The sequence below is a fragment of the Macaca thibetana genome, chromosome 12 (assembly GCF_024542745.1).
Source record: "Macaca thibetana thibetana isolate TM-01 chromosome 12, ASM2454274v1, whole genome shotgun sequence".
NCBI classification, from domain to species: domain Eukaryota; kingdom Metazoa; phylum Chordata; class Mammalia; order Primates; family Cercopithecidae; genus Macaca; species Macaca thibetana.
In genome coordinates, this window is record NC_065589.1 from 124,611,896 (window position 1) to 124,754,820 (window position 142,925).

Consider the following 142,925-nt stretch of genomic DNA (forward strand, 5'->3'; position numbering starts at 1 on the left):
AAATTCCATCTCTACTAAAAATACAAAAATTAGCCAGGTGTAGTGGAGCACGCCTGCAGTCCCAGCTACTCTGGAAGCTGAGGCAGGAGAATCGCTTGAACCTGGGAGGCAGAAGTTGCAGTGAGCCGAGATTGCGCCACTGTACTCTAGCCTGGGCAACAAGAGCAAAACTCTGTCCAAAAAAAAACAAAAACAAAGTGATACCAGGACTGCCGTAATGAAATAACAGGGAAAGTTCTTTTTCTTACTGTTTTCTTTAGTCCCATTATCTATAGGCACAGCTACTTAAAGAAACCAAACGGCCAGGATGGTGCCAGAGCTTCTTCATCCCGGGCCAGATATTAAAGGAAGATAAGAACTCCTGAAAATCACACAAACAGGAACAGGTGACCCCTAGTTGCCTTCACATCATTGCCATATCATTATGGTAAAGTTTTACGATAAAGTTTTCTTCTCTAAAACAATATCTCCACCATTGTGTGTACATGAGTTGTATGAAGATGCACATTTGAGAATTGCACCTGCGTGTCTGGAGTCCCACCGTGCACATGCCATTCCTCTGCACGTGCCATTCCTCTGCCACCTCACACCCAGTCCTTAAAAACCCCACACCTTCTAGAAGGTGCACTGAGCACAAGTGCACACCTTCTCCATGCCCTGGCCAGAGAATAAAGCCTGATTGCCTTTTCTGATTGGAAGGTCTTTCTGTGTGATGGACACAAAGTAGGGAAAGAACTCAGTTTACCGGTGCCAATGACACTTGAAAAACAGCAGACGCAAGAACATCACTCTGGCCTTCCTTCTGTTTCTTAAAAGCTTAAAATTCCTGTGTGAAAATGTCACAACATCATTCTTTTTTTTTTTTTTTTTTTTTTTTTTTTTGAGACAGAGTTTCACTCTGTCGCCCAGGCTGGGATGCAGTGGCCGTATCTCAGCTCACTGCAAGCTCTGCCTCCCGGGTTCACGCCATTCTCCTGCCTCAGCCTCCCGAGTAGCTGGGACTACAGGTGCCCACTACCTCGCCCGGCTAGTTTTTTGTATTTTTCAGTAGAGACGGGGTTTCCGATCTCCTGACCTCGTGATCCACCCGTCTCGGCCTCCCAAAGTGCTGGGATTACAGGCTTGAGCCACCGCTCCCGGCCCACAATATCATTCTTATCTTCAGGGATAGGAAATTGATGCTGAGGGAAATCTGCAGGAACAAATCTTGCTAGACTAACCCTCATCCTCCCAGCCAGTTCTCCACCAATGATCTCCCCGTCCCCCAAGCCTTTGCCTGGTCACATTTTCATAACTTACCACTCTCTGTCTAATTCCAACATAAGCGCTCACCTCTAACTGCATCTTTGCATCCTCATTTTCTTATGAGAGCTTCTACACCACATAAAATTCATATTGAATAAATTTGTATGTCTTTCTCCTGTGGATCTGTCTTACACCAATTTAATTCTCAGGCCCAGCTGAAAAACCCTAAAAGGGTAGAGGTTAAAGTTTGCCTACCCTACAAGAAAGATAGAGACAGAGAGAGAAACAGAGAGATGCGGACAGAGACAAAGAAAGAGACAGAGACAGAGAAAAAAACAGAGAGGCAGAGGAAGGAGGAGTAACAGGGCCCCACAGCTGGGAGGACCTCTTGTCACCTGACCATGTCCAGCCTTTGTTCCAGGCAGGCTGAGGCTTGACCACACCTCTTGGTCATCACCTCTCCCAGCATCTCCTGCCAACAACACACACACACACACACACACACACACACACAGAGATCCATGGCCCCCTTGCTGTTCCCTCTGGGTCTCTGCCCTGCTGCTTTCTCTGTCTGGGAGCTCCTCCTCCAGATAACTTTCCAACCAGGCCCACCCTGCTTACCGCATTGGATCTTGCACCCTCTTTTTCTTGGCAGTACTTAATCACTTTCTAGCATTTCATAATAGACGGACTCATTATGGTTACCACTGACTGTCTACCTCCCCTGCTAGAATTCAGGCTTCATGGGGAAGGCATCTGAACTTACTTTGCTCACAGACTTAACCCTGACACCTAGAACAGTTTCAGATGCACGATAGGCACACAGTAAATATTGGATGGATAGATGGATGGGTGGGTGAATGGACGGATGAATGAATGGATGGATGGATGGATGGATAGATGGGTGGGTGAATGGATGGATGAATGGATGGATGGATGGATGGATGGATGGATGGATGGATGGATGAATGGGTAGATGGATGACTTGAGTGGATGGATGGGTGGATGGATGGATGGATGAGTAAGTGAGTGGACAGATGGATAAGTGAGTGGATGGATGGATGGATGGATGGATGGATGGATGGATGGATGGACAGATGAATGGATGGATAGGTGAGTAGATGGATGTATAGGAGAGTAGATGGATGAAAAAGTGAGTAGATGGATGGATGGATTGATGGTTAGATAAGTGAGTGGATGGATAGATGAGTGGATGGATGAATAGGTGAGTGGATGGATGGATAGGAGAGAGGATGGATGGATAGGTGAGTATATGGATGGATGGATGGATGGATGGATGGATGGATGGATGGATGGAATGGATGGAGTGGCTTCTCTTCTTCTGGACATGGCAAGGCATAGACACCAATATTGACACATGCTTCCAGCCTGAGGGTGGCTCCCAGCATGGATAGAAGAAAACAGAGCCAAGAGGCTCACACAGAATGGACATGGGAACGAGGAAACTGAGCATAACACCCAGGCAAATCAATTCCCTGCTCCGGAAAAGCTGCTCAAGTTGGGATTTTGGCCACTGGCAGCTGAAACACCTTCTGTGACTAGGGGCTTAGGCAGTCACTTAAGAAGGCTTCAAGAAATCACTCTACAGAAGTACGAAATTAAAGTGGTAGGTTGGGCTCACCGTGGAGCCCCCACAGGCTGGTGACTTCCCCTGCTGGCCACAGTTCAGGCTCCCTCATGGGATTTATTGACTATCATCTGATGTCAATAGCAGCCCTGGTTAGCATCCTTCTCAGTTAACAATGAATGCAGGGAGCTAAAAGTAACTTCCACCCTTGCAGTTCAGGAAGCATCAGCCTTTAGAGGAGTTCACCTGGCCTGTGCAAGGTCACAGCTCCCTTACGTAGGAGGGCTCAGGAAGGTAGGCAGGTATGTGAGGGTGAAAACACATCCCAGCCCACCACACCCTTCACAAGAGCCCTTGCTGAGGTTCCTGTCCTTTCATCCCATATCTGCAGGTGGTACTCCCTGATGGATGCCTCTAAACCCTGCAGCCGCCACACTGCCTCCATGCCTGCTCCAGCTCTGTCTTGCTACCAAATCCAGTTCCGCAGGTCCCCAACCATCTGTGCTTTGAGGCTCAGCTACTCCACCAACCTGCAGGCCATCCACACTGGTCAGCTACATGCCAGTCTGATTCCCAGGTCTATCACCCTCTGACCAGGGCTGTGCCCCTCCCAATATGTCCATCCCCTACTTTCTTGCTACCCAAATGCCAACCATTCTTCTCCTTTCTAGGCTCTCCTCATGCTCTGCTTCCTCCAGGAAGCCTTCTCTGATCACCAGCTCAGCCTGAATTACCTTTTCTCTGAGCACTTGCAGTGTTTGGGTCTCTCTGCCCATGTTACGTCATTGGGTGCGATAGAGTAAACCCTCCACGTACGCTCCCCAGACTGCTGACTGGTCTCATGCTTGTGCTTGCAGAGGTTTGCCTACAAGGAGTAGTGCTGTGATCGGCTTCATAACTATGTGATCTTGGGTAACATCTTAACTCAACATCTCTGAGTCTCAACTTAGTCATCAAGAAAAACGGAAATAACATGAACTTCTGGGGATGCTATGGAGATTAAATGAGAAAACATGTCAAATACCCAGCAGGGTTTCTAGAATCTCATAGGCAATCACCATGGTAAGGGGCTTCTTCCCTTTGTCACAAAAACCTACCATGTCCGAACATGTCCAAGCATGTTCACTAGACTGCACTGATTCCTTAGACAAATCCTAAGATATTCTAGTGTCCACAAAACTGCCTCCTTTTACAGAAAGTCTAACTTTCAGAAATGTCAGTGGGGACATGAGTTCTGCCACCACCACAGCCCTCCATAAGAGACACTCTTCTCTGCCGAGGCTGAATCCGGCCTCAGAATCTCACCTAACACATTCCTCAAAGTAGCCACTACTGACTAATAAGAGTTGGCAAAAGAGAACAGAAGTGTTTGTCCTCTGTGAGTTAACACTTTCATCTGAAAAGCAGTTACTGCAGGCCTGGTGTGGGCCAGTCTGTGTGCCAGACCATGAACTATGGTGGAGACAAGAGGAAGGAGAGGGAAGACCTGTGATCCTGTCCACAGGTGCTCAGGTGTGGTAACAACCCAGGATGAGGAAGCTCCAAGTGCTGAGCGGGCACTCCAGGTCTCCGCCAGGTGGAGGAGGCTCTGAGACCTAAGGAATGAGCAGGAGCAGCTGTGAGTCTGTGCACCTTCCCCAAGTCCTTGATGCCTCCTGGGGCCCACCCCAAACAGTGGTGGATGCGACCTGGTAGAAGGCACCTTGCCTTTCAGGGAACAATCCTTGGAAGTGTCCCCATTGCCCACAGTGGTGACCTCGAAGTCCTACCTTATATTGTTCTTGCCTCCTTTCCTGTTGCCTACTGCCCCGTTTCCTCTCTCCCACTTCCTTTGGGATCACCTCCCAAGTAAAACCCCTCCACCCAAGTGGGCACAGCAGCACTGTGCTCCATGGCATGGCCGGAATGGTCTGGGACTCTCCTGGGCCTCCATGTGTGGGCATCTGGGGGGAGGAATAAGAGTGAGTGGTCTGTGGGGTGGCCCTCCCGGGACAAGGGGATCCTGGGTGAGGGGAGGTAAGCATGGGCTCCTCTGCGCCAACAAAGGGGTTCTGAAGACCCTCCAGGGCAGAGTGTTGGGTAGGGCCACAAACATGACAGGGGCTGCCTGAGCCCCCTTCAGCACAGAGCGGGGCTGGACAACAGGGCCCCGCAGGGGCAGCCTTAGGGAACAGGCTTAGGTGGGAGGCAGAGGGAGGGGTACAAGGAGAGCAGGCCCCAGTGGAAACCACAGCAGCTGCTTGGTCCTGAGAACTCTGATCCCCCTACCCCAGAGGGCTCCAGAGGGAAAGGCCTGGGAGAAGAGACCCTAGTCTCAGCCCTGCGGACGTGCCCGCGCAGGGTGTAGTTGCTGAGGGCGCGGGTGCGGGTGCTAGAGGATAGCTCTGGTCTCTACCCCCAGAGGGGGCTACGGTTGTGTCTCCCCAGGCCCACGCTCCCCAACGGTAGGCTCCTTCTGGGCCGTGGCTCTCTAGATGCCCGGAGCCACAGGGGGCTTGGCAGGTACTTCGGAAGGGGCCACGACCGGAGCGCCTGGAGACCACCACTGTCCACGTGCGCAAAGGGACGCCCCAGTATCTTCACGCGTGGGCTGCAGCCTTTCGTCCCACGCGGCCCTGAACGAGTCCCGGGGACCCCACACGGGCGTCCAGCAGCGCTCCTGCCTGGAAGAGGGGCCGTGCCCACCCTCCTGTCTGGCCCTCATCCTCAGGGTCAGCCTTCTCCCCTCCGCGGCCCCATGGGAATTCCATCTGGGCCGCCTCTACCCCTGCACCTTGTAGCTTGCAATGGATGGGTCTTTCTTGGGCCCAGCCCTTTTGTGGAAGCACATCGTACCCTTGTGGGATGGCAGTTCCCACGGAGGCTCAGCTCTACAGCGCCCTTGTGGCGGATTTAATTCCCCCAAAATGCCATGATAAACAAAATATCAAAATCCTAAGTGAAAACAGAATTGATATTACAGATTTTTCCTTTTCCCTCAGGTTGCAATATCACTGGCACTGATCCTGTCCTTATTTACATTTTTGATATTTTGCTCACCATGGAAATTTCTCATTAACTATTTTTTTCATGTCGCGTTAAAATATTGACCACTGACTATTTTTGGTGCCTTTAAAATGTTTGTCCCCGGGAGAGTGCCTCACTCAACTCACTCTATGCAGCCTGGTCACAGAGCCACGGTGGTGAATGGTTCACCCTCAGATGGAGGGGGGGGTCCCACCAAGTCGTTTCCTGCTGTCCCACTGCAGGAGGCATGACAAACCGCCCTGCACCTGAAGTTATTACGACAGAAGATGAGACCAGGGAGAGAGACAAAGACAAGAAAAGAAACCGAGGAAAACTGAAGGACAAAGGCAGAAAGAAGTGGAGAGCAAACACCGCATGTTCTCACTCATAGGTGGGAACTGAACAATGAGATCACTTGGACTCGGGAAGGGGAACATCACACACCGGGGCCTATCATGGGGAGGGGGGAGGGGGGAGGGATGGCATTGGGAGTTATACCTGATGTAAATGACCAGTTGATGGGTGCTGACGAGTTGATGGGTACAGCACACCAACATGGCACAAGTATACATATGTAACAAACCTGCATGTTATGCACATGTACCCTACAACTTAAAGTCTAATAATAATAATAAATAAAAATTAAAAAATTAAAAAATTTTAAAAAAGAACTCTTTTAGAACTTGTGTAGCAGGTTTTCTGGTTTCTACTGGAAGTTTCTTACCCCATCTCGCCCCCTTTCAAGGCTTCCCTTCAAAGAACTAATATTTCTAATCTGCCAGACACAGTGGCAGTGTTATAGAACCAAACTGGGGGTCACTCTCTCTGCACAATAAAACCAGATACCCACCCCAAGCTTTCTGCCGTGGTAGCAAGGAGGGTGCTTACCGCGAAGAGATACCAGGCAGCTAACTGCTCAAGATCGGCCTCCCGGATGGCTCGCAGGCCAGGGTTTTTAAAGGCAGGGGTAAGTTTCAGGAAAACAGAAGCTACAGGCAAGATCCTAAACGAATACACAGAGGTTACACATTGGTGCCAGCTTAAAAGGATGGGACATCTTGAATGGGGGCTCACAGGTCATGGGTGGATTCAAAGATCTGATTTGCAATTAGTTAAGTAAGAGAAGCTTTGTTTACAAATTAGCGGATCAGCAGCAATACCCAAAGGATTATAAATCATTCTACTATAAAGACACGTGCTACTATAAAAACAAGGGGAACATCACACACACCGGGGCCTGTTGGGGGGCAAGTGGAGGGAGAGCATTAGGACAAATACCTAATGCATGTGGGGCTTAAAACCTAGATGATGGGTTGATGGGTGCAGCAAACCACCATGGCACATGTATACCTGTGTAACAAACCTGCACACTCTGCACATGTATCCCAGAACTTAAAGTAAATTAAAAAAAAAAAAAAAAAAAAAAAAAAACTAGGGAGTCAGTAGAAAAATGTTAACTTGCTAGGGAGAGTGACTTTCTCGAAGACCCTCACGAAGAAACTTAGAACAAAGGACAATAGTTGAACCATAGTTTATTTCTCCCTCATCTGCAGTCTCTATGCCAGCTGGTCCATTCAGTGGGAGTCCTCAGGGGGGTCCAAGGTTCTGAAAGGCAACTCTGGGACATATGTTAAGACATTATCTTTAGTTTCTATGGGGAAAACAAATATCTCTGGAGCTTTAAGTCCCTTGGCTATTATTCTGAAGCTGCTATTGTTGTTTAACAAGTTACTCAGTTACCTCTGGGTCTACCTAGATGCCTGTAATTTCTCTTAAAGGAACTTTAGGATTTTCCTTATTTCCATGCCTGCGGGTTGGTAGGCCCCTAAAAGGGAGGGGGGGGACTGTTCCATCTCAGCAGTACTAAAGTGTGTAATTCAGTAGCTTCTAAAAACCAATTCACTGTTCATCTTGGATTATCTGAGGAGTTGAAATAATCTCCGTGAGGACCAAAAGCACGTATTCCTTTACAAGCACATTTGACATCATCTTCGGGATGCATGGCAACCCTGCTCACCTCCACCCAGGTGATGACCTATAAGCAAAGGCCAAGGTGTAGAGGAAGATGGTGCTCCCTACAGAGGAGGACTCTCCCTACAGAGGGTGACTTTCTGTGTGATTATGAAGTGCATACCCTGGCAGTCTCAAAACTGGCCCAGTTTGAACAGTAACCTGTGTGATCACCACACATGATGGCTGAATGAGTTATTTGAGCCCCAGAGAAATCCGTTGGGGGCAGGCAGAACACGTAAGATTGTGTCTCTTTTATAGATGAAGAAACTGAGAGTCAGAGAGGTTCCAATCCTGCCCAAGGTTGTAGAACTACTAAATGGAAGAGCCAGGGTTTAAAGATTGATCTACCATGCCATGCAACTGCTATCCAGGTTCAAGGAACCATGGAAAGCCAGTAGGCTTCAAACCAGGTCACACTCTCGCCTGGGTCAACCCACACATCCACCCTAAGGCACCAACCGCACATACAGGCAGGAGCTTTGCAAACCAGAAAAGGGAGGTAACTGGCAGCTAAAGGAGCCAGCTCAGGTTGTCAAAACCCAGTGATATTAGTGGGGTCCCTCTGCTTTTCAGGTGGTAGATTTGTGATAAGAAACCAGAACAAACTTTCTCTTCTACTGAAGTCTGTGTCCCACAGGCTGGTGCTAAATAATCCCCTTTCTGGCCAAGTCCATTTTCCACTATTGAACTAGAGTCAGAGCAGAGAATGAGACAAGATAAGGCAGGAGAGGTGGGCAAGGATCAGATCACATAAGGTTTTGGCCCTGTTAAATATCCCAACAGCAATGGACAGCTGTTGAAGAAATGTTAAGTAGAGGGGTGATATATGAAGAGCCAAGTGTTTGGAAGATGGCGAGGGTGAAAATGGAACAAGAGTGTATGCATTCTGGCAGTAGAGGAGAAACTGACCAGATTTAGTTAAGATTGGCTCTGGGAGGGAAGAGAAGGAAGAAGGGGATCAGAATGCCTTAGGCAGCCAGATCCGGTGGCTCACACCTGTAATCCCAGCACTTTGGGAGGCCGAGGCGAGCGGATCACCTGAGATCAGGAGTTCAAGACCAGCTTGACCAACATGGAGCAACCCCGTCTCTACTAAAAATACAAACATTAGCCAGGCGTGGTGGTGCATGCCTGTAATCCCAGCTGCTTAGGAGGCTGAGGCAGGAGAATCGCTTGAACCCGGGAGGAGGTGGCAGTGAGCCGAGATTGCGCCATTGCACTCCAGCCTGGGTAACAAGAGGGGAACTCAATTTCAAATAAAAAAGAATGCCTTAGGCTTCTGCATGGAAAATGATACCTTTCATTTAAGGAGGCCTCAAGCCTTGCATTTTGTGTTGGATAGTGGGCCAGACTGGAGGCGCCTTTGCGAAATTCATGTTAGTTCCTGTGTAAGCAGCTGTACACTGAGGTTTAAAGCTCAGAGGAGGAGTCTGGGCTGGAGATGAAAAGAAATGGTGAGTCATCTGAATAAACATGGTCACTGCGTTTTAAAACAGCTTCTAGGTGTAGGTTCTTTCAAGGCTATGGCCTTCAGCAGAGGTTGGGAGCATTGAGGAGGATAAAGCTTGGCTCATTTCTTTGCACAAAATACAGCCGACCCAGGGAACTGCAATATCGCTTGGAAGTTAAAGGATTTACCCAACAAAATAATGTCTTCGCATACTCTATTCCCTTCTCCGTGCTCAGACCAAGTGGGTTCTTACAGTTGTACTGCCCACCACCTTACCCACCAACCCGGCTGTCCAGACCTGTTCACCCCAGTTAATCTCCTCTTGGAAATTCCTCCGGTGGCTTTTGTTTTCAAAGGGCCTGCACAGTGAACCTGAGAGCCAAAGGAAGCTCTGGAGGTGTGATACACCCAGCATCTCTCTGCAATGGACACACCTCCATCAGTGGCTACTCAGGACCCAGCCTGAGGCTGCTGTGGGGTTGACAACACCAGTTCATTTAATCCTTACTGTCTCCTGGGAGACCAGGGTTATCGCCATCTGAGAGACAGGAAGTCCAGGAGCCCTTGTTTGTGACACAGTAGAATCCGGCATCTATGAAGGGAGATGGCACGAGTGAGTCACCGGGGAAATGGGCCAGCACGGCCCGTCTGCAGTGAAATATGAAACGCTCAAATTTACATCTTCGGCCTTGGCTCTGCTTTCAAAAGGAATGTTTTTGCTCTCATTTTCAAAGGGAATTGTTTTAGAATTCTTTGCTGCAAAGCTTGTAAGCACTTTACCCAGGAATACAGGGCCCTTGTTACCCAAAGATGCTGGCACCAAAAAAATAGTCCACTAAAGGTAAATCTGTTTAAAGCAGGAACTGTAATCCATAGGCAACAGTGGGGAGAAAAGCTTATATTTAGACTTTATTTTGAAAAATAAAATAAAAAATTATGAATGCATTTCATCTTATGTTCAATAAAACCTGGTTTATAATTATAATGATCCTTTACTTCTGTTTGGGGATCTCTTCCTTTTTACTATGAAAAACTTCAAGCAGAACAGAAAAGAGAATGAACCTAGATTTCATAGTTGCTAACATTTTTCTCCATTTACTTCTTTTGGCTAAAGTATTTTAAGGTAAATTACAGGTTACTATGACTTTTCAATATGAATCATTTCAAAAAAATGACATTTACCTACATAAACACAGAGCCATTATCATACATAAGAGAATCAACAAAAAAAAATCCCTAATATCATCTAATACTCAAATCGCATTTACATTTCCCCCAGTTAGTCCCCAAAATGTCATATAGTTGGTTTGTTCAAACATAGAACCAATCAAGAACCACTCATTGCATGGAGTTGCTATGACTTCCAGGCAATTTTTTTTTTTTTAGATGGAGAGTCACGCTCTTGTTGCCCAGGCTGGAGTGCAGTGGCATGATCTCGGCTTACTGCAACCTCCACCTCCCGGGTTCAAATTATTCTCCTGCCTCAGCCTTCCTAGTAGCTGGGATTACAGGCGTCCGCCACCATGCCCAGCTAATTTTTGTATTTTAGTAGAGATGGGATTTCGCCATATTGGCCGGGCTGGTCTTGAACTCCTGACCTCAGGTAATCCACCCGCCTTGGCCTCTCAAGGTGCTGAAATTACAGGCTTGAGCCACCACGCCCAGCCTAGGCCTTTTTAATATACATAATCAACTTCCCAACATGGTAGACGCTTCCCACATGCCACCGTCTAAAGTCATTGATAATCAATAAATAATAAATAAATAGCATTTAAAATGCAGCTCCTCAGACTCATAGCCACACTTCCAGTGCTTACTGGCAGCACTTATATGATAGAGTATTTCTGTAGCCACAGAAAATTTTACTGGACTGTGCTGATCTGGAACATTCCCCTGGCCCTAGGGGCTACTACGTAGGGTTCTACATAACATTGACCTGGTGAAGACATCAGGCCAGTTGTTATGTAGAATGCCCCACCTTCTGGATTTTGTCCGATTCTTTCTTCACGATGTCATTTAATTTGTTCCTCTACTCTGTATTTCCTTTCAACTCCAAGTTAGAGCTCATGAGTTGATTAACTTTAACTCTTAGAATGAACAGGGAGTCAAGATACGATTTTTTCTACAAAGTATGTGCAGACAGTATTGAGTGTGACCAAGTGTTCCTGGCTTCATGTTCAATTTGTCCAGTGCACTCATACCCTATCCCAGGTCTCATGGTTTTGATATTCAAATTGTTCTTTTTTTTTTTTTTTAGTTGAGATAGAGTCTCACTCTGTCACCCAGGCTGCAGTGCAGTGGCGTAATCTCGGCTCACTGCAACCTCCATCTCCCGGGTTCAAGCAATTCTCCTGCCTCACCCTCCTGAATAGCTGAGACAACAGGCACACACCACCATACCAGGCTAATTTTTGTAATTTTAGTAGAGATAGGGTTTTGCCATGTTGGCCAGGCTGGTCTCAAACTCCTGACCTCAAGTGATCCTCCCATCCCGGCCTCCCAAAGTGCTGGGATTACAGGCATAAGCCACAGTACCTGGCCCAAATTGTTCCGTTCTGATGTGCCTATTGCACAGAGAATTTCACCAAAGTCACATCTAACTGCTTCAGAAAACTGCGCCTTCTACAAAACCCTAATTTGGGCCGGGCGCAGTGGCTCACACCTGTAATCCCAGCACTTTGGGAGGCTGAGGCAGGTGGATCACTAGGTCGGGAGATCGAGACCATCCTGGCTAACATGGTAAAACTCCGTCTCTACTAAAAATAATTGTGGGAGAATGGCATGAATCCGGGAGGCAGAGCTGGCAGTGAGCCAAGATGGCGCCACTGCACTCCAGCTGGGGAGACAGAGTGAGACTCAAAAAAAAAAAAAAAAAAAGACCCTAATTTGGCTCGGCAGTATATTTGCACCATGTGAGATTATCAGCGCACTGCGGGGCATGTAACTGGTGGCCAGGGAACACTCCACACAGCAGGGAGGGGCTTGAGAGGGCCTGGGGTCATACATGAAGAGCCCGCAGGGGGCATTCTCATCTGATGGCAACTGCAGTTGCCTCCTGCACGCTCGTAACTGTGGGCTCTCAGAATTTTTTAAAATGCCTCATTTAAGGACTTCTGATAAAAAAAAAAAAAAGTTAAATTAAAAAAATAAACTGTGGGAGGAATTTTTATTATTTACTTGAGTTCTTCATTTTAAAAATTATTTAAATGACTCAAATGGTAAGAAAAATAGTCTCGATAAAGGTTTAAAACAGTACACAGGACTGACTGATGAAATAAACTATCCTTCAGCCACACAATGGAATATGGAGCAGCTGTAATTAGGAATGAGAAGTGTCTCTGTATACTGATACGGGGAAAAATAAATAAAGGAAAGAAGCAAACAGAGTAATATAATATGGTAATTTTTAGGCAAGTGATGGGGAAGTAGATGACAGAGAGGTAGCTAGATGGTAGAGCATTAGTCAGCTGGGACTACCACAACAAAACACCATACACTGGGTGACTTAAACAATAGGAATTTATTTCTCACAGTCCAGGAAGCTGAAAGTCCAAGATCAAGCTGCCGGTGGATTCTCTCCCTGGCTTGCAGACAGCTGCCTTCTCACTGTGCTGTGGCAGGTGAAGAGAGAGAGTAAGCAGGCTCTCTGGTTTCTCTTCTTATAAGGACACTAATCCCAACATGAGGGGCCCACCCTCATGACCTCATCTAACCCCAATTACCTCCTGAAGGCCCCACCTCCTAATACCATCACACTGGGGCTTAGCACTCCAACATATGAATTTTGGGGAAATACAGTTTTTGGGGAAATTCAGTTCACAGTGGATAGATAGATACTAATTGATATTATCAAAAGGAACCATGGGCAGATAAACCCCAAACCAAAATGTTTTAATGGTTATCTATTGGGAGGAAAAAGAAACAGGGTGAACGGGAAGTTATAGAAGCAAGATTTCTGTGACTGTAACTGGATAAATAGAGAGTTTGGGAGGACTATAAATGTTTTATGTGATTTTTAAAAATTAAAGTAAACAAATGAATGAGCCTTCCTGCATATAAAGTGACTGGCGTAACCACATAAAGGAAACAATTACTTAAAGTGGCTTTAAAACACAGCGTTTTGACTATACATTCCAAGTGAGAGATATGCTACGGACAATAAAAAAAAGAAAAGAAAAGAGGAAAGAAATCATAAACAGCATTCAGTAGCCATATATTAGTATTGACATTTTTATTAAATTACTATGTTTCCATCATTAGGAACCATAATTTTCAGCATAAAAATGACATAGTATAAAATCGAGGAAGTTTAAGTAAAAATCTTGTAATCTTAAAAGTGAATTGGAAATTGCAGTGTGAACTCACATTGTGTTTTACTCTTTAAAAAATACGTGTTTTCTAGTTCCGTCCACTGAAAAGACCCAGAAGCAATGAAAACCCGTAACAACGAGCGCACTTACACGGCTGAACTCTCTAGATAACACTTAACAATGAAATTGGCTGATTCTAAATCTAGGGCCAAAAATGTACAAAATGAGACTGGATACAAGTCTCTTATTGTACCAGAAAGTGACAGAGAAATCAAAGACTAATGAGGTCACGTTAAAGTGATACAGGACGGCACGGGGCCCGCCTGCAGCAGCTGGTCAGTAATGAAGGGATTAATCGATGACGGCAAGACTCGTGGGGAGGAGGGAGTGGGGACTGCAGGGAGAGTCCCAATAAAAGCAGGGTGGGCCTCAATAAGCACAACATGGAGGGTGCGATTTAAATCCCAGAGCTTGTGGGCAGAGCCCTGTGTGCAGAGACAGGAGTGAGGATGCCAGTACCTAGTTATCCCCCAACGTCCCACGCTCTCCCAGGAGGCGGCGGCAGGAAGCGCAGTCTACAGCAAGGGACAGCAGCCGGAGCTGGAGACAGGCTCTGAGAAGAGCAGGTAAAAGCCCACGAGGAGCGGGGACCCTGACTAGCAGACTCAACTTGCAGGAGCATCAAGTGTAGGTGTGGTTCAAGAACCGGGGCCTCTTGCTCTGCGGTAGCAACGTCAAATAACCGCAGCGACGACCAGGGCAGCCAAGCCAGCAGCCGGGACCCCGGGATGCTCGTGGCCCATGAGCCGACGCCCTGCCTTTGCGGGTCCTGTACTTCCGCGGGGTCCGGGGTTGTGCAGCCCCTCCCCAACCAGCCCTTGGGAATCTTCGCAGCAGCAGAACCCGCTGCTTCCAGCTCCGACCAGACCTGCAGAGGGAGAGAGTCCCTGCACACGGCGGCCAGCAGGGCTACCCAGCTGCCCCAGGGCCTCGGGACCCCTGGGCCTGGGACCCACGCCAGACCCTGCCTTATTCGGTGACCTCCCACCCCAAGACCCTTTCAGGGACCCTTTCTCTAATCCACGACACGGGAGACAGGGGCGGGCCTTTTGCATAGGAAGAGCTCCCCCAGCAGGACGTTTGTTGAATCTGGAGGGAGTCGCCCTGCAGATACCCTGCGGAAGCCGGAGGGGACCCAGGTGCATCCCACTGGCGAGCTGCGCCCGCGGGTGCCGGAAGCGGTGTCCGGGCCATCCTCACGGCAGTGACTCCTCCGCAGCGCCAACGCACCCCATTTTTCGGCCACCCTGCCGGTGGCGGGCGTTTGCATGTTCTCACTGTGCAGCCACTGCCAGTGGCGCCGCTGCGAAGGTCCCCGCCTCGCCATCCGGGTCCTGCGTGAGCATCCTTATTGGTGCTCAGGACTGGGCGTGCATTGCTGCTAGAGGCGCGCGAAGGTTTAGCGTGGGTGGACGCTGCCCGGGGCTTGAGTGGATTTTAGAGGTCTTGAGTGGCTCACTCTCCAATCCGCGCGTTCTTGAGAGAGCGTGGTCAGCGTACTCGCTTACTTTCAGGATTGCGAGATGTCTTTAACCCTTGCTGATCGGCTAACGCTGCAGCTTCCTGTGGCTTCATGCTCATTTCCCGGAAGATAGCACTGATAGGGTATTGGAAATCCTTATGTAAAGTATCTGTGCACTGTTTTTGCCCCTTTTCTTGATTTGTTTGAACTGATTCTTCTATTCTCTTGACAATCTGTTGCAATTTTCACATCTATGTTGCTTTTTCATTAGTAGCGTTTCTCAGTTCTTTGATTTCTTGAACTTCATGTTGTCCATTTCAGTGTGTCTTAAATTATCTGTGACGGTGGACCAGTTTTGGTTTGTCTGTTTGTTTTATTTCGATCAATGGCACACTGAAATGCTCAAACATTAAATTGTTGAAAAAAATTAATGGCATTCGCAATCTAAGCCCACCCTCTCCCGCTTTTTTTTTTTTTTTTTTTAACGGAGTCACTCTGTCGTCCAGACTGGAGAGCAGTGGCACAATCTCAGCTCACTGCAACCTCTGCCTCCCGGGTTCAAGTGATTCACCTGCCTCGGCCTCCCGAGTAGCTGGGACTACAGGCGCGGCACCCCATGCCCAGTTAACTTTTGTATTTTTAGTAGAGACGGGGTTTCACCATGTTGGCCAGGTTGGTCTCGAACTCCTGGCCTCAAGTGATCTGCCTGCCTCAGTCTCCCAAAGTGCTGGGATTACAGCCATGAGCCACTGCCCCCAGGCTAAGCCTCATTTTTTTAATCAGTAGATTAAGCAGACATAAAATATATTGAGGCAGGCAGGCAGGCAAGTAGGAAGGGAAGGAAAATACACTGTCAAATTGACATAAAAGTTTCTAAAAGTTGAGTTTTCGATGCATTTACTTGCCCAGTCATGAACTGAAAACAGAGTGTGCAGATGGCACTGGTCTCAGGTCTCTCAATACTACTTTTAAAATACCTCAATTTATCTTATTTTCCCCCTCTAGAGTTAATGCTAGTTTTTATCTTTCTTGTTTAAGAAATATTTCACTATTAAAAGATAGCAAAAACACAGAATATCAAAGATATTAAAAGATACCAAAGCTATTCTGCTTTTTCTCTAAAATCTTTAGCTTTACCTTCCATATTAAAGCCTTTAATACATCTAGAAGAGATTATGACATGAGTTGGGATTCCAGTTTTTTCCCATGGGTTTCTAATTGTCAATTTATTGAGAAGCTTCTAATTTACAAGATCATAAACCAGAGGTCTCTTAATGTGCGGGTCTGTATCAAAAGCCCATATTTTGAGTCAATCATCTATATTTCTATGCTCAAAAACATGCTGCTTAATTACTATAGCTTTAAAATAGATCTTGATGTGTCGTGATTCAATTCTCCCACCTTATTCTTTTAAAATGTGGCTCAGCTTGGCCCTTTGCATTTCCATATACATTTTTGAATGCATATATGTAAACACACACACAGACATACACATACTACACACAGACACACACACACACAAGTCAATGTGAAAGGGCTCCCACTGCCCTAAGATGGGATCATTTGAGCACCAAAAAGTCAAGTGATTGAAATGGAATGAAGCATAACAAATATATAAAACTCCCTGAGTTATAATAGCATTTCTAAAACTCTTTGGTCATCCCTGGAATTTGTTAGGACATTAACACATTATTCTGAAAATTGGTGAAGTGACAAAAATCAAGCATTCATTCTGTCCTCCTCTTCAAAATTATATTTTAGAGAGGCCAGAGTTGATAAGGTAAAACTTTTTTTAAGAGACAGAGTCCCACTATGTTGCCCAGGCTGCCCCAGGACTCCTGGGCTCAAGGGATCCTCCCATCTCAACCTCCCAAGTAGCTGGGACTACAGGCACACACCACCACACACAATCAATTAGGTAAATTTGATGAAGAAGTTTGCAATGGGGGGACAGGTGGACCCACACTTGAACCTACTGATCAATCTTATCATCACTAAAAGTAGAACAAATATGATGAGTCTCACTGATGGGACCCACCAGAAAGTGGCAGCGCCACCTATGAAGGGTTCTTGCCTTAAAAAGTGAACCTAAATCTAATCAAGTCTCTGGATCTAATCACCAATTTATAGGAAATATGAGGGACAGCAGAATAAGTATTAAAGGCCCTCTAGGCTGCAATCAGCAAAATCCAGGATAAGGGCCATTCTACAGATCCAGTGAACCAGTTTCTCCAGTGAACCAGTGGCATCTGCAAATAATAAACAATAAAGCAAAAAGAACAAAGGATATTTAAGATATACCAAACAATGTATGGGTCTTGTTTGTATCTTGATTGAGACAAAATAACTCTGAAAGATCTTTTTGAGAATTTGAACATTAATTGTGTTCTAGATGATATTAAGAAACTAATTTAATGTTGATAGCTGTGATAACGTGTGGTGGTCTTGTTTTTAAAATGCTCTAGTTAATTAAAGATACATACTGTGGTATTTACAAGCAAAATGGCATACTGTCTGGGATTTACTTGAAAAGATTCCAGTTTAAAAAAAAAATAATGTGAGCGAAGAGGTAGCTCAAGTAAAGATGACAGAATGTTTATAATTATTGAAATTGGGAAATATGTACATGAGGTTCTTCATTACATTATCCTCTTTTGTGCATGTTTTAAATGTCCCATATTAAAAGTCTTTTTTTTTTTAATTTTAAAAATCTGTAATTTCTTTTTTTTTTTATTTTACTTTAAGTTCTGGGAAACATGTGCAGAACATGCAGGTTTGTTACATAGGTATACGTGTGCCATAGTGGTTTGCTGCACCCATCAACCCGTCATCTAGGTTTTAAGTCCCACATGCATTAGGTATTTGTCCAAATGCTATCCCTCCCCTTGCCTCCCACCCCCTGACAGGCCCCAGTGTGTGATGTTCCTCTCCCTGTGTCCGTGTGTTCTCATTGTTCAAATCCCATTTATGAGTGAGAACATGCAGTGTTTGGTTTTCTGCTCCTGTGTTAGTTTCCTGAGAATGATGTCTTCCAGCTTCATCCATGTCCCGGCAAAGGACATGAACTCATCCTTTTTTATGGCTGCATAGTATTTCATGGTATATATATGCCATATTTTCTTCCTCTAGTCTATCATTGATGGGCATTCGGGTTGGTTCCAAGGCTTTGCTATTGTGAATAGTTGTGCAATAAACATACGTGTGCATGTGTCTTTATAGTAGAATGAAAATCTATCATTTCAAAAGGCAAATAAGATACTAGGACAAATATTTGTATTTTATGTGATAATCACAGGTTAATATACATTCTAGATATGGAGTTCTTATGAAAATATTAAGATACAAGTGAACACTGTAAGAGAAAGATGGGTTAAGAACCTGAAAAAACAATTTATCAAATTACAAATCAGTAATAAACTTAAAAAAATTAAAGAGAGTCACTAATTGTTAAAGGAATCAAATTAAAGAAGTGACAAAATACTATTTTTAGATCATTGCAGTGTAATGAGAAATAAGCACTCACACATTGCTGGCTGGCTTCTTCACTTTCTGTAAGCTTTTTGATGGATAATTTGGCAGCGTGTATCAAAAACCTTTAAAAAGATGTACTCTGGGCTCCTTGGAGAGATGGCTAGATCTAGAACTGAGGCAAGAAATATGTTTCCTGGAGCATCTTCTAGTGCCAGAAAGTAAAAAAGTACAAATATGATATATATATGATATTGATATATAATATGTGTGTATATGTGTATATACCTCCCACAATATCCCACAATGATGGGGCCCTGGCACAGGACAAAAGAGCCAATTGAAAGAGTTCATTGTGAAAACTGGAACAATTTAAGCAACAAAATAGCACAGATTTATAACTAAGAGTATAAGATCAATAACCCTGGGTCCATTCTGATATAAATGAACAATTGAATACATAAATAAATGAGAGATAACAGAGAAACATCACACAGACACATTCCAAAACATTTGCGTGATACCTCTCCCTCAAGAAGACAGGACGTAAGTTCCCACCCCATAAGCGTGGGTGTGCGTAGTGACTTCCTTCCAGAGAGCACAGGGTGGAAAGGGCTAGAGAGGGAAAAACTGAACACTATCTCAACCAGGTGACCAAGGTCAACACCAACAGTAAAAAGCCATGTTGACACTATGCACCCTTGATAGGAGGGAAGAAGATGTCACTTTGCCTCAGTGGTCTTCAATCCCAGAACATAAAACCCCAATCTAACCGTGAGAAAAAACACCAAACAAATCCCACTTGAGGAACATTCTATAAAATGACCTGACCCTTCAACACTGTCAAGGTCATGAAAAGCAAGGACTGTCTGAGAATCTGTCACGGCCCAGAGAAGCTAAGGAAAAGTGATGACTAAGCGTAGTGTGGGATCCTGGATGGGGTCCTGGGACAGAAAAAGGGCATTAGGGAAAAACTAAGGAAATCTGAATAAAGTATGGATTTCAGTTAATGATAATGTATCAAAGCCCAGCGCAGTGGCTCACGCCTGTAATTCCAGCACTTTGGGAGGCCAAGGCGGGCGAATTGCTTGGGCCCAGGAGTTCAAGACTGGCTTGGACAATATGGTGAAACCCCATGTCTATAAAAAATATAAAAATTAGCCAGACATGGTGACACAGGCCTGTAGTCCCAGCTACTCAGGAGGCTGAGGTGGGAGAACCACTTGAGCCAAGGAGGCAGAGATTGCAGTGAACCAAGATCACACCACTGCCTTCCAGCCTGGGCAACAGAGCGAGACCTGGTGTCAAATAAATAAACAAATAACATATCCATACAGGCTCATTAATTGTAACAAATGAATCCTACTAATATAAGATGTAAATAAGAAAGAAACTGGATGCAGGTTATATGGGACTGCTCCCATACCATCTTCATAATTTTCCTACAGATCTAAAAGTGTTCTAAAATAAAATGGTTACATTTTTTAAATGCATGCCCTTTGTTCCAGCAATTCCATTTTGGAAAATTTGTCCTGAGGAAATAAGTAAAGACGTAAACAGAGAATAAGTTACAGATGTGACGTTTGTAATAGTTAAAACTGGAAACAGCACAAGAGTGGACAACAGGAGAGGTGAGATCCACACAGCGCATAGGAGATGATCAGTCTGAAGAGAAGGGTTTCAGACGTGCAATTAAATGATATTCACCACGCTTAATTTTAACTGCAAACTAGCAGGTAAGTATTAATCCATATTTTAAAATATATAGTAAAATATAGATAAATAGACCACAAAGAACGCAGAGGACGTATTAACCAAGGCTGTCTTCACTTGGGGCATTTTCTGGTTTTCCTGGAAGAAGCAAGCTGAAATTTACAGGAAGGAAATAGACGAGCCGACTTGAGTGAGTGGGGTCACAGCTCACATTGCTTCTCACTGGTCAGCGGTGGAGCTTGATGGTCACTGCCTGTGCTGTTTTGGTTGTTGAGAACTTTTTAAATCACTTCTACAGGAAGAAAAAAAGCATATTCATTTTTAAAAAATCATTATAGTATTTAATTCTGTGCCAACTCCCCCGACACGTTCAAGATTACATTTTATTTGTGAACATTCCAGGCAACCTCACAGAAAAACTGGGGAAATAGAAAAACCAAGTGTACATTCCCACAGGAAGCCGCAAGCCTGCGTCCTCAGGCGATGTCCCCCTCCACTATCACCCCTCTCTGCCGCCACTCTCACCAACACTTTTAGTCTCTTTCTCCAGGAAGAAAGAGGTCAACTCAGAGGAGCCAGGGATTCGGGCCACTCTGGACAACACACCAGAGCCATGGCACCTGCCTGTCTGAAAAAACTTGTTAAGCAGCTTCCACTGCTTCCTAGTTACTGGCCTCTGCTCGGTGACCAATGCACTTCTAACATCCTTGTCCCAGGAAAAAGACTTTGTAATGGAGAAGAAAGATGGCAGGGATCCTTTCCACGGAATTTCGGCTGTTGTCTAGTGGACCTTCCAGGAATTGTCTGATTCTATGTGGCTGCACAACTGTGACTGTTTAGTTGGGCCAATTGGCGACACTGTAGGGACAGAAACTAACTTGTGGAGGGCTGAGGGTGGCAACAGATGTTTTCTGTCTATGGTAACGCAAAAGGTGTTCACAGCAATGCAAATGGGTTGTATCCAATGGAGAAGATAAATATTTGAACGGGCTCTCTTGTTAATTACTAGTTAAACAAAATATTTGACATGTATTCATTCTGTATTTATAGCGGAGTCATGATTCTACCTTTTCGGAAATGACCCTCTAGCAGTTTTACTGGTCCTGTGAGAAACACAGTGGATTCACCAGCCAGAGCCGGATGAGCTGCACAGCTGCCAAAGGGCACTTCCGATGCCACCAGAGCCTCAGCTTTGTCCTCCCTCACTTCCCAGGGTGACTTCCAAGCAGCCACAGAACTTCTATTTTACTCACTCTCTGTTTCTTTAGTTTTATTTTTCTAATCTTTACTGAATGTGTGTTTGTGGTTTTATTTCTGGTTTATTCCTGACTGTAAGTTATCCCCTATTCCTGACAACAGTGATTGAGAATTTGGTTTTGGGTCTGACCCTTTAGTCATCTCTGTAGATGGATGACATAGATCTAGTTCCTTTCTAGTGAGAGACAACAGGAAATCCAGTTTGTTGGTCCTTTCTTGTTTGTTTGTTTTGAGCTCCAGTCAATTAGAAATTTAGTGCCCGCTGCAAAGCGCAGCTCTTTGAGAATTGGGATTGGTAAGAAGGTGTGTTGCTTACTTCTGGCCTTTGGCTGAAGTTGCAGGGCCAAAGCCAAAATCTCTCCGTGTGCCTGTGATCTGGGATCTATGTGTCTGCAAGTCTGCAACTGAGAAAAGCCTTGATCCCTCGATATGTGAGTGTGAAATAAATTAATGAATTCATTATGTCTCTTAAATCAGAGGAGCTCTGTTCTTATTAGTTTATAGGAAAAGAGGTATTTATATATCATATACATCTCATATTTCTAGCTTCTAGTGCTTTCAACATGTTAGGCTTTTTAAAATATCCTTCATACAGAAACTGCTACCTTATATACATTTTATAAATCCACGTTCCTGTAACTAAGGTAAATCTGTGGCAAGTCAAACTAGCTTAATAATTTTGGTTTTTAAAATACAGATAGGTCTTGTCTTTGATTTACGTGTTAAGTGTAATTCAATTGTGTATTTGGTCAAATCTCTCATGAAGAGAATAATCTGGTCTTCTTAAATAGTTTATCAAAAAGATAACATTAGTCTAATACAATGTCACTATTATGAAAACTGAATATTGGTATTACTCTAAATTGAATCACTATTTAGACACACCTGTTACCTCAACCTATGTTTTGTAGTATAATTTCTCCAATTAAATAAATTTCCAAGATCTTCAGATAACTTAGAACCTGGAATCTTTAGATAACTCAAAACCTGACACTGAATAGAGTTAATAGATAATCATCAGATACCTAGGTAAACTAAGTAAGATGTAACACTAAAGCATGGATTGCTAAGCATAGTTTTAGGCTTATCCACTTTGGCTTCTTATTTGTATATTCTACAGAAAGGCTGGATCTTTTGAGTTGTGTTGACAGACGTATTCATGTTTGCCACTTGAAGGAGTAACCGTGTGGATGTGGAAGCACGTGGCTGTGTGCTCCTGCGCTCTGCTCACCTGCAGAAATGCTCGCGTAGGGCAGCTCTCAATTTTCTGCCACCTCCTCAGCTTTTCCTGTGAAATACAAGTTGGTTACTTTGGATGAAAATTATCTTTCATGTAGGTGGTTGATACACGAAGCAATAGTGACAAAGAAATAAAGCTCTCTGTGTGTGCTTTTGTTTTGTCATGCAGTAAAATGTAGTTTTGTTCCGGAATATGAATGAACACAGTGAATGAAGGTCTAAAGAAGTGAATTTTATTTGCCTTGGTTTCTCATACCTGAGTCTGAAAAGAGACATGAAGTATCTTAGATCTTAGCAAAGGTTCCTCACTTTTGATGGGCTTGCCGCCTTAGCTTACTGGTCACTGCTTTCATCTACAGCAAGGGTCCCCGATCCCCAGGCTATGGTCCGGCAACAGTCCATGGTCTGTTAGGAACCGGGCCACATAGCAGGAGGTAAGCGGTGGTTACAGCCCTTCCCTGTCACTCACAGTACTGCCTGAGCTCTGCCTTCTGTCACGGTGGCATTAAATTCTCTTAGGAGCATGAACTTTATTGTGAACTCACAAGCGAGGGATCTAGGTCACATGCTCCTTATGAGCATCTAATGCCTGATGACCTGTCACTGTCTCCCGTCACCCCTAGATGGGACCATCTAGTGGCAGGAAAACAAGCTCAGGCCTCCACTGATTCTATATTACGGTGAGTTGTATAATTATTTCATTATATGTTACAATGTAATAATAATAGAAATAAAGTGTACAATAAATGTAATGTGCCTGAATCATCCAGTAACCATCCCCCCACACTGGTCCGTGGAAAAATTGTCTTCCATGAAACCAGTTCCTGGTGCCAAAAAGGCTGGGGACCGCTGACCTGCAGCACGAAGGCTATTCTTCACCTTCCTTGTGGTCTGCCTGACAGCAATAGTGTGTGTCTTGCCAGAAAAATTTATGTGCTTTACGCTGATTTTATTCAGTCCTTGAGTATTTAAAAACAAAACAAATACAAAAACTCACTTGTGAAAGAGATGATTCTTTAAACCCATGTCACCTTCTGTTTACTTTTACATTTGTTTGCATTACTAAAAGAGTAAGCAAGAATTAATTCTTGAGCACCCGTGATACGCTCTGAGTCAAGTGCCTACATCTTCTCTGACAACTCTTTTGATTTTTCCTCCCAGAGATCAGATCCTAAAGATAGAAAGAGTAAAAGAAAACTTTTTATCTTGAACTAAAATATTCTTCAAAACTTCTCAGAGGGCCCCTGGAAATTCACAGAGGTTTGTACTTTCACCTTATGAAGCAAGAGCCAGAGAAGCCAGAAGTAATTATCTTCGTTATTCTTTCATCAGCATCCGAAGAGATGCTCAGCCTCCCTAGGTTAAGTTTGTATCAGTAAACTGTCATTAGTATAAATATTTCAGACACTGCACACTTTGTAGGAAGGCCCGGAAGGTGTGCCAGTGCCCTCGTCACCATCCATTGTATGCTTTACCTTTAGTGAGACACTGATCAAAACGCTCATGAAATACTTATTTCCCAATAGAGAATCTTACTTTCCTGCGGTTTTGTTGTATTGGTTGCTGTGATAAATTAACCAACAGTCGACTACCAGTAGTTTTGTATTTACTCTGATGTGCACCTGGGACTCTGCTGTAAGCCACTGGCAAGTGGCTGCATCTTCCACGAGGGGCAGCCTTGGAGGCTCAAAAGGACAGGTGGGGGCTCTGAGTTGAGAACGCTACAGTGAATCGCCTCGCGGGGACAGGCTCCCGAGTGCACCTCACTTACGCCACCTTCAGATCATCCATCAGATGGAGTCATGACTTCTAGGCCTCTAGGCTCAGAGGAGGGGCTCCCTAAAAGTTCTCTCTTGACTGGGATCCAGAGAACAGGAATTATTACTTAGGATTGAATGAGGCAATTTTGTTGTGGTTATTTTTTGGAATATTGCTGATGTTGCTTTGGTGTTCTTTCATTTCTAGATCTGTGAGGAAGCTCCTTCTCTTCCTTCTTAACCTACAATTTAATAGACTTTGCTTTTGTCAATTGAAAAGAATCATTTTTTAAATAATTTCTTATTTTCACTAGCCCTCCAGAATTCAAAAAATGACTTAGTCTTAACTTTTCATGGAAATATAGTTATTTTCATAAATTCAATGGAGAACTTTTATTCTTTTGCTGGGATAAAATAGCATTACGCACTAAGGGTTATTTTGGGGTTGTCATACTTGGAAGCGATTCTCATTTAATCAGGTGGGATAAGCCACTTTATATGCCACAAAGCTATTGCAGGAGAACATGCCAGGCCCTTGAGTCCCAGCCTCACAGGTGGTAGGGAAGGTGGTTTCCTGCACTCCAGGAGCATCAACCACTGTAGGGAACTTTGAGAAGACAGGAAGTCATCCAAAGTTACAGGTACATAGGTGAGATCTGGTGAAGACAGTTCCTGGAACTCGGTTTCCTAGCAGAAAAAAGAGGCTTTTATAAATCCCAGCTAAGATATTCTATGCAGACAGACAGAAGTGAATTCTAGGGCCATGGCAGTTTCTCAATGCTGCACAACACTCTAGATTTGAAAGCTATGGGCCAGGTGCAGTGGCTCATGCCTATAATCCCAACATTTTGGGAGGCCGAGGCGGGTAGATCACTTGAAGTCAGGAGTTCAAGACCAGCCTGGCCAACATGGTGAAACCCCATCTCTACTAAAAGTACAAAAATTGGCTGGGCATGGTGGTACACACCTGTAATCCCAGCTACTCGGGTGGCTGAGGCAGGAGAATCATGTGAACCCGGGAGGCAGAGGTTGCAGTGAGCCGAGATCACACCATTGCACTCCAGCCTGGGTGACAGAGCGAGACTATATCTAAAAACATAAGAAAGCCAACCCAAGGAGTTCTGGAAAGTCTAGAACATTCTCACCGCACCTATGTAAATAGGCCAAACTGAGACCCACTGTCTTGTGATCGAGAATCATTTTTGGAGACTGCTGTGATCCTGGGGCAGGGAGACGAAGATTGTTCAGTTGTGATAGGCTTTAAATGAGCAAAAAACTCAGTGTCCCTTTGATGGATTCTGGGCACCGGCTAGGGACCCTCAGAGCTTGTCTGATTCCGTGGGGACACATGCCTTCAATTGTCTGGGCAGGGCTGTTCTGCAGAACAGCATCAGCTTGTGCGGGGCTGCTGAAGACGCTGAAGTTTCCTGTTCCTAGCTTCCTAGCTATGCACATAATTCTGGGCCAAAGCAACACACATGCATCTTGTCCAGTAGAGAATATAAAACTCTGTGAATCCAGTTCTGATTTAAACTGCCTGTAACATCTTACTGCTTCCTCGTTAATTAGTTAAATAAAATGTGTAGCTTTTCTCTTTGTATGAGATGTGTGCGTCTATATAAGGATATGTATATGTACAATTTTTTTTTAAGACACAATCTCACTCTGTCAGCCAGGCTGGAGTATAGTGGCACAATCTCGGCTCACTCCAACCTCCGCCTCCCGGGTTCCAGTGATTCTTGTGCCTCAGTCTCCCGAGTAGCTGGGACTACAGATGCACACCACCGCGCCCAGCTAATTTTTGTATTTTTAGTAAAGATGGGGTTTTGCCATGTAGGCCAGGCTGGTCTCAAACTCCTGGCCTCCAGTGATCCAACCACCTCAGCCTCCCAGAGTGCTGGGATGACAGGTGTGAGCCACTGTGCCCTGCTGAATGAATTTACCTTTTATGAAAATTGTCCTGTAATACTTCTTTTTTTTTTTTTTTTTTTTTTTTTTTTTTTTGAGACGGAGTCTCTCTCTGTCACCCAGGCTGGAGTGCAGTGGCCGGATCTCAGCTCACTGCAAGCTCTGCCTCCCGGGTTCACACCATTCTCCTGCCTCAGCCTCCCAAGTAGCGGGGACTACAGGCGCCCGCCACCACGCCTAGCTAATTTTTTTGTTGTTTTTTGTATTTTAGTAGAGACAGGGTTTCACCGTGTTTGCCAGGATGGTCTCGATCTCCTGACCTTGTGATCCACCCGTCTCGGCCTCCCAAAGTGCTTCTTACTTCACACAACAACCCTGTGAGTTAAGTATTATGGCCACCATCTTATAGGAAGAAAAACTGCAGTCCAAAGCAATGTCTCACCGTAAAGGCAAGATGCTTCCAGCTGGAGAGCCCAGCTCTCGACAACTCAACATCTGCCTCCAAGCTCCTGGACGCAACCCAAATATCTGCCTTTCCATCAGCTCTGTGCCCTTGTATCTTCTGGGATCATCCTCTTCTTTGCTCCCAAATAAAACCGCTCAAGGTACCTTCCTATATATTGTGAGGACTTCAAATCCTGCCCCTCTCCCTCCTAGGACCTTTTCCAGGCAGGGCTGGGGAAGGTGGCATTTCTCCCTTTGCTGGGTCAAACCTTCTCCTCTCCTGTAGCAATTCTCCTCTTGGCTCTGGGTCAGACCTAGCACGGAACTCAGCCAGCTCCTGGAGCCCTTCGAAGGAACACAGACACACTCAGGGGATAGGTTTAAAGGTGGGATGTTCAGCCTAGCACAGAACTAGAAGTAACTTACAACTGAGTAGGAGCTGTGGCTGTCCTACAGACTCACCCGCTGTTTGCTGCCTGAGAGATTTCTCAAAGCTTGGCCCATCTTCAGCCCTGGCGAAAGGCCATCTCCTTGGGCCCCTCTCTCCCTCCACTCTACCCCTCTTGCTCTTCCTACCCCACCCCTTTTTGGAAGTCCTCCACCCACCTCCCTCATCTGTCCCCGACAGGCGGGGCAAAATTGTCATTCCTTTTTCAGACAGAACAAGTCACCTCTTTGGTTTCTTCCACCCAGCCCATGGGGAGGGTGGATTCACTTTCAGAACTGATCATGCTCTCTAAGGTCATTTTTTTCCAACCAATGACCTTGTGACTCCATCAGAGGAATGTTTTGCTTCTTTCCACTCCAATCCATTCCAACTTCAACCTGTAGGCAACTTTTCGAACAGAAATTTTCTTATTATTACACAAACATCAAATTCCTTGACAGAAGACCTTACCCCATCAGCATGGAATGTGTCTGAACAACACTGCCGCTCGCCTGAAGATGTATCCTGGCGAGGAAATTCTGGAATTCGCTGCACAGCCACAGCCTTTGTTAGAATAAGGACGCACACACGGCACACTGCCTAGATGCTTGTGCATTTGTGTGGGTGCTTTCTGTTGGCTCAAAAAACTATGGACACACATCTTAAAATGTGAGATCCCTGCTGTGGGACCTCATGGTCTCTCATAAAATGCTTGTGAACAAAACGGAGAAAGATTAGCAGATTGCAGGACATCAAGAAGACATTAGATTAGCTGGGTGTGGTGGTGTGCACCTGTAGTCCCAGCCACTTAGAAGGCTGAGTAGGGAAGATCACATGAGCCCTGGAGGTTGAAGCTGTAGTGAGTTATGATCACACCACTGCACTCCAACCCAAGTAACAGAGCAAGACCCTATCTGAAATTTAAAAAAAAAAAAAAAAAAAAAGGATAAAAGTTGAAAAAATCAACATTCTGAAAGAGAATATCTAAGATCGTGAAGGGCAAGAGTCCATGGTGGTGTGCCCCAGGGCTCTGCTGGTAGAGTTTAATGATTTTATTACAGTGCATCATGTTCATCCAAACTCCTCACTTAAAGATGGGGAAGCTGGGCTGAGTGCGGTGGCTCATGCCTATAATCCCAGAGCTTTGGGAGGCCGAGGCAGGCAGATTACTTGAGGTCAGGAGTTCTAGACCAGCGTGGCCAACATGGTGAGACCTCATCTCTACTAAAAATACAAAAATTAGCCGGGCATAGTGGCATGTGCCTGTGATCCTAGCTACTCGGAAGGCTGAGGCAAGAGAATCGCTTGAACCCAGGAGGCAGAGGTTGCAGGGAGCTTGGATCGCACCACTGCACTCCAGCCTGGGCAACAGAGTGAGACTCCCTCTCAAAAAAAAAAGAGGCCAGGCACAGTGGCTCACGCCTATAATCCCAGCACTCTGGGAGGCCAAGGTGGGCAGATCACAAGGTTAGGAGTTCAAGACCAGTCTGGCCAATATGGTGAAACCCCATCTATACTAAAAATACAAAAATTAGCCAGGCGTGGTTGTGGGCACCTATAGTCCCACCTACGCGGGAGGCTGAGACAGGAGAATTGCATGAACCAAGGAGGCAGAGCTTGCAGTGAGCCGAGATTGTGCCACTGCACTCCAGCCTGGGAGACAGAGCAAGGCTCCATCTCAAAAAAAAAAAAAAAAAAAAAAAAAGGATGGAGAAGCTGGGTTTGTGGTCTGCAAGTAGGCTCCTGGAGGTTACATAGTGGGTTTGCCTGTCCCTCCATCTGTCCACCCACCTGGGCTCAGTCTGGATGACAGGCTTGGACCACATTAGGATGCAGGCTGCCATGGCCGACTCAGAGCGTGCAGAGAGCCAACAACACCCAACTGCTGGGTGAACTCTAACCAGGTGAAATGTGACCAAGAGAAACACCAGAGCCTGCTCCTGAGATTTTAAAAGCTTCAATCCACACAGGCAAAAATGAAAAAGATTGCTGGGTTGGGGCGAGGGGATTATGACTCATTTTCTCTGGTTATTAGTGAACAGTGCCCTGTGGCTTCTGCAGTGAGCAGCAGGTGGCCACGTGGCTGGGATCTGAGCAGAGCAAGGCTGAGCATGTCATCCACACGCTGAGCCTGGACCCTGGCCTGGGCCACAGAGCTGCACAGGAGGCAGTGTCCAGGCGGGGTCAGAGAAGTGGGCAGCTCAACTGCAGGTACACGCAGTGTGACCAGTGCCGCGACTGACAGGCGGGCAAACCGGTGCACCTGGAGGAGGCAGGCCCCTCTTGGGCTGGGCCCGTGCACCCTGGAAGGGAGGGGGATTCAGCTGGGAGGGGGAGGGCACCTCCAAGATGCAGGACCACCATGGCGGAGGAAAGGCAGACACTGGGAAGCAGACCTGCAGCTCATCCGGGTCACCAGGACAGGCCATTCAGATGGGGGGTGGTGGAAGATAGGGCTGGAGAGCTGGTCAGGGGCCAGAGCTGGTTATGGGATCTGGGCTTGCATGAGCAATGGAGACTATTGGAGGGTTGAAACACAGGGCGATGAGGCCAGAAAGGAGGTTCAGAAAAACCACCCCAACAGCCACGGTGCCCTCCAGAGACTGGCCTAGAGGAAGACACCGCAGAGGCTGCAGGCCTGACCAGGCCTGAACTAAGAGAGGCCAGTGCGGAGGGAGAAACCAACGCAGAACTCTCTGAGAGACCAAATCTGAGGACTTTGGCAGGACACAGCAGCAATCAGGGAGGCTTCGAGCCACAAAACCCCCACAGATGTGATGCCTTTATTTGTTTCACACAGAAACAAGCCAGACGGAGAGCAATGGGGTTGGACTGCACACTCTCTGCAAAGCCATCCCCCACCTTCTCGCTCTGCCATCCTCAGTGAGTGGCTCTTCATCCTCCTGCGTGTGGCCTCAGGGTGCTACGATGGCTGCTGCACCTCCGGCTCTCATTCCAGGCAGAAGGAAGCAAAGGCCTTTTTCTTTTATTTTTTTTCCTTTTATTTTTGGCAGGGGGGCAGTGGGGCAGGACAGAGTCTCACTCTGTCTCCCAGGCTGGAGTGCGGTGGTGCGATCTCGGCTCACTGCAACCTCCACCTCCCAGGTTCAAGTGATTCTCCTGCCTCAGCCTCCCAAGTAGCTGAGATTACAGGTATGCACCACCATGCCCAGCTAATTTTTGTATTTTTAGTGGAGATGGGGTTTCGCCATGTTGGCCAAGCTGGTTTTGAACTCCTGGCCTCAAGTGCTGTGCCTGCCTCGGCCTCCCAAAGTGCTGGGATTACAGGCATGAGCCACTGCACCTGGCCCAAAGGCCTTTTTCTTAGCAAGGCTTTGATGTTTTCTTTGCAAAGGGATGCCCTCTCCCATCTTGTTGGCCAGGACTATGTCATAAGGCCACCCACAGCTGCGAGGAAGGCTGGGAAAAGGACTGACTTTAGTGGACTGCATTGGTACCCTGAACAAAAGCAGAATTCAGCTGGGCAGGCAGAGGGGATGAGTATTGGATGTGCAGCTAGCAGCATCTGCTCCAGGAGGAGGGTGTGGAATGAGTCCAAGGATGGCCCACACTTGACACGTCAGTTTAGGGGCACTTCAAGTTCCAGGTGTCCACGGGCATGAGGGAAGATGGACAGTTGGATACCAGGAGGTGAGAACACTGCCCTGAGCCACAGATTCGGGTCCTCAGTTCCTAATGAAGAATGGCCCCAGGAGCTTCCAAGCCATCAGTGACTCTGCTCCATGGAAAGCGCATGTCCTCTAGACCTGGCAACTTGCAAGTAGGTGGAGACGCACCAGCTTTTGGGAGACAAAAGCCTGCCGCCTTAGCTCTGAATGGCATCTGTGTACCAACCTTGGCCCACCGCCAGCCTATCCTTTCCTTCAGGGAAGAGTGGTGCCCCCTCTCCGGCCACCCCCTGCAGGTCACACAGGGCAGGGACCTGAGATAAACACCCCGGGCTGATTGACAGGGGCCTTTAAGTCTCTACCCAGCCTGGGATTCAAAGCCTCTCTGTGACAAGCCTGGAGGGCCCTCTGCCCCTGTGGACTGGCCCTGGCTGTCTAGGAAAAGAGGAGCATGCCTTTGCCCTTCTCCCTCCAGCGGGTGGCCGATCCTCGGTGTCATCGGGGGCTGTCAGGAAGACAGCTTCCTCACCCGTTGTTAATTATCCTTTTTAATTGCGTTAAGAAGGGCCTCTCCTCAGTGATTTGCTCTTCTGCATAATCAGGGTGAGGAGTACCGGTGGCAGCAGTCCGCCTGTGTTCCCTGGCTCCCTGTTCAAGAGACTCTCGACTCCTGAGTAGCTGGGATTACAGGAGCCTGCCACCATGCCCAGCTAATTTTTGTATTTTTAGTAGAGACAGGATTTCAGCATGTTGGTGAGGCTGGTCCAAATGCCTGACCTCACGTGATCCACCACCTCGGCCTCCCGAAGCCAAAGTGCTAGGATTACAGCTTTCCCTCCTCCTTTTTTTTTTTTTTTTTTTTTTTTTGAGATGGTGTCTCGTTCTGTTACCCAGGCTGGAGTGCAGTGGCTTGATCTCGTCTCATTGCAACCTCTGCCTCCCAGGTTCAAGCAATACTCCTGCTTCAGCCTCCCGAGTAGCTGGGATAACAGGCGTGCACCACCACACCCTGCTAATTTTTGAGGATTTTTTGGTTGGTTTTTTTTTTTTTAAGTAGAGACAGGAATTTCACCATGTTAGCCAGGCTGGTCTGGAACTCCTGACCTCAGGTGATCCGCCCACCTCAGCCTCAGAAAGTGCTGAGATTACAGGGATGAGCCACTGCCCCGGCCGGCTTCCTGGCTTCCTTCCTTTTAACTGTGGTGGTCACCAGCCGCCCCGGCCCTCCTTCCGCCTCCTCTACACGCTCTCCCAGTACCTTCGCCTCTTCCCAGCCCATCTCTCTCCTGAGCTCCAGGCCTCCCCAGCTCAACCAACCTGGTGTCCACTTGCCTGTTCAACTGGCTGCCCCTGCCCAAGGCGGCCTCCCAGGTGCCAGCCCCTCAACTGGGGCACCTACCCTGTGCGAAGACAGGTGGCGGCTCCACTTCTGTCCCGGGAACCTCAGATGCACCACCCAAAGGCACCGCTGTGGCCACTGCTGCTCTGCCTCCCCCAGGCTGTGCGCATCTCAGGGGTAGGAACCACATTTTATTATTTTATTTTCTCTTTTTCAACTTTTCTTTTAGAATCGGGGGCACGTGCAGGTTTGTTACCCAGGTGTATTGCATGATGCTGAGGTTTGGGGTATGGTTGATCCCATCGCCCAAGTCGTGAGCGTTGAACCCAACGGGGAGCTTTTCAGCCCCGCTGCCTCCCTCTCTCTCGTCTAGCAGTCCCGAGTCCACTGAGCAATGCATTTTAATCTTCTCTGTAACTCAGTGCCTGCCTGGGAAACGGCCAGTGAATGGATACCGGAGTGACTGAATGACCATTCAGGACACTGAAGCTGCAGATGCAGCACATCCCCAGCGCACAAGCCTCCGAACAGCCCAGCCCAGGAGGGGCTCATCCGTCTACGCTGTCTCCAGCGGAGGAGCTTCTGAGACCAGGAGCAGGGGGCCGTCGGGTGAGCATTCCCCTGGCACACGAAGGAGCAAAGCTGCCCAGCTGCACTCCGCCCTCACACTGCCCCAGGCCAGCCATAGCCTGGATAAAGCAAGGGTCTCAGAAAAGTCCCACATGCACTCGCCCATTCACACTCACCCATTCCCATGCACACTCGCCATTCACTCAGCCATTCACACGTGCACACATTCGCACATACATCTGTGCACACATTCACACACAGCCATTCAAATACGTTTACACACAGACGCACACTCGCACTCACTGACCCGTTCACACTCACATTTACACTCACCATTTCACACGTATTCACACTCACACATTCACACCTATTCACACGCACACACACTCGCACACACATTCACCTCACCATTCACACACATTCACACTCACATTCTCTGACCCATTCACACATTCACACCCACACCTTCACACTCACACATCCACACACATTCACTCACACATTCACATGCACATTCACACCTATTCTCATGCACACACACTCATTCACCTCACTATTCACAGTTCACACTCACACCCACACCTTCACACTCACACATTCACACACATTCACACTCATTCATACACATTCACATTCACACCCACACCTTCACACTCACACATCCACACACATTCACACTTGCACATTCACATGCACACTCACACCTATTCACATGCATGCACACTCACACACACATTCACCTCACCATTCACACACATTCACACTCACATTCTCTGACCCAGTCACACATTCACACCCACACCTTCACACACACATTCATACACCCACACCTTCACACACATTCACACACATTCACATTCATTCACACATTCACACACCCACACCTTCACACTCACACATCCACACACATTCACACTCACACATCCACACACATTCACACACATTCACACACACATTCACACCTGTTCTCACACGCACATTCACACCTGTTCTCATGCACACACACTAACACACACATTCACACTGTTCACACGAACATTCAGTCTCTGACCCATTCACACATTCACACCCACTCTCATGCACACACACTTGTACACACATTCACGCAATTCACATGCCCATTCACACTCACATTCCTCTGACCCATTCACACATTCACACCCACACTTTCATACTCACACCTTCACACTAACACATTCACACACATTCACATTCATTCACACATTCACTCACACCCACACCTTCACCCACATCCACACACATTCACACTCATTCACACACATTCACAATCACACCCACACCTTCACACTCACACATTCATACACCCACACCACCCACATCCACACACATTCACACTCATTCACACACATTCACAATCACACCCACACCTTCACATTCACACATTCACACACATTCACACTCACGTTCTCTGACCCATTCACACATTCACACCCAAACCTTCACACACATTCACACACGTTCACTCACACATTCACACACATTCACACTCACACCCACACCTTCACACACATTCCCACACATTCACACTCACACATCCACATACTTTCACACTCACACATTCACACGCACATTTACACCTACTTTCATGCGCACACACATTCACACCATTCACATGCATATTCACACTCACATTCTCTGACCCATTCACACATTCACACCCACACCTTCACACTCACACATTCACACACATTCACACTCACACATCCACACACATTCACACACATTCACATGCACATTCACACCTGTTCTCACACGCACATTCACACCTGTTCTCATGCACACACACTAACACACACATTCACACCATTCACATGAACATTCACACTCAGTCTCTGACCCATTCACACATTCACACCCACACTTTCACACTCACATTCACACTCACACCTTCACACTTATTCACACACTTCACACTCACACCTTCACACGCATTCACACACCTTCACACTCACACATCCACACACATTCACATTCACACATTCACATGTGCATTCACACCTACTCTCATGCACACACACACATTCACACCATTCACATGTACATTCACACATTCTGACCCATTCACGCATTCACACCCACACCTTCACACTCACACATTCACACACATTCACACACCCACACCTTCACATTCACATTCACACTCACACCCACACCTTCACACTCACACATTCACACACATTCACACTCATTCACATTCACAGTCACACCCACACCTTCACACTCACATTCACACACATTCACACTCATATTTCTCTGACTCATTCACACATTCACATCCATACCTTCACACTCACACATTCACACACCCACGCCTTCACACACATTCACACACATTCACACTCATTCACACACATTCACACTCACACCCACACTTTCAGATTCACACATTCACACACATTCACACTCACACCCACAACTTCACATTCACACTTTCACACGCATTCACACACATTCACACTCACTCACACCTTTACACTCACACATTCACACATATTCACATTCACACCCACACCTTCACACACACATTCACACTCACATTCACACACATTAACACTCACACCCACACTTTCACACTCACATTCACACACATTCACACTCACATTCACACACATTCACACTCACATCCACACTTTCACACTCACATTCACACTAATTCACACACATTCACTCACATCCCCACCTTCACTCACACATGCACACATTCACACTCACACATTCACACACATTCACACTCACACCCATACCTTCACACTCACACAGTCATACACATTCACATGCACATTCACACCTATTCTCATGCACACTCACATACACATTCACACTCACCATTCATGCACATTCACTCTCACATTATCTGGCCCATTCACACACTTTCACACTCACACATTCACACATTTACTCACATACACACATTCACACACACATTCACATTTGCCCATTCACACACACATTCACACTCCCACATTTACACACATATATTCACACATTTATACTCATATACACTCATACATTCACATTCACCCATTCACTCACACATTTACACTAACACATTCACACATTCACACTCACAGTTACACATTTACATTTTTAGTCATGAACACATTCACACATTCACACTTATCCACATTTACATTCACATTCACACACACACACACATACACGTTCACACATCTCCTCTCAGTTCCCATACAGGCAAGCTCCCTAGTCTCCGGGCCCTTTCTGGAAGCCACCATGGAGTGCACATTCCCAGATCTGAGCTCCTAGAATCTGTCTTCTCTTCTCCTCAGAAGCCTCACCCCGATTTTCATTCAGGCGTTCACCCCTCCCTCACCCAGTTCAGCCCACCTCCAGCTCCAGACCCTATTTGTCTTGAGCCAATCTACAAGTGCCATCCCAGGCCACAGCAACTGGTTCAGGATTCAATGATGAAAAAAAAAAATAGTTTCCGGGGTGCTTCTCAGAAGGAAGGATGCAGGCATCAAACTCGGAACTACTCAGCCCCAAGATGAAGCTGCTGCCCAGAGGCCAAGGGGGCCAAGAGCATCTCAGAGGGCCTGAGCTACAGCCACCCAGCACCCAGTGCACCAGGCACAGCAGCTGAGCAGAGGGACCCGGTGTTTGGCCACCCCTCATGACATGCCTGTATGCAGCCTGGTGTTGGGGTGACTGAGGCCAGGGGTATGGGTACTTAAATTCCCAGAGGCAGGGCCAAGGATCTTCAGGCCCCCAAAACTGAGAGAAACACCAACACGATTACCATATCCAATCAAGGACAAGGGCCGAGAGGCCGGGCCAGCAGCAAGGCCAGTGTTGGGGCCGCGGTGGAAGACCGGAGAACTGGCAGGAGAGTGGGGAGCAGGGTCGCTGCCTGCGCCAGTACGGATGCTTCTGAGAGACTCTGACAGCGGAGCTGGTGCGGGGCCTGAGGCCTCGGGGCCATTTGCACTGATAAGGTGTGTGTGGGATCATTTTAGCTTCCAAGTTCCATGACTCAAAATCCTGCTCCTGCCAGCAAACGAGTTTGTAACATAGAGTAATAAATAAGTAAATTGATTTTCTGAAGATTTCCATGGGGTTTCAAAAGTGGCCACACCTTCCAGGAAGCCTCCATGCAGGGCCCGGCCCTCCCTCAGGCACCTGGGGTGCTGCAGCCCACCCCACAGCCCCCACACGAGGGGCGGCCTTCCTAGACCTCACTCTCCAGTCCTGGCTCCAAACCCCCACTGTTGCGCCCGCCACGCGCTGGCTCCGGGAGGCTGGTGGGGAGCCACACAGAGGGCTGCCCGCGGTGGAACTCTTCCCAGGCTCACACTCGGCCCTCCCAGGGTGTGGGGTCTGCAAGGCCTCAGATGAGTCCCAGAAGCCACAGCCCTGGCCTGCCTGCTCTGAGAGTCAGGAGCCCTGCCCAGGGTCTGGGCCTCCGTGGCCACCTGTCAGCCCAAATCAAGCCAGAATGCCAAGCCCTCCGGGACATTACATGTCCAGCTGCCAGGCACGGAGAGCAGCCTGCACCTCTCCCGGCCTCCACCATGGCTCACCTTCACTCCACCTGTTGCTATTTCCTCCATCCCATCCTGGCCTGGGCCTTCTGCTCTGCCCAGCCCTTCAGCTCACTGGCCTGTTCGTTCATGCTGCCTGGCTCTGAATGTCCCTTGCACTGCCATGAACCTAGTGACACCCCGGCTCCCAGACACACATCTCAGTTCAGACTTTGGGCCGCTGCCCCTCCCCAGCAGCGTGGGAACCTCACACCTGGCCTCCCTCCCTCTGGAGCCACAGGCTCCCCATCCCCGATCCTGGCCCTGCTCCCTCTGGCAAGAAGCCCCCTGCAGGCACTGACCATGTGGTACAGAGCAGGGCTGCTCCTTACCCCAGTGGCGAGGGCTGGGGGTAAAGCCGAAAGCTGCCATGGGACACTTCTTGGAATCTTATATTGTCATAAAACCTGATCTAAATGCTTTCTCCCGGAGAATGTGTTTTAGATGAAGTTTGTTTTTATTTTGTTTTGTTTTTTAATTTTCAGGTTGAAATAAAAGCAACGACTCCCCGTGATGGCACTGTGGCTGCACACCTCACAAAGCCCAGGGCATGTGCACCCAAGCTCAGAAGTGGGCTGGGCTCCAAGCTGGCTCCACCCACAATGAGCCGTGGACCTTGGGCAGGGAAATGAGGCTCCACCCACAATGAGCCATGGACCTTGGGCAGGGAAATGAGGCTCCACCCACAATGAGCCGTGGACCTTGGGCAGGGAAATGAGGCTCCACCCACAATGAGCCGTGGACCTTGGGCAGGGAAATGAGGCTCCACCCACAATGAGCCGTGGACCTTGGGCAGGGAAATGAGGCTGCCAGGGAAGAAGCGACGAAGGAGGGAGTGAAGGCAGGCAGGAAAGGTGGGAGCTCACCAAGCAGGGGCAACCAGAAAGGGACTCTGTCCCAGCTGCTGCGACTTCCACTGCTCCTGGAAGCCATGGATGGCAAAGCCAACACTATCTGCCCCCCACAGGACCAGGCAGGGCCACAGCAATGACAATCCTGCCACCTAAAGCAAAGCCCAGGGGCTTTACCCTGGAATAAAGCTCCTACTGTGACAGTTACCTCACTTACTGGCTGTAACTAGTACTAAAGGGAGCCATGAGCTCCTTCTACCTGGGAGTGCAGGCTGCTCCCTGGGCCCATGAGCACAGCCCCCGCAGCTCCTGGGAAGCTGGTGCTCCACTGCTGTTTGTCGCGGCTGCTCAGACCTGTCGGAGTCTGCCGATGGAACTGAAGCGCCCAGGGCGGGGTCGGCAGGGGTCATGAGATGAGGCACAAGCCAGGCCAGCATGCCTGCCCCCGACCCAGGCCCTTCAGGTCCCACCAGACACAAGCATTGCCCTTGGTCTGGGGTCAAGTGCTCAGACCCACAGCCCCGTGCCACCACTCACCTGCCGGTAACTGGACCTCCGTGGGCCTCGGCTTCCTCATCTGTGAAAGGGAGTCCTGGTATCTGACCCACAGGTTCTCACGCGTTTATTAGAAATAAGGTCACCGGCATGGTGGCTCACACTTGTAATCCCAGCACTTTGGGAGTCCGAGGCAGGTGGATCACCTGAGATCAGGAGTTCGAGACCAGCCTGGCCAACATGGTGAAACCCCATCTCTACTAAAAATACAAAATTAGCCCAGTGTGGTGGCTCACACCTATAATCCCAGCTACTCAGGAGGCTGAGGCAGGAGAATTGCTTGAACCCAAGAGCGAAAGGTTGCAGTGAGCCGAGGTCTCACCATTGCACTCCAGCCTGGGTGACAAGAGCAAAACTCTGTCCCAAAACAATAAAATAAAAAAGGTCACTTAGGACAGCATTCAACGGACTTCTCGGGCACAGATGGCTCACCAAAGCCCCTCACCCAAGCCCGCAGTCCCTGACCTCCAGCTGACCACTCCTAAAAATCCCAGGGGCCAGGGGCTGAAGCCCTGGGGTGCACCAGCCCAGAGCAGCGGGCCTTGGGGAGCAGACCATCTTGGTAAGAAAGCCACAGATAATATGGCTCCATCCACACTCACGGACAAGAAGAGGGAGAACAAATACAGAAGCGTTTTCTGAGTGTTTTTATCGGGTTTTTTTGGTTTCATTTTGTTTTGAACACTAAGATTTATTTTCAAACAGCACACAGACCATCTGCGGGGCAGGGCCAGGCTACGCTGGTGTCTGGGCCCCACCCACAGCAGCTGCCAGGAAAAGAGGACCCTTGCCCGGGTGGCACGGCCAAAGCTTCAGGCAAGCATGGTGGCTCGGCAGCCCCCAGCCCCGCCCTGCGGCCAGGCACACATGCGGGCACGGGCAGGGGCGCCAGGAACTGAACTAGGGGACACAGCAGCTTCAGGAACACTGGTGAATTCCGCCGGACTTGCCGGGACGCGGCTCTTTGGAAAACGACCTAATCTTTGGGAGAACACCCCTCTGCCTGGGGGTCTCCTCTTGACTTCCCTTTGCTCTTCAAAAGATTAAAAACAAAAACAAAACAGAAAAAAAGAACCACACATTTTTCGGGAGGAGGTGTTCTTCACACGCCCAGAGGCTGCCTGGGCCCCGCCGTCACGGGACCCTCTCGGTGAAGTTCTCGGGGAAGACCCCGCGGCACTTCTCCAGCTCCTTGTGCTGGTTCCAGTCGCTCTCCTTCACGCCCATGAGCCAGCCTTCATCCTGAGGGGCAGAGCACCGGGTCACACAGGCATGAGCAAGGGGCTCCAACCCACAGGGCACGCATCCCACTCCAACCTACTGGGAAGACGGCCCCTCCTCCTGCTGTTCTTGGCCCCTTAGCCTGCCAAGCCCACCTTGAGAACACCTCCCCCAGGCAGCCCTCCCCGATGCTGCTGGCTGAGGCTCCTGCCCACAGGCACCACAGGAGCTGGCCTGTCGTCTGCCGGTGGCTGGTTTTGGTGAGTCCCACTGCTCTCTGGTCTGACTGTCTAAACAACTCCTTCAATACCGGTCAAGAGGCTCCCCACCCCTGGGTGCACGCAGAGCACATCAGCCCTTCCAAGCTTCCAGGCTTCTCAAACCACCCCAGAGTGTTTTGGGAGTGACAAGTTACAAGTTCTAGAGGGACTCAGGGCCACCCCACCAGTCCCTCCAATTTCGACTTGCCCTTTGCTTCAATCCTGACCCCCGCAGGGCTTCTCCAGGCCCCAGGCGGGTGACGGGGAGCTGCGTGGCCATCCACACCTGACAGTGGCTGGTCCGAGGCTGTCCCTGCAGCTGGGCTGTGCCTGGGGCCTACCTGGGTCTTTGTTATTTCCCTCTGCCATTGTCAACCTCGTCACAGACCTTACTCAAGCCCTATCTGAGCCCCTTCCAGCACCCCAGGGCAACTCCCACTGTGGGCTCTGGGTAGGAGTTGGCTTGAAATCCTACCCAGCCAGGGCTGGCCCACTGGGAGGTCCGTGAAGATCTGGGGGCGTAGGAGAAAGAGCCGAATCAGTGCCAGGCCCAGGAGGTACTCAGCCCTCGGGCCTCCTGCCCCAGACCTTAGTAAGTACCCGGTACCCCTGCATCCCAGCCCAGGACTCCCCGTAGGGTTGGCCTCATCCAAGACCCAGCCAGACCCACTGTCACCCTCAGCCGCTCTGATAACCCATTCCTACAGATGCACTGACGGCTAAACATGTTCTCTGGAAGCAGGAAGAGGCCGGCCAGACCCTCTGTGCACAGCCCGAGGTGCTCAGGGGCTGAGCCATGGAGGGAGCCGGATGCCCACCTGCACCACCAACCCCCCCCCCGCCATAAGCAAAGCTGGCGCTACACAGCAGGGAGGCTCCTGCCAAGAGTCCACGGCCCCCTGGGTGGGGCAACTGACCCAGATCCAGGAGGGTTCCAGACCCAGAAGGGACACACTTAGCACCCGCCCAGGCTCAGCAGGAGCCCTCACTTCCAGGAGATTAACACGAAGCCACGGCAGGAGGAGAAGGGTCTGGAAGGCATCTCGGGTGAGCCTCAGCTGGGGACACAGCTGGGAGACCCATGGCCCTGCGTGGACAGGGCAGGCCCGCCTCGAGGGGCGGCATACGGGGCTTCATGAGCCCAACCAGTGCTCCAGCCACCGCGGGGTGGGCACCTTGTGGGCGGGGCAGGAGGAGTCAAGCATCCTGCCTCTGGAGGAAGGCAGGCCTCAGGCACGCCGCCAGGAGAGAAGGCGAGAGACAGAGGCAGAGCTGAGAGCGCCAGAGCAAAGCGGGACGTGGGGAGAAGAAAGCAGAGGCTACAGGAAGAAGGGGGTATGGTGACAGGGAGAGAGAGAGGCCTAACAGGAGAGGGGCGGAGGAAAGGGAGAGGAGAGGAAAAGGCCAGACGTGGAGGGCGGGGAGGAGCAGTCGGCGCAGGAGGCCTGGTGCTCGCGAGCCTCTGCTGCCCCCTGCTGGCCTGTCCCTGCCGCGGCGGTGCCAGCCGAAGCCAGGTTGCCTGTGGTGCCCCTGAGCTCTGGCGGCCCCGCCCAGCCCTCACCTGCTCCTCAGGGTTTTGGAAGGGGATCACCAGCACCACGTCGCCAGCCTTGAGCTGCAGCTCGTCTGTGTCGGTGGCCGTGTAGTCGTGCTGGGCCTGTACCTGCAGAGGATGCGGACGTCGAGTCAGACCTTCCGTCCCACCTCCAGCCCTGCACAGAGTAAGGGCCTCGCGTATGGGAGGTGCGGGTGGCGATCTAGAGACCAGGAGCGCTCAAAAGCAGCAGGCCGGGATGGGGCTCAGATGCCACCTCGCCAGCTGGGAGTGACCTAGTAGCGCCCGCACGACTTTGGGCAAACCACAGAGCCTCCTGAGGCTCAGGGTCTTCATCTGCCCACCAGGGCACTGAGAGACTGCAGTAGTCGGAGGCTCTGGGCTCACCTTGAACATGAAACCCGGGGGCAGGTCCAGGCGCCCGGCCCCACTGCCGCCCTCCACGGTGCCATTCACAGTTGCTGGGAAGGTCTCCACCACGACAGCAGGAAGAGAGCTCTGGTGGCAGAGGTTCGGGTCAGCTGGGCAGGGAGGTGGTCCAGGGACAGCCAGGGCCACCGAGAAGAGGGGCGGGGAGGGGAGAAAGGTGTCTGTGCCTGGTGCCAGACCAGCCCGCCTCCAGCTTCCTCAACAGGAGCCAGGCCTGGACCAGCACCAGCAGGGGCCACAGGGGAGCCCCGGGCAGGCAGGCGGGCGGCAGGGAGGAAAAGGCAGGGATTCGTCCCTGCTGTCTTACGGAGGCTGCTTCACTTGCCGCCGTCTCCCCTGGCTCCTGGGCTCCAGCCGCAGGTTGGGTCCCACCCGCCACCTCCGAGGCCTCTGCTGGCTGCAACATAAATGCCGGCTTGGGGTCAGACACACGACAGGACACAATCAGGACACAGGAAACAGGCCACAGGAGGGCAGCACCCAAGTGAGAGGGCTGGGGGCATCGCCGGGCTGGCAGCAGGGTCTAGAGCCGCCCAGTGTCTCGAAGAATCCAGGGAGCCCCTGCTGGACAGGTCAGGCCCTGGGCCCGGGAAGCAGCTGAAGAGTAGGTGCTGGCAGGCCCAGGGATGTGAGTGGCATGCTGTGAAGAAGCCCAGTGCAAGCCCCGGAGTGCCACCCCCAACCCCGCCTCACAGGCCCTTCCCTCTCGGCACCAAGACCTCACCCAACCACAGCCACCGCCCGCCCACCCTGCTTGGCCTGGCAGGTGGCAGGAGCTTTCTGAACCTATAGATGGTCCATGGCAGGGGACAGCAGCACACATCTGTCCCAGCCTGAGCACAACCAAGCACTGCCTGTGCGGTACAGCCTGTGTGCAGCCCAAACCCAAGAAGGGTGTGGCACAGCACGGGCACCATGGCAGGCCCTGCAGGGGCCCCAGAGCTGGGCTGACCTGGGCCAACACTCAGACTTGGCCACTTCTGAGTGCTGGAACCAAGTGACTCAACCCTTCTAGTCCCCCATCTCCTCATCTGTCAAAGGAGGAAGTGTCTGGCTGGCAAGGTGACGATGGAGATTAAACGAGAAGATTCTGGAAAGTGCCTGGCATAAACCAGTAGGTGCTCTAAACGCTCCTCCTCCTACTCTGGGAGGCCTGAGCTGGGAGGCTGTGCTGGGAGGCTGGTCTGGGAGGCCTGAGCTGGGAGGCCGCACTGGGAGGCTGTGCTGGGAGGCTGGGCTGGGGTGGGCGAGCAGGAGGGGCTGATGTGCCCAGCCGTGCTCACTCACCCCTGGCAGCCTTGGTGACAAGCCCATGCTGGGGCAGCCTAGCTCAGGACACTGTCCTCACACTCACATCCATGGTGGCCTGGTCCCTCCTGCAACCCTTCCTCGGGGCTCTCCTTCCATGCTGCAGCCCCAGAGACTGGGGACAAGCCAGACAGGGGCTGGAGGTGGGCACTTACTTGGGCAGGCCCCGGCTCGGCCGTCTGGCTGGGCCAGGACACAGCAAAGGTGCCCTCGGCAGCGCTGGGCTCCCCGGAAGGCAGGCTGCCGGCTGGACTCTCTGTGGGCTGGTAACAGGCCACGAGGAGAGAACAGGGAGGGGGTGGGGAGGCCGGGATGGAAGGACAATGGGCAGGATCACAAGACAAGAGAAGATGTCACCAGCGGCTGGGGTTGGTGGGGCAGGGTGGGTACCAGCAGAGCCCGGCCGGCCACCCGCCTCCCACGTCCTCTCTCCTGTCACTGCCAAAGGGACAGGCAGTGTGTCTGCTGCCCAAGCTCAGCACCTACCAAAACCCACTTGTCAAAATGGTCCTACAGCCCACACCAGGCCGGCTTTTTCTGGCTTCCTCCACAGGGAGATCCTACCGTGGAGCTTCCAGAGCTCCCAGGAGCCTGGGCTGCCAGCGGGTGCCCCAAGAGCACCTGCACACCCACCTGCCCCTCCCAGCATCTCTGCCTTTATCAGGGAGTCTCAGGGACACAGCCCAGGAGACCCTGTTGGAATTCTGGCTCTACCATGACCAGTTCTTGGGCAAGTACCGAGCCCTCCCTGAGCCTCTGTGTCCTGAGCTATCAGGTGACAGCGACACGGGTCCTGTGTGAGCTGGCCTTGCACCTGCCCGCAGGCCCTGCTCTCAGAAGGCACCCAGCCATACCCTGTCTTCCCTGACGCTCTCAAACCATCCATTCCTCCCCTCTCCCCCTCCTCCCAAATAGCTCCCCACTGCCAAACAGCTCAGAGGGCAAGACTCTTCCACCCGAGGCCCTCCTGCCCCACACCCTGAGGACGCTCGTCCATCCTGGGTCACCGGCCCGCTTCTGTCCGGAGGCAGACACTCACAGGCTATGAAAACGACACCAGATTTCAGGGGACCCCTGTCTCAAACTAAACTGAGGATCCCCTTTTCCAAGGGCCTGCCAGAGGGAGCAGCAGCAGAATGGCTGGAGATGGACGGCCTCACCAGCTACCTGTGCTTGAGCACATGCCTGTGTGTGCTGCGTGTGGGGTGTGTGTGGGGTGCGTGCACCTGTGAACAGGCTAGGAGGAGGCCAAGGCATGTGGGCCCGGACGCATACGAAGAGTGGCTCCCACAGGGGCTGGACACAGAGCAGATACACAGCTTACCTCCCAGAGATCCCACGGAATTGACTGAGCGCAGCAGTGAGGGCGAGAAGGACAGTTAGCACAGAGGTTAGAGACAGGGTGGTAAGCAGTCCCCAGGGACCCTACCCCCGCTCGCCCCAGGCCCTCCAGCCTAGCAGGCGCAGGAGTGGCTCGGAGTCAGCTAGACTCCAAGGTTTGCAGGTGACTGAGCTCCTGACACCTCCCAGGGAGCTTCAAGACCCCAGGCCAGGATGCAAGATGAGCACAGAGATGCCGGGTGGTGCTCAGTGACCTCCTACTGAGAGTTCTCCCAGCTGATAAGGGGCTGCTCCCCACCCTACGACCAGCAGGTGATGAGGGCCGAAGTCTGGGGTGCCAGGGGAAGGGCAGTGACCCAGGCCTAGATGGGGTCACATGGCCAATGGGCAACATGAGCCCAGGGTTGGGCACCTGGAGGCTGGTGGGCCCTTGGGCAATGGTGGGCACAACCAACCTGACCAGAGGGCGTGGGTGCCTTCACGGGGCTCGTCACGGGCGGGAGGGGGTCAAAGTCCAGGTCCAGCAGACTGGCCTGCTCCGAGAAAGGCCCCGGGGCCTCAAACTTGGCAGCAGCAACAGAGGAGGAAGCAGTTAGTGTTAAGCTGGGAGCCCTCATCCCAGGCAGACACTGCAGGCGCAGGCACACGCATAGACACAGACACACACACACACACACGCGACACACATGCACAGAACAAGCGCACATACATGCACACACGCTGGCACACAGCCCAGGCACCAGCCCATCCACCTCACACCCAGGAACACTGCCCAAAGCCACGCGCCCCTGCACAGGCTCCCGCCCATACCAGGAGGACCCCAATGCCTGCCTCAAACTCCCAGTCATAGGCCTACCCGTGGCCACCACCCCACAGGGCCAGTGCCAGGCCCCAGCTCTCTCCCGCCTCCATCCACAGGCTGGTGCCCCCCACCCCCCGCCCGCCCCGTGCCTGCACCTCCGCTCCACTCCCCGCCCAAGAGTAGCTGATTCTGCTACTCCCCAGTGGCAAGAGCGGCACCAGGCCACAGCCACCCTCAGTGCTCCCGACTGGGAAAGTTCCAAAGGCAGAGACTTCCCACTGGCTTTTCCTCAGCCCCAGACAGGCCGGTCACTCTCTGGCAACACCACCACCGGCCAGCTCCAGGGACGGAGGAAAGGGTGGACCCAGCCCACAAAGCCCAAGAGGCCAAGCTTCAAAGTGGGGGTCTTCAACATGCAGGGGCTTCACAACCACCTGGGGCACCTGGGTTAAAACTGCAGGCCCTTGACCCCTCCCCAGCAGCCACCCCCCAAGATCCCCTTCCAGTGAGCCCAGGAATAGGCATGTGACAGGCATGGCCCCAGGGATGGGACACGGTGGCCCTGGCCACACTGTGACAAGCCTTCCCATAAGCTGGGCCAGACTAGCATGGGAGGAAGGGGCTTCCTTAGAGCCCCCGGCACGGGCAGGAGCAATGACTCCAGTGAGCCCTGGGCAGCGCCCACGCCCACGCCCATGCCCAGGGCACAAGCTGCCTTCTGAGGAGCGGGGAGTGGCTCGGCTCCGGCCTCCATCTTGTACCTGGGGCTTCCCTTTGGGGGCCAGGGATAACTTTGCCCAGGTTTAAAAGGAGAGGGATGTGACTGGGGTGCTCCCCTCCCGGGCCCTCAGGCAGTGCTGGAAAAGCCCCAGCCCCACAGCTCAGGCCAGCAGCTTCCCGGCTCCACACACTCTTCACAGGCACTGGGCACGGACGGGGCGCCCTTCCACGCAGCCTCCACCATGAAGGACGTGAGACCTGGGGCTGTGGGTCGGGCTCCGCAGAGGCACCTCCACAGCTGAGCTGAGGGCTCGTTGGGAGAGACCCGAGGCCCTCAGTCCTAAGAACACCCAGCTGTCCCGCAGCTCAGGGGACAAGGCGTGGAGCAGTCCACATGGCCAACGAGGTGTCAGAGAGCCCAGGCCAAATGGACTCACTTCCTAGAACCAGGGGCCCCAGGCCCCAAGCCCTGCCCTGGGCCCATCCCATCAGCTGACTGCCCTTTAGGTCCAGCCCTGTCTGGGGAAGCCAGGGTGGGGAGGTCGCTGCTCCGCCCCATAACCGGCCGTCTCTGAAGAAAGAGCCGTGAGGACGCCTGTGCACAGCTCCTAGGTGCCTCCAACCAGTGGGCAGCCAGCGTCTCTCCCCAGTGGCCCCCACCCTGCCCCAGCAACACCCTTCCCTCCTATCTCAGAGAAGTCAGCCAACCCAGGCAGCCATACCCGTCGTGTGCCGAGGGGAGGGTCACCCGCCAGAGAGCTCACCATCCCTTCGCTGTCCTGCCCTGGCAGGTGGCACCTCGCCATGCAGGCCCGGGACTGTCCCTCCATGCAAGGACACAGGCTATTCACCACCCCACAGCTGGGAAGCCCGTGGGCACCAGCGTCATGGACAAGGGCACGCCCACCCCTGCCCCATGCCCCACCCAAAGGTCATGGCTCCCCCACCCCAGACCAGGAAAACCAGTTGCCCGGAGATGGCACACACGGTGGCGAGGGAGGCAGGTATGGTAGAGAGGGACAGGCGCACTCAGAACCTGGGTACGGGTGGTCTCTGGGCCACCTCCTGGCCTGGCACACCTTGTTCTGGCGTGGGCCTGCGGCACAGGCCCTAGGTTCCTTGCCTCACCTGTTAAATGGGGGCATGATGCATAATGGGGGCATAATGGGATATAGGAAGTGGCTGGCACCATTCCCCGCTCAGTATTTGCCAGTGTCCATGCCATCCCATCTCCCTCACCTGCACACACACTGGGCATCCCCAGGGCGGAGGCACGCTCGAGCCAGGGAGGTCCTCAGCCCTGACCCCACACTGCTCTTCCTACATCGCCCTCTGCCACCATCCCACAGAGAGGGGCTCCCAAGCCTGCCAGGTCCCTGACACCTGCGTCACTCACCCAGACACCTGCAGCCTTGGATCTAAAGCTCCTTAGTTCTAGCCCTAGTCTTTGCATAGGGGCTTGAGGCCCACCATCCCCAACCCTTCCTAGCAGCGACCACTGTTCGCAGTTCCCAGCAGCCACTCCCCACACTCACACCCTCCAACCTATCCCCACTAGGCATCTGAGCTGTGTGAAGGGGTTTGCTGGAGGCCACCACAGCCTGGACTGGACAGTCTCCCCTACAGGCGAGGCTCCCCATGTGGGAAGGGCCCTGGCTCACCCACAGGAGGGAGGCCGAGGCCTGGATGGCTGGCCTTGAGGAGGCAGTCAGCTCTGGGGGAGTGCAGGGAAGGCCGGCCACCCCTGGGCAAATCTGACAACACATCAGCCCACTCCAGCACTGGCGAGTGGCGCTTCCAGCAAGACACTCCCGCCAGGCCCCCACCAGGAAGGACGTGAGACCTGGGGCAGTGGGCCGGGCTCCCCAGAGGCACCTCCACAGCTGAGCCGAGGGTCCATTGGGAGAGACCCAAGTCACCCTGGGTGGCTCCCTGCTGCATCTGGGCATTCCACACCTCTCAGGGAGTGTGCACGCAGCAGCTGTGCTCTGAAGCCTGGCCGCTGCCCCCGCCCTCAAGTGACTGACAGCAGCTGTGGGAGCTGAAGTCCAGGTGCTTCAGCCATTCCAGGGCCTTCCAACTCTCCCTGCCCCTGGAAGCCTTCCCTGACACCACAGGTCCTCCACACTCCCCAATCCCCTCTGCCAAGTACCCACTGCACCGCAAGGGCACTGCTGACGTGACTGCTGTGCCGGGAGGGATGGGCACCTTTCCCCGCTGGGGCCCTGCATCCAGCCTTAGTACATGCTCAGAGATGGGTGATGATGATGGAGGATGATGGACAGAGGGAAGGAAGGGTGAGAGAGGGAAACTGACAGTCTCTCTGGCCAGATTCTTGGCTCTTGAGACAGAAGCATAGAGGATGAAGGCCATGCACGCCCTGAGAGGGCAGGAAGAGAGGAGAGCTGGGCCGCGGCGGCCGCGGCTGACCTGGGAGGGGGTGGTCACGCTGATCTCAGGGACAAACGTGTCCTCAAACAGGCTGAGGATCTGCTCCTGCTTGACCTCCTTGGACGGGGTGTGTTTGGGAGGCGGAGGGACTGGTGGGCCTTTCCGGAGCTGTGGGTCGGCGGCGGGTGAGGGGCCGCGCGGGAAGGCACAGCAGAGCACGGGGTTTGGGGGAGACAGACAGAGACGAAGACACGGTTAGTCACACCCCAGGCCACAGCCCCACCCAGGCCACTGAGCAGGGCGCAGCAAATGAAGATTCGCTGCCCTCCCAGCCCCAGGACACAGACATCAAGACCGCAGGCCACCCCCGAGAGGGACACAGAGGCAGGAGGTCCAGAAACGCTGTGTGGAGAGATGAGAGAGGTGAGGGGAGAGGAGAGAGGGAGAGCGAAGAAGAGGGAGAGAGGCCCCGGGCTGCCCGCTGGCCAACTGTGGGAGGGTCTGGCTTCCACCCGCCTGGCGAGAAGACTGGAGAAGGAAACAATCGCTGAGAGACAGCCAGGCCCCAGGCTCGCTCTGCCCACCTTGCCCTTCCCGCAGGCACCTCTCTCCACCTCCCCCCACCTCCCAGGGCATAGGGCTGCCCACAGGGAGCCCAGCTCAGACGAGTGTGTCCCAGAGGAAGCCAGCATGGCACCAGGATGGGGCAGAGGCCACACCCCTGCCCGCCAGGTGGGGGACCTCAGGCAGGTCACGCACCCACGAGGCTGGGCTTCCTCATGTCTTGGGTGATGACAGCGTCTGCTTCACAGGGGGTTTGTGGGGACCCAGTGAATGAAAACCCAGAAGGCACTGGCACCATGTCCAGGTCAGGGGAAGTGCTGTTCGGCGCAGGCTCCCACCACGTCCTTAGCCCTGCTATCCTAGTCAGCAGCAGGGCAGGGTGGCGGCAGAAAACTGGGAGCTGCAGGAGGCCCGGCTATGAGAACACCGCCACCTGGTCAGCCAGCGCCTAGGGCCCTGCAGACACCTGGAGAGCCCGCTGGGGACAGGTGGGGTGGAGACGGGGACAGTCCAGAAGCCCAGGACCTGCCCCCTTAGCCACCCCACACTCTCCACTGAGCCCTTCCTCTCTCTGTCCCTTTAAAGGCCCTGCGTGGCCACCTGGCTGGGCTCCTCCCTCAGGCCCCTTTAAGACAGAGAGGCCAGGAAGAGGGACAAGCAGCCCGCTCCGGAGATCTGGATGCTCTGTGGGCTGAGCGCCCAGAGCCTCTGCTAGGGAGGAAAAGAAGATGGAGAAAGAGTCAAGCAGCCAAAAGACCAGGGAGAGGGAAGGGGAGGGCGCTGCAGTAGGGGTGGGCCCTGGGGAGGGGCGAGCAGTCACAGATGCCTCCCGGAAGCACGCCAGGCTGGATGAGGGGAAGGAGACCCAAGTCCAGGCCCAACCCCCACTGGGCAAAGCATCGGGTCCATAGCTGCCCAGGCCAGAAAGGGAACAGAGGAGTGGGAGGATGGGGGACAACAGCAAAGCCAGAGGAGAATGAGGGAGGGCAGTGGACCTGCCACCGAGACATCACTCCTACCTGAGATGGGGACTTGGGGAGGGTGGCTCCGGGCGTGGCCCCGCCGGCTGGCTCTGGCTCGTGGTTGACTCTGATCTCGGGGGTGGCGGCAGGGGAGCCATCTGGAGGTGAAGGGCTCTTGTTCCCTTTTGCAGGCGCGTTGTCACTGTGGGGGCAGGACAAGAAAGGGAGCCCAGTGTTGGGGGACTGAGGCACAGGAGACAGAGGGGCAAATGTGTTGACATCTGTGTGAAGAGGTGTGTGCATATGGAGGTGTGAGGCCGTGTGTGTGTGTGTGTGTGTGTGTGTGTGAGTGAGAGAGAGAGAGAGAGCGGGAGGGTGGGGGGAGCCAAGGGACCTGGGCTTGGGGGGCTGGAAGTGGGGAGCCTGCCTCAGAGACAGGAACAGCCCAAGGCAGGACTCCAGGCTGGAGGTCTACGGTCCCCAGGAGTGCTGGCAGGCACCTTGGAACCATCTGTCGCAGAGGCCAGACCAACACCACCACAGGCTCCATGGGGTCCACCAGGGCCCATGCTGACAGCCCAAGATCCACAGCAGGAGGAAGCCAGACATCCTAGAGGCACAGTGAGTCTCCCACACCACAGGCAGCAGCCCCTCTGTTCTGGGGGCCGCTCCCCAGCCTGCTGCCCCCAGGCCTCCTCGCTGCCCTCCCTGCCTGTCCATCACAGAACCCTGGTACATGTCTCCAGACCTTGGCTCTCCTGTCCTCTAGGCCATTGGAGGCCAAAAGCAGGGCCTGGACAAACTAAGAGAGGCGTCCTCATCACAGAGGAGTGGGCAGCTGGCGATGGAGGGGACAGGTCCTGAGCCATGGCATTCAGTGCCAGAACGCAAGGGGGAGGTGGTGTGATGCTGTGCACCCCGCACAGGGTCAAGGGTGCAGGGAGAAAATTCTCTACCAGAACCTGCATAGAGAGGCCTAGAAAGGCGCTGCCCAATATGATTGCCACTAGCCACCAAACCTGAGTTTGGCAATGCAAACTCAAATCAGTGAAATTTACGTGTAATTTAAATGAAAAATTCCGCTGCCCAGTCACACTGGCCAGTTTCAAGTGCTCGATAGCCCCATGGGGTAACTGGCATCTGTGCTGGACAGTGCAGATCTAGAAGCATCCAGCAGGAACCAGTGACCGAGTCACCTGAGGGCAAACCGTGGAACAGCCTAAGAGATGTCGCTGACACCATCTTTCCTTTTGGAATCTGTGTTTTATGGGAATGTATTCTCCTTAAAGAATATATATAAGTATATAGTATATATAAGTGTGTGTGTGTATATATATATAAGTATATAGTATACACACAGAATTTTTTGAAAAACAAAAAACCCCACCGTGCCGCAGTGTCACCTCCCTGGCCCTCCCCAGTTCTCCTTCCCAGCCGCGTCCGCCATTGGTAAGTGCGCTGGTGGCTCGGGCACACCCAGGGCTAGACAACTGAGGGGCGCCCAGAGGAACGTGCTAAATCCAGCCAGCTGCTCAGAGGCCTGCCCGCCCCGCACCGCCTCCGCCTTCCCACCCAACACACACACACACACACACACGCCAGCCCTGCCGGGCAGCACTGCACACAGAGCCAGGTTACGGGTTAGTGGCGTCTGGGAGCGGGCTGCAAGGCGCATGCACAGGGCCGGCCAGGGCGCGGACCTCTGCGCCCCCCCGCAGCACTCACTGCCTGTACCTGTTCTTCTTTCTGCGCAGCCGCGAAAACAGTTTACTTTTCTTTCTGTGGGGACGGACGGGAGGTGGAGGCCTTCATTCTGGAGAAAGGCCAGGGACAGAACTGGCCCGTCCCCTTCCCTCTTTGCCAACCCCTCTGCTCAGAGGACAAAGGGGCAAAAGCCTCTCCTAAGTGCCAGAGGCCTTGCAGAGGGCCTGGGCCTGCTATCCCAGGGTGCCCGGGCAGGCCCCTGATGTGGCCAGGTGCCCGGGGTGATGCTAACAGGGCCTGGTGAGGGGCAGGATGCTCGGGGCAGGGGAGAGTCACCCTGCCTGTGGTCCCAGTCCCCAGGAGCTCCAGGTGTGCCCAGAGTGCCAGAAAAGGCCCCCAGGCCAGCACAGAGTGCACAAGAGGCCACTCGGCTGGAAGGGAGGCTCCTGGGCCTCCACTGTCCCTCTCTCTTCCCTCCACCTCCTTCCTGAGGGGAGCCATGGTTCTGGCCAGGACGGCCACGCTTACCCCCTGCTGACCCATCCCAGTGTTCCCACCTGTGCCTACAGGCCAGGCAGCTGCCCCTCCCTGCCCGACCTTGGATTCACATTTTGGCCTTTATTCTACAACCCTCCCACACCCCCCCACTGCCACAATGCCTCCCTCCTCACCTCCCCACTCCCAGCCTCAGGTCACCACGGCCCCTCTCTCAGCCACAACTATTTTATGTTCAGGGAAGGAGGGGGCAATCACCACCACCCAATACCCTCATCATCCCAGGCAATACCCCAGGAAGCAGACAGTCGCCCCGTTTTACAGAGTTCCCCGGTGCTCTCCGCGCCCTGCTGTGATGTGCGTGTGTGTATGCACACACTCACACCTGTTGCACACAGTCCCCCTCACACACACACACACGCAGACACGGCCAGAAGGGAGGGGAAGTCCCGGGCTCGCCGCTTCCTCTGATCCACAGCCAGGAGAGCAAGGCGTTTCCCTCCTCCCCCATGGTTCCCCCTCAGGAAACAGAGATCTCCTTGCAGCTGGGCTTCCCAGGCTGAGGACAGGAAGACGACGCCCGTGCAGGTGAGCAGAATGCTGCCATCCAGGGACATGAGCTTTTCCAGAAGCAGGAGAGAGAAGGGCGGCGCTACCTCCCTGCTCTGAGAGGACCGCACACCCCAGAGTCATTCAGTCCTGTTCACACCCCCCAGTCCCCAAAGCTGAGCAGGCTGCCCACTCCAACCCCGGATGCTCCTGCTCCACAATGATGGGGTCCGCCAGCTCAGGGACCCGTGAACTCCCCAGAGTGCTCCTTCCTCAACGAACACAGCCAGAGGCGCAGGGACATTCGAGACAGAGACCTGCCCTCACCTGCTTCCCTGAGCACAGAGAGGCCGAGACAGGAAGGACCCTAGACCTCCGAGGCCAAACTCACAGGGGACCAGGGAGGGCACCAACAGGGTCACAGGAAGGAGCCCTGCCCCTGCCGTGCACACAGTCACGTGCGCCAGGGCTTTCCCCGCACGCACCTGGGCTGGGCCTTGACCGTGAAGGTGTTGCTCCCGTGCTGCTTCTCCAGGCTGACCAGCACGTCGTTGAGGTTCTGGTTGAGCTGTGGGAGAGACAGTGAGGAGGTGCGGGGCTTCCAGGGCCACCAAACAGCCCCACCTTCCCCAAACACCTCTGCTTCTGCCCACCACCTCCGGCCCCTGGCCAGGAACAAGCTCCTCTTTCCCCATCTGTGGGAGCAAGGAACCAGCACACCAAACCTAGAAAAACCAAGGGGCAACAAAACGGGGCCAGTGGGCTACATCACTAATGCCTGTTGTCTCTGGAAGCTATCTTTTCCCCTCCTACTTATAGGGATATCCTAAAATGCCACACAGAGCATGAACTATTTTTACACTTTTCTCTTAAAAATTGTTTTGGCGGACTGTTGATCTTAATTGTTAAGGTCATTTTGCCAAGATGCTTTCAGACCACACTGCAACTGCTGGATATTTCACTGAAAGCACAAGCACGAGAGAAGGTTTATTCCTCACACATGGTGATTCTCATTACTGAGAATATTCCTCTCTTTGATTTGGCCACGAGGGAGCTCACAGCTGAATTTTCATCCTATTTATAAACAACTATGTCCTGTGGCATATATTTTTACAGATTAATTTTATATAAATGTTTCTTCTCTAAAACACCTCTCTCTGTTTTTTTAAACTTTTCATAAGTTGTCTCAAATCTTCAAAGGGAAAGGGGAAAAGGTAAGAAGGAAAGAGAAAGTCTAAAAGGCAAGAAACCATACTCAGGGGTGTGAGTCAGAAGAGGCCCCAAGCTGCTTTTCCTCCTCCGACCCTGGGCCTGAAATCCACCATCATCACTTCATCCCTCTGGGCCCGAGACACAAAGTCAGACCCACACTGGGGGCGGGGGTGCCAGCCCTGGGTCTCTCCAACTGCAAAGTTCAACACCTTTGCGTTTTAGTTGCCAGATAGGTTAAAATGAAAATAACCCAACAGAGAAAGGTAGGCTAATCAGTCCAGACCCTGTCGCACAGTGGATTCATGCAGATGAAACAGGCCTATTTAAATGTCTCAAAAACATGGGAGTAAAATTAAAATGGAGAAAATGCCGGTAATTTTTTTCCTACAAATTGAGAAACTGCCACCATTGTCTAACACTGCACTCCCTGGGCCAAGGTTGCTAGAGAACACATTCACGGTTTGAGAGGGTCTGGTCTACATTCTCGGGTGGTCTGCCCGGGCCTGGTCTACATTCTCAGGTGGTCTGCCCAGGCCAGGACCCAGAAAACGCTCACAGCCTCCCGGCATGCCCTGCTGCGCTCCCTGGGCCCAGGCACTCCTGAAGGGGGCTGTTCCACGGGGCATGGAGGGAGCGCTGTGGTCACCAGTGTGTGCTGAACCTGGCAGGGAAGGAGGAGCTCAGGCCGCCCCTCCCACAACTCTGACTCTGACCCTTGGCCAGGGTGGAGCGTGGCCCCTCAGAGGAGTCCCCAGGGCCTACCTTGCTCATCTCCTTGTGGAAGTTTTCCTCTAGGCCCGCGATGCTCTGGAACGTGTTGACGTAGAAACCTACGCGGCTACAGAAGGGCAGAAGGATGGGGGCCAGGTGAACAGGCAGGTCAAGGCAGCAACTCAGAAACACACTCACCCACGAGCAACCACACGTGCACATCAGAGACACAAACCCGAGAGCGCCCAGGCACCACAGCTCACAGGCTGGGCACCGCGCCGGGCCTCACCTGTTCCACAGGGAGGGCAGCTCCTCCTGCAGATCCACATTCATCTCCTCAAACACCTTCTGGGCTTTGATGAGCTCCTCCTCGGCCTGGAGAGCAGCACGGGTCATTCCCCTCTGCTGGGTGTCTGTCCCAGCCAGCCCAGCCCCGTGGCCAATCCACCCACCTCCTGCCCACCCCTCCTGGCCAGTGCGCCAGGACCAGGGCTCTGGGCAAGACAGAGGCTGAACTGGATGTGGACACCCACGCTGGCGACCTCCCCCTGCAGCCCTCCGGGACCCTGAGGCCGTCTGAGAAAGGGAGGGCTGAGCAGCCAATGCCAAAGAGAGGCCCAGGTGGCCGGGAGGGCAGTGAGCGGCGAGGAGGGCACAAGAGGGGCCAGTCCGGGGCTTGGTGAGCTGGACACAGGACATGCACAGAGGCAGACCCCAGACCCAGCCAAGTGGGGACCCCGCCCACTTCCACATGAACCCCCTCAGGCTTGGCACCAGCCCTGCCGCTGCCTTCTGGCTCTCAAGGCAGCATCTGTCGCCATCCCCCACCGCCCCTGCCCCTGAGTGCTCCCTCCCCGTTTCTGAGGGCCAGCTCCTGGCAGCCTCAGCCACCATCCTTCACTTCACCTCCCAGGGACAGTCCTTCCCACAAAGCCCTCTGTCTCCTGGGACCTGTCTCCACCAGAGGGAGACCAGAGGCAGCCACTCAGGCACCTCTAGGAACGTCAGGGGGACCCTAGAGGAGGGTGCAGGGCCAGGGAGGAGGCGGCCGGGCAGCTGGGCAGTGCCTGGTCCTACTCCCGGCCCACACCTTCCCCAGGGCAGGCCCTGCGCCCTCCAGGCCACTCACACCCACCAGGCGGTGGCGCTCAGGCCCCATCGCACGGCCACAGAGTGCTGGGGAAGGGACTGCAGACGGCAGGTGAGTCACAGACCCCGCCCGGTGCCCAGCCCACCCGCCCGCCTGGGGAAGGGGCTCTGCTGGCTCATTGCAGGAGGACACTGCCGGGGAGAGTGACTCAGAGGTTCGGGGTGTGAGTCACAGCCCAGGAACGTGTCAGGCCCCGCCTAGGGAAACTCCCCGCCAGCAGCCTCACGTTCTCAGGCCCCGGCTGAGGCACCGGGCTGGGCTGCCTTCTGGCAACGGCAGCCAGATGGCCAGAAGGCCACTTAACCACAAAGCACACGATTGCCCCAAGCCCAGCCAGCCTGGGCCCCATCCAGTCTCAGGCAGCAGGACTAGCCCAGGTCAGCCCCTAGCCCCAGGGACTTGGGTTGGGACTGGAGGAGGGGCCACCACGGCTTCTCACAAGTGACCTCCGGCTACTCGCTAGAGTGGGTGTGGGCTCCTTGCCTGACTTTTTAGAATCTAATAAAAATGTAAAGGCAGATTTGGGGGGCAGGGAGAATGTCTATTCAAACATGCATGCCTCTCTTAGATCCAGGGGCCCTGGGCAACCCACACCAGGCTGGGGTGAGGAATACTGTCCCTCCTGCCTCTCCAGGCTGTGGCTGGGCCATCTCTGCCCTACTCCTCTGGGCATCCCAGGACCTGGAAGGGGGGCTGCCAACCATGGTTCTATGGAACTCATAAAATGAGAGACTCCTAGGGGTACTGTTGTGAGCCGAGCACCATCACACATACTCCCCGCCCTCAACGGCCAAGAGGGGGTCTAAAGTCCCACATTCCACATGAACCTGCCTGAACCGCCCGGCTTCTCTACCCACTAGGACCCCCTCTCCATGAGGATGCAGCCACCACCCCCACAACTGCCCAGATGGCAATGGTGGGGACAGCAGTGAAGACAGCACTGCAGCTTGTCTAGGGGGCACATCTGCCCCCAGCCATGCCCTCACAGCTCAGCAACGCTACAGAAAGCCAGAGCCCGGACAGTGCCGCTTGAGTTCCTGAAGTCAGGACCTGTGTCTTGTATTCCCTCTGGTTGGCATTCCTCATATTCTGGCTCTTTCGGAAGCATGTGGAAGGGGCAGGGAGGAAGGTGAGGGCTGTCTGCCATGTCTGCCGTGAGGAGAGAGTGCCCCCACCCCAGCTCCACTGAAGCTAACAGTGGAGGAGAGCAGAGTCACGTGGGCCCGGGGTCCCGAGGACAGCATTCAGGACGCTAGGGCAGGTGTGGAGAGCAACTCAGAACTGGTCCCAGGTCCTCATGGAGCCGGCCAGCTCCCCTGGTACAGCCTAGAGAGGATGCACTGTCTCCTCAAAGTCAAGTCCCCCAGCAGGGCAGCCCCGGAGTCCCAGCTGTCCCATCTCACAGCCAGCCAGCTGCCCACAGGTCACTCCAGAGGCTCTCCAGCCTCCAGCCAGGTATGAGTGAGGTGGGTACAAGGAGGATGTGCTCAAAGAAAAATGGGACCCAATTGAGAGAGCCAGTTTGGCCAAACTGTGAAACATTCACAACACAGCACCCAAAGATGTGATCGCCTGCCTCACCCTCTTGCTGCTCCCCCAGGAGCGTGGGCGTGGGGGCAGGCCCTCCCTCCAGAGTCCCAACCCCACCTGTCCCAGGAGCCCAAAAGCACTGGGCAGGCCCCATAGCCTCCTAAGGAGTTCTCCCATCCACAAAAAAATGTTTCACCTGTTTCAGGGAAAATTATTCAGAAACCCCAGCCCTCAGTCAGTAGTCCCATTTCCCTTCTAGCCCAAGTGCTAAACTGACTGGCAGGGCACACCCACTCCAGCCCCTGGTTCCTCCTCCACCTCCAGAGGCAGATGAAGTCTCAGGCCTATTGAGGGCCCCTAGGCATCACCCCCAGCCCCTGGCTCTCCATGGGCACCCTGATCTCAGGATGAGGCTGTCAGCACTCAGTGCCTCCAAAGTCAGCGCTGGCCTAAAAGAAATCAGGCAGCAGATCAGGTGAGAAATTGGACAGCCAGGCCAGGAGCAGTGGCTCATGTCTGTAATGCCAGCACGTTGGGAGGCCGAGGCAGGTGGATCGCTCAGCCCCAGGAGTTCAAGACCAGCCTGGGCAACAGAATGAGACACAGTCTCTACAAAAAACTTAAAAGATTAGCCAGGCACGGTGATGTGTGCCTGTGGTCCCAGCTACTCGGGAGACTAAGACAGGAGGATTGCTTGAGTTGGGGAAATCAAGGCTGCAGTAAGTCATGATCGCACCACTGCATTCCAGCCAGGGGAACAGAGTGAGACCCGTTCAAAAAAAAGAAAAAGAAATTGAACAGCAAGCCATGCTAAGCCCACCCAGAGGGCTCCATGTCGCAGGCACTCCAGGAAAATGATGAAATCAACAGGCAGCTTTGAAAAAATGGGGCAGCTGCCCAGAGAGAAACCCAACCTCCTGGGCCGGGCCCCTGTCGCTGGCCCCTCGGGAATATGAAGAAGTGTGAGGGCCGCATCCAGGCTGTGACTACGCTGACCCGAAATGTGCCTCAGTTTCACTGGAGAGAAAACCACGTGACCCACCTCTCATAGGGCACTGCATCCAGAGGTCCCTGGCCACACTGTGACCCATTCGGAGGACAAGGGGCTGAGAAGACCATAGCTCTATGGCCAGGATGGTGAGATGGCCCAGGAGTTTTGTAAAAAGAGCCTCCTCCAGGAAGTCCCCCAGGAACACTGTGGTGCTGGTCACTTGCCCTCCATGAATCCCCAAAGGCCGAGGACCCATGCTTCCCCTCCAGGTCTCAGCATCCCAGCCAGACTGGAGGGTCCTCCCAGTAACTCCTCCAGAGTCACCATGGGGACCGCAAGTCCCAGGAAAAGGATGCAGGGACTTCAGTCAGGACAGTCCCAACCCTGCCCCTAACCGTTGGCTCTGGGGCCCCAGGAGGAAGCTGTGATGTGCCTCTCTGGGCAGCTTTGTCTGCTCAGTAAATTCAAGATGATCTCGGAGTTGTCACGAGGCTTGAAGGACAGGTATGGCAGTACAGGGGCCTGAAGATGTCGCCTCCCTCCCCAAAGGAGCCCTCACAGAGGACAAATGGCTCAAAGGCATTCCTGGACCACTAGGATTTCAGAGGAGTCTCCAGGAATGACCACAGACGCAGACACGGAGTGGGCACACCTATGCCCCCACCCAGGTCACACAGAGCCCCTCAGCCAGTTCCTTTGACCCCTACATTTGACTTCAGGTCTCCTCTGAAGCAGGAGCTCTCCCAGGGAAGGCCTTTGAAAAACCCTGCGCCAGCCGGGCTGAGACACCAGCCCTGCATTCCGCCGCAGGGCAAGAGGACAGGACGACAGACCGGAAGGCGCCAGCACGTGCAAGGTTAGAAGCCAGTGTCACCTGATTTCGGAGCAGGTTAGTTTGAGCTACGAGATGAGCCTGCAGTTTGCCTTGGCACCACTGGGGGGCGGCTTTCTCAAGCAGCGAGACAGGCTGGGGTGGGGAGGTCAAGGCAAAGGAAGGTGGAGAGACCAGGGAGGTAGGGAGAGAGAAACAGAGACACACAGATTAAATGCACGTCCACACGCCCCACGTGTGGGGGCCGCCCCAAGCAGATGTGGGCCCTTGAGGCCGACAGAATTAGGGGGAGCCCGAGGGGGCAAGGAGAGGGGGTGAACTCCAACTGCAGAGGCAAAAGGTGCTTGTGGTTAGCAGCACAGGGGGCCAGCAAGCAAGGCCCTGCCCGGAGGAGGGGGCCGCCCCAGCCCCGCATCACAGGATGAGTGGGGCCAGTTCTGCACCTACTGGTTCGCTCCAGCCAGGGACAGGTTGCCTGGGATCGTGTGACGAATTCCACCCGGCTCGCCAGGCAGGGCGGCGCCGTTCCAGGGAAACCCAAGAGGCCCATTCTCAGGCTGGCTGGTGGCCTGGATCAGGGCTGAGGGGCCAGGGTGGCACAGGGGTGGGGGCAGGAATGGGCCTACAGTGGACCTCACCCAGGCACCCACAGGGGCCTCTCACTCACCGGCCTGGGCCCAGCAGCGTCCCCACCCCCAGCTCAGCCACCTGGGGCCAGGCAGGAGGAAGGCTCCACCCTTGGGGTCCTAGACACCCACCCTCTCTCAGCCTCCTGCAGACGCGGCCCCGACCGGCCTCCAGCCCTTACCTTGGCGATTTTGGCTTCATCCTTCTTTTTGGCAGTTTGAAGGGACTCGTAGTGGTGCCGGGCACTGTCGTAGTCCACCAGCTTGCGCCCCCGTTTGGCGATGCGTGACTAGGGCAGACAGAGGAGGGTGCTGAGCGGGGCCTGGCACCCCTGCTGAGGCTTCAGGTCTAGTGGACCCTGGATGGACCCGCAGGGAGGGCAGGAGACCCCAGCTCCACAGGAACCCTCGAGCCCCTGTTGCTGGAACCCTCCTGGTGACAGAGCTCGCCCCCTCCCGGCAGCCCAGTCCCACTGTGTGAAACCAGTTCCTTGCACTGAGCCCATGTGTCTGTGTCCACCAGCTGGTGACGTGTCAGCCAAGTCTTTTCCTTGGCCTGGTCCGTAGCTTCTCATCTCCAGAGCCACCAACAATCAGACTCGGGGAGCTTGAGGCATCTGCACCGGGGGCCCCTGAGGCCAGCATGAGCATGACACCCCCATCCTGCCCACCAAGGGGATCTCGTCCAACCCAATGGTCAACCCAGGCTTCCATGTGCACATCACCGGGGACCACTCACCTCGGTGGAGACCAGAGACACTGCCAGCTCCTAGCACTCACCCAGGCCCAGCAGAGACAGCAGGCTTTGTGAATGCAAGCAACCACACAAACACACCCACACATGTAGACCCAGACAACAGGTGACATGCACACATACCCTTCCAAGCACACATGGTATAAACACAGGGGGCCTGCAGGCACACACACGCCTAGGCCTTACTCACCCTTCTACACCTTCCACAATCATAGAGCCAGCCACTCCACAGCAACACACACACACGCGCGCACACACACACACACACACACACACACGTGCCGTGAGGCTTCCTCCCATAGCCCTGAGACCCAAAGGGACAGGAAGGTCCCAGTAAGTGGGCCTCTCACCTTGATGTCAGGGAACTGGCCCAGGTACGTGTCCATGGTCAGCAGCGCCTGGTCCACCAGCTTCTGGTGGTAATCCATCCACAGCAGGTCGTTGTTCTGAGACAGGCAAGAGCACGACAGTGCCACCAGGGGTGCTGGGCCACACCCGCCCCAGTGCTCTCCTCGCAGGGACCAGCCCCAGCCCCATCTCTTCACAGCTCGGTGGCTTCTCAGAGCCTCAGTTTCCCCATCTGTAAGGTGGGGTAAAAGTTCCTGCCCTATTGGGGTGACTGTGAGGATCAGATACACTGAGGACTGGGGTCAGCCAGGGAGGTCTTGTGAGTCGTGAGCCATAACACACAAATAAGGACAACCACGACCCACCATCTGCCCCATCTTGGCGTGAGGGCGAGTCAGGAGAAAGGCCCTCGGAGAGGGAGGGCAGCTTGCCCCAGGGCACACAGCACGCGAATGCCTGAGAACCAGAGAGCCTTGTCCCAGAGGGCACGGCAGAGTGGGACAGGAGCTGAGACCAGAGGGCCCTCTGAGAAGGGCAGGGACACCTGTCCCATGCTCACCTCTGCGATCTTGTTTGCCTCATCCCTACCAGGCCAGTCAGGTTCATACACCTCCTGCAGACACTCATTCAGCTTCTTGGAAGCCTCGTGCATGGCTGTGGGGCAGAAAGGAAGTACGTGGGCCTCCCACTGATAGCCTTTGTCCCACCCTCCCCAGCTCTGTACCCACCAGCTCTACATGGGCCAGGTGCGCCCTGCCTGCCTCCTACCTTTGACAGAGGCCAGGTAGGTCCGGAGATCCTTCTGCAGCCGGGTGCCCTCGGTCTGCAAAGAGAAGGTCAAGGCTGAGGTCAGGGACTGATGGCACACCCAGTCCCTGACCCCTCTCCTTCCTACCATCCTCACACAAATGAACCAGGCTGCTCTCCTGACAGCAGCCACTGATCAGCTGACCTCCCAACAGGACAGCAGCTACGGCCACCACTCCTGCCTGAGGAGCCCTGTGTCCACAGGCACCCTTGCCCATGTTTGTGGGCACTTGCCCTCTTCCAGATGCCATTCTCAGCCTGGGAAGGAAGGCAGGAAGACAAAGACCCCCCGCTCCGGGATGATATGCTGGGGTTATGGCTGAATGACACACACACAGCACAGCAGCAGTATGCAGCAGCACCAGCACTCACAGACCTGCCCTCAGACACCTGCAGACAAGTAAGCAACGAGCACAGGAGTATGGACAAGGCAGGTGTGGTGACCGCCAGGCCCCCTGCTGCACAAGCTCAGGTGGTGCCCAAGGACAGAGAGCTCTCACTGCCTCATACTAGGAAAAGAGGGCCCAGTGCAAGCCTGTGCAGGGACAGAAGACCTGAGGAAGAGATGGCATCAGAGCAGGGCGGCAGAATGCAGGGGTCATGGCCAGGACTCACTGGCCCAGCTGAGAGCAGGGACATAGGATGTAGAGGGAAAAGGCTGAGGGGGCAGCGGGCTGGGTGGTGAAGCTCCCTGAGTTGGGAGAGTAGCCTCCAGGGGCTTCCTGAGACAACAAGACCAGCGGAGAGGGTAGAAGCATGGGCCAGGCCTCAAGTCCCTCTGGGACATCAAAACCAGAGCCAGGAAAACTAAGTGGAGAACGCCAGGTTCCAGGAGGGGTGAACAACAGGTGATGCCAGCCGTGAGGTCTGAGACCATGCTCAGTGAGCTGTGGAAGCTTCCAGAAGCCATGTGCAAAGAGTGGGCTGCACATGGGCTTTGAGGCCATGCAGACCCAGCTGTGTCCTTTACTAGCCACGCAGCCCTAAGTAAGCTAGTGAGCCCCTCTGAACCTCATTCTCCTCGTCTTTCAATGGAAGGTGAATGATCCCTGCCTGGCTCTCCTCAGATCCAGTGAGACAGGCGAGGCTCTGGATCTTGAAGGAAGGCCTCAGGAGATGGGCTTCGTGCTAAGGACAGGAACGCGAGGCAGAGAGGCGGCTTGGGAGAGCAACAGTGGCTGAGGCTGACCTTCATAGTGGAAGGGTACCCCCCGGCCTCCTCTGCCTGCTGCCAGCCCAAGCCTTAGGGATACCCATGTTCTGGACACCTCCTGCCCTGGAGGAGAGGCAGCTGGCCATGGTCCCAGGAGACCCAGCATGCCTGCAGAGCGCCAGTCTGGCCAGCTGCACGCTTGCGCAAGAGCCGGAAGGTGGGCCCCATCCGTTCAGGTCAATCTCCAGGCGAAGGCCAGCAGGGACCCGGCCACCTCCACAGGCTCACCCCCAGCACCCTCAAACCCCCTTCTGTCTCCCCACTGCAGGTCTTTCCCTGTCCTTAGCTGGGGCCGCTCTTCCTGCCCTGGTGCCTTGGGGACCAGCACCTTCCAGATGGTCTTCTCAACACCACTGCCTCACCTGGCAGCAAAGAAGCGGACAGAGGGTCGGCGACCGGCCCAGTCACACAGAGACTGGGAGAGCCCACGAGACCCTCCGAGCCTGGGCACGCAGCCCGCAGCGTGTTTTGTGGGTAATGGGTAGTGATGCGTCCCTGAGAACCCGCAGATCTGCCTACTATGATGAATGCTTCTGTGTGACAGTACAGGCATCCACAGGGAGAGCTTCAGAGCAGCACATAGGATATATAATTTAAAGAGAGGACATGTGAAAAAAAAATCTCTACAATTCCTTTAATCCCCCATAGAGTAGGGTGTAAAACACTGGCTAATCATCATCTTTACGAACATCCCAGTTCAAGGCCCGCTGATGTGAGACGGAGTGAAGAAACAGAAGAGCACTCCACGGACACGGAGACCTCCCTGGAATTCCATTCGGGGGTCGGATGGAGACCCTGCGGGGCCGACGAATGAAGAAGGGTCCACCTCACTCCTGACACAGCCACCCTAAGTCTTCACAATTAAAGGCTTTGTTGGTTGAGACGAGGATTAGTGTGTTCATGACGGGATGCTATTGTGTCCCCTGATGTCACCAAATCTTCCAGATCCAGCTTCTCTCCCTGCCAAGCTTCCACCATCCCAGCCACACCTCTCAGGCATCCCCTCACCCACCCCCCGGCAGCAGGAGTCCCCATGGGGTGGGTCATTGTGCTCCCCCGGCCTTGGCCTTCAGGCCGTACCAGGGGTCCTTGTGTTTCCCAAACAACGCTGGGCTGTGCGCCGGCACGTGGCACGCAGATGTGCGAGGGGCCAGCTGGAGCGCTGCCTCCCTGTGCCCACTGCAGCTGGCTTCCTAAGCTCCTCCTCAGTCCCCAGGGTAGACACAGCCCTCCCTGGACGGAGGTCCAGCCAGCTGCCCCCTGCAGAGCAGCGCCCAGGCCAGTACAGAGCAGTGGTGTTTGCTTCCAAACCGGCTCCCTCAGCCCCTAAACAGGGATCTGAGAAAGAATTCTCTGGAGGTCCCAGAGTTCACAGAGCCCAGCTAGGGGAAGATAAGATTTGGGAGCCACTGCCCACCTCGGCCCGTGTCCCAGCTACAGGACTTGGGGGAGTCAGGAAGGGCCTGGAGCAGCTCCAGTGCGGCTAGGCTCAGCCAGCATCCGCAAGCCCTCTCCGGGCCACCCTGGAGATCAGTCCCCACGGGTGGCCTGAGCACCCAAGTCCCTGTGTTCCCAGTGGGTCTAGGGGCAGGGACGGCCCTCCTACATGGACCCCTCTGGCTCCAGCTCTGACTCTCACCCCTCGGCCATCAATTCAGGGGACGACCTTCACGCAATAGCCAGGGATGCCCATTTTGAGCAAAACCTTGGGGAGGCCCTGGGGACAAGAAGGAATCAGACTTGCCCCACCTCGGTGACAGACAAACAGCAATGACAGCCCTGCGGCCTGGAGAGCTACAGACGGCCCCTAGGAAGAAGAGCTGGGATGCCCTGGAGACCCAGGCTGGCTTCCAGAAGGGTCTGTGCTGGCTGTGCGGTACTCTGGGGGAGGGGAAAGCAGGCCCCATGGGCTCTCAGAGCAGCGGCAGAAGGCAGGGGTGCTCCTGTGACCAGCACCCGGTGGGCCCAGGAGGGGCTGTGCACCTGGGTCCTTGTGAGAGCAGGTGACAGCAGGGTGATCTACACCCTCACCTAGGGCCCCCCACCGCCATAGGAAGTGGTGGGAGTTTCGCTTCTTTAAAGACTGAATCACCTGCCATTTTTGTCCCTCCTAGCGCTGGGCCCACTAGGCTTGGGGTTCACAGAATAAGGGACAAAAAAAAGCTCTGCCTCCAGTCTTCCCACGCCCCATTCTCTCTCTCCTTTCCCAGGGCCCCCAAGCCCACTGTAGCCTCCTGAACTCACTCCCGCAACAACAGTGACCTTCACCCCATTCCTGCCTGGTCCCCACCCCCACCCCCACACCCTGCCATCCCCACACACCAATCAAATCCAGAACCGGCTGACTGCCTTAGCCCCAGCCTTGAACACGACCTTAAACCCCCACCCCAACTGCCAGCCCTGGCCCCTGAAAAGCCAGCCGCCCCACCAAACCCGAGCCCGAGGGCAGACAGAGGCCCATCTCAGGACTGCTCCACACCCACAGCCCGGCAGCCACCTGGCAGCCTGAAGCACTGGCTATCTTCTAGCCCTGGCCTCTCTGTCTAACCCCTCTGTCCAAGGAGCAGTGAGTGACTGCCTGCCCAGAATCAGAGACCCAGAGAGGGTGACTCTGAGGGACAGTGGACACAGCAACACTGTGGTTTCGGCCCTGGGGCCAGGCCACACAGAGCCTCAGCTCCCAACTGTGCTTCCCTCACTCTGTCAAAGCTCAGCCTGTTTTTTGTTTGTTTGTTTGTTTTGAGACCGGAGGCTCGCTCTGTAGCCTAGGCTGGAGTCCAGTGGCACGATTTCGGCCCACTGCAACCTCTGCCTCCCAGGCTCAAGAGATTCTTCGGCCCCAGCCTCCTGAGTAGCGAGGACTACAGGCGCATGCCACCACGCCTGGCTAATTTTGTATTTTTAGTAGAGGCACCATATTGGCCAGGCTGGTCTTGAACTCCTGACCTCATGATCTGCCCGCCTCGGCCTCCCAAAATGCTGGGATTACAGGCATGAGCCACAGTGCCCGGCCAGTTCAGCCTGTTCTAAGGGGCCCCCACCAACTCCACCCCAACCTGTCTCCCCAGCCTAGCCAGCTGCCCTCAGGACAAGGGATCAGCTCCAGAGAGGAAACTCGAGAGTGAGCCAAAGGCCGCAGAGCTACACACCAGCTACATAGCCTTGGAAGCTGTGCGTAACCTCTCTGAAACTCAAGTGCCTCATCTGCAAAATGAGGAGAATATCAGCCCCCATTTCAAGGATTGCAAAGACGTCTGTCAAACACAGCAGTTCCTGGCCCACGGCCACAGCAACTCCTAAAGGGCCTTCAGAGCAACCCACAACCCGATGAAGCCAGCTGAGTAGGGACATGCCACGGGACTTCCCAGAGACGGAATCAGAACCTAAGACCATGTTTCTTGTTCAAGCCTCTATTTTGCAGGTGAGGAAACTGAGGCCCAAGGGGCCCTGGGAAGGAATTGTCCAGGGTCACAGAGGCAGTAGATACCCCTGCCACAGGGTTTACCTGGGCCTTGAAACTCCTCCCATAACTGGCCTAAAGGACAAGCAGCCAAGGTGGCTCTCCAGTTCCTGTCCAGGGAAGCCTGTCAGGCTGAGCCCCTCTGGCAAGCCAGGGCCGACTTGGCCCTGGGGCCTCTCCCCACTGCTCCCAGCCCTCTCCCAGAATGCTCCCAGCCCTCCCAGCTGCTCCTGGTCCTCTCCCAGAATGCTCCCCAGTCATCTCCCAGAATGCTCCTGGCCCTCCCAGCTGCTCCCCGGCCCTCTCCCAAAATGCTCCCAGCCCTCCCAGCTGCTCCTGGTCCTCTCCCAGAATGCTCCCCAGCTGTCTCCCAGAATGCTCCTGGCTCTCCCAGCTGCTCCCCCGCCCTCTCCCAGAATGCTCCCAGCACTCCCAGTTGCTCCCGGTCCTGTCCCAGAATGCTCCCAGCTCTCCCAGCTGCTCCCCAGCCCTCTCCCAGCTGCTCCCGGCCCTCTCCCGGCTGCTCCCAGCCCTCCCAGCTACTCCCGGCCATCTCCCAGAATGCTCCCAGTCCTCTCCCAGAATGCTCCCTGGCCCTCTCCCAGAATGCTCCCAGTCCTCTCCCAGAATGCTCCCTGGCCCTCTCCCAGAATGCTCCCAGGCCCTCCCAGCTGCTCCCCAGCCCTCCCAGCTGCTCTCAGCCCTCTCTCAGAATGCTCCCGGGCCAATTGGAGATGGCTGTGGACGCCTCCCAACAGCCCAGCCTTGAGCCTGCCACAGAGCCAGGCACATGCCATGCTCAGCAGATGCCCAAATCAAATCCAGCCAGCTCTGCCCCCACACTAACTGCTGCAGATGCCATTCTCCTGGCAAGAAGCTTCTACAGCTCCCACTTGCCCCTGACATGCAAAGTTTCCTCGAGTCTGGCCACAATCTATTGCCTGCTCCTATCCCACCCTCCCCCTCCCCCAACTACCCTTACTATGCCTCCTACCAAGGACCTAAAGCATATATACCCCAACCCTCTTCTTTCCCAGCATGCATTGCCAGGGCTGCCTCCTCCAGGAAGTCTTACATGATCTTGTCAGCCCAACTGATTATCCTCCTCCAAGCTCTCGTACTCCACAAATTCAGCTTGTGCCATTTTCCACCTGGCAGCCGAATTTTCACAAACTCCCTAAGGCCAAGGGCCACCCACACTCACCAGCTGCTTGTTGAAATTCTGGACGCACTGCTCAAACTGCTCATCCTTGGTCTCATCTGCCTTTCCTAGCTTCTGGAGAACCTGCCGAAGCCAAGAGAGAAGGGGAGAGTGTTACCTTGGAAAGGAGAGTGGCCAAACCAAGAGTGCTCAGTCACCAGCAGCACAGACCGGGTCTGGGAAGCCTCTAGCCACCATTACCCAGCCCAGGCTCCCCACCCAGGGCTGCAATCCCCCAGGGCATGGCTGGGTCCACCAGGTCTTCAGGCCTCCCCACTCCCTACCCAGGGCTGGACAATAGGCCAAAAATGGAGCTCAGGACAGGCTTGACGTAGTGACCACAGCCAGGAGGAGGGAGGCTTCAAAGACAGCAGGAAGGATTGGGCACCCTCCTTGCTGATCTCACACTGTACCCCTGGGTGCTCCGCCCCCACCCTGGCAGGTGAACAGTGAGCCAAGCAGGGGAGGGGCCAAGCAGGGGCAGCCTCACTTCTCTGCATGACTCTATTCCCTGGGTCCAAGACCCATGAACGCCACAGGCAACAGCAGAGCAGGCCCTGAACCGGCAGGAGCCATCCCGGAACAAGGAGGGCAGCGAGGGGTGGCCAGGAACTGCCGGGGGGCCACGCAGAGTCTGCTTCCAATCTGACTGGGTTTTTAGATGTGACCTGCCCCGGGCACTCTGCCCTGCACACCCCACACACAAGGGCACACACATGAGCTCACAGCCACTAGCTCTGCTCCCAACCAAGAATCTCAGAGGTGGACTTTCCACAGCCCCCCATGATGAGTGGCAGCTGTCTTCCTCCTTCAGCTGTGTTGGGAGGGGAAGGGGGAGGTGAAGGAGGTGAAGGATGGGTGGGCAAGGGCAGAGAAGTGGAGCCACACCAGGAGAGGGGAAAGCTCTAGGAAAGGAGGGCGCTGGCCCAGGACCCTGAGAGCATCTGCTGACCACCACGCTCTCCCAGACTTCCCTCTGTGGGCCCTGCTCCTCCAACCCCAGAGCTCCACATGACGGAGAGAGAGGTGGGAGCAGGGAGACAAAATACAGAGGCAAAGAGCGGTGAGGGGGGCATGGTAGGAAAGAGCAGGAGAAGAAAAAGACAGAGCTGAGGCACAGAAAAGGGATGAGGAGTGCCAGATGTGTTTGCAGGAGAGCAGAGAGGAAGACCAGGATGGCGGCGGGACACACCCGTTCGCAGCCCAGGAGGCATCTCCGTCATGGCAGCAGAAAGGCCAACACTGACGTCTCGGCAGAGGCCTCTCCCAGGCAGTGGGCAAGGCCTCACAAGAACGAGAAGGAAATGGGGGTAGGGGGTGTGAGTGGAAAGCGAAGGGAGAAAAAGGTGGGCCCAGGAGCAGAGGGGAGCCCCAGGAGCAAGAGGCCAGCCCAGCAGCTGCCGAGGCCAGCAGGCCGGCAGACATACCCTCCCTTCCAAGACCCAGAACCAGCCCATGCTGCCAGGAACATCAGCTTTGCCTGCCCAGGGCCCAGGCCAGGGTCCCGGACCAAGGGATGCCTGGTACCAGGACAGAGCCAGGACCCTTCCCACCTTGCTGGCCCTTTCAAGGCCTATGCTGCCCGCTGCACCTCCCCTGCCCAGTCCAGGAGCCTTGGCAAGGCCAGCTGCTCTTGGCCATCTCTCACCAAGCACCTGCTCTGTGCCTGGCCTTGGGCACCTTGGCTGGTGCAGCAGAGAGGAATGAGATGTGGGTCTCTGTCTTGACATGAGGGAACACTTAAGGCTGTGGGACCCTGGGGTGGAGATCTCATCTAGCCTGGGCAGTCAGTGGGACTTCCTGGAGTGGGTGGCAGCTCAGACAGAGGGGAGAGGTTGCAACAAAGGAAAGGAGACCACAGAGATGGAGCATCTTACTGGGGAGTTTTGAATTGCTCAAGGTGACCAGAGGTCACAGAGGATGGTGTGGGAAGGTGAGAGTGGCAGCAGGGGGCAGGTGGGCACCGGGAGGCAGCCACCGATGATGCTGTTCTACAGTGGTCAGGACACACCCCATGGGGAAGTGCAGTTGGATGCCAAGGGCTAACACTGGGATGAGAGAAAAACCAAAACAAAACCCACATGAGCAAGAAAATGGACACTGCGCAACTCACAGGCTCCCACTGCCGCCCCTCCCTGGCAGCCACATCCAGAAGGGACCGTCTAGAAGGTGGGCTGAGCTGGGGAGGTGCCTCACCCGGCTCAGCACAGAGCTTGGGTGGGCGACTCAGCCCCTCTGCTCAGGCGCCCGCCCCACAGCATCTCCCCATCAAAAGACAGGACTAGACCACCGGATGGAAAAGAACTCCCAGAAGTCTACCAGAGCCACCAGAGAGAGCCAGAAGCTCCCAGAAACAGGGCAGGGGCTGGCCAGCTCCCAAGGCAGGAGCACCAGGCAGGACACCCCTCCACGCCCTGCTGTCCCTCTCCCCAGGAAGACAGACACTCAGCCAGCAAACGTCCCCGGTCTACTCCTCCCACACTGGCCCCCAGGGCTCCCAAGGTGGGCAGAGACAGACACACTCTCGACCCAGTTCCCAAACACTGCTGTGTGCTCTGCACCGACAGCCGGAGAACCGGGGAGATTCTCCAGCCCAGGTGAGACTCCAGCCATCAGTGAGAAGACCCTTGGGAAAAGGGACAGCTACTCTCTGAGCCTCAATCTACAAAATGAAGTGAACACTGGCACCCTCACCAAGGATCACAAAGATTATGTCTATGAAGTGCAGAGCAGTACCTGGCCCATGATATTCAAGAAATGGCAAATCCTTAAAAGGCCTGCAGAGAAGCCTTCACACAGCTGGGGGACGGGCCTGACTGACACCATCAGCCCTCACACCGGGTCCAGGCTGATGGCATCCCAAGATGCGAGACAGAAGTCACAGATGCACACGCTCTACCTGCACATGGCAAACTCCTATGCATCCTTCAAAACCTTACTTCGGTGACATCAGTGTGAACTGTCCCTGATCTCTCCTTCCCTCCAAACACTCTGTAACACTCAGAGCCTGGGACCCTCCTCACTGCTATGTGATGTGCCTGTGCGCCTCGCTCCCTTACCCTAAAGGAAGAGCTTGAGGTCAGGGACAGTCTTCCAGTCATCTCTGTGTCCCTGACACCCACACAGGGCTAAGCACAGGACAGCCACAAGGCTGCTGCTCATCTGAGCTGTGGGCTTTGAGGGCAGAGACACGACCCTAAACAAAACACCCTGCGTCTCAGTCTCAGGCTCCTCCCAGGCAAAATGGAAGGGTAATGTACAGAAAGCCCTCAGCCCTGAGGGCTGGAGGGCGTGACAGCGTGACAGCACAGAAGCCTGAGGCTGAGCCGGTCTCCCCACTCTGCAGGACCTCAGGCTGCTGAAGCTCTCGGTGCTCCAGTGCCCCTACCTTGGAAATGGGAGGAACAACAAGGCCGTAGCATGGCCGAGGCCCAGGGAAGACTGATGGGCGAGGTTGGCCTTGACCACATGCCATCCTCACTGCACATACCCCCATTTCATCCATGAGGGATGTGGCCTGGGGTCCCCATCCTCAAGGAGCTCCTGGTGTGGCTACCACAGGGAAAAACAAGCTGAGCACCCCCTGCCCCAGAACAGGAGCTGGGACAAGGCCATGAGGCTTGGGACACAGATCTCCCACCCCATCCGTTCCACACCTGATTAGTGGGGCCTCCCCTGTGCTGAGCTCACAGGCAGACCACTGAGGGACACAGGGGACTCCAGGCATCCAGGTGGGGCTGGCCCAGCAGCGACTCAGGAAAGCTGGGCAGGACAGTTGTGCTGGGTTTTGAAGGATGAGCAGGAGTTGGGTGAGGAGGAGGGCCTGGCGGCACAGGCCAGGATTTACACTCTGTCCAGCGTTACTGGGGGAGGGCACCTTAGTCAGTTCCACCTACACTCATCACACACTTATCAGGCACACTCGCTCTGGGATAAACAAAGGGGAGCCTTTGATAACTCGGCAGAGGACAGGACACACAGAGGCCCAGGAAGCAGAGGCAGTCACAGAGCCAACAGCCCCAACAGCCCCAACAGCCTTATCAGTGCCACGCCCAGTCACCTCCTATCAAAGCTTCCTCTCACCAAGTCCTCAACCCAAGGTCAGATGTGAGTGGAGCTAAAGTGCCTTGGAGGGGACACCCCAGGGCAGGGCGGGGGGGGCGGGGGCAGGTGGCAGGAATGACGAAGTGTGGCCCCGTGGCCAGCTCCAGAACCTCCTCCTACAAACATCCACAGGGTTCAGCCTCGCTGAGCCTCGGCTGTGGAAGGCAACCAGCCCAAGGCTCCTCCCTAGAAAGGCTGGGAGGTTCACTGAGTTGGCGCCGTGCCTCTGGCGCCAGGGCCCACAGGGGCTCAGTGGGAGCGTCCCGTGGGCGGGGGCCCCTCCCCAGCCATCCGCCAGGGCCTTTTTCATGGCCCAGTGAGAGGGCAGAAGGCCCTGGCATCAGCCACTCCCTGTGGGTACAGGGAGTCCTGCCACCCTCACAACAGCCCCCGCGTGGCAGGCAAGGCCCTGACCCACAGCGTGAGTCATGGGGCACAGTCAGTGCACGGCCACCGAACCCAGAGGGAGGAAGGGCGCCCAGGCCTGTCTTGTTTGAGCCAGGAGCAGCTCACCACGTACAGCACCCACCCACCATGCACGCACTTCAAGTCACCAGGGCCACCTCCTCAGAAGGGAAGTGTCCTCATCTCCATGTGACAGATGGCAGGTGAGCACAAACAAATCAGGACACAGCCTGACACCGTCCAGGCAGGAGGGGCCAGGAGTTCCAGCCACCACAGTGAGGAGGGCCGGGTCTTCGGGCTCACCCGGCTGGGCCCCAGCAGCCCCTCCTGGGGTCTCTGATCCCTCCATCGGCCCCAGAGACCAGTGGGACCCCGGCACTTGTGGGACGCACACCCACAGTCTGAATGGCATAGCCCAGGGCAGGGATAAGCACTTCCCTGGGCCGTGAGAAGGACCAGCCCAGGGGCCCAGGAGGAAAGCCCAGGGGAGGAGGGGTGAGGGCCACATTCCCAGCCACTCTGGTCCTGGCCAGGGCCAGGCAGAAAGCTAGGGGCTCCTCCACCAGCCAGCGGCACCCCTTGTCCCTGCTGCGGCTGGAGGCATCTCAGTGGCTGCAGAGTTCCCAACACCCCACCCCAGCCACACACACGGAAGGGGGGCCTCATCCAGCAAATCTCCCTCCCAGGCACCCACCCCCCAGCTGCTGAGACCCCAGAAAATGCATAAGGCCCTCACCTTCCGCATCATCTCCTCCCCACTTGCCTGCAGAGGAAGGGCGGGCTGAGTAGTGAGCCCCGTCTCGCCCCTTCCTCCCAGCAGAGCCTGCGGTTAGGGGCCACAGGGACAGGATGCACACCCTGCCGCCCTGGCGTTCTCACACCGAGGCTCCCCAGGCAGGCAGACACAGACAGAGGACGGGAGGGCGGGCAGGGGGAAGGCCACTGTCAGACACCCGGGCCAGGCTTTCCCTGGGCCCAGTCCCAAGGGAGACACCCCAAGAGGCAAAAGAGAGGGCCCCTAGAACAGGACAAAGGCGATACTTCCCCCAACCCCCGCCCCCCACCTCTGGGTCCAGGCTCGCTCCCTGATTCCTGGGAGCTGTCTCTCTGTCAATCTCTCCTCGCCCCTCCTCCTCCACCCTCTCCCACACACAGCTCGGGTCAGCCAAGCTGGGGAGCTGTGGCTGATGACACAGGGCTGGTCTTGGGGGTCTTTCTGCCCTGGTGCTCCAGGGGCCCCTGCAGGGGATACAGAGGGCAGGACGGCCAGCTGAAGGCTTCCCTGGTCACAAGCTCTGAGGTCTTGCAGGGACTCAGCTGGAGATGCCAGGGACATCGTAGGCCAAGTCTGCACCGAGACCAGGGTTGGTATGGGCAGGCCGTGGTGGGCACCCAGGCAGGGGAAGGGATACAAGGCCCTCCACCTCCCCTCTCCTGCCCCGAGAGGCTGCCTGCTGTCTGGCACATCAGGCTGGGGTGGCAGTGGTGAAAGGGGTACAAGGGGAGTATTAAACTCCCAGGGGCAGAGGGAGCCAGTCTGAGGACAGTCCTGCAGACCCCATAGTCACCTAGTTCCCCAGCACATAACCCTCCTCCAAGCCCATCTCTCAAATGCGAGCTGCCCCTGCATCCAGACACACGGGACCCCGTCTCCCGGCTCTGCTCACACCTCCCCATCCCCACTCTGACAGTGGAGCCGCCTAAGCCTGCTCCACACCTCCAGTTGGAGGGTCTCGGTGGCCTCCAACAATCTAGGCCTCCATGCAGGAGGCCGCAGCAGCCCCAGCGAGAGAGCAGAGGGAGGAAAAGAGGTTCTCAGCCCACCACTCACCTCCACATCTCATGTGAACCTCCCACCTCCTTATTTGCAAAGTATAAACCTCAAAGAATGTGGAGAGGATACTACAGGGACTATCATCTACCCTTCGCCCAGATTCGCAATCAACTGTTACCACTTGGTCACATTCATTTGCTTTTTTCTTTCTTTCCTTTTTTTTTTTTATTTATTTATTTATTTATTTATTTTGCTTTTCTCTTTTCTTGCTATGTTGCCCAAGCTAGAGTACGTGGCTCAATCACGACTCACAGCAGCCTAGACTTCCTGGGTTTAAACGATCCACCCATCTCAGCGTCCCAAGTAGCTGGGACTACAGGCCACTGCGCCTAGCTAGTATTTTTAGTTTTTGTAGAGACGGGACCTCACTATGTTGCCCAGGCTAGTCTCGAACTCCTAGCCTCAAGTGATCCTCCTGCCTCAGCCCCCACAAAGTGCTGGGATTGCAGGTACGAGCCACCGCGCCCAGTCACTCTTCTCGCATATAAACAGTTCCTGCATTTGTATATTTGCCCAGCCAACAGAAGGTAAGCAGCGGAACGGTCACTGGGATGACCTTCACTCCAGAATACTTCACCCCTAAATACTCCAACAGGTTTCCTAAGAACAAGAACACGCTCTGAAATGCCCATGATACCATGAGCACCCCCAGTACGTCCAATATGTATTTTAAAATACCATCTAACACACGGTCCACATTCAAATATCCTGGGGTGTCCCCCAAATGCTCTTTGTGTCTGGGTCTAGGATCCAACTGTGGCTCACATATTGCTTCTGGTTATCGGGTCTCTCGTTCCTTAAGTCCACAATATTCCCCGGATGCCTATTTATCAATGCTATCCTTTTTCATTTTTTTCTTTCGCGATACTGGTATCTTTTTAAGAGTGCAAACCAATCGCCTAGAGGATGCCCCACACTCTGGGTCCACCTGATTGTTTTCTTGTGAGGAAGTTCAGGTTAAACGCTGCTTTGGCGAGAGTCCTGCAGGGGGAGGCTGAGCCTTCCGACCACACTACAGCTGTGTTAAGCTCCACCGCTGGGCCTGAGTCGTGTTTGCCGGGTCTCTTGGAAAGAAAGGTCACTTTTCTCTTAGTCATCTGCAGGGCAATCACGGTCACTGTGGCAAGGCAAAAAGTTGTTGAACTTTTTGCACACCGCCTTTACTATCCATCATTCTTTGCTGTTCAGTGTGAGGTCTGTGGGCAGCTGCATCACAGTCTTCCGAGAGCCTGGGGGAGAGGAAAAACTGCAGACCTGCTGAACCAGAGTGTCCCCTTTAACACGTCCCTCTGGCGCACCATATGCGCGGTGAAGTCTGAGAAGCACTGCAATATCATCTTGGCTGGAACCCGCTGTTATCCAATCTCCTCCACGTGACCCGGCATTCCACAAAGACGAGCTTCCCCTAGTCTCGCCTTTGTGAGGAGGGCGGTGAGGATATCGTGAGTCCTTCGTTGTGCGTTCATTATTCATTCTGATGCTCATACGTCCCAAGTGCAACCAGTGGGAGGTTTCGGACACGTCCTCATTCGTCTGCGGGCGCTTCCTTACTTTCTGGCACTAGCAGATGCTCCAGGCTCAGCCTGCACTGTCCCTGCCCCAGCCCTGGAATCAGCCATTACTCCAAGGAGCCCCGATTTCCTTTAGTGGAGAGGCGTGCTCATCGCTCTTAGGCATTTCACCTTTCCATCGTGCTCAGAGCCGCGGATTATTACCCCTACTTTAGAGATAAGAAAGGAAAGGCTGAGGCACTAAAGGATTTGGCTCTGCAGCTAAGCAGCAGCAGAGATCAGATTCTGTGGCTTGTGGTGGCGGCGAACAAGCATCATCACTCAGGTCTGTCTGCTTCAAGAAGTGGGAAAGGAGACAGACCCATGTTGTAGCAGCTGCCCTCTGAGTCCACCGCAGTGTTCCTTCGGAGCCCACACTGCCTGTGGGCTGTGGCACCTGCCCCAGGCTGGTGATTGCACAAGGGGCAGCTTCCTGGTCTCAGCCAGCCCAGGGAAACTCTCTCCTTCCTCAGAACCCAGTGAAGTCACATGTACAGAGGTGTCGGCAGCTCTGCCACTTCAGAGCAGCAGTGCTTAACCCAGAAGCTAGCACTCTCCTGGTGACGATTGAGGCCTTGTTCTCCCCACCCGCCCCCCGTCCATCCCTGCCAGAGCTGCTGCTGCACCCTCAGGCTGGGAGGGGAGGGCACCCAGACATGCAGCCAAGGACAGAGGGGCTAGAATGAGGGTCCCAGACTCCCTGAGAAAGCTACAGGCAGCTGGACCCCTTGCAGCAGCCCCAGCTGTGGCTGCAAAGGGGAGAAGTGACCCAGGTTCCTGCTGAGGAGCAGAGCCCAGGGACACCGGGAAGTGAGTCCCAGGAAGCAAGCCCAGAACACACAGCACACTTCGGAGTGGCTAGCCACCCTTCAGGCTATGCCTTCCAGCTTCTCAAAGGCACGACTTTATAGATAAGTGCATTCCATTAGGAGGCCAGAATGCTCCCCGGCCCTCAGAGCCCCACACAGCAAAGCAAGCTCGGCCGTGTACACGCAGCAGGCGCCCCAGCGTGAGATGACGCCCACACACGCTCACGCACACCCTCCCTGGCACAGCCACCTGTTCACGGCCCTCCAGTCGCTCCTAGGCACAGTAGGAAGGTGGGGGAACCACGAAGAAGCAAGAGGCAGAGGGAGGCCGGGGAGAGCCCATAATGAGGAAGGAGCCGGAAAGAAAACCAGAGATGGGGAAACCAAGAGCGAGCCCAGGGCAGCAAGACGCACCCCCACCAGGAAGGGCCCAGCACCTCTGGGGGAATGGGGTCCTCCCCCTCAGCTCACACTCTCAGGGCTGCTCCGAAAGGGGGACCTGAGCCAGGCCTCAGCCCCCTTCCCTGGCTCCTCTGTGCCCCCGTACCTGGGGCCTCCACGTCCCCCGGGCTGGATATGAGGTGGTGGCAGGAGGGGCTGGCTTTGGGGACAGGCGTCTGTCAACTTGCCTTCCCTTGAGGGAGATGCTGCCAGCTCGGTTCTCACTCCAGAGAGGACCCCTTCCCCATTCCTTCCCTATGGAGCCCAGTTGAGGGCCCCACATGTGCCCCTCCAGGTAAGCTCCACAAAGCTCGCAGCGTAAAGCATGACCACCAGGTAATCTCTCCTCCAAGAATTCACCTTGAGGCGCCCACCACCCTTGAACCCCCTCCCCGCTGGGCTCATATCCCTAGGCCACCCTGAGGGGGCAACTCTTGGTCCCATTTTATAGATGAAGAAAACGAAGGTCAGGGCGGTCACTCAGCTAATGAACAGTAGAGCCAGGATGCCACACCTGATCAATTCCAAAGCCCAGACTCAACTTTTGACTCCCAAACTGGGGCACACAGACCCTGGGGGGAGGGGGTGGTGTGTCTGGAGCTTGCTGAATTAGATTCACACTCCATCTTGCTTTGATCCAAAGATCGAACTGGTAAAGAAAACACTTTTGTGACATAACAAACACAGACAGTTTGTGGATTAGAATGCAAAGCTGACAAAGATTTTCGCTATGAAATACAAAACCGGGAGGACGTTCCTCCCAGGAAGGCCTGGCCTTGCCCCAACGTGTTGATCCATCTTTTTTTTTTAGACAGAGTCTTGCTCTGTTGCCCAGGCTGGAGTGCAGTGGTGCAATCTCGGATCGCCACAACCTCCACCTCCCAGATTCAAGCGATTCTCCTGCCTCGGCCTCCAGAGTAGCTGGGACTACAGGTGCACGTCACCACGCCTGGCTAGTTTTTGTATTTTTAGTAGAGATGGGGGGTGTCACCGTGCTGGCCAGGCTGGTTTCGAACTCCTGACCTCGTGATCCGCCCACCTCGACCTCCCAAAGTGCTGGGATTACAGGCATGAGCCACGGCGCCTGGCCAGTGATCCATCTTTTTCACAAGTCCCTGACCCCCAGGAAGCCCCTGGCCTCGCCCCCACGTGGCGATCCACCTTTTTGACAAGCCCCCATGCTCCGTCCCCGACACCCGTCCACGAAGACTCATCACGCTTTTCCGTGGTGGCCTGCTCAGAACGGCTGACTGAGGAAGCTGCCTGGCCTCTCTCGGGAGGCTGTCACCCTAAAATCATCATCTCCTTCCTCTTTTTGGTGATTTTCCCTTTCCTTTGTGAAATACTGGTGAGAGCAAAAAGTGGTGCTGGGTGTTCTCTTTTACATCCTTAACTGACAAGAAAAACTTGACCAATTACGTCAGCCCTACTACAATGCCTTGCTGGTCAAAAACGAAAACCCAGAGAGCCCTTCCAGCCCGGCTGGCCCCCTGGAAGTCCTTTCTGCATGACAGCCGGCAGCCCGGGCCTGCCCCTGAGAAAGATGGGGAGGGGAGGGGAAGTGGCAGGGCCTCCTCCTCCACACTCATCTCTGCAGCTGGAAGCGAAGGCTCTCGCCCCAGAGGAGTGTCCAGTTGACTCCAGGCCAGGAAGGCCCCCTCCCCGTCCTTTCTCTCATCCCTCTCAGGGTGCCTGAAATTCCAGCTGGTTCTGTAGATAAGTCTGTGGACTGCAGCCAGGATGGTGCCACGTGGACCCCAGAGGAAGCCAGGGTGGGCTGCGGTGGCCTGGGGAGCCCAGAGCAGAGCACACAGCACGAGTGGAGGCAGCAGGGGCCAGAGTCAGGTCGGGAGGGGCTGGGGTGAGCACACTCAGAGTGACCAGTGGGGCTGGACCAGCCAAGGGCAGTGCAGGACGGATGGCAGAGCAGGAACCGCTCATCCAAAGACCATGTGTGCTCAAAATTCCACCAGGGGAGGCAGGTGTTTCACAGTGAGGAAACCGAGACTCCCATGTCAGTAAGCAATGAGCTGGAATCCACACGCGGCCCACCGGTCCCAAGCCCATGGCTTTTATCAGCCACCCCACCACCTTCCACTCAGGAGGGCTGGAGGACCCCCTGAATCATGACTGGCTCCCCTCCCCTCGGGACCGTCCACCAAGCTGAATCCATTCTTAGCCATCAGCAGAACCAGGTGTCCACCAGCAAATAGAGGAGTTTCTAGAAGGGTTAGGCCCACCCAGACCACCATCGAGCGCCCAGGCCTCCCCCTCCAGCTTCTTCCCCACCCAGCCACCAGCCCCTCCACTGTGAGGAGTCCCGCCCCGGAGCTGGGACGTGGCCTCTCGGCTGTGGAGGCTGGTGGCTGCGGTGGTCACACTGTGGGTGAGCTGCCCAGACGCAGGAGGGATCTTCTGACAACTCAGTTCCTTGAGAGCAGGACGGGCGCAGAACCAGGGCCTCCCCTGCCAACTCCCACCCAAAGACGAAGGCGGCTTCCCCTTCTGCGCTCTGACCTCACAACAGGCATTTGGAGACTCAGCAACGTGCCCTGGTGGCCGTGTGCCTGGCCCTGCTCTATGGGGAGCCACGCAAGGTCTGTGCCCTGGAGGAGCCAACGCTCTAGGAGGGAGGCAATGTTGAAAGGTGCTGTGAGCCTCCCAACAAAAATGCAGCAGGCGGGTGTGTGTGGTGGTTCCCGTCTGTAATCCCAGCACTTTGGGAGGCTGAGGGGGCCAGATCGCCTAAGGTCAGGAGTTCCAGATCAGCCTGGGTAACATAGTGAGATCCCACCCCTACCAAAAATAGTTTTTAATTAGCTGAGTGTGATGGTGTGCATCTATAGTCCTAGCTACTGGGGAGGCTAGAGCAGGAGGATGGCTTGAGTTCAGGAGTTCAAAAAATGCAGTGATCCAGGACCACACCATTGCACTCCAGCCGGGATGACAGAGCAAGACCCTATCTCTTAAAAAAAAAAAAAAAAAAAGGGCAGCAGAGCACTGAAGGGCTGGGGGTGAGGGGAGAGGGCGGCTGCTGTTAGGAAGGAACTCGGGGAAGTGACAGCTGAGCAGAGACCTGAGGAAGGAGCGAGACACCAGGCTGGAAAGGAAGAAGGAAGAAGGTAGAGCTCACCAGGCCGAGGACGCAGTGAGTGCAAAGGCCCTGAGATGGACGGGGGGAACACCACAGGACAGCAAAGCCGGCGTGGCTGAGAGTGGCAGGGGGCAGGGAGGACCAGGAGGCCCTGAAGCACCAGGTGCCAGGCTTCATGCTGAGCCCTTGGGCATGATTCCATAGCCTCATGGTGGACCCCTCCATAACCTCATGAAGGAAATACTATTATATGTTCACTTTGCAGGTGAGGAAGCTGAGGCACAGCCTAACCGACTCCCCAGGGCCACGCAGCCAGACCCAGGATCCCAACCACAGGCCTGGGTCCAGTGGTGAGAAGCTTTAACCACTGCATATGCAGCCTCGGCCGCCAGGACTACGGAGGCCCCTGGAAGACTCTGGCCCTTAAAATCCAGCATGGAACGTGGAACCCTGGAAAGCTCTGAGCCAAGCCTTGATTTTGCAGCCTGCAAAGCTCCCAGGCTGCCACATGTGCAGATTTCAGGAGCACAGTGGGCAGGGCGCCTGTTCAGAAGCTGACTGCACTGACCCAGGTGGGACGCAAGGACACTCTGTGACCTGGGCTATGAGAGGGAAGGGACGGTCATCACCCCAGATGGGGACATGTGTTGGGGTAACAGCTGGGGGTCACAGTGAGTTTGCAGTGCCCAGAGATGTCGAGGAGGAAGGTGGGTACACAATGGCCAGGAATGCTGGGGTGAACTGGACACACCCCACTGTCAGGTTTCTATCACGCCCTGGCCCCAGCCACCTGCCCCTCAATCCCTCCCACTGCCCACTCTGGATGACCAGCTCAAGGCGTTTAGTCTGGGCAGCTGGCCAGGGACCCCTTCTGGTAGGAGACGCTGCTGGGGCAAGAGGTGCAGGGAGCAGGCCCGGGCTGTGCAGCCCCGGGCAGGTAAGCTCAACTCCCTGACCTACTGGGTCTCATCACTTAGTCACAGCCAAGAACTCCCTCAAGGGTGTTTAAGGGTGAAGTATGATCAGGTACGAGGGCCCTGCAGAGCCACTGGCACTGGATTCCCCCCATGCCCCCCACCCAGGGCTGAAAGTTCCTGCCGTCTTCCCACCCTAGCCCCCAATGCCCTACTCCCCCCACCCCCAGCCCACACTAGCCTTCCCCGCACCTGCCGCCCGGTGCACCTGCTCCTGCGGCTCACAGTCCACTGCAGCATGGCCAGTTCCTTGGAACAGCACATACCAACCACCCACCTTCCTCTCTCCAGTCAAGCTCCCCTCTGCAGTCTCCTTGCCTGCAGCTCTCTAGGGACCCTGCGAGCCACCCCATTACCCTGGGCCCCTTCAGGAAAAGGGTAAACCAATAAAAGGCCCTATGGAAATCAACCAAACAGCTGAAGATCGTGGCCATCCCAGCAACGCCAGCCTGGTGCAACCCGCTGTGTGGCCACATGAGGAGCCCTGACAGGCCTTGCCACTACTCCACATCCCAGTACCACCGCCGCAGGCCGGCAGCAAGGGCATGGCCGCGGGGCGTCAGTGACACAGGGCGACCCTCCACCACTTCAGTTGTACTGGGTGGGGCTCGCTGAGGACAGCCTGTCTCCACAGGCACGCACCCCACCCTTGGCCCCAGCCCTCCGCCCACCTGTCCCTCCACACAAGTGTGGGTGCTATTCTCAGCCCGGCTCCAGGACGCTGGCCATAAACACAGGGTGGAATCTGCTTCTCCAGCCCACCCGCCTCCCACCCTCATCACCTGCTTCCTGAGCTCAGTCGGGGAACAGCCTGTGCTGGGGAGGAGCAGAGCACCAGCCCAGCCCCAGCCAGGACACAGCTGTGGGTGGGGGGCGGTGACAGCTCCCAGCAACCAGGGCAGGGGAGGGGAAGGTCTGGCCAGCACCCACCCGCCTTGGGGCCAAGTGAAGGTCTGAGCTGGGTGGGAGGGCAACCGACCATGGGTCACCACACACCCCCATAGTCTTCATTAGGAAACTCTGCCTCCCTAGCAATGCCAGACTATGCTGGCCCTTCACATCACCTCCTCCAGGCAGCCTTCCCCGACTCCACTCCAGGAACAGGGGCTGACTTATTCTTCTGGATGCCTTCAGGTTCTTACATATCTGTTCCTGTCTGAGAAGCTCAACCTAAACATGCAACCAGGCTATTCATTCCTTAATCAAAGTCCTCGGTTTCTACATCTATGACACTGGAACTAGTAAATGCCGCCTACGGGAGATATGTGTTTATCTCAAACACATCATAGGTATTACTTCAAACAGTACTGTTGTCAGTTCTGCTATTCAAAGGAGTGAATGCCCAGAGTCAGCTTTAGATAGCGCCCACCCAGAAGTGCCCACTGAGGCGCCAACAGGTACCCCATGCAACATAGTACTGAGGAGGGCTGCCCTCACCCCAGCCCCAGGGCACTCTCAGGCCTTCCTCTGCTCAGGGCTGTTCTAGGGGCTTCCCTGCCTCAGCCTGGCCTGTCCAGCACGCCCTGCCGCTCCACACAAGTGTGGGTGCTGTTCTCAGCCACAGGGGTTCCCCCTCTTTGCAGATGCAAAAACAAAAGCCAAGGCTGGCAGGCTCTGAGTCCCAGAGAAGAGAAGGATGGACCTACTTCGAGTCCAAGGCTGTTTCCACTGTATTTGGCCCCAGAAGTAGGAAGCCAAGGCTGGAGGAAAGTTGGGGAGGAACCAGAAGGGGACGAGGTGTTTGATCAACAGGTAATCAGATCAAGAATAAGGGCTGGCTGGCCGGGCGTGGTGGTTCATGGCTATCTATAATCCCAGCACTTTGGGAGGCCAAGGTAGGAGGACTGATTGAGGCCAGGAGTTCAAGACCAACCTGGGCAACATAAGGAAACCCCATTTCTACAAAAAAAGAATTTTTTTAAAATTAGCCAGGTGTGATGGCATGCACCTGTGGTCCCAGATACCTAGGAGGCTGAAGCAGGAGAATCGCTTGAGCCTAGGAGTTGGAGGCTGCAGCAAGCTATGATTGTGCCGTTACACTCAGCCTGGGTGACAGAGCAAGATCCCGTCTCAGAAAAACAACAAAAGAGTAGGGGCTGGTGGGTGGGGGGAATGGAACGGGGAGCCAGAAGGAACAAGAACATGTGGAGGGAGTCACGTGGCTACCCCTGCCCTACCCCATGGCCCCTGCCTTTAGCCCTGCCCCCAGCCTTGCCCCTTCCCCAGGCTCTTGGTCCAGCTCTCCGCCTGGCCCCTACCCCCATGCCACCCTCCACCACACCCCTGCCTCCACCCCTACCCCCCGTCCCTGCCCCTGCCCCTGCCCCAGGCCCTGGCAGATGGAATGAACATTCAGGGGAGCAGAGAGGCTCCGGGCTTCCTCCCCCAACCCTGCCCATCCTGTGCTGTGTGGTAAGAAGGAGCAGAATAAGATGAATGTGAAGGGCTAAAGGGACATGGATATGGGGGACAAAGGCACTGCGCCCTCCCCACCCGATGCAGGACGTCAGCGCACAGTGGCACAGAAGTGGACATGGCCCAGCCCCACCCTAATAGGCTGTGTGACTTCAGCAGGTGCCAACCGTCTCTGGGCATAATCCAGGTCCCACTGACCTTAGAGGGAGGTAACAGGAGCAACGGGGCCCAGAGGGGCTGACAGCTGCTCAGCAGGCCGCCCCGTGTGGGAGGCAGCGCTGCTCACTGAAGGCCTGAACACCTGCCCACAGTTCCTGGCACCACCAGGCTCAGCGCTGAGGACGGCCACCAGCTCAGGGCCATGCTGCAGGGGGCAGCAAGGGCCTCCCACTGACCCGCAGCCCGGGCAGGTCACCACCCTTCCAGATGATGCGCCCTGCAGTCTCAGTCATCGTCTATAAAGGTCCCCAGAGTGTGCCCAGGTCCCCTCACCAACACATCCAGGCCTCCTCCAACACAGTGCAGTGCGCTTGGGAAGGGGAGGCAGGGCCCCAATGCAGGAGAGAGGACAGAGGTCCCAGAAGCCACCGCCCACACCTGCACTCCCTGTGCCCGCAGGGAAGAGGAGCTCCTCCCGCACCGTCCCCTCCTCCCCAGGGCCTTCTCCACCAACAGCAGCACAGTTCAACAGTAAGGGGCTGAGCAGACAGACAGAGGGGCCACTCGCTCTAAATAAAAAAGAAAAAAGACCCCAGGAGGGAGCCAAAGGAGTGGGGCACAGCCTGGGGGCCGCCCACAGATGCGAGGTCAGCCCCCAGCCAACCCCACACTAGGGCTGTCCACAGAGAGAGGGGTCAGGGTGGGAGGGCTAAAGGGGAAGTGGGGGGTTACAGTATTACCTGGGGCCTGGCCCCCACAAGGCCCTGTCGGGGCTCAGAACACAGCACCCCATAGTGTGGTGCTGTGGCTGGCCACAGACTCTGAACAGAGGGCACGCGAAAGGCCTCAGAGGCAAGCTCTCCGTGACCTTCTCCCGCCCTTCTGTCTCTCTCCCTCCTTTTCCCTGCCCAGGTGAGTCATCAAAACTGGCATTTTTCTTTCCTAAGGTGAAGCATAAAGACCAAAACCCCTTTTCCCCAAAGCCAGCCATGAAACCCAGAAAGTTCGCTCTCTCCCACTCCCTTCACCCCTGAAGACCCTCATTCCACAGGGGTCCTGCACTCCATGTGGGAGAAAGGCACACAACACAGAGAGGCCGGAAAGAAGCCGAGCCGACAGGCCTTGCTGGGTTCCCCTCGGACTGTCACCATGAGGTCACACCCTTTGTCCCATCACATGTCTACACGGCTGTCCATTCCTCACCAACTCATGCCTGAAAACCGACAGTTCTCTCTGGGTCCTTGATCTTCACTGTTGAAGGCTCCCGTGTCATGTAAAATGTTGATTAAGGAAATGTGATGCTTTTCACTTGGAAACCTGTCTTTCGTTCTAGTGGTGTCAGCTGTAGCCCTTATGATGGGTGAAAAAGATATTACACATTTCCGCCCCTGCCGCTCTCTCTAAACAATCCCCTCCCCTTCCTTCCTTCCCAAGGCCTCAAGCCCTACCATCTGGATCCTGAGCTAGGCCTGGACTCCCTGGACTCCTCCAGTGCTGGGGGGCCCAGGCCTAGCCTCAGACGGGACGGCCCTAGAGGATACACACGGAGGGCATGGGTGCAGCTGGACACCCCCCACTGGCCTCAGGCTCTGCTCCCCATCCTGGAGCAGGGCTAGTCCACGAGCCGGCACCCCGACCTTCAGGGTCCTCGTGTGTGAAATGGAAACACCTGTTCTCCGTTTAATCCTCATGACAACCCTCCCACGCAGGACATTATCCCACCTCACAAAAGAGGACACTGAAGCTTGGAAGGGGAGTAACTTATCCAAGGTCAAAGCATTTAGGAAGAGCAGAGCTGGGATTTGAACCCGGGGCTCTGAGACTTGAAAGTCATATTCTTTCCACCTTGCTGCATTGTGTAAGGTGCTTTGCAAAGCCTTATACAAAAGCTTTTATCCTCCAAAGCCTCACACGCCAATTTACTTGGCACTGTGTGCCTACTATGTGCCAGAAGCCAGGAACACAGGCACAATGGGTCCACCCTCCCCCTTCAGGACTGAGTCCAGCAGGCAGGGCTGTTAGCCCATTTTATGGAAGTCAAAAGGAGATGAGTAGGGAGAGCAGGAGCAGGAACCTGGGCGCTCCCGCTCCCTGCTAGCCAGGAGGCCAGTGCAGCGTGGGAGCTCCAGGTCCCTCTCTCCCTGCATGGCTTAGGCACACAGTCTGAGTACTGGAATGGCGCTGAGCCGACTGCAGACTGTGGGGGAGGCCTCCTTAGTCTCTCGCAGCGCAGCGGGCAGGGTGACCCGCAAGTGCAGTGGCACAAAGCCGGACACTGGCATCAGGTTCCGTCCTTGCTGTGAGCAGGGCTCCCACAGTGCTGACTCAGCTCCCCCGGCCCAGCCCTGCAGCCCACACCCATTCCTCAGGGAGGTTTCTGAAGTCGGCCCCAGGCCAGACCAGCCCAGGATCAACAGACCCTGCCCACCCGGGTGGTGTTGCCCCCAATGCCCTCAGGAAAGGACCCCCTCAGATGGGGCCTCCTCCAGGCCCATGGTTCACCAGACCAGGAGGACAGGGTGGGCGGGTCCACTTGGGGAAGGCGGTGACATTCTAGCTCAGCCAGGCTGCCTTCCAGGACAGGCTGCTTCACCGAGTCCTTGCAGGGAGAGGGGGACACAAATAAATAAACTCCTGGCTTGGTTCATATTTCAGAAAAAGAACAATATTTGGGTCCTGTCCCAGGTTCAGCAAATGCATCCAATTAATTGTGGATTCTGTTTCTCAGTTTAGAACAAGAGTCAGCTCATTCTTCGTCCTGGGGTCCCCTCCCAAGCCACTAACATCCCCCAGGATCCCTGCAACTCTTTCTTCATGGGCGTCTCAGGAGCACAGTCAGGCCAGCTTCATTCAAATCTGATCCTCCCAGGTCCGGGGATTCCTGCAGGAACCCAGGTCCCCTGCACCGCGCTTCCCTGGCGGGGTCACTGGTAGATCCCAAAGTGAGGGGCCCGGCTCTGTGGGTTCACCTTCCCTCTGGTGTGCCAGCCTCCTGGAGTCACCCAGGAGCCCCACTCCACCCCCAAGCATATGCCAGGTGTTCCCCAACAAAGGCAGTCCCCGCACTGACTTGCATTTGAAGACAACGAAGACATCTGCACCTTAACAGTCCCTTCCAAGCTCCTCTTACCACCTCCTTCCCACTCCCTGGACTCGGGGATGGGGGTGGCAGCGCCTGGGAACGGCCAACTTGGAGCCAAGTCTGAGGCCCGGGAGGGAGGGAATCCCAGAGTACTGCGCCCACTCCCCACTCTCCAGCCTCTGTTCTCACCTGCCAGATGGGGCCGTAGTTTGGTCCCACCTACCTCACAGGGCACACAGAGAAACAAATGGAAAGCGGCGGGTGTGATGGTTCCTAGTAAATTACATAATGCAACAGAGGTGCAACGGCTCTGCCCCCCGAACCTTCCAGACCCAGCCGGACCCAGCAGGAACGCAGCTGCTGCCATTCTCACTTACAGGAGTCGGGAGTTCACCTTGTTTTGCTGAGAGAGGAGTATCCCACGTCCCGGTTCAGGTGGGTACACTGAGGCTCAGTGGCCCACCTGGAGCCTGTGGTCTTCCGCTACACAGCAGGTTCCTCCAGTCAGTGAGTGAGTGAGTGAATGGATAAATGATGGCAGACCCTCACCTCCACCCCAGCTCCGTGCCCCTCATCTGGCCCCCTCCAACCTCGGCCCCACCTGCAATCTTTTGCCCTCTCCTCCCCATTCCATCAGGCTCTAGTCAAAGGACAGCTGACTTCTGTCCCGGAGAGGTGAGACCATCCGCTCCCGATTTAGCTTTTTCAGCCTCTGCAGGTGGTGGGGAGAGAATGGCGGGGAAGCTCACGGAAGTTCACTTTCAAGACACCTGTCCTAAGCACAGACAACAAGCTCAAAACACAAAAGCCAGAACGACACCTGTGGGCTGTCATGAGATGCTCCCTGGGAAAGAGCGTTTGCATCACCCACCAGGGAGGGCAGAGCTCTGTGCTTCCCCCACACCCAGACCCTCCACCAAGCCGTGGGCAAGTGACTTGCCCAGCGCCACAGCAGGGGAGCGGACCCAAGGGGATGAATTCCTTCCTCCCTACATCCTAACTTTCCTCTTCCCCTTTCTCTCATTCAGCGTCTCCCCTCCCTTTGCCCATCTGCCCGTGGTCCCAGGCAGGGTCCAGCTCCGAGCTCCATCCACCTCATCACCTGCATCTGGCCCCTGACACGTAATTAGACAGCTCAGGCCACTTCAGGTCAGAGAAAAAAGGGGAGCTGCCATGGGCCAGAGGGATAGGAGGCCAAAGACCCCAGGCCTCTCTGTGCCAGAAGGGCCCCAGCTTGCCCTGGACTCAGTCATCTTGGCCGCAGCCCCAGGGAGACGGCGAGCTGAGCAAAGGTCCCAAGAAAGTAGCAGCAGCTGTTGGAAAAAAGGGCTGGGCTGGCAAAGGCTCTCGTGGCACCCACTCCTGCCAGCCCTGCGGTTCCAACAAAGCTTCTCCAGCCACGGGCCTGGTGGAAACCCCTCGCTGCCAGTCACTGCCCCCATCTCCATCCACACAACGGAGACGGCGGCGTCATTCACGTTACTGCGCCCACTCCCCACTCGGGGGTCTATCCTGGAGCCAGGGCTCCCCACAGCTGGCAGGACCACTCCCCTAAGGCCCCTTCCTAGCTCTGACCCAGCTCTGGAAGCCAAAGGACCCCCATGGCCATCCCAGTCAATGGCCTGGCCACACAGGTCCGTGCATACAGGGGTGCCCTAAAAAGGGTGAGCGGATCCACTGATGGACCTCCCAGCCGCCAGCCCTCCTGGTGTCACCCTGGGCTGTGCAGCAGGTAGAGAAGCAGGTACACACGAGACAGGGCAGGTACAGGATGTTTTCTACCTGCCCCTCCAGCGACAGGTGTCACCGGGCCCCTGTGTCCCCAGCCCTAACAGGGGTGGACTCCGGGCCCAACCCCTGCCCCAGACTCTGGGCACAACTGGATTCTAATCTGGCCCAGGCCACTCCTTCTGGAGACTCCAGGCTCATCCCCTCACCCGCAACCCAGGACAATTAAGACACAGTCCTTTGCTGAGGCCAGACTAGGAGATAGAAGAACAGTTCAGGCAACATGAGGAGGGAAGCTGAAGAGCCCAGGGCAGAGGCTGCCTCTCCCAGGGGCCCCAGACTATGGCCCAGGCCCAGCCTCTGCCCATCTTCTCAGACTCAGGCCCTGAATGGGCCCTGACAAGCACCGTTCCCACTGCCATCCGAGCATCTCTCCCCACGTTACCACCTGCCTCCTTTGCCCTCCGAACTTGGCTCAGTTCCACCTCCTCCGAGGAGCCTTCCCTGACTGCCAAGGCCTGATGGAAAGCTCCTCAGGCTCCAGTGCCCTTCCCAACCCACAGTCCCGGGATGGGTGCTGTGTGCAAGGCTGGGAGCTCCTGAGAGCAGGGACCCACAGTGGGCAGGCCACAGACAACAGAATGATGAAGGGTATAAATCCGAAGCCATCGCAGCCTCTACCCCAGTGATCTGAGGCTCCTCGGGGGACTTCATTCAGAGTAAGAAGTTGACCCACAAAACAAGGACCGTATTTCAGGAGCCAGCGGGGATGCCCCAGGGTCTCTGAGGATGGGAAGGCCTGCAGGGAACGGAAGGCCTGAGCTCCATGGACCCCGGTAGTGATAAATCCTTCCCCCGCCCCCAACCCAGTCCTGTGGCGGTTGCTGCAGCCGCCCACTCACACCTCGTAACAATCCAGGCTCGGCACCCAACACTGCGGCCCTCACACTGCAGAGGGGAGATGTCTGCAGGTTGGAGGCAGCAGTAGGGGCTGGGCATAGTATGGGGTCATAAATGCCCTCTCCCAGGGGCACCACAGGACAGTCCTCAGTGCCCCAAGGCCACTGTGCCCCTGGGCTCCCAGGCCCAACCGCCCTACCCCCACGCCCCATGCTGTTCCTGTGACCCCAATCCCACCCCACCTGCTGTTGCACTTGGGATCTGGGTCATGACTGGGGCTGAAGGTGCAGGCCCAGGAAGCAGACGGAAGAGGCTTTGCAAAAAGCCAGCAAAATGTATCCAAGGGCAGCAGCTCTCACAGTGACGTCTGGGTCCAGCAAATCACACTGAACCGCCAGTCAGCACTGCCCAGTGCTGCTGTCACCTGAAAGCTTTCTCTTATAGGACAGCCCCCTGCAGAGGACCGAGGCCAAGCCCTATTTGGCATCTGGCCTAAAATCAGGCAGGACTCCTCGGCTGGGCCCGGGCCAATCACAAGAACCCCATTCCTGGGCACCAAGTGCTACAGCCACTGGCTCGGGTTAGGCCCCACCACAGCCCTGAGCAGCTGACCACGGCTGCTTTACCACAGGACAGTGTGATGAGAAGCGATCCTGGGTCCCTCCGGGGCGGGGTGGGATCTGCATCCACTAGCCTAGCCCCAACCTAAATCCTGCAGACACAGTATCCCTCCCCCTCCCACCCCGCACCCTCAAACCCAGGGAGCCTCCAGGACCTCTGCCAGCCATCCGTGCTGTCTCCCCACTGCCTGAAGAATCCATGCAGCCACACGTGCAACAAGTATGCACCTACTGAGAGCCAAGTTGAGGGGATGAGATGCCTTGGTGACCACAGGAGCCAGAAACACATGGGCCTGCCTGGGTCAGGAAGCAAAGCAAAGTGCCCAGAGCATGGGATTCCCCCCAGCAAATCTTTTCAGGGTGCGTGTGTGTGTGTGGTGGGGGGCAGGGTCAGCAGCATGGTTCTTTCCTCTCCAGGAACATTAAGAAACAACGAGTATGACCATCATCTCATTAAAGAAATACTGCAGCAATAACAGAAACAAAATTAGAGGGATGTAAGCTTTATTTTTACTTACTTATTTATTTATTTTTTGAGACAGAGTCTCACTCTGTCGCCAGGCTAGAGTGCAGTGGCGGGCGCAGTCTCGGCTCACTGCAACCTCCGCCTCCCAGGTTCAAGCAATTCTCCTGCCTCAGCCTCCCAAGTAGCTGGGATTACAGGCAAGCACGCCACTATACCCAGCTAATTTCTGTATTTTTAGTAGAGACGGGGGTTCACCATGTTGGCCAGGATGGTCTCGATCTGTTGACCTCGTGATCCGCCCGCCTTAACCTCCAAAAGTGCTGGGATTATAGGCACGAGCCACCACATCCGGCCTTTTTTTTTTTTTTTTTTTTTGAGACTGAGGTCTCGCTCTGTTACCCAGGTTGGAGTGCAGCAGCACGATCTCAGCTCATTGCAACCTCTGCCTCGTGGGTTCAAGCGATTCTACTGCCTCAGTCTCCTGAGTAGCTGGGATAACAAGCGCCGCCACCACGCCCGGCTAATTTTTGTTTTGTATTTTTAGTAGAGACGGGGTTTCACCATGTTGGCCAGCGCTGGTCTAGAACTGCTGACCTCAGGGGATCCACCTGTCTTGGCCTCCCAAAGTGCTGGGATTACAGACATGAGCCACCGCGCCCAGCCAAGGGTGTTCTTTTAGACTGGAATAAACTGGAGACAGCTTTTACTACGTGGGAAAAAGCACACGGCGCAGGGTCCCGTCTGTCCTCATTTGCGTGCATGAACCCCCATCTCTGGACTTGTACCTAGAAACCCCAGGTGTTCCCATCACCCCAGAGTCTACCACACACTCCAAAGTGTAAGCCTAGACCCCAGGTGGAGCTGGGGGGCTGCAGGGGCCCCAAATCTTGTTAAACAGGGGATGGTCTTGGGGACCAAAGTCCGTCACAATGACGCCCCTTCACCATTAGGGCATTACGCAGGGAGCTCGCTGGACGCCTCCATCTCCTTTGCTTGTCTCCAAGGCCTTGCCCCAGGCCAGACTCCGCTACTGATCCTACTGACCACAAGGGAGGAGGACGCCCCGACGGCCCACTGGAGAGTCACACAACCACTCCAGCCTCAGTTTCTTCCCGTGTGGATGGGACGGATAACACTCTCACCCGTCCAAAGTGATGACGGCATGCAGCCGGCATGCAGGAAACAATGCCATTATGTTTAAGTTAATATTTGACAAAAGCTTCCCTGGAGCAGGAAGAGCCTGCCCTTCTCTCCTCGGCTCCCCAACCCTGACCCCTGTCAGCCCTTGGCAGGTCCACAATCCTGCGGCCTCTTGAGGAGGTGGCGGCCTCTCAGAAGCCCGGGTGCTGGCCTCTCCCACAGCACAAACACAGCCGTAGGCCGAGTCCCTCCAGCGGTCTCCGCAGGAGCAGAACCTGGAGCCCCACCTTCCATTTCACTTTCACCACAGTCCCAGTGGCGGAGATCATGACCCCTGTTTCAGATGAGGAAACTGGGATTCCAAGAATTCAGTGAGACTTGCCCAAGGGTAGGAATGTGCGGGGAAAGACTCAAACTCAGCTGTCTAGAGCCAGCGTGCTTTCTACCGCACCCACAGTTGCCGCCTGGCATGAGAATCTTCCAAGTGGCCCTCCGCAGCAAACGCCATCTTTGACGCCCTCCTCCTGTCCTTGAGCAGCCCCTCCTGCCTCCCCCATCCTCCATCCTGGGCAGGAGCCCCTGCCCACCTGCCCTGCACAAACACCCAGCGAGGTTGCACATCCGCACTCTTAATCCTAAAAGGAGGCTTGCCAAAGAGGCAGCTTTAGGAAAACACAACAAACCAAGGTGGCATCCCACAGGAAGCCGTCCTCCCGTGGGTGCCCCTCACCTGAGACGGGAGCTGCCCACCTGCCTCTCTCCACCCAATCTTCCTGCTGTGTGAGCGCCCACAGTCATGTCCACACCTGAATCCTCAGCCCAGCACAGGCTTCCCACACGGGACACACGTAGGAAGTCCTGAGGGCAGGTAAGTCCCTGCCTCACCGCCCCTCTACACACCCGCCACCATACTTGGTGGTTTCTTCACCATCTCCCCTGGTGAGAATGTCAGCTCCAGGAGGACAGGGGCTTGGTTCTGTTGACCCCTGGGTCCCCACTCCCTAGAACAGTGCCCAGTACATGGTGGTGCTCAATATTTGTTTCATGAATAAAGGAATGAATACACAAACTTCATCATATGCCAATGGTGAAAAGTTAAGCCCAGAGACAGGAAAAAGAACTTACAGTTTATGGTGGGAGTAGTCAAGATTCACTCTAACGCTCTCTGATTCCCAAGCCCAAACCCTCCCCCCCGTACACACCACCCACACACACGCGTGCACGTACACACTCACTGCCCCGGGTTTGTGGGCATCATAAGCCTGATCAGCTCCAGGCTCAGGAGGGATTAGCTGTCTATAGAGGCCTGTAATGGACACTCCGGGGACTGGGGCTGGGAAGTGGGGCCATGCGGGGAGAGGGCGCCTCATGTGGACTCAAGGTGCTGCTGTGCCACACAGCTGGCATTCAACAAGCACTTGCTATGCCCCAAGCACCTGCCTAGGGCTTTACTTTCCACAACACATGTGTGAAGAGGAACCATTCTTATCCCCTATTTGATACACGAAGAAACAGGGCTCAGGAAGGGTCCGCAGCACGTCAGGGAAGCCGAGAGCCCGTGCACGCTCTGCTGTTCCTTATAGAGACAGGAGGACAGAGGGCCTACCTCCAAGGGTAGGACTCGGGGATTCTGGAAGCTCAGGGACAGTCACACAGTTTGTCAGGGACCAGCTGGGCCAGACGCTGAGTTCAGGGGCAAGGACCTGGTCAGAGGCCCGTGAGAAGGGAGCTCCGATGTGGTGATCTTGAAGAAGGGGCAGAGAGTTCAAACCTCAGCTTCTCTGAGAATCCTTGGGATCCATAGAGCTTCCTGGCCTTCACAACTTCATGAAATCTGGAGGGAATCTACCACCCAGGCACCCCTTCTCTTTAGAGAGCTGGCATCCTCAATGCCCTCACCCCTTTCTCCACACCTTGGACCATGCCTGCGCCTCCTGGAATGCCTTCTCCTTCCCCGTGCCCCATGCAGCCTAACGAGCTCCCTTCTCTGTCTTCCTGGACAAGTAGCCTGTGCCCGACTTGGTCCCTGCATGAGCCAGAAGGCTGTCCTCAGGCCATCCACGGCCCCTGGGGGATTGGGGAAGTCTAGAAGCCATGCTTCCAACCTCCCACGCCCAAACACCTTTACCGAATACCCAAGAGCCCCCACACACCCTGGCCCACCCACAGAAGATGCCCAGCTCAGAAGCCTTCCCTGCAGGGTGAGATGAACCATCTACGTAAGTAACGCGGGTCCAGGGGAAGCTGAGACTGGAGAGATGCAGGAAGGGCCTGAGCAAGTTCAGAGGAAAGAGGCCTGGAGCAGGGAGGTACAGACAGAGACAGAGAAAAAGGCAGGACAGCAGCTGGCAGGGAAGAACCTCAGACATTCAAGGACAGAAGGTCAGAGATGGGCCCCAAGATGGACAGAGATGGGAATGTGGGTAGAGGGGGGCAGCTTTGTGCTAGGGCCTGGGAAGGGGGCGGGACCCCTGCAAAGTCAGTGGCCAAGGTGGGGAAGCCAGGGCTTCTGGGTGGGCTCCCAGTGCCGTCACTGGGGGCCTGGGTGACTTGGGCAGGTGGCTGGGCCTGCCTATGTCCCCATTGTCCTTTCTGTTACAGGGACCGTGCACCCACTCTGAGGTGTAGCATTGCTGCTTCTAAGGTTGCTGCAAAGATAAGGCTTGGTGTACAGGCCTGGCTCCTCCGGAGGAGGCTAAGGTGGCTACTGCATGAGGAGACCTTAACCACGCAGCTGAGCATAGTGCAATCCGTGGCCATGCATCGAGGCTGTAGGAATCGCCACCACTGCACCTTCCTTTAGTGAGCCTCTTCTCATCGTGTCAGCGCTGGGCTGTGCACTGACAACCCTGGGCGCTCCCTCCTCCCAGCTGGCCCTCCCCACTGTCCAGCCTGCACCCCTCCAGCATGCTCAGGGCCTGCAGGGAGGGAGGGACAGCATGCACACTCCCACCCTGCCAGAGCCTTCCTCCTGTGCTCACTGTCAGCCCGGCGCGGCCAGAGCAAGGCCCAGCTCCGTCAGGCCCGATCCATGAGGACTCCCAAGCCATGCGCCTTCAGGGGCCAGCAGGCCAGATCCCCACCCCCTCGGCTGTCCTTCTCCGCAGCCGCCCCATCCCCCAAGGGGCCCAGCCTGCCAACCTCTAATCCTCACCGTCATCTGACCCAGGCTCCACCCTACATTGGCTTTGCCTAGCCACCCTTCTGAGGCCCAAAAATGGACACAATCATTTATAGAGGGTTCGACAAGCCAAACGCAATGGGAAGATGACCTCACGGTGCCCACAGGCTCGAGATCCCAGCACACACAGTGCACCCCAGGCATTCCGGGGGCAGTGGCTGGGGGGCCAGGAGCAATGGTGCCATGCTGGCAGGTCCGGGCAACCCTTCCAATTTATTCTCATGCCCTCCTCACACCAAGGCCACAGGCCATGGGACCTTCAAGAAAAAGCTCCAGGCAGGCCAGAGCCACATGCACCCTGCCTGAGACAGCATCGGGGGCTCAGCCCAGGACGAGGCACCGGGCCTGTGTCCAGGCAGGATTTGATGAATGAGTGACGGCAGAGAACAAACAACACAAATCAATCCACCATCAGCCTGCGTCGGGCCCAAATCCCTTGTTCAAAAACGTTCACTAAGCACCGACTGGGGCCAGTTAACATCCTCAATGCACACACCTGGATGTGTGCCCTGCCCTGCCCTCAGGGAGCAGCCAGACCAGTGGTGGAGGCAAGAGGGTCAACAGGTAACAACAGTCAAAAAAGAGCTGGCTTGGGGACCCTAGGGCCAAGGGTACAAGAGTGCAGGCTGCCCTTGACCACACTGTCACCCTCACAGTCTGGATGTTTGGGCTGGAAGTGGATGCAGGAAGGCTGGGGGAGAAGGGTGGATGAAAGATACGGGGCCTTCTTCCTACACCAGGACGCCAGGACTCGCCCGGCCTCCCAGCACAGCTCCTGCCATCCTTGCTCAGGAAACGCCTTCCTGTGGCCACAGGGAAACGAATTGCCCCATGACCCACTGACTCCACTAAGGCAAGGTAGGTGTAGTGGCGGGGCTGCCTGTAAGAGACTAGGATTCCAGTTGCATTGACAGTGGGAGTTAGATGCCGCACTGATCACCACCCGAAGACACTGAGGATGCCCCTCCCGCCATGGCACAGACTCTCCAGGAAGGCACACAGCAGAGGCTGCTGTGGGTTGAGCAGGGCCTGCATCCCAAAGAGAGGCGAAAGCTACTTTCAGAGACCTGGCCGGGATGCCTGTCGTGATGGTCACACTGCCTTGGTTTCTGATGGGGGGGAGGGTCCCTAACTAGTCTCCAGCAGGCAGAGAGCAGCTGGAACACTAAACAACTCCAGTCTCAGGAAGCCCGGTATGGGCAAGGTCAGCTGTTGGCCAAGACCAGCATGCATAACTGACCAACTGTCAGCCAACTGCCCGTGGCCACAGAACAGGGCTCAAGTGAGAGAGATGGTGGCTCAGGGGCTCAGTGATACATCACCACCTCCCTGGAGGAGACACAGCCCATGCCTACTGCCCTGAGAATGACATCAAAGATGCCGCTGCAGAGAAAAGACAACCAGGGCAAAGGGGACACACCAAGAGCCTCGGGGAGCCAGGAAGGAGTGGGACACCAGTGGGATGGGGGCAGGGAACGCATCTCAGCTAACCAAGCTTCCCATTCATCGCCCTGGCCCTTTAGGGAAGGAAGCAGGCTCTGGCCCAGGGCTGCCTGCTCCAGGCACCCAGATGGATTACCCAGTCATGGCAGAGGGGAGCAGGGGTGGCTGCATCTGTGCTGCCACGGCCAACCCCCCCACCCCACAACCTGAAGTGTTCCCAGCCACCAGCCAGCTATTCCTGCGGCTTTAATCCCTCCTCCTCCTCCTCCTCCTCCTCCTCCTCCTCCTCCTCCTCCTCCTCCTCCTCCTCCTCCTGCTCCCCTGGGGTGGGGGGTGGGGGAGCTGGGTCTGGGCAAATCTGGAGCTTAGCTGAGGGCCCTTCCTTCAATGAACACCCACCCACCTCCTTAGCCAGGAAACACAGGGATGAGCAGTAGGACTCTGAGGGAAGTATAGGGAAGCTCTAGGCGCCCCCCTCTCCCCCCTCCCCCAGCAATCACGTGGTTGCATCCTTAGGGAGCCCGCGGGTCTCAGAAGCAAAAGTCATTGTTTATAAACAGCCACCAGGCCCGGCAGGGGAAGGCTGGCCTGTCCCTGCGCCTCCACCCGGCGGCAGCGGTCGCGCGACGGGTGGGAGAGGTGGCAGGCCCGGCCGCGGGGCACTGGGGGGCCACCCTGGCAGAAACCCAGATTCTGCAATCTCAGATTTCGGAGTCGGAGTCGGCAGGGGAAGTGGCGTCAGCTGCTGGCGTGATCCAATTCAATAAACCAGAGGTGGCTTACGATAGACAGCTGACCGGGTGCCGACCCCCACCTCTCAATCCCTGCATTTCCTGCACGCTCTGGGCACCCTGGGAGGCCCCGGCTCCATCCCCCACTCCAGCTCTCCGCGAGGAGGGGTCGGGTTTCCTGTGGCGCCTTCCACGCCCCTCCTCTAGGCCAGCTCCCCACCCGGCGGTGGGCTCCCAAAGCCAGTGCCCCCACCCGCTCCCCGGCCGCCGGAAACGCTAAGCCCCTGCTGGGGCGAGGGCACCTCCTTGCGGGGTGCACAGCCCCGGGCTCCCGGTGGGGCCAGGCTGGGCGGGAGCTTCCAGGCCGCAGGCACCTCTCGGGAAAGGAAACCCCATCCCTCCTTCGGCCCGCGGAGAACGAAAGTGGAGAAGCAGTGGGAAAGAGGGAACTGCGGGTGCCGGTTCGAAAAGCAGCCTTGGGAGTCCGGGGGAACAGTGGCCCCGCGGGTGGAGAGACATACTCCCTCTCGCCCCAGCGCCGGCCCCGCCTGGGTTGCCTGCATGGGCCTGGAGGGCGGGGGGTCACCACCTGGCCTCCCAGCCTCCCGGCCCTTGGCCTCCAAAGCGGGTTAGCCTGGAGCGCGCGCCTGAGAAAAATCCTGGAGCAGGGCCGGCCACTGCTGTGCAGCCGATCCACGAAGGTGCAAAGCGAGGCCCTGTCCTGCCCTGGCCGGGTGTGGGGAGACAGGACGCAAACCGAAGAGGGCACCCAGAGCGCCGGGAGACGCAACCTGGGAACCCCGAATCCCCTCGAAAGCGCTCCTCTGGAGGTGACAGCGTCAGATCCCCGCGGAGGACCAGGCCCCAGGGTCGGAGGGTAGGGGGACAGGTGGCCGGGACTGTGCGGCGGCTGGGACTCCGCGGCGGCTGGGGATCCGGCTCTCTCACCTTCTCCTGCGCGCGGGTGAGCTTCTTCTGCACATTGCTGGCGATCTTTCCCGCCGTCACCCCTTTACTGCCCATCTCTGCCATCGCGGCGCAGGCCTCGCCCGGTGGCAGGGGCCGATCTCGCGCGGGGAGATCTTGCGCGCCGCGCTCCCAGCCCCCAGCCCCGGCCGCGCGTCCAGACCAGCTGCCGCTCCACGCCGCGCACCCGACAGCGGAGCCAACTGACGGAGGCGGAGCGTGCGCCGGGCAGGCGAGCGAGCCAGCGAGCCAGCGAGCGACGCGGGGACAGAAGGAGGGAGAGGGGAGGGGCCGGGCCTCGGGCCGCGGTCGGCGCCCCCCGCCCGCCCCCTCCGGACAAGAAGCTGCCTTTTTAAAGGGCCACTCCGGGCGCCGGCACCGCCAGGTCCGCGAGGAGGGAGGGGCGCGCGCGGCGCTGGGGCTGCGGCGAGCGGGACTCCCCTGACGCTCCAGCGACACCGCCCCGGGGCGGGGACTAATCCGCGGGCCTGGCGTCTCGGTCTCCCCCGCAAGCAGTAACCTCCTGCAACCCAGGAAAGGAGACTAGGTGGAGGAGAGGAGTGATTTGGAAATCAAAGAGAAAGTGCGGCCAAGGGGGTGCGGCCCTGAACAGAGGAGCCGCGGCTGCTAGGAGAGCGCGCCCGGAGCCCCCTCCCTTTCCACGGGCTCACCGCCCGCCGGGTGCTCGACGCTCCGCCTCCTCCCGGCCTTAGCCGCTCGGGTTTTCGCCCGGATCCCCTAGGCGCCTCCGGGACATCTCCACGTCTTTGCCTCCGGCGCCTAGCCCAGTACCAACCGGTGCTCGGTCTTCCCGTTCGCTAACAATTTATTATAATAACAACAACCTAGCATTACTGAGCGCTTACTGTGTACTAAGGGACTTGACAGGCGTTGTTTCATTCGGTCTCCGTGGCCTTAGAGGTAGGTGCTATTACTGTTCCCACTTTACAACTAAGGCGCCGGGATCAGGGAACGAGATCTCTGCCTCTACCACCCAATCGTTCCACCACTACACGCCGAGTCGTCTCCTACGCCCAGCAGGAAGGAATGATTAATGATCATTGTTCCTGGAGAAGATAAGGTTATTGCTAGCCAGCTTTGCCAGTAGACCAGTGACACTTGTTTTAAGTGAATAAATACGTGTTGAGTCTGCTGATACCCACCTCCCATTCAGCCCTAAAACATGTCAGGGGCTACAGCATTTTGCTGCCCCTGGAAATTTCTCAGGAACTGTTGGTTGAGTTGAGCAGAGAGACTGGTCCCGCTGAAGAGGCCTAGACGTGCCTGGTGCACACACAGGAGCCAGGGCTAGGGCCTGCAGGACCCCCAGCGGTCAGAGGAGCAGAGCTGGCCAGGGTCGGAGGTCCCTGAGCGGCTTCCTGGAGGAACAGGAAGGGCTCTTGCAGACCAAAAACCAAGCACTTTGTACAAATGGAAAACCGAGTCCCAGGAATGAGAGGTTCAGCCTGGGTTCACACAGGCCATTCCTTCTTTCCTGGAAGGCCCTCCTGCTCTTTCTCTGGCCACTGGGGGTTCTTCCACCACAGCTCAGTGCTGCCCCATGACCCACCCAGTATGTTCATCTGTCCTCCTCTGGGCCTATTATCATGATATCCCTCGGTATCCCCCAGGGGACTGGTTCCAGCACATCCGTGGATGCTAAAATCCAGGGATGCTCAAGTCCCTCATATGAATTGACACAGTATCTGCATATAGCCTACACAAATCCTCCAAAATACCTTAAATTGTCTCTAGATTCTTGTAGTGGCTAATACAATTTAAATGTTATGTAAATAGTTGTTAACGCTTTTTTGTTTGCTTGTTTGTTTGTTTTGAGATGGAGTCTCTCTCTGTCACCAGGCTGGAGTGCAGTGGTTCCATCTGGGCTCCCTGCAACCTCCGCCTCCCGGGTTCAAGTGATTCTCCTGCCTCAGCCTTCCAAGTAGCTGGGACTACAGGCAGGCGCCACCACGCTCAGCTAATTTTTGTCTTTTTAGTAGAGACGAGGTTTCATCATGTTGGCCAAGATGGTCTCCATCTCCTGATCTCGTGATCCACCAGCCTCGGCCTCTCAAAGTGTTGGGATTACAAGCGTGAGCCACCGTGCCCGGTCTTGTTTTTTATTTATGTTATTTTATTGTTGTATTCTTACTTTTTATTGTATTTTTCCAAATATTTTCAATCCACAGTGGGTTGGATCCATGGATGCCCGACCCGCAGATATAAAGGGCTGACTGTATTCCTATTCTGCAGGAAGACAGACTGAGGCGCCGCTGATGTAGGTCACACAGACAGCAAATGATAAGCAGAGATTCTGCATCAAGACTTCCTGAGCCAAAACCCTCAAAAGCACCAAGCGCTGCATGAGTGAAAAGCATCTGTCAAAATTATTGTGAACTCATGCCCGATTCGTGAGTCACAAAAGCAAAACCTACACAGTCTGGGCTTCTAAAGCAGCTTCCTCCTAAAAGCTCAACATGCTTTCAGCTCATGATCTCCTTCCTCCTCATTTTCTGTTGGTCGTTTTTCTAACCATTCTCTAAAAGCGCTTTCTTCCAACACTCCTCTGAGGAAAGGAGGAAATGAGCAAAGTCAAATTGTGTTACAGTCAGCCCCCAGGGAACAGCGGGAGCTTCTGCTTCACTGGACTCTGGTGTTTCAAAATATCGCTTGACCGAAAAATTGGAAGCAACGGAAGTGTTCATCAGTGGGATGGGGTCAGCTGTGACAGCACAGCCACAAGAGGGGCCGTTAGGGAATCATTTAAAACAACTGTTACCGAGACTATGTAGCAACAAGAAAATAATGCTTAGGGCATAATTATGAAGGAAAGGAAAAGATAGGAAATTGTACTTGCAACCACATTAAAATAAATTAAAATACATTAAAAGCTCATGATCAATGTCTTGAAAGAACAATGCGTAAAGGAAGTAGATGTGTTACGGTCCAGGCATTAAGGCTGACTTCTTTCCCCCTTAATTTCCTAAATATTCTATAATATGACATAATGCCTTGCCTGTAATCCCAGCACTTTGGAAGGCCAAGGCAGGCGGATCACTTGAGGTTGGGAGTTCGAGACCAGCCTAACCAACAGGGAGAAACCCCATCTCTACTAAAAATACAAAATTAGCCAGGCGTTGTGGCGCATGCCTGTAATCCCAGCTACTTGGAAGGCTGAGGCAGGAGAATCGCTTGAACTCGGGAGGCAGAGGTTGCAGTGAGCCAAGATCATGCCATCACACTCCAGCCTGGGCAACAAAAGCAAAACTCTGTCTCAAAAAAAAAAAAAAATCACAGCTCTGTTTTTTTAGAAGTGGTTCTTTATCAGATCGCTAGATTAGAAAGACATTTCTAAACACAAAAGCAGTGGAGAATATATTGAAATTTTTAAATGCTTGCTTTGAGATACATAAAAATTAAAATTCTTGAACTTCAAAAAATACCATAAAAACATAGGATAAAAGTTTGGGAGGAAATGATCTAAAAATGTTAGTATAAGTTCAAGGGGTAGAATGTAGAAGCTTTTTACTTTTTTCTGTATAATTTTCTATAGTGTGTTTTTTTTCTTTTTTTTACCATGAGAGCCTGTTATTTTAATTACCAGGAAAAGGGTTATTCCCATTATGAAAATAAGTTTGACGTAAAAATTAAACTGTAAGAAACTAGGGAAAAATTTTTTGACAATAAAATAGAACTCTTACAAATGTATAAGAAAAACATTAAGACCCCAATATATAATGGACAATTTATAAAATTGGATATTCAAATAATTAATAAATAAGTTTTCAAAGATCAGACTTACCAGGAAAAAAAGAAAGGTTCATTAAATCAATGAAATACCATTTCTGATTTCACTTTCATCAAATCAATAAATTATTTTTTAAATTATGTTACTTAATAAAACCATAGAAACAGAAACTCCCACATTTTACTTCTGAGAGTATAAACAGGTAACAGAATGTCTAGAAAGCAGTCTTGTAATAGAATAAGAATAACCAAAATATCCATATTCTTCCACCCTATAATTCCAAGCCTGTGATATAATTCAAAAATTTGGCAAAGCTTTCTCCACACAGATGTTCATCCTATTATTTATAACAATGCAAAACTGAACACATCTAAATATTACCACCCGAATGCCGAATGATGAACTAAACTATGGTATGGCCACGTATGAAATGTTTACCAAAAGAATATGTTCTTGAAATTTTTCATCATAGGAAATGTGATGTTCACAGGATAATACAGTTTATTAAATAGTATGAACAGTATCGTACCAGCCACTATCCAAAACGTGATTGGTATCTCCGGATGGAGCAATTCCGGGTGGGTTTTTTTTTTTCTCCTACTTCTTTTTCTTTTTCTTTTTCCAAACTTTGTACGTGTACTCTTTTTGTCATCAGAAAGAAGTGCTATTAAAAATACAAATTGAAATGAGGACAATGTCCCCTGGGGCAATAGTTGGGAAGCCTCAGTGTGGCAGAATAGAAAGATAAAGCACAGAGGCAGAGGGTGTGTGCTGTGCATCTAAATGGTGAGAGCTGGAGAAGCCATGTTTCTGTGTTTGTTTGCTTGTTTGTTTTAAATAGACTTTATTTTTTATGTATGTATGTATGTATTTATTGAGATGACGTCTCGCTCCAGTCCCCCAGGCTGGAGTGCAATGGCTTGATCTCGGCTCGCTGCAACCTCCGCCTCCCGGGTTCACGCCATTCTCCTGCCTCAGCCACCCGAGTAGCTGGGCCTACAGGCGCCCACCACCACACCCAGCTAATTTTTGTATTTTTAATAGAGATGGGGTTTCACCATGTTGGCCAGGCTTTTAGAACACTTGTAGGTTCACAGCAAAAGTGAGCAGAAGGGACAGAGATTTTCCATAACCTTTGCCCGACACATGCACACCCCCCCTCACTATCAACATCCCCAACACAGTGGGACATTTGTTGCGACTGAGGCACCTCCGTTGATGCATCGTCATCCTCTGTAGTTCATAGTTGATGTGAGAACTCACTCTTGGCTTGTACGTTCTGTGGGTCTGGGCAAGTGTACAATGGTACGTGTCTACTATTATAGTATCATATAGAATAGTTTCACTGCCCTAAGAATCCTCTCTGTACTTTGCCTGTTCATCCCTCCCTCCACCCCGCAGCCCCTGGCAACCGCTGATCTTTTTCCTGTCTCCATAGTTTAGCCTTTTCTAGAATGCCGTATCATTGGAACCATACAGTTTGTAGCCGTTTTCGGACTGGCTTCTTTCACTTAGCAATGTGCATCTAAGTTTCCTCCATGTCTCTTCGTGGCTTGATCATTTCCTTTGGCGCAGAGTAACGTTCCATTTTCTGGATGCACCACACTTTATTTATTCACCTACTGCAGAACATCTTGGTTGCTTCTGAGTTCGGGCCATTATGAATAAAGCTGCTATAAACATCCATGTGCAGGTTTTTGTGTGGACATAAGTATTTGACTCCTTTGGGTAAATATCAAGAAGCATGATGGCTGAATCGTATGGTTAAGAGTGTGTTTAGTTCTGTAAGGAACTGTCAAATTGTCTTTCAAAGTGGCTGGGCCATTTTGCATTCTCACCAGCAATGAATGAGAGTTCCTGTTGCTCCATCCACCTCCTTGCCAGCATTTCGTGTTCCGGACTTTGGCCATTCTAGTAGGTGTGTAATATCTTATTCGTTTGGGGAATGATTTTTTTTTTTTAACCATGAAGAACAGAGGCAAGCAAAGGACAGTCCTCCTATCCCTTGGAGAGAAAAGATCACCTGCCCCATTTTCTTCTCCAACTCAAGAATTAAGAGGCTCTGAGCTAGCAATATTACTATCCTCATCATCACTCTATATTACAAAGCAATTTTTGTTTATACTATCTTGGCTCTCATAAAAATCCTGCATTTGATAGACCTTTTGCTGCCCTTGTATAGATGGAAACTTGGAGAAAGTGGGCTTACCTGAAGGCACGCAGCTGGTAGGTCCTATACTGAGATCAGTTAGCACTTGGTCATCTGTGGTGTCTGGAACAGACCAGCTTTGTACCTCCCTCCTGGGACAGAAGACCTCACCTCCTACAGAAACAGGGAGGGGGCTGTCTTACTCAGGATGCAGAAGATTCTAAGGCAGCACCAATTATTTCAGGGCAGCATAAGTGTGATGTGCTGTTCAGGAAGAGCTCCCTGACTAAAATTGTCCTCCACCTTTCTCACATGTAAAATGTCACCACTCTCAAGTTCCATGATATTTTGGAAAGCGCAGATAGACCTGGGTTCAGAAATCAGCTCCTCGGCTGGGTGCAGTGGCTCATGTCTCTAATCCCAGCGTTTTGGGAGGCTGAGGCAGGCAGATTGCTTGAGCTCATGAGTTCAAGACCAGCCTGGGCAACATGATGAAACCCTGTCTCTACCAAAACATTAAAAAATTAGCTGGGCGTGGTGGTGTGCACCTGTAGTCCCAGCTATTTGAGAGGCTGAGGTGTGAGGATTGCTTGAGCCCAAGAAGCTGCAGTGAGCCAAGATTGCACCACTGCACTCCAGCATTAGTGTCAGAGCCAGACCGTGTCTCTCAAAAAAAAAAGAAAAAAAGAAAAGTAATCAGCTACTCCATTTACCACTTTTCCATCCTTGGGTATGTTGTTACTTAAGCTGTTCAACCCTCATCTATAATGTGGGGGTAAATTATCCTCTTTAGGTTATGGTAGAAATGACGAACACTATATTTACAGCCCCTGGAGTATCAGAAGTGACTCTGCAGATGATGGCTATCTATAGTGGGTAGCAGATGCTCTAACTGTGGTGTGCCCTGCTCATTGTCCTGCTTTCCTTTGGAACTCCTTCTTCAGTGGATGTGCTTTGATGAGCCTTGTCTCTTACACTGTGATATGCACAGAGCCCAGGCTCAGGGATAACCACGTGAAGTTTGGGCTCTCTTGGGAAGAGCCCAAGAAGAGCTTTCCTGGGATGCTCTATACTTGTGGGACCCAGAAGTTCCCCTTTCTGCTGGACTCGTGGAGTTGGAAGGATGTGAGTCTAGAGCTACCAGACGCCAGCTTGCCCACCACACGAAAGACCTGCCTAGAAGTTGAGGTCAAGACGAGTGAAGAGATGGAGAGACAGGGACAGAGAGAAACGGAATTAATGACATTTCTTGAGAACCTGGTCCCAGTGATGCCCGAATCCTGTCCACTCCGACCACCAACTATCAGCCATAGGAACCAAGACATTTTTTCCTTGCTAAAGCCAATTTGAGGCCACTTGCAATCAAGAATCATGACTAATGTACTATTATCTTTTTGTTGTTGTTTTGTTTTGTTTTGTTTGAGATGGAGTCTTACTCTGTCACCCAGGCTGCAGTGCAGTGACGCTAACCCAGTTCACTGCAACCTCTGCCTCCCAGGTTCAAATGATTCTCCCACCTCAGCCTCCCGAGCAGCTGGGATTACAGGCTCCCACCACCATGTCCGGCTAATTTTTGTATTTTTAGTGGAGATGGGGTTTTACCATGTTGACCAGGTTTGTCCTGAATTCCTGACCACAGGTGATCTGCTCACAGAGTGCTGGGATTATAGGCGTGAGCTGCGACGCCCGGCCAATATACCATTATCTTAATAAAGACCTTTGCCAGGCATGGTGGCTCATGCCTGTAATACCAGCACTTTGGGAGGCTGAGGCAGGCGGATCACAAGATCAAGAGATCGAGACCATCCTGGCCAACCATCGTGGTGAAACTCCTTCTCTACTAAAAAAAAAAAAATGAAAAAATTAGCCAGGCATAGTGGTGCACACCTGTAGTCCCAGCTACTTGAGAGGCTGAGGCAGGAGAATCACTTGAACCTGGGAGGTGGAGGTTGCAGTGAGCTGAGATCGCACCACTGCACTCCAGCCCTGGTGGCAGAGCGAGACTCCATCTCAAAAACTAAAAATAAAACAAAAAATAAAGACCTTCAGAGAGCCAATTCTAACTCATTTGTTATGCTATAGGTATCATCAAACTGGTCTCTCCTGACAGCCTGCACCTGACCCATCTGTATTAATATGGAGTGTCCAAACTGGGACAATTTTGAGTGAAAGGGGAAAAAAATAATAATTACACCTGGGTAGCAGGTGTAAGCCAGACCTGTCCTGGGCAAATGGATGTGTGAGTAGCTGGGTTAAGAGGTAGGAGTTCAGAATGAAGGTTGGCAAAGAGGCTGAGGACGTGGTACACTGTGCTCAGGTTGGCACGGAACACTGAGGCCTGTGCAGCCTCCCCAGCCCGTCCAGCTTTCCTTGAGGCGATCGTTGCAGAGACAAAAAGACAGCTCCCCACAGAACCATCTGGAAAGCCCTGTCCCTGGGCTTCTAAGGGACCCAGATGTTTAGATCCAATTCCACCAGGCCGTGTAGGAGAGACCTGTGGAGTGAGCCAGTGAGTGGACCCCCAACTAACTCCAGGATATTAGCAAGGCCTCCAGCAATGAGTTACTTCCTTTTGCCACCAGCAAGTGAAGTCTCCAAGAGCAAAACCTTTTTCAAGATGATCAGCTTAGCCGAGCACGGTTGCTCAAGCCTGTAATCTCCAGCACTCTGGGAGGCCGAGGAGGGTGGATCACCTGAGATCAGGAGTTCAAGACCAGCCTGGCCAACATGGTGAAACCCGGTCTCTACTAAAAATACAAAAATTAGCTGGGTGTGGTGGTGCGCACCTGTAATCCTAGCTATTTGGGTGGCTGAGGCAGTAGAATCACTGGAACCTGGAAGGCAGAGGTTGTAGTGAGCCGAGATTGCACCACTACGTTCTAGCCTGGGAGACAGAGCAAGACGCCGTCTCAAAAGTAATAATAATAATAATAATCAGCTTGCTTGTGTTTGTCCTGCATGTCTTTAAACCTGCGTGGTCTATGCAGTGGCTAAAAGGTAGTAGACTGAGATGCTGACAATGACAACACAGGCTTTAGGCCAGAGGCTGGCTCCATCGGTATGAGTCTTGTGGCCCTGGGCCAATCACTGCCTGCTTCTTTTAAGTGGGGCCATCATACTCACCAGGAAAGGCTGCCGATGAGGATTAGGGATCCCAGGCAGTCCCTGGTAAGGGCCGATTGAGCTTGGTGAAGCATAGTTGCTGTTATGACACCCAGTCCCTTAGTTAATCTAGTCTGTGCCCGCATTGCTGGTGAGACACAGGGGGCAGACCTCTGTTGGTTCTCCAGGTGGTCAGATAAAGGTGCAGAAAAGCAAACAGCCCTTTGCCCAGCACTTCTTCTTTAATAAATCACTGCTTAGTTCCTGTAGAAGATTCCAGACTTTGGAAACACTCACTGGAAATTTATCCTAATTATCTATTTAAAAATGGCTTTCTAAACAGGGTGCTGAGATAAGATTGCACACCTACGTGTTTAAGCATTTCTAAGGTCTCGTTTTTTTATCAACACACCGACAAGCTATGAGGCTACTAAGATGAATGACTGGTTCCTTGAAACTGGGCTTCATTTACAAGTTACTAGGTGCCCTTTAGGAGGGCAATTGCACGTGTTTAACCAAAGCCTTACAAACATACGCGTCTGAGATTCTATCCTTAGAATATAGTCACGAGTGCAGTGATGTCCTCACAATGAGTCAAACTGTGAAAAGTTGGACACAATCTAAATGTCCAAGCATGGATTGTTAAATTTGCTAATTTTAAAATTTGGTTTATCCGTACAGTTGATCCTTAAATAACATGAGTTTGACCTGCATGGATCCACATAACGTGAATTTCCCTCCGCCTCTACCACTCCTGAGACAGCGAGACAAACCTCTCCTCTTCCTCTTCCTCTTCCTCTTCCTCTTCCTCTTCCTCTTCCTCCTCAGCCTACTCTACGTGAAGATGATGAAGACCTTTATGATGATCCATGCCCACTTAATGAATAGTAAATACATGTTCTGTTCCTTACGATTTTCTTAATAACATTCTCTTTCCTCTAGCTGACTCTAGTGTAAGAATACAGTGTATAATACGTATACAGAATGTGTATGAATCCACTGTTTATGTTATCAGGAAGGCTTCTGATGAACAATAGGCTATTAGTAGTTAAGTTTTGTGGGGGCCAAAAGTCGTGCACAGATTTTCAGCTGTGTGAGGGGTCAGTGCCCCCAACCGCCGCACTGACCAAGGGTCAATTGTATTTTTAATGTTAAGCTACCATTAAAAATTGATAAACGAGACTTGAAAATTTTTAAAGCCTGCGCTTCCAAAGACACCATTACGAAAATGAAGAGGTAATCCACTCAGATAAAACTTTTCATGGTACGGATATCTCACGAAGGACTTGTATCCAAGAACAAATTAAGAATTGTCATAACGCAATAAGGAAAAAACAATCTTTTTTTTTTTTTTTTTTTTTTTTTTTGAGACGGAGTCTCGCTGTGTCACCCAGGCTAGAGTGCAGTGGCGCGATCTCGGCTCACTGCAAGCTCCGCCTCCCAGGTTTACGCCATTCTCCTGCCTCAGCCTCCGAGTAGCTGGGACTACAGGCGCCCGCCACCACGCCCGGCTAGTTTTTTGTATTTTTAGTAGAGACGGGGTTTCACCATGTTAGCCAGGATGGTCTCGATCTCCTGACTTCGTGATCCACCCGCCTCGGCCTCCCAAAGTACTGGGATTACAGGCTTGAGCCACCGCGCCCGGCCAACAATCCATTTTTTTTAAAAAAGACAAATGATTTGAAAAGAGGACTCACCACAGCAGATATACAAATGGCAGTAGGCATGGGAGAACATGCTTGACTTTAGGAGTCTTTAGGGAAATACAAATTGAAACCTCAATGAGTTAATGCCATACACTCACAAAAATGGTTAAATTTAAAAGGTTGACAACACCCAGCGCTGGTGGGAGTGGGAGCAACTGGAGCTCTACCCAAGCCACTGTCCCTTCAACCAGGGCCCTCCTTCGGTCATGATGAATTTCCGCTTTTCTTTTTTCCTCCTGCGCCATCTCCTACCCCAGTTAATCGTGCGTATCTGAAATCTGATTGTGGGCCCAGCTGCTGTTTTACCCCCATGAGAGTCCCTGTGACCACAAATAAATACCTGGATGGAGGGGGCTCCCCAACTCCAGAGCCGACATGGCCACCTCAGCCTTGCCCAGACAGCCCCCAACACCTATGAGGCTTTGCATGTGTCCTTCCTAAACACATGGGCATACACATCTGACTTCCCCAACTCTCCTCCCCAGGCAACTTGGTAACCCGCCTCACCTTTACAGACACGCACAGGTGTCACCTCCTCCAGGGAGATCTCTTTGACTCGTCTCAGTGGGGCTAAGCGGCCCTCGTCTATTCTCCCCCGGAGTCCTGGGCTTCGCTTTCTCACACACCCAGCACCCCTCCAAAACAGTCATTCTGCAGTAGTGGGGGAAGGTGCCCTGGGACCCAATTCTTAACTCTGGCAGTGAACGAGGGTACATCCACTGGGATTCCCTTTGCCTGCTGAGGATCAGAGTTGGGGGAGGAGGTTATGAAACCGCTTCCTGCTCAGAGGCTGTGTTGAGAAGTGACAACACCTTGTACGGAATGTGGGCTGCCCTTCAGTAGACGTGATGCTCAGAACCACGGCCTCCAACTGTGGCTCCTGGGGGCAGGGCTGGGTCTGCTTAGCTGTGACCCCCGTGCCCTCCCTGAGGCTGGCTGCAGATCAGGCACCCAACAAATGTATGGGTGTGGTCCACCCAACCTCAGGGAAGGGGCTCAGCACCAGGAGGGTGGCGCCCACCCTGAGCTGGGGACTCATCGTCCAAAGTCACCTACTTATCTGTCTTTTTGTTTATGTCTGCTCTATCACCTTGTCTCTCTCTGTAACTGACATTTGGCATGGGGATGACCTTAGGGTTTTATAAGTCACTGGACATATTTAACTAACTTTTTCCCTGCTGACCTGTATTGCTTCCAAAGCTGGCTTCTATCTACCCACCACCTCATTACTGTGTTCTGGGCACAGGAGGAAGCGCAGGACCCAGCGAGCCTGACTGGGGGGACCTCGGGTGGCAGCGTGGCAGGACAGACAGAGATGAACATTCACCAGGGCGCAGGTGGTCCACGTCACTCTTGCAGTGAAATCATGTTTCTCGCGTTTTAGATTTTACAGAGGAGGACACAGAACATAATCACTGTTTTTGTTCATTCTAAGTAAACATCTGACAATGCTCAATTCAATGGGTTCTGTCCCCCAACACAACAATGCTGCCTTAAATAAAAAATGCCTGAAAATATGTGCCTCTCCACCCACAATCCTGGCTGTGCAAGAAACACTTGACTTCCTCGACTCTTCTCTTTCAAGTCCTTCTTTCACCCTAGGTCACTTCTGTCCCCTGCCTCCATTCTTAGAAAGCGCTGGTCCTCCTGTCTGTCCCCCAGCCGACGCTCCATGCACGGCCTGTTGGGGTGTCCCTTCCCTCCTCCGCCCTGCCTGAAGCTCAAGTGTCACCTGTACAGCTGAACCCCAGGTCTGTTTCGGGGCACGGGGGAACAGTCTACATCCCTCAGGACTTAGGATGCTCAAATCTGGTAGGTGTCTCAGGTAGGTGGACAGACAGACATAAGGAGTCATTTTGCTTCTCCTTCCAGGTGGGGGTCGGGGACAACACTTCGAGGCTTCCTGAAGCCTACTGCCCGGACTGGGGCAGATGTTTCTCCTGCCCTCTGTAGGACTGCTGGGGGCAGCTCCAGGCAAGGTCTTCTCTGCTCTCAGATTCTCCTCATCCTGGCTGGGATTTCTGTCGCCCTCTCCCCATGCCTGGAGATTGGTGTTGGGTCTAGGGTCTCTCCTGGGAACCTAGAAATATCCAAGTTTCTTTTTTTTTTTTTTGAGACAGAGTCTGGCTCTGTCACCCGGGCTGGAGTGCAGTGGCCAGATCTCAGCTCACTGCAAACTCCGCCTCCCGGGTTTACGCCATTCTCCTGCCTCAGCCTCCCGAGTAGCTGGGACTACAGGCGCCCGCCACCTCGCCCGGCTAGTTTTTTGTATTTTTTTAGTAGAGACGGGGTTTCACCGTGTTAGCCAGGATGGTCTCCATCTCCTGACCTCGTGATCCGCCCGTCTCGGCCTCCCAAAGTGCTGGGATTACAGGCTTGAGCCACCGCGCCCAGCCAAAACATCCAAGTTTCTTCACTTCCTCTCTGATTCTTCAAGATCTTGCCCTGAGGATGCTGTTCTGGTCAGGCAGGAGGAAACCTTCCTCTGTGATAGCTCATCAGGCGTTGTCCCCAGTCTGCCGGTTTATAAAGAGGGCCGGGCTTTTAGAAGTCAAAAGCCAAGATTTTGATCCATTCGTCGAGGTCATGAAGGCAGAGAGCTCATTGGCTTGAACAAGGAGGGTGGAGGTAACAGGAAACGCAGAGCGGAGACCACTTGTTGGCTAGCATTCCAAATACTATTCTGCGTACAGCTATATTTACATATGATCATTTATGCCAACTCCACTGTAAACTCGAAGATGAACGTGTTTTTTTGCAGTCTAGTTAGGACCTAGTGCAGGCTGCCCCTAAATGCAGAAACAGCTGTTTGATGTGAATTCTGCCTCCTAGGCAGTAAAATCTCCCCAGTCAGCATTCACTGAGCCCTGAGCAAGCCTGGACACTGGGGACATACACAAAAGAGAATCCATTAAGTCCCTGCCCACATACAGCCCACAGTCTGGAAGGAGACAGATGATCATCATTAACAGAATAAAGTGCTGCCTGTTGCCAAAATTCCTACAAGTAGGAGAGCACCCTGAGCAGGGGTAGACATCTAAAATTGGCACATAAACTTAGCATCTTTGGAGGAAAGCAACTGCCTTGTGTGAGACCTCTCCGGGGCCTCACTCACGGCAGCTGAAATTGTCTCGGGGTGGGGAGGTCCCTGCAGCCAACGCTGTGACTTACCATTCTAAAAGGCTGGCCCTCATGCAGGCCATCTGCAGGAACTAAGGCATTCCCAAGCAGTGAGCCTGCTCTTGGCGGAGCATCTTGGAGAGCTATGAGGCAGCCCAGGCCTAGGCCCACCCTGCCCCAGGGCCCAGGTGGGGTCACTTTGGCAGCCTGGAGGGAGCTGGGTTCCAGGATTCTTGGAGGAGGCCTGGCTGGGGCACTTAACTCCCACGGTGCTCTGTAATGCACTCACCATTAGAGCTGCACGTGGCTACACCGCCCTCCAAGACAACCTTCCTAAGCTCTGCTTATGCCCGTAGCCTGCCCTCCTTCAGGCCTCCCCACCTCCCGCCTGCATTGCTGTCTTGCTTGGACCCTGGCCTTCCCCCTCCAACCCACCCTTTCCTCTGCCCAGAGGAGATTTTTCTAAAATGTCCATCTGATCATGCAACTCTCCGGCCCTTCACTGCCTCCCCAAGGAGATTTTAAGATAAATTCCTAACATCTCAGATTAGTACACAGCCCTTCCTCCCACACGCCCACCCCCAACCCCATCCTCTGCCCAGCTCCCTCCTATCTTTGCCCCTCCCTCTCCCTGCACATTCTTGCCTGCCAGCCCTCACCTGCAGGCGTTGGCACAAGCTGCACTTTGCCTCACTGGTTCCCGCTCATCTTTCTTGACCCAGTTCAAGATCCTTGCCATCCTGGAAGCCTTTCAGCTTCACCAGCTGGGCCAGCACCACTGTCATGAGGTCTCACAGCACTTGTTCCACCCTATTAGCCCCTGTCTCTCCCAACAAGGAGATGCCTTTATTTTTCACTGATCTCCATCTGGCGTGTGTGCACTCAAATGTGCATCCTGGGAGAAGCAGAGGAGGAGAGCTGGAGGGAGGGGGAAGGAAGGTTGTGCTGCTTGCACCTTCTCCGACTGGATGAAGCCCTTCTCCGGGGAGGGTACTGCTCATTTCCCCAGTGCACCCTCAACAGCAACCAGACAGCGGGCCCTGGAGGCAGACGGAGATGCACAGGAAGGCCCATAGGCTCTATTACGGTTTTTTTTCTGAAGAAGTCTTTATTTCATTTAATTATTTTTGAGATGGAGTCTTGCTCTGTTGCCCAGGCTGGAGTGCAGTGGCACGATCTAGACTCACTGCAACCTCCGCCTCCCAGGTTCAAGTGATTCTTCTGCCTCAGCCTCCTGAGTAGTTGGGACTACAGGTGCGGCGCCACCACGCCTGGCTAATTTTTGTGTTTTTAGTAGAGACAGGGTTTCACCATGTTGGCCAGGTTGGTCTCGAACTCCTGACCTCAGGTGATCCACCCACTTCAACTTCCCAAAGTGCTGGGATAACAGGCATGAGCCACCGTGCCAGGTCAAGAAGTCTTTATTTTGCATTTTTTTTTTTTTTTTTACTTTTTATTTTGAAATAATGACAAATTCACAGAAAGTTGCAAGATAGTATAGAGAGATCCCGTGTACCCTTCACCTAGTGTCCCCCAACGGTGATGCCTTGCATAACTACAGTAACACATAAAACCTAGGGATTTGGCGTTGCTGCAATATATGTGTATAGGTCTTTGTCATTTTATGAAATGTGTAGATCATAGAGTTCCTGGACCATACTGAAGGTTGGGCTGCAACCTCATGGCCCAATAACGAGATGCAGATGAACTGGGGAGAAAGAGAGTTTTTATTTCTGCAAGTGGGTACAGGGAGAAGGCCTGGAAATTATCGCCAGACCAACACAAAATTACAAAATTTTCCAGAACTTATATCCCTTTTTTTTTTTTTTTTTTTTTTTTTTTTTTTTTGAGATGGAGTTTCTCTCTTGTCATCCAGGCTGGAGTGCGGTGGCGTGATCTCAGTTTACTGCAACCTCTGCCTCCCAGGTTCAAGCGATTCTCCTGCCTCAGCCTCCTGAGTAGCTGGGACTACAGTCACCCGCCGCCACGCCTGGCTAATTTTTTGTATTTTTAGTAGAGAGGGGGTTTCACCATGTTGGCCAGGCTGGTCTAGAACTCGTGACCTTGTGATCTACCCGTCTCGGCCTCCCAAAGTGCTGGGATTACAGGCTTGAGCCACCGTGCCCGGCCATAATTTTGTACTTTTAGTACAGACAGGGTTTCACCATGTTGGCCAGGCTGGTCTTGAACTCTTGACCTCAGATGATCTACCCACCTCAGCCTCCCAAAATGCTGGGATTACAGGCATGAGCCACTGTGCCCAGCCTACCTTCTAAGCTATATGTCTATGTGTAAGTTCATTCATCTAAAGACATAAGTGACTAACTTCTTTTAATGTATAACGAAGGTCTGAGTCCTGAAGACCTTCCTCTGGGGCCTCAGTAAATTTACTTCCTCTAAATGGGTCCAGGTGCTGGGGTGTTTACCCTCATCTTGTCTCCTGCTAAATCACAGAGGTGTGGGGAATTCCTTCAGACTCTCAATAAGCTTGTTTGTGGAGGCCTGGGGAGTTTCTTCAGACCCACAATAAAATGTATTTAATCCTAAATGTTAAGAATTCCTTCATTATTTTGTCATGTGTTAAGGCCCAGGAAAGGCCTAAGCAAAACTCTTGGTGGGCTCTTTGTTACATTCCAGCCTTTGCATAAGGACACTGGCTTTTAATGTTTAACTTAACCACTCAGTGCTGAATCAGTTGTTACGGAGGCTTGCATTAGTGAGAACTGGCCTGCCACAATAGTAACCACTGCCACCATGGAAATACCACCTCCCAAGGCGACTGGTGCTACCCCTCAGTCATCCTCCCCTACCACGCTTCACCTGGCAACCACTCACCTGTTTTCCATTTCTAAGACTTTGTCATTTTAAGAATGTTATATGGGCTGGGCATGGTGGCTTATGCCTGCAACCCCAGCACTTTGGGAGGCTAAGTTGGGCAGATCGCCTGAGGTCAGGAGTTCTAGACAAGCCTGGCCAACATGGTGAAACCCCATCTCTACTAAAAATACAAAAATTAGCCAAGCGTGGTGGCACATGCCTGTAATCCCAGCTACTCGGGAGACTGAGGCAGGAGAATCGCTTGAACCTGGGAGGCAGAGGTTTCAGTGAGCCAAGATTGCAGCACTGCACTCCAGCCTGGGCGACAGAGCAACACTCTGTCTCAAAAAAAAAAAAAAAAAAAGAGAAAAAAAGAAAAAGCATGTTGTATGGCCAAGAGCAGTGGCTCATGCCTGTAATCCCAATACTTTGGGAAGCCAAGGCAGGAGAATCACTTGAGCCCAGGAGTTCAAGACCAGCCTGAGCAACATAGTGAGACCCTCACCTCTACAAAAAAGAAAAATTAAAAATTAGCCAAGTATGGTGGCATGCACCTATAGTCTCAGTTACTTGGGAAGCTGAGGTTGGAGGATGCCTTGAGCCCAAGAGTTCAAAGTTACAGTAAGCTATGATCACACCACTGCACTTCAGCCTGGGTAACAGGGCAAGACCCTGTCTCAAAAAGAAAGGAAAGTTGTATAATGGAATCATAGAGTATGTGTTTTCACTGAAAACCACACCTTTGAGAGCCATCCAAGCTCCAGGCTGTTGTATCTGTTAGTAGTTCATTCTTCAGCATTGCTGAGTAGTATTCCATGGTGTAGGTGAATGGATCACAGTTCAACCATTCACCTATTGGGAAACATGTACATTGATTACAGTTTTTGACTATTGCAAGTAAAACTACTTTGAACAATGGTGTACACATCTTTGTGTAAACACAAGTTTTCATTTCTCTAGATAAATACCCAGGAGTACAACTGCCAGATCATATCACAAGTATATGTTTAGTTTTCTATGAAATTGTCAAACTCTTTTTCCAGACTGGCTGCACCATTCTCCATTCCCACCAGCAAAGTATGGGAGATCCAGTTTCTCTGTATCCTCACCAGCATTGGGTGATTTGATGTTGTCACTGTTTTCCATTTTAGCTATTCTAATAAGCATATAGTGATATCTCATCATGGTCTTAATTTGCATTTTCCTAATGGCTGATGATGCTGAACATCTTTTCATGTGCTTGTTTGCCATCTGTATCTCCTCTTCAGTGAAATGTCTCTTTATGGCTTCTGCCTAATTTCTAATTGGATTGCTTCTTTTTTTCACTGTTGAGTTTTTCTAGATTCTAGATAATAGTCCTTTGTAGAATATGTGGTTTGCAAGTATTTTCTCACAGTCCATAGCTTGTCTTTTCATCCATCTAAGAGGGTCTTTTGAAGAGCAAAATTTTTTAATTTTGATGAAATTCAATTGATCCATTTTTTTTTCTTTCAAGGATTGCACTTTTGATGTCATATTTAAGAACTCTTCACCAAGCCTTAGGTTCAAAAGATTTTTCCGTATATTGCCTTCTAAAAGGTTTCTAGTTTTATAACTTACATTTAATCTATGATCCATTTTGAGTCAGCTTTTGCAACAGATGTGAAGTTTAGAGCAAGGTTTATTTTTTTGCCTCTCAATACCCAATTGCTCCAGCACCGTTCATTGAAATGACTATCATCCTTCCATTGATAACCTTTGCACCTTTGTCAAAAATCAGTTGGCAACACTTCTGAGGGGCTATTTCCGGATTCTCTTTTTTGGGAGTGGTTCTCTATGTTGTTCCTTTAGCTATGTGTCTGTTCCTTTGCTGATCCCATGTAGAGCTAATTACTGTACCTATGTGAAAGCAGGTAGAGAGGTTTTTCCCCAATTTATTCTTCCTTTTTGAAGTTGCTCTAGCTATTGTATAATAAAGAATTTGATTGGCTTTTGTCCCTGATTCCTGGGAAGGAGACTAACTCCTCAGAATTTTCCAAGGACGGGGAATGTCTGTTATTCACAAGCGCCTTGGATCCCACCTGGGTTTATGAAGAGAGATGAAAGGATTCAGGATAGGGCTAGTCACCAGAAAGGCCAACCATGTGGTTAGAGGGTCCAGGCTTTGAGCCAGCTCAACCTCCACAGAAAGGAAGGGGCTGGAGAATGCATTCGATCAGATGATCCATGTTCAATCAGTCATGCCTGTGTGACGAAACTCCCAAAGAACGTCTGGACACAGAAGCTCGGTGGAGCCTCCAGATTGGTTAACACATCGGTGTACCAGGAGCATGATGCATCCTGATTCCACACGGAGAGGACACAGAAGCTCCACATCCAGGACCTCCCAGGCCTCTCCGCATGTGTCTCTTCATGTGGCTTTTCCTGATTTGTATCCCTTATTTTAAAAAACGGTAATCATAAATATAGTGCTTTCCTGAGTTCTGAGTGCCATTTTAGTGAATTCTTGAATCTGAGGAGGTCATGGGAAACCCCCAGGTTTGTAGCCAGTTGGTCAGAAGTGCAGGTGTTCCGGGAACCCCACTGTGGCTGGTGTCTGGAAGAAAGCAGTCTTGTTGAGGTCCATGCCCTTTAATTTGTGAGGTCTGTGCTAACTCTGGATAGTTTCTACCAGAATTGTCCTGCAGTATACCTCACTGGTGTCAGAAGAGTTTGGGTTGGTTGAATGGAATAACTGTTCCAGGCCCTTTGCCTTTCCATATAAATTTTAGGATAATCCTGTCCGTATTTACAAAATTTCCAGCTGGGATTTTGATAGGAATTGCATTGTATATCAGTCTGGGCAGAACTGACGTCTTTTCAGGGTTGAATCTTCCAACCCATGAACACTACATATCTTCCATTTATTTAGATCTTCTTTGACTACTTTCATTAGAGTTCTCTATTAGATAATCAAGTCATTTACAGATAGGAATAGTTTTATTTCTACCTTTCTTCTCTGTATGCCTTTAATTTCCTTTTCTTGACTTACCGCCCTGGCTAAAGCCTCCAGTACTATGTTGAATAGCAGTGGTAAGAGTGGGCATCCTTGCCTTGTTCCCAATGTTAAGAGAAAGCACCAGTCTTTCACCAAGTATATTAGCTGTAGGTTCCTTGTAGATGTTCTTTGTCAACTTGAGGGAGTTCTCCTAAATTTCTAGTTTTCTGAAAGTTATCATCATAAACAAATGTTGAATTTTGCCAAGTGCTTTTTCTAGATCAGTTGATAGGATCATATGATTGAATATTAAACCAGCCTTGCTGGAATAAATCCCACTTGGTCATCATGTATAACCGTTGTATATACTGCTGAACCTATTTGCTAATATTTTCATTAAGAATTTTTGCATCCATATTCATGCCATATATTATCATCTAAACATTTAACATCAGTATTTTCTGAGTGAATCATTTGAGAATATCTTTTTTGTAAGTTAAGTCAATGAACACTGGATTACACACTCACGAGTTTATTTTTCCCACATAATAATAAGTCTGCAGAAAGGTAGCCTTGGGCAGATGCAACTGTGCAAGGGTGCCACCAAGGACAGAGGTTCCTTCCGTTTTCCAACTCAGTCTCTCTGATAACAGTTTGTGAGAGATTTGTCCTCACAGCTGCAGGACAGCTGCTGTGCCTCCTGCATTAATTAGGGAGAGGGGAGGGGCAAAAAGTAAAGAGTCAAAGCGACAGCCCCCCAAGGGTGTCCGTTGTACAGATATCCAGAGGCCCCATCCAATGAGTGCCTTTTGCTTTCATCCTGTTGGCCAGACCTGGGTCACGCACCATGCTTAGCAACAAGGAGATTTGGGAAAGTGAGTATTAAAGCAGACACCGCACTCTGACCACCCTGCTGAGAGTGTAGAGGGAGGCAAAGTAGGTAATTGGTGCAGGCGCCCTGGAGTACCTGCCTGACCACGTGACAGCAAGGTCTTGTTGGCCACATCTGCGTGGAATTTCAGTTTCTGTTTGAGATCGTACTGGCACCAACCAGAATTCTGTGTCTCAAGGTAAATATGAGAGAACAGGACAGATTTCATAATGTCAAAGTTGGCGTCAAGTCAAGAGAAGGCCGAACAACTTCATAATGCCCCATTAAAAAGGCTTCACAATAGTTTGGGTAAAGTAGTTGGAGAATTGAGTCTTCTCCTGACAGCAAGTTCTACGGGCATGCCAGCTACAGCCTGTGCCTCTGCAAAGAGGATAATAAAGCAATATCCTTCATCACATTCAATTTATGTTGTTATTTTTATTTTATGGGTTTTACCGATTTTTTTCTAACTTTTCCTAATGGAAAATCTGAAAGTAAATAAATGGAAAAAATAACACAACAAACACTCATACACCCATGACCTCCATGCAACAGTTGTGACCACTTTGTCACACATATCTGTGGTGAAAAAGTATACATTTATTATCAATAGATATACAAACCATTTGAAAGTTCATTGCAGGTGACACTTCACTCCTAAAGATTTCAGTGTGGGCCAGGCATAGTGGCTCACGCCTGTCATCCCAGCACTTTGGGAGGCCCAGGCCGGTGGATCACCTGAGGTCAGGAGATCAAACCCCGCCTGGCCAACATGGCAAAACCCCATCTCTGTTAAAAAATACAAAAATTAGCCGGATAGGGTGGCGTGCGCCTGTAATCCCAGCTACACAGGAGGCTGAGGCGAGAATCGCTTGAACCTGGGTGGTGGAGGTTGCAGTGAGCCAAGATCGCACCACTGCACTCCAGCCTGGGCAACAAAGGGAGACTCCGTTTCAAAATAAATAAATAAATACATAAATAAAGATTTCAGTGTGCATCACCTAAGAATTTCTACATAAACACACTGCCATTATCATGCCTTAGAAATTTAACAATAATATGTCTATTATCTAATATCTAATCCACATTAAATTTAATTTAACTTTACCAGTTGTCACACTGGTGTCTTAAAAACAGGATTCAGTTAAGGTTCACACATTGGATTTGTTGCTGGGATATTTTAGGCTGTTTTGAACAGCCCCCACCAGCTTCTGAGACGGTATGATACTACCTGTTTGAGGAAACCAGGTCAGTTTTCTTAAAGAATGTTCCATATTCTGCATGTTCTTTCCTTGGCCTTTGGTTTAACTTGCTTCCCTGGACTTATCACAAACTGGAAGTCAGCTCTGGATCCTTTCCAGCAGACACACTTCACACTGCATCACAACAGGAGGTGCCTAATGTCAGCTGGTCCCGTTGTTAATGAGACTCGGGTTGATCACTTGGCAGAGTTGGTGACAACCTGCTCCTTCCGTCGTCAAGGTTTATTTTCGTCTTGCAATTAGCAGATGAGCTGTGGGATGGTCATGTGGCACCATGCGAGTATCCTGACCCCCAGCACGCTCTAACCAGTGGCTTACCCATCTCTGGAGGATCGATTTCCAAATGAGTTATTTCACCAGGGTTTGCCAAGTGGTTATTTTCTAATTCTGTCAATCTTTCTAAAATGCAGCCTTGCTAAAAAGATAGTATAAATGCTTCATTCCTTCTCTTTATTTCCAGAATAAGGAATTGATAGAATAGTCATCGATGGGGGCAAACGAGATGGGTTTCCCCTCTTTCTTTCTCTCTCTTTCTTTTTAAACTTGCTATGGACTCATGGGTTTCTATTTATTCTATGTTTCCAAGCAATTCAGTCCTTATTCTTTTTGATGCTCATATTATCTCAAATCTGGCCAGCGGGAATCCCTTCTAGCTGGTTCCTTGTCCCTTTGGTATGTCCCTATTAGTCTTTGAAAGTGATTTAGTGAGGGTTCCCTAGAGAAACAGAACCCAAAGGAGGGGTGTGTGTGTGTGTGTGTGTGTGTGTGTGTGTGTGTGAGAGAGAGAGAGAGAGATACATGTACATATATACATATATATACACACATATGTGTTTTTTTTAAGGACTTGCTTCACACATTTGTGGAGGGAGGCAAGTCTGAAACCTGTAGGGCAGGCCAGCAGGCTGGACATGCAGGCAGGGTTTCTATGCTACAATCAGGCAGAATGGCTTCTACTCCAGGAAACCCCAGTTTTTGCTCTTGAGGCCTTCAACTGATAGGATGAGGCCCCCTCACACTATCAAGGGTAAACTCCTTTACTTAAAGCCAATGGATTATAGCTGTTACTCACATCTACAAAACACCTTCATGGCAACATCTAGACTCCTATTTGACAAAACGACTGGGCACCATAGTCTAAGGTGACACACGAAATTTTCCAACACAGAACGTTCCCTTTTTTCCTGACATACTTCAGGTTCATTGATATAGATTAAATCTTTGTGTCCCCTGACAAAATTCATATGTTGGAATCCTATCCCCCCATGGAGAGGATTTGTAGATGGAGTCTTTAGGAGGTGATTAGGTCATCGGATTAGTGCCCATACAAAACAGACCTCAGAGAGCTCCCTTCTGCCTTCTGCCATCTGTGAAGGCACAGAGAGAAAACGGCCATCTAGGAACAAGAAAGTGGGCCCTCACCAGACACCAAACCTGCTGGTGCCTCGATCTTGGACTTCCCAGCCTCCAGAACTGTAAGAAGTAAATATCTGTTGTTTATGAGTCACCCAGTCCAGGTAGTTTGCAGAAAGTTGACATTTAAAAAACCATGTTAATATTTCCAATTCAGCTTTCATATTATAGAGTTTCTTCCCCTTTAACTTTTTTTAAATTTTATCTTCATATCTCTTTTCCCTCAAGCTGAAAAATCTTAGTTTCAGTTAGTATTTTTACTTATTTACTTTCACCTACAACATGCATCAAATAGTTTCAAAATGACAACACTGATATTACTTGGAGGACTAAAACTAGCAAGTGACGTTTAAGACTTGTTTTTCGCTTTTTGACCTTGGAATACGTCAGAATACTAAACCTGCTGAACAAAGACAAAAACAAAACAATAAACTAAAAGAAAGCCTTATGCCTGCTAGTGATATTATAAATTGTTCACTTTCATTAAAACATTATCAGCCCTCATGTTAAATTCATGTTGTTCTTTTGTATTTTATTGGTGTTGTATAATTGTTTATACATGATTTCTAAATTTGCTTTGGTTTTATAGTATTGTAAGAGCTATCAGTGTAAGAAGTTTATGCTTAATTTTATATTTATATACCTTTAAAAGACATAATAAAACCATTTAGGCCATAGTTTCAAGTAAACATGTCACAGTGAAGTTTGTTGTAGTCTTCTTTCCTGAACAGCAAGAAAATGTACAAAGTTAGTTTTTAACAATTTATAAATTTAGTTTTTTAATATTTTTATAAACGAGTTCTTTATAATGAACCTGTATCATTCTCACAAATTAAAAATAATAATATTTTAACAAGCCATTTTTAAATATAATTTAAGCCCACACTTCCACATTTGGAATAAGTGGTAAGTTTTTCCTCTAAAAGATGACAAATACGACCACAGGCCCAGACTTGGCTTTTGTGAGTCAACTAGTAACTGCAAGTGACCTGAAGGTGAGCGGTATTTAAACGTATGATGAGGTTAAGATTTGATTTATTTTACATATATATCTTCTGTTGTGTGTGAGGTGTTTTTTTTTTTTTTTCAATTTTGAATAATACGTGTCCAAATTGAGAAAGAGCAGAAAACACAGACAAGCTGAGTAAAGAACAAATGTTCTGATTCAGGGCTAATAATAAATCAGTGCCTCCCTAGAAAGAAAAGGCAGAGAGGAAGGAGCCCCGATGCCCCGACGCGTTCCCAAGACAGAGTGAACTGTTTGCCCATGCTGCCCTGTACCCCTCAAAACCCTGGTCCAGCCATGGCTGCTACAGCCATTCTGAGCCTGAAAGCCACATCAGGGGTGCTGAGCGCTGCTGCTCAGGCCACACACATAACCACAGCCTGCTCACTTCCATCTGGTTGACCCAGCACGGGGGATGCTTCAATCTAACATTTCGGTTCCCGCTGCCTACAAATATATCTCTGTCGACGCATATATCCTCAGACACATGCGTATTTTTTCTCTTTGTCCTTCACTCTGTTCTTTCCCTCTGGCCTCCACACAGGACCTCGCGAAGCCAGACCATAAGATCTCCAGGGGCTCTCAGACGCCACCGCATCCAACAGCTCGGTACGGAGACAAAAGCCAAGGTCCAGGGAGGGAACTAGCTGAGGGTCACACCTCCGATAACACCAACCTCCTGCCCCAGGCCCACATTCTGCACTTGGCCTTCCTCTGTCGTGTACTGTATTCCAGGCACATTCCTGACAAGCCCCCAGAATGCCTCTACCGCACAGTCCCATCAGAAAGAGGAGGGCAGGAGGACCTAAGGCAGACTGCAGGTAGGAAAGTGAGGATTTCAGCCCCTGTCCCTTGCCACCTCCCCTAAAGAGCCTGGGAAAGGCAGAGACTTGCTTTGCTAGCTTCTCCTGCAGCGGAGTGGACATTTGACACAGCTCTGGGAAATGAGACTTGAGTGAAAATCTTCCAGGATTGGGAAAGATTTGTTTTTTCTTCCCTTTTTTTTTTTTTTCAGAGGCAGGGTCTTACCCTGTGACCCAGGCTGCAATGCAGTGGCACAATCATGGCTGATTGCAGCCTCAACCTCCCAGGCTCCAGCAATCCTCCTACCTCAGCCTCCTAAGTAGCTGAGACCACAGGTGCATGCCACCACACCCAGCTAATGTTTTTATTTTTTGTAGAGATGGGGGGAGGGGCTCACTAAGCTGTCCAGGCTGGTCTTGAACTCCTGGCCTCAAGTGATTCTCCCGCCTTGGCCTCCCAAAGTGCTGGGATTACAAGTATGAGCCACCACAACTGGCCTGCTTTGCTTGATTAAAGGGAAATATGCAGCTGGTACCTTCTCTTCCCCCTCCCTGCTGCCTTGAACACAAATACAATGTCTGGAGCTGCAGCAGGTCTTTTGCAATCAGGAGGCAACGAGCAAGAGCAAAGGCCTGCAGACAAGGCCACACGGACATCAGGGCTTGACGGACCAGTGTAGCCAGTTCCCTGACTGGGCGCTCCTGTTCCATGACTAGGCCTCTAGCAAAAGGATTTTCTGTTTCTTGTAGCAAAAACACTCTTCACGGATGCTTACACCCACCACTCACAAACAAATCCACTTAACAGGTAATTACTGAACGCTGATGTGAACCTGGCTCTAAGGATACAGACGTGAATGCATTGGGGCTAGGAGTAAATGTGTGTTCGTCAGACAATTCTGTAAAATAAATATTCTTGTCTCGGGCAATCGATGCATGAGCAGGCCAGCACCAGACATGAGTTATGATGGCGCTCAGCCCGAATGGTAAGACGTGTCTGCAGACCTCTTCCCTCAGGCTCCTTTCTTCTTTAAATGAGAAGCTCAAAGAAAAACAGCTGGTTGGCAAGGGACACTGAAGTGGAAGGTGAGAAGTGGAGGCACCCTGGAGTGAGAGAACACAGTGCTGGGGGACAGAGATGGACAGAGAGAGAGAGACTGGGAGAGAGAGACAGACAGACAGAGAGAGAAAAGGAGAAAGTATGGGAGTGAGCAGCACACACAGGCAGGAGTGCAGCAGGTCCCAGGGCCCCTACCCCTGCCCAATAGCCCCCATGAAACCGTAACAGGCAAGAAGAGACCCAGAGGTGCTCAGACCCAGAGTGGAGCCACTGGGGACCCACAGTGACCCCCTCCTCGGTCTGTGAGGATGTGGGCCACTCACTGTTCCCTGAAACAAAACAAGTCCCTCTGGTTGCAAACAACAGAAACTGAGGCCGACTCCAGCAGCAAGGGAACAGTCTGCCATGGGTGCAGATGGAATCGAGGGGCCTCCTGGCCCCGCACTCACCTAATTGCCCCCCAACTGCAGTGCCTCATCCCCCAGAGCACCCTCCGAGCAGACACACTTGGAGGGGCAAAGGCTTCTGAGTGCAAGGGACCCCCCACCCCCAGCCCCTGAGCCCTACTAAGACAACTTCTTTTATTCCCTACGTGTAGCCGGTGACTTACGCTGACTTTTCTGGAAACTGGGACTTTAAATAGGATTTTTTAAAAAGGAAAGAAATCTCTGTTCTGCTTCTTAAAAATACCCTTTTCCCCTTTTTACTTTCAGAAGAAGGAACCAGAGAAGACTAGAAACAGGATGGAACGGGAAGGTGGAGGGAGAGGCGAAGGGGAAGTCGCGATGCTGACTGCAAGGCCCCCTCGTCCTCAGGCGTCCAGCTTGCAGGGACTGCCCCTGCCTTGGGAGAGCCCTCACAGGCCACACCTGCCACTGGGCCAGGCCACAGCAGACACTCATGACAGACGATAAGAATGACAGCTGCCCGCGCTTGAGCAGGCACTCTAGGTGACTGTTGTGCTCAGTGCTTTTCAAGCATAATCTGCCCTAACCTTCACACCAGCCCTGTGGAGTAGGTGAATCCCACCCCATCTTACAGAGGTGGACACTGGGGTTTGGAGTGGTTGAGTGACTCGCTGTCAGACAAGCTGAAATCTGACTGCAATGCCTGTGTTTGGATCCCATGCCAGAGGTTGCAAGCTGACCCCAGGCCGGTTCAGCCCGTACACAGGTTTCACTTGATTCACACACGTGAGGCCTCCTCACTGTTTTAAATTTTATTCGTTGTCAACATTTAGCAATCAGAAGAGTTAACATTAAACCTCACATTTCTGAATTCTCTAGAAAAATTAGGACATCAGGCCTCACTGGGCCTATGTTTCCTCCTGGGAATAACTGGCTGAGCTGGGTAGCAGCCGACGCCTTTATATCAGACTCTTCTGCCTCGTTTGCCCCAGTCCTCACCACTCCCTATTGTACCTCCAACACCAAAGACAAGAATCAAAGGCCACTTTTCACCCTCTTCCTGGTCCACTCCACTCACTCATGGTATCCACGTAGCCCTGTGAACAGTGACTCTGCACTGAGCTATGCGGCTTCATGGATGGATGGATGAGGGGAGGGAGAGACGGAAGGATGGGAAGGGCTGGGGAGATTTCAGCTGCTCAGGAAGTACCTAGAGACAATGCCTAGCATTCTACAGCCAGCTCGCCAACCCCTAACTATGCTGCAGGACTGCAGGACGTCTGTCTTGACAAGTTGGTCTGCTCATCCTCTTCCCTGAAACCCAGGCCCTGAGAGTCCCAAGCATCATGGAGGCCTCACCGTTCACGCAGCGATCCCTGTCAGACGCCGCCTAGGGCACAGCAGACCCGCCACTGATGCAGAAGAAATACGATGAGGCGGGCAAGTGCCTGCCAGTGCCCAGTGCAAGGTGGGAAGTCAGGGAATTGTGGGCATCCGAGAGGCCATGTGAGCAGTTGCCACGCTGGCCCCTGATGCTGGGATGGGAGGGCCCCCGGCATCCAGAAGCAGAGAAGGGCATGGGGTGGGAGACGGGGAAAGATGGAGAGAGGAGGCATCCTGGGATGGGATGCACATACAGGAGGACGGGGTGGGGAGGAATGAGGAAGGAAGAGCGAAGGCCTGAAAGGGGCCATGCAGGAAGCGGGAGTCTGCTGACCCCGTCTCCACACCCAAGATGGAACAGATAGGGCTGGGGTGACCAAGGGACTCACAGGAAGGTCTAGTGTCCATTTCCGGCCATAGGGGAAGGAAAGTTTGGAAGTCTGCCCAAAGATTAATGCTGGAACCTCATCTTAGCCATGTAACAGGAGATCCAGGGGTGCAGGAGGGGCGTTAGCCCCCATGGGGAGGGAAGAGAAACAGGACAGGAAGGACATTGCTTGGTCAGTGTAGATGGGGTGTGGGGAGCTGAGGGATCTCATCTGTGGCCTGACTAACTCCCAGGATGAACCTGGGAGACACTGGAGCAGTCCTGGTCTGAAAGCCAGGGCAGCATCGTGGGCAGCCTCTGAGAGCCTCAGACCTGCCTGTCCCCAGTGCCTAGGTCACCAGCAAGGCCTAATTTGCAGTGGAGGCTGGTCATGGGGCTTGTGGCAATTTTCCCTTCAGCCTTTGAAGTCCCTGACATACTAATAATCTCCTGCAGAACTGGGCTGCAGCTGCTTTTCTTGCAGAAAGACAGGAGGCAGTTTGAGGAGGAACCTGCCCCTGCAGGCAAGGGCCAAAACACCCTCCTCCTTCAGAGCCCCTGCAGCACCGTGGCCCAAGCCCACAGAGGGGTGCTGGGAGAGCAGAAGAAGATGGACTGGCCTGAGAGTGGGCAGCATGCTCTGTGGAGGGCTCACCCTGGCAAGCTCACAGGGCCCCTGATGTCAATCAGTCCCAGGGGACAGGCCTGGGGGCTCATCACAGACGCAAGCACCAGCCAGACACCAGCGCATGAACTGACAGAGAGAATGTTGCTGCTGGGGGCCTGTCCCACTCTCTGCAGCTGCTGCGTCCTCTCGCAGCAGGGGCATTGCCACAGGAAGCCAGATGACCACTCGGAAGTTCTGGGTGACACCAACTCAGTGCAAAGGGTAATGGTTGGCCAAACTCCACGGCCCTTGTCCTGGAGCTACATCCAGGTCCTGACGCTCCCTCTCAGGGTTTCTTCACACGCTTCCTTCAGCTCCATTCCTCACATTCACCTAGATGGCAGGGTGTGACAAGGACCGTGTCTGCGGACTGAGCCTGCCACTCATGGCGTGCCTGTCACATCAGCTTTTTTGGGGGCAACCCATTCCTTGAGGCCACCTCCCGGAGAGCCACTCACACGCGTGGAGGTGTGGGCATGGCCTGCCCTGCCGGCCACGGGACAGAGGCCCACCTGGCAGTGCTGGGCACATCTCCTCAGCCGCACTCGCAGATGGCTGTCTTCCAAGTTCAGGGCGGGATGCAGGTCACTGGTCACCACCGCTCACCCAGCAGGCAGGCTGAGCCCAGTTAGGCTGCAGCACCAGCCGATGAGGAGGAACACCTTTGAGAACATCCTGTCATGAACCCTCGCCCAAATGGACTTCAAGCACTAGGGCATTCGGCCTCACAGCAACAGGATGCCAGGGGTGGGGGCAGGGGTGGAGGTGGGGGTGGGGGCGGGGGTAGGGGTGGGGGCGGCGGGGTGGGGACACAATCCCAGAGGTTTGCACATCTTTCTGCTCTGCCTTTCTCACTGTCAGCTTCTGGGGCTGCCCACTGGCCTTTTAAGCAGACATCCCACCCCCACCTCCACCCCTCACCCCATAGTGGCCCTGCGGGCACCAGAGATTGACAGCCACTGGCTTAGGCATTAGCCCTTCTCCTGGGATGCACCCTCCCTTCCTCGGACTCTGCCCTGCGCTCAGTCATGCACTTTGGGCAAGCCGAGGTCTGGAGGGACGGCTGGCCACAGCCACCTTTCCCACTGCCCGACAGCAGGGTCCCATGACTGTGGCTGCATGCCCTCTTGACTTTCCTCCGGGGGCCTCCCAGACCCCCAACTCTGGGTACCAGCACTTAGTCCTGCCTAAAACAGCAACTCTTCCGGGGCGAGGGAGACTCAAGGCAGAACCAAGGTCTCCACAGCCCCTGGCTGTATCCGCTCTGAACCCCTTCCCTCCTCCCTGGTTCCACCCTGGGCTAGGCTCTCCCATCTGCCCTGGCCACTCCAGAGACAGACGTTCAAGCTGAGGCATCAGGAGATTCCAGACGGCTTTTCTGGAAAGCTTCATTTTGAAAGAGCAGCCTGCTCAAGAAAATAAATCCCTAATAGCGTACTGTGGCAGTGGCGGTGGCATTTTCAACTTGATTATTGCTGGAACATAGGAGAGGCCTACGTTAGCTTGTTGCTATTGTAACTTGGCCAGCATGCTAAATTCCTTCATTAATTTTAATCATTAGCCAAATAATGTTTTTGGGTTATCCAGGTAGAAGGTTGTACCATCTGCTAATAAAACAGTTCTCTTCCTTTCCAGTACCTATGCATTTTGTGTCCTTTTTGAGTCAAAGGAATATCTATTTTAAGAGGTACCAATGGGCATAGAGTAGGAGAACAGTCTCTTCTTCTCATCCCCCAATCACCCAGATTCTTTCCCTGGGAGTAGGCACTGTGACCAGTTTCCTGTGAGTCCATCTGAAACCAAAAAAGAGCCCATATAGCCAAGACAATCCTAAGCAAAAAGAACAAAGCGGGAGGCATTATGCTACCTGACTTCAAACTATACTATAAGGCTATAGTAAACAAAACAGCATGGTGCGCTTTTCTCCCAATACTTTGATGTAAGGTTGTTAGCTGAATAAAAGTTCATAATTGTTATATCATTATGAAATACTTTCTTTTTTCCTTTTAATTTTGTTTTGCCTTGAATCCATTTTTACGACATTATTAGACTTGTTACCTTTTTTGTTAGCATATATTTGATGTATCTTTTTTCCATCCTTTCGTTTTCAATTTTTCTGTCATTTTTTTCTTTGTATCTCAGAAATAGCATGTAGCTGCATTTTAAGGATTTCTTTTCCTCCTGATTTGTTGTTTTTCATGGGACAATTCAAACCATTCCCATTTATTGTGATTACTGACATGTCAAAGCTTGTTTCTGCCATATTGTTTTATATTAATATATGTACCATGCTTTCTATTTTTCCCCATGGTTTTCCTTTTTTATCAATTGGCTCTTCTTCATTTAATTTCTGATTAAGTGCTTACCTTTAAATTTTAACTCCAACATCTGACCATTATTTCATTTTCCCTTCATAGCCTATGTGAGTATAGTGCCCCTTGTCATTATGCTCAGCAAAGTACAAACCTTGGCCCACTTGGACTTCCATCCTCTCCTTCTCCTCCCCACCTGTAATGTTAATGCCATTTGAACTTTTAGTTCCAGTTCCATTATTACTTATTTAGACTTAGCAGCAAATTCTACTAATTCCTTTACTTACCACTGCTTCTCGAATCTGTAGCTTTCTCTTGGATTTATTTTCATTGTGTTGAAGTGCATCCTCCTACAGGTAAGATGGAAGGTGACCCATTTTCTCATCTGTGGATGTCTGAAATTGCATGTGCATATTTTACCTTCACACTTGAATGATAGCTTTAGCTGATTCAAACATGTGTCCCTTAGATCTCTAAAAATATTTCCCCTGGGTCTCTGAAGATCTTCCAACACGCAGTATTGTAGCTAAATCTAATATTAGTCTGCTTTCTCTTATGAGTAATCTGTTTTCCTTTTCTCCATCCTTCATGTTCTAAGTTTCAGCCCAGCTGGTCTATCATTTTCTGTTCTGCTTGTCATGAAGTGGGTCCCTTCAGGAGGAGGACTTTTGCCTTCTGCAGACTTGAGAAATTTCCTTCTCTATTAATCTTAGCGTTCCCCACATCCAACCTCTCTAGTCCCTCTTTCTGGAGCTTCTGTTTAAAAGGTATTAACATTTCTGAATCTATTCTTCATGTATCTTCACTTTTATTTTCTGTTTTCTATCTCTTCTTTCTGCGGGACATTCTAGATGAAGTCCTCAATTCGATTTTCCAATTCACCTAATATGCTATTATTGACCTACGTCCAGTCTGATCATGCTCCAGAAGCCCCTTTTTGAGTATCCTTTTGAGCGTCCCATGTTTTATTTCTAAGGCCTCACACGGTGTCCTCGCACAGCTCTCTGAGATTAACTGTGCTTCGTCCGCGTGCTCTGCTTGCTGTTTCTCTGGGTGTCAGTCCATTTCCTGTGCTCTGTGTCCCGGTCATGGCAGTGCTCTCCTCAGTGTTCAGCGGCTCTGGTGTGTGTTTGTCTTGTGTTTGAGGTTCTTCCTTACCCAGTCTATGGATGATGCCTCCAGCCACAGTGTGGGAAAGAGGACCGTGGGTGGGAGACAAGCTGGTGGACGTGGCGTGCCCACGTCGGAGGTCTATTTGTGCAGAGTGTCGCCTTGCCTCCCTAGGCTGGGCACCCGCACTGGCATGAGGGAGACAGAGATCCCTGCTGCCTGCTGTTTGACTAAGCGGGAAAGGTGTGGTGGGAGGAGGAGGTAGCTGACTGGCTTGTGGTTCCTACTGCAACATCCTGACCCATGACCTGTCAGTCCCCACCACCCCGTTCACCATCTTCAAGCTTGAAGTCCCTTCCAAACCGCCTATGACAGCAGGTCTCCCTGTACATATTTTGGGCAGTGGTTTCTTCCTTTCAACCCCACCAATTTTCTTCTTTCAAGAATTCCTCACAACTTTAAATCCACCGAGGCCCCTTCTTATCTCCTAGAACATTTTTGGACGATATGTATTTACCTTTTCTGGTATTTCTAAGGGTTTGGGATAGGAAAAAGTGGCTGGGATTCAGTCTGCCATTTTTAGCTAATTTCTAAAGAGATTTAGCTAATTTCTAAAGAGCAACCCTCTGAGTTAGGTATTAGTAATAACTCTCACTTTACAGATAAGGAGACAAGCTTAGACAAAAAAATACAGAATTTTCTCGAGATTTCACCGCCGGCAAAGAGCAGCACTAGGTCCCGAACTCAACTCTGTTCAACACTAAGCCCACTGCCGTCTCATGCAGATGAGTCAAATGCAAAGCTCTGCCCTGTGATTTTTCCAAAGCATCCAGAAAAAGCCTTACAACCTCCCAGGCTTCCGCCTCTGGAACACATTGGAGGACCACTGCAGCAGGCCATGTCTCCAAAACTCTCCCACCCATCACAGCTGCTAACTCCATTCACTCATGCACGCACTCATTAATGTAGTGTACACAGAGCATAGCCTGTGCTACAGACACTGCCGGAACAAAATAGACATGGTCCCAGCTCTCGCGGAACTTCCTGTCTGCTAACAACCCCTCATATTACAGATGAAGACTCCAAAACCGGAAAGGAAAGGACTTGCTCAGGATCACACAGTCAGTTAGAGGCAGAGCTGCTGTCAGAATGCAGGATTTCCTTACTCCCAGCCCAGTACCCCCCTTATCTTTTTATTTCTTATTAATATTTTATTTATAACTAATACATAATAGCCATACATGTTTTGGGGCACAGTGTGATGTTTCAGTGCATATATACATTGTATCATGATCAAGTCAGGATAATTACCATATCCATCACTTTAAACACTCATCCCCTGTCTTTTTAAAATAAGTAGTACGTGAATGTTATTGAAAAAATTAGAAAATACATGTGAACAATAAAGGAAGGGGTAAAAAATCACCCATAGTCCCATCTTGCAGAGGTCCAGGACTAACATTTTAGCATTTATCCTTCTAGACATTTTTCTATGCATACATGTATTTTTTTTTCCTAACAATATTTTTGAGGTCTTACATTTGTTTTGTCTTACAAAAATACAATAATATTATATATATGATTTCTCCTTAAGATATACTGGGAAATGTATACATATTTCAATGAAATATTTCTTTCATTCTCATTTATATAAAATCTATCCCCTGCAACATATTTTCCTTGATTAAATGACTCACACAGAAAGTTTATGAATTTCAACTACATTAATAAAGATGAATGACACCATTTTCATAAAGAAGAAATAAATGGCATATGAAATAAGGTAATTTACTGAGTTTTACAAGCAGACCCACAACGAGATGCTTTCTATAGCAAAAACTACATGGTTTAGGAAACTGGTCACCGGAGTTTAGAATATATCCCCACTTTGACCTGAGTCCCTGTACCTATATTATTAATAAGCGCGTATCTATCTTTTTTAAAAGCATACTGTGAAAAATGTTCCCATGTCAACAAATACTGCTGCACCATTCTTAATCGCTGTACAATACCCCACTGTGTGGTTGTATTACACATCAATACCCTGTTGTTGGAAATCAAGGCTGATTTCCAATTTTTCACATTTACAAATCAACCCTTCAGTTACTATTCTCATATCTCATAATACTAATCTTCAGCTGGCTTTGTCACCTGCATGCTCTTTACCTCTTTATGTCTCAGAGTCCCCATCTGCAGAACAGGATTAAGTGGTCCAGACTGGACGCTGTGTTTGTCATTATTAAAGGAGAAAGGCCTGGTGAGGCTGCTGGTTCCAGCTGCTGTGTGACGGTGATAATGATGAGTTACCACTACGTCCTAGGAGTCCTAACCTAGCATAAAAGAGAAAAAAACGAGGGCCTCTGGTCCACCTCAAACATTCCCCAAAGGATTAGCTTGAGTCTAGCACGAAGGGGGTGACACACACAGAGCCATCTCCAGTGTAAGTGGACTTCAGGGTCACCAGCTATCCACCGCCACCATCCTTCTGCTCTTCCAAAGGTCCTCTCACCCCTGCAGAGCACCTGTAGACTGGAGGATTTCCAGGAGTGAGAAGTCAAGGGTAGTGGAAAGAGGGTCAGTTGGACCCTCAGCTCTGGAATGAAGAGGAGTGGCCAGAACCAGGATCTTACAGGAACGAGTTCTCCTGCTTCTGAAGCCTTGCTATCCAGGAATTCTACACAGCACACACAGCACAGCCTGTTGGCTGCTCTCAAAGAACCCAAATCCAGACCAATTCACAGGCCGGACATGGTGGCCCACGCCTGTAATCCCAGCACTGGGAGGCTGAGGTGGAGGATTGCTTGAGCCCAGGAGTTTGAGATCAGCCTGGGGAACATAGTGAGACCCTGTCTCTACAAAAATAAAATTAGCCAGGTATCGTGGCACCACCTGTAGCCCTAACTACTCAGGAGGCTTGGATGGAAGGATTACTTGAGCCTGGGAGGTTGAGGCTACAGTGAGCCATGATCATTACAACCTGGGTCCCAGAGTAAGACTCTGTCTCAAAAAGAGAGAAGAATTCACAGAGGAGCTAAACATCAGAGCACAATCCTAATTTAAAGGAAAAGGTGATTTTCTTTTCCCGCTTTTATTGCTTTCACTTCCTGTTCCTCTTTAGTGCGGAAACCAGGAAGGGTAGGAGAGAAAGTTCAGAGGGAGACAGGGACACTCAGGGAAAGCACAGACAGACGGATCACAGCCTTCTCACGGCGGGCGGAGGAGAGATGCGGCCGACCCACAAGTGTCTCATTCTTACTGAGAGCTCGATGTTGTCATTTCCATTTTAGAGAGCAGAAAGTCATTCTAAGACATCAACCACTAATATTAATAGCTAGTGTTTAAGGAACGCTCTGTACCAGGAAGCTGTTAGACACACACAGGTCATTCTCGCTATGAGAACAGAGACGGGTGTTATTCCTGTTTTGCAGGTGATTTAACTGAGACACAGAGGGAGACTTTGGAGTCAGGTCTGTGGCCCCTTGACCACTGAATCATACTCTCTTCCAAACCAGGCTTTGAAAGCAAAGGGCTACTGATTTCCTGGGCCTGCCTGCCCCGCCCTCTCTCCTGGGCCGTCTGCCCCAGGGCCTTCCTGGCTCCTGATGCAGAGGAAACTTTCAAGGCTGGAGCTTCAGGGACCAACGCCTTCTTCTCCAACGACTTTGAAGAAAAACTGGAAAGTGTGACAACCCTAAAAATTCATTTATTCATCCATTTGTTTATTCATTCACTTATTCAGCTCAGACGCATTGAGCATCTCCTCGGGCTGAGCCAAGCCCTGGGGCAGTGCTGGCAGCATGCAGATGAGGCAGGTACCGCCCCCTGATGAGCAGTCCTTCAAGCGGCAAACCTCCGTCCCTCGGAACACTGAAGGCATTGTTCCATTGCCTCCTATTGGCCATTGTTGCCATCTGATGTTACTTAACTATGAAATTTTAAAAATTCTTTCAAAGTATGTGTATGACTTTTTCAAACAACTACTAAATTGTTGTTTGGACCTAACTACTTAAATGGAACTATGAGGTGCTTCTTTTGGCCTAGGAAAAGCCATGGAAACATTTCTGAACTGTTTTCAGAACAGGTTTCAGAACAGAACTAAAGGCACCAAGAACCAGGAAAGCTTGGGAAACTCTGCTCTGAGATAAATTCCTATCATTGTGTTTGCTGCCGCAGACGCAGGTTCGTCTGTTTGTATATATACGTGGATCCAATGGTCTTCCAGAAGAATTAAATCTAAATGTATAATGTAACAATCAGCCAGAGAGAAAGGTTAAAAGTGACGTTGACGTAGAGCCTCCAAATAACTGATTTCTTTCCTCTAGCAGATTTTCTTGTCACAAAGAAGCCAAAGACTTTCTTGGAATTACCATTTATTTCCATATATGCAAATTACGCATTTTTATTTTTCAAAATCTATGGACTTTTAGGGGGTTTTCTGAAAAGCACTGGGAGGGTTTTTTGATACGTATGCATCCACCTGCCAACAATTGTTTCTCTCTCGATAAGGGATTTCCAGCAATTTTTCCTTTTTTCTGTAGACCTTTCTGTATTACCTGAATTTTTACAATGTTCACAGTCAACCTTTTTATTCAGAAGAACGAAAAACCCATCTTGAAAGGAAAAAAAGAACTGAATATATTGGATTAAATTTGTACTCAACTTCCATTAATGAGAGCTTAGGACACGGTACTAAAATATCCACCTCCTGTCATCCTCCTTTTGAGAAATGAAACCCCTGGTCATAAAAATAGCCTTTGCTTGCAGCTAGAAGGGAGAGGATTAGAAGGAAAAAAAAAAAAAAAGGAAAAGCAGAAGGAAAACTGCCTGTTAGCAAATCTAAATTCAGATGAATGTCTGAGGGGCTGAGAGATGGTGCTAGGCCAGACCCAGCTTCCCCAAGGTCCCAGGCCCTCTGTGGGGCCAAGAGGGGCTGGGGACTTCACGTAAGGTGCTGATTTCAGAGGCGGCTGTGATTAATTTTAGAAGGCCCTGACATTCTAACTGAGTCATCCTGAGGTGGCCTGATTGGAACTAATCGGGTGAGCCCTTTTCAAGCTGGCTGTCTTCTCAAGTGTCCCAACCCTCTAGGGTTCTGCCAGCTCCTGGCATTGGAAGGTCTTGTTCCTGTCAGCAAGTGCCATCTTACCAACAAGGAGGGCCAGGGTCTCCCGCCCAGAGTGACAGGACCACCTCAAAACATGCAAAGAGGGTCCTGGCAGCTCTGTGTCCACAGGCAACTCAAAGACAGCCAGGATGATCACTCCTGGAAAGCCGACTCCAGCCTTTCCCATTACAGCAGCAACTATAAAGCACCTGCTGTATACAAACACCATGCAGCCACCATTCTCAAACCTAATTATTCATAGTCCCTACGGAGCTTATTAAAAATATAAATGCCTGGGACCAGGCCTGGGCAGGGGTCCCCGGGGGTTTGTCTGGTAGGCCAGGTCTGGGAGCCACTATTGTACCGCACCCAGAGCTGAGCAGCGTGCAGACCCTGTCCTCGAGGTGCTGGCAGTCTGCTGCGAGCCGGGGCTGTGGTCACAGGAAAGGGACTGTGCTGGCTGATGGTTTGGGCCACGTGTTCCACTCCTAGGCCCCATACCGCTGCCAACAGGGTGGTCTCCAGAGGAAACTGGGGCTGTTGTTATGGCAAAGAGGATGCTACACAGGCACAAGTAGTGACTGTCGTCCTCAGCCTGATCTCCCAGGAGTTTAACATCCCGAACAGCTTCCACGGCACAGAATCAGGGAAGCACCAGGCACCAATACCGTCGCCGCTGCACCCAGCCCCACTCGCACTCCTCTACCAGACGTCCCTCTTGCTAGGGTTTGCACCTCCCCTCCGCCGGGTAGTCTGACTCGCCTCCTGAGCTCAGCAATTGGTTCAGAGGAGAGCACCTGACTCAGGTAGAGCCAATCAGAGCCCTTCCCAGGGATTTTCCAAAGCAGGAGCCAGGAGGAAGCCCGTTAGGCGTCCAATACAAGAGGAGGCAAAGCAGCTTCTACAGTCATTCCCTTGGCTGTATAGAAAAGCCCAGTGTGCCATGGAAGAGAAGGCAACATCCAGGCCACAGGGGAGATGGCGTGCTGGTAGCACTGAGTTCCTGGTTCTATCACCCTGGCTCCTACCCAGGTTTGGTTTGGGTTTCTGTCACTTGCAACCAAAGAGTTGTAACTAATACCTGTGTATACATCAGGTTATACAAAAAAAGGATGGGTAGGCTGGAGAGGAAATGCTGGGGCCAGAGCCCTTCCTCACAGCCCAACAAACCTGCTTCAAAGGGCACTGACAGGTTCATCAGCCTAATTCAGGTTTAGTCATTCAAAAAATTCAACCAGGGAGGTTTGATTAAATCAAGGCATGTTTCCTGGAGGAGGGGAATTTAAGGCTGGATTTTGAAGGGAGAGACCACAAGGCACTCCCAAGCAGTACTGCAGGTGGAGGAGCTCTATTCCAGGAAAGGCTGTAAATACTCCTGACTCGCAGGAAGATCTTCAGAGACACACATACTGTACTCTCGCTATTCTTAGCGGCATGCCATGCAGGAAGGGCCCAGGATCGCTGTGGCTGCACGTCCTGGGGGAAAGATGAGCTGGCCCCTCAGCTGTGCTGCCCTGCCTAGTTCCTGAGCTTAGCAAGTGAGCCCGGCTCACATTGCAGCTGCGGATTAAAGCCGAGGGGCTCCAGGAAGCCTCTCTTCTGAGAGTGCCAGAGATGGAAGTGTGTCCAGCCGACAGGCCTCTTTAATTCCAAGGGTCTGGGCTGAGGCATCCTGACAGCTTGGGTGACCCCAGCCCCCACGGGCTGCATAGCGGTAGAAAGTTTACCCTCATCTTGGTAACTTCGCCTGGGACTTCCGGATTCACCTCTGTTCCAGCATGGGACATGCAGATTGACAGGGGCATTCACAGGGTCAGGGTTTCCTGGAGTTTCAAGTTTTCTCCTAAAGATATTCACATGTGTTGTTTAACAGCTTTATTAAGACATCATTCCCATACCACACAATTCATCCATTTAAAGTGTACAATTCAATGACTTTTAGTATATTCACACAATTGTGCAACCATCACCACAATCAATTTTATAACATTTTCATTACTCCAAAAAGAAACCACCTCCAATCGCTCCATCCCCAATACCCCTCCCAATCGCTCCATCCCCTTGTAGCTCCAGATCTATTTTGTGTCTCTATAGATGGCACTATTCTGGATATTTCATATTCATTGAACCACGTAGGATAGCTAGATTTTTTTTTTTTTTTTTTTAGACGGAGTTTCACTCTTGTTGTCCAGGCTGGAGTGCAATGGTGTGATCTCGGCTCCCTGCAACCTCCGCCTCCTGGGTTTAAGCAATTCTCCTGCCTCAGCCTCCCGAGTACCTGGGATTACAGGCATGCACCACCACGTCCAGCTAATTTTGTATTTTTAGTAGAGACAGGGTTTCTCCATGTTGCTCAGGCTGGTCTCAAACTCCCGACCTCAGGTGATCCACCTGCCTCAGCCTCTCAAAGTGCTGGGATTACAAGCGTGAGCCACTACACCTGTCCTGATAACTAGACTTTAAAAAGAAGGTAATAACAAGTGTTGATGAGGATATGGAGAAATTGAAGTCCTCTTACACTGTGGGTGGAAACATAAAATGGTGCAGCCACTTTAGAATGGGCTGGTAGTTTCTCAAGAAATTAGTTATTTTACCCAGCAATTTCACTCTTAGGCTTGTCCCCAATTGAAATGAAAGCATGCCCAGACAAAAACCTTTACATCAATATTCATAGTAACGTTATTTATATTAGTCAAGAGTTGATACCAACCCAACATCCATCAACTGATGAATGAATAAACAAAATGCGGTGTATTCATACAAGGAATGTTATTTAGCCATAAAAATGCACTGATTTGTACAACAACATGGATGAACCTTGAAAACATTATGTATTTATTATTTTTGTTATAATTTCTTTCTTCCTTCTCCTTGCTTTCGGTTTGGTTTGCTCTTCTTTTTCCAGTGTCTTATGATGGAAGATTAGGTTATTGATTTGAGATCTTTCATGTTTTTTAACATAGGTGTTTACAGCTATAAATTTCTTCCTAAGCACTGCTTTATCTGCTTCCCATAAGTTTTGGTATAGTGTATCTTTATTTAATTTATCTCAAGACATTTCTAATTTATCTTGTAATTACTTCTCTGAACCACTGATTAAATAATCAATGTCTCTATAGATTACACTTACTTCTTATTGCTTATTTGAGCATATATGGTTAATTTCTACATATTTATGAATTTCTCAAATTCATTTGTTATTGATTTTAATTTTATTTTGTTTGAGGGAGAGAATATACTTTGTATTATTTAAAAGTATTTCTACATAGATTTCTAATTATTGCTTTTTGCAGTTGTCTTTCAGATGAGATAGGGAAAAAAGAATTACTAGCTATATACACTTACACTGTCTTTTATATTTACCTATGTAGTTACTTTTACCAATGCTCCTTATTTCTTCACATAGATTCAAGTTACTGTCTAGTGTTTCTTTTATTTTAGCCTGAGAGACTCCCATTAATATCTTTTGCAGGGCAGCTCTCCCAGTGATGAATTCCCTGTGTTTATCTGGGAATATCTTCATCTCCTCTCATTTTTAAGGAATAGTTTTGCTGAATATATAATTCTTGTTTAACAGGGTTTTTGGTTTTACCATTTTGCATATATCATCCCATTGCTTCTTGGTTTCCATGGTTTCTTATGAGAAATTGGCTTTAAATTTTATGAGAATCCCTTGCACATGATGAGTCATTTCTCTCTCACCATTTTCAAGATTTTTCCCTTTGTTTTTTAACAATTTGGTCGTGATTTGTTTAGCTGTGGTTCACTCTGAATTTTTTCTAATATTGGTTGAGCACTTGGAGGTATACACAATTATTCATCAAATGTTGGAATTTTTCACCCAATATTTCTTCAGATATTTTTCCTGCCCTTTTCCCTCTATCCCATTATGCATTCATTGGTGTGTTTAATGGTGCCCATCAGTCTTGGTCTCTGGGGCTCTGTTCCTTTTTTTTTTTTTTTTTTTTGTTTTTTTGTTTTTTTGTTTTTTTGAGATGGAATTTTGCTCTTATTGTCCAGGCTGGAGTGCAATGGCCCGATCTTGGCTCACCACAACCTCCACCTCCCGGATTCAAGCAATTCTCCTGCCTCAGTCTCCCAAGTAGCTGGGATTACAGGCATGCACCACCACACCTGGCTAATTTTTGTATTTTTAGTAGAGACAGGGTTTCTCCATGTTGGTCAGGCTGGTCTCGAACTCCCGACCTCAAGTGATCTGCCCACCTTGGCCTCCCAAAGTGCTGGGATTATAGGTGTGAGCCACCACACCCAACAAGGTCTCTGTTTATTTTTCTTCATTCTTTTTTCTTTCTATGTCTCAGACTAGATAATCTCAATTGACATATATTCAAGTGCATTAATTTTTTTTTTCTGTCTGCTCAAATCTGCTGTTGAGGCCTTCTGATGGATTTTTCCTTCTTAGTTATTGTACTTTTGGACTCCATAATTTCTAGTTGGTTTTATATGTATATAAAACCAAGTATATATAATATATACATAAATATATATATTATATATGTATAAATATGTATATAATTATATATTACATATAACCAAATATGTATAAAATATATATTTTTGTATATATCATCCTTTGAACATATTTAAAGTAGCTGATTTAAAGTCTTTGTCTAGTAAGTCCAACATCTGGGCTTTCTCAGGGACAGTTTCTATTGATTGTTTTTTTCCCATGAATGGCCCATACTTTCTTATTTCTTTCCATGCTCCTATTTTTTGTTGAAAACTAGACATTTAAAATAATATATTATGGCAGCTCTGAAAATCAAATTCTCTCTCCAAGGTTTGTGGTTTCTATTGTTTTTTGTAGTTGCTTTCATTTTATTTCTTTAGTGTTTTCGAGTTTTTTGTTTTTGTTTTTTCTTTTTTCTTTTTTGAAATGGTGTCTCACTGTGTTGCCCAGGCCGGAGTGCAGTGGCATGATCTCAGCTCACTGAAAACTCTGCCTCCCAGGTTCAAGTGATTCTTGTACCTCAGCCTCCCGAGTAGCCGGGATTACAGGTGTGTACCACCATGCCCAGCTAATTTTTGTATTTTTAGTAAAGACGGGTTTCACCATGTTAGCAAGGCTGATCTTGAACTCCTGACCACAGGTGATCCACCCACCTCAACCTCCCAAAGTGCTGGAATTACAGACATGAGCCACCACACCCAGCCTGCTTAGTGTATTTTTTTTTTTTAACTAATTCTGCTTAGTCTGTATTCTTTGTTGTATGTAGCAATGAAGTCTCTGCTCAGTTAGCCTAGTGATCAGTTAATGGTTGGACAGAGATTTCCTAAAAACATCTGAAATAAATAAGACTCTCAGTCTTTGCTGGGGGGCTCTGTGTGTACATTAGGCATGCCCACAACCCTCAGCCAGGAAGTTTACAACTCTGCCTTAGCCTTCACTTCCTGATTGCACAGTCTCAGGGGAGCCAGAGATGAGAGCTTAGGACCTTCTCAGGTTTCTTTCAGGTCAACCCTGGGCACGCTCACAGCCTTACACAAGAACATGATCTTTTTGATTCCCAGGAATATTTCAGAGCTTTTCAATGCCCCCTGTAGACATCCTATTCCCCAACTTTTCATTTTAAGCTTTTTGGTTGATCTGTTATTTGCCCCAACTGTTTTCAACACCCTCAGGCCTCCATGAAGTTAATCAATTGCCTGTAATTGTTTCTGACAAATGTCCCCTGGAAAAGAGCTTTTCACACTGTGTAAGTTCAGAGTCAGGTCAAATACAGACAGCCTTACAAGGGGGATCTTCCAGAGAATCACCAGACAAATAATGACAGGTCAAATAATGACAACTCTCTGGTAATGGGCCTTTAACAAGCTCCAGGCCAATTCTTTTCCCTCAGGTGGCTGCCACCCTGCTAATTTTCACTGTCAGTGTAGGCTATACTTTTTCAAGGTTACCATGGGGATGGCACTAGGATAAATTAAAATGTCACAAAGCTTTTTATTCTTACCAAGATTCTGCCACTTTTCTTAAATAAACACCACTCAGATTGTTGCAATTTAATTTCCAGAGTTCAAAAAAAATTGACTCTGATAATTTTTGTCAATTTTCTCATTGCTTTTATGGAGAGACTTTTTAGAGGTCCTAACTCTGCCACTTTTTTTTTTTTTATATATATAGACAGTCTCAGTCTTGTCAGGCTGGGGTGCAGTGGTGCAATTATGGTTCATTGAAGCCTTGACCTCCCAGACGCAAGCAGTCCTCCTGCCTCAGCCTCCTGAGTACCTGAGACTACAGGTACACACCACTATGCCTGGCTTTTTTTTTTTTTTTTTTTTTTTTTTTTTTAACCAGAGATGGGGTAACCCATACCAGAGACAGGGTCTCACTATGTTGCCCAGGCTGGTCTCTAACTCTTGTGGGATCAAGTGATTCTTCTGGTTTGGCCTCTCAAAGTGCTGAGATTACAGGCATGAACCACTGTGCCCAGCCCTAACTCTGCCCCTTTCACCAACATCCACTTTGTATTTTGCATTCTACTCCACAGTATATCCGAGCACATTCATATAAGCTAATTCAGTTTACATTATTTAGCATGCAATGAAATCAACTCTCTAGAAAGATACACTAAGTCTATTCTGGGGCTTCACACTCCCAGCATACTCCCAAGTAGTTCAGCTCATTATAACTTTCTAATTATGTGTTGTCTTCTCCACATCCTGTACCTCTCTGGGTGCAGGAATAAGTATCCTTCATTTCTGTCAACTGTGGCTGGCACAGAACTGAGGAAATAGGGTGGGTGCAAATTTGGAACCAAAATGAATGGCCCATGTTCTTATTCATCTAAATGTCCTAACATTGAGCAGGACACCTGGGGAAAATGCCCAGATAACTTCACTAGACTGACTTCAATACTCATTTCTGAGCTCTGACATGAACCTCAGTCATTCCCAAACCACGCATTTTCTGCCACAGGCTGTAAGAGATTTCCTGATAGGAATCGCCATCTTGAAAATCTGGGTTAGAAGCCTCAGATGCTAACAGAGACATTGCTTTCCAAATGAATAGAAAGTAGACTAGAGAGAGGCTGTTTCCATGGACATTTCCTTCACAGATTTTTACAGTTTTTTTCTCTGAACTCAAATAGCAGTTGCTGAAAAGAGTAATCTGAACAGTGACTGCCAATGGCATGCTACCGTCTCACCAGGACACATATAAATACATATAAATGTTTGTATAAGATTATAAAGTCGACAGGCATGGTGGCTCACACCTGTAATCCCAGCACTTTGGGAGGCTGAGGCAGACAGATTACCTGAGGTCAGGAGTTCGAGACCAGCCTGACCAACATGGTGAAACCCCATCTCGTCTCTCCTAAAAATACAAAATTAGCTGGGCATGGTGGCACATGCTTGTAATCCCAGCTACTTGGGAGGCTGAAACAGGAGAATCACTTGAACCCAGGAGGCGGAGGTTACAGTGAGCTGAGATCATGCCATTGCACTCCAACCTGGGCAACGAGAGAAACCACATCTTAAAAAAAAAAAAAAAAGAAAAACAAGATTATGAAGT

The 142,925-nt window shown here is 52.0% G+C and overlaps 2 protein-coding genes and 1 long non-coding RNA gene across 24 annotated transcripts; 1 reads left to right on the top strand and 2 right to left on the bottom strand.

Annotated features, from left to right (window-relative positions):
• Window positions 1-13,518: 13,518 nt before the first annotated feature.
• Window positions 13,519-14,984, bottom strand: LOC126933071 (uncharacterized). Its single transcript, XM_050752577.1, has one exon. It carries the CDS (start codon window positions 14,815-14,817, stop codon window positions 14,347-14,349), a length of 471 nt encoding a protein of 156 aa, XP_050608534.1. The 5' UTR covers window positions 14,818-14,984; the 3' UTR covers window positions 13,519-14,346.
• Window positions 14,985-39,484: 24,500 nt separating this feature from the next.
• Window positions 39,485-98,474, bottom strand: BIN1 (bridging integrator 1). Of its 22 annotated transcripts, XM_050752533.1 has the most exons (20): window positions 98,011-98,474; window positions 67,990-68,070; window positions 62,074-62,128; window positions 61,865-61,959; window positions 61,308-61,403; window positions 60,386-60,493; window positions 59,620-59,712; window positions 55,364-55,449; window positions 55,126-55,201; window positions 53,637-53,719; window positions 52,138-52,182; window positions 50,461-50,605; window positions 48,917-49,045; window positions 45,420-45,527; window positions 44,948-44,971; window positions 43,779-43,886; window positions 42,623-42,712; window positions 42,274-42,384; window positions 41,893-41,994; window positions 39,485-40,092 (listed from the first exon to the last, which is right to left on the bottom strand). In XM_050752533.1, the coding sequence occupies exons 1-20, from the start codon at window positions 98,092-98,094 to the stop codon at window positions 39,985-39,987; spliced, it is 1,827 nt and encodes a 608-aa protein (XP_050608490.1). In that variant the 5' UTR covers window positions 98,095-98,474; the 3' UTR covers window positions 39,485-39,984. The 22 variants fall into 22 exon arrangements, with proteins under 22 accessions (XP_050608490.1, XP_050608493.1, XP_050608491.1 ...); XM_050752536.1 differs by lacking the exon at window positions 59,620-59,712; XM_050752534.1 differs by lacking the exon at window positions 52,138-52,182.
• An 11,793-nt stretch (window positions 98,475-110,267) lies between these two features.
• Window positions 110,268-124,924, top strand: LOC126933075 (uncharacterized). Its single transcript, XR_007718411.1, has 3 exons — window positions 110,268-110,545; window positions 122,723-122,787; window positions 124,755-124,924. It is a non-coding gene; the product is annotated as an uncharacterized LOC126933075 (long non-coding RNA).
• The last annotated feature ends 18,001 nt before the right edge of the window (window positions 124,925-142,925 follow it).

What these genes read in the sequence shown, in the direction of transcription:
- BIN1 (XM_050752533.1), bottom strand. Translation starts at nt 98,094, where the DNA reads ATGGCAGAGATGGGCAGTAAAGGGGTGACGGCGGGAAAGATCGCCAGC. An exon ending in CTACCTGGCCTCTGTCAAAG is followed by an intron (nt 61,960 to 62,073) that starts GTAGGAGGCAGG and finishes TCTGCCCCACAG; the next exon opens with CCATGCACGAGGCTTCCAAG. An exon ending in GCCAGTTCCCTGACATCAAG is followed by an intron (nt 60,494 to 61,307) that starts GTGAGAGGCCCA and finishes TGTCTGCCCTAG; the next exon opens with TCACGCATCGCCAAACGGGG.
- LOC126933071 (XM_050752577.1), bottom strand. Translation starts at nt 14,817, where the DNA reads ATGCACCTGGGTCCCCTCCGGCTTCCGCAGGGTATCTGCAGGGCGACT.